At 44.3% G+C, this 142,619-nt stretch overlaps 6 protein-coding genes across 9 annotated transcripts; 2 read left to right on the forward strand and 4 right to left on the reverse strand.

Moving 5' to 3' along the window:
• Window positions 1-3,118: 3,118 nt before the first annotated feature.
• On the reverse strand, window positions 3,119-17,053 carry LOC143421213 (2,4-dienoyl-CoA reductase [(3E)-enoyl-CoA-producing], mitochondrial-like). Its single transcript, XM_076890429.1, has 10 exons — window positions 16,895-17,053; window positions 5,298-5,497; window positions 4,818-4,875; window positions 4,653-4,739; window positions 4,408-4,555; window positions 4,136-4,235; window positions 3,951-4,023; window positions 3,714-3,860; window positions 3,512-3,574; window positions 3,119-3,411 (listed from the first exon to the last, which is right to left on the reverse strand). Exons 1-10 carry the CDS (start codon window positions 16,958-16,960, stop codon window positions 3,352-3,354), a joined length of 1,002 nt encoding a protein of 333 aa, XP_076746544.1. The 5' UTR covers window positions 16,961-17,053; the 3' UTR covers window positions 3,119-3,351.
• Window positions 17,054-17,382: 329 nt separating this feature from the next.
• On the forward strand, window positions 17,383-19,309 carry LOC143421215 (phosphomevalonate kinase-like). The gene is made up of 5 exons (XM_076890433.1): window positions 17,383-17,727; window positions 18,069-18,132; window positions 18,525-18,677; window positions 18,750-18,879; window positions 18,960-19,309. Exons 1-5 carry the CDS (start codon window positions 17,633-17,635, stop codon window positions 19,118-19,120), a joined length of 603 nt encoding a protein of 200 aa, XP_076746548.1. The 5' UTR covers window positions 17,383-17,632; the 3' UTR covers window positions 19,121-19,309.
• A 453-nt stretch (window positions 19,310-19,762) lies between these two features.
• On the reverse strand, window positions 19,763-37,248 carry LOC143421214 (uncharacterized). 3 transcript variants are annotated; one of them, XM_076890432.1, is made up of 9 exons: window positions 36,945-37,248; window positions 32,499-32,644; window positions 24,197-24,330; window positions 23,891-24,008; window positions 22,844-22,914; window positions 21,667-21,742; window positions 21,452-21,514; window positions 20,846-20,915; window positions 19,763-20,534 (listed from the first exon to the last, which is right to left on the reverse strand). In XM_076890432.1, exons 2-9 carry the CDS (start codon window positions 32,631-32,633, stop codon window positions 20,452-20,454), a joined length of 750 nt encoding a protein of 249 aa, XP_076746547.1. In that variant the 5' UTR covers window positions 32,634-32,644; window positions 36,945-37,248; the 3' UTR covers window positions 19,763-20,451. The 3 variants fall into 3 exon arrangements, with proteins under 3 accessions (XP_076746547.1, XP_076746546.1, XP_076746545.1); XM_076890431.1 differs by lacking the exon at window positions 21,667-21,742 and adding an exon at window positions 22,429-22,504 and having other exon boundaries at window positions 32,499-32,647; XM_076890430.1 differs by having other exon boundaries at window positions 32,499-32,647; window positions 36,945-37,247.
• A 5,296-nt stretch (window positions 37,249-42,544) lies between these two features.
• On the reverse strand, window positions 42,545-83,352 carry arhgef2b (rho/rac guanine nucleotide exchange factor (GEF) 2b). Its single transcript, XM_024800502.2, has 21 exons — window positions 83,154-83,352; window positions 58,419-58,581; window positions 55,263-55,330; window positions 53,636-53,699; window positions 53,414-53,546; window positions 52,375-52,478; window positions 52,144-52,281; window positions 51,559-51,809; window positions 50,650-50,775; window positions 50,383-50,500; window positions 50,055-50,303; window positions 49,897-49,976; window positions 49,627-49,799; window positions 48,822-49,102; window positions 46,596-46,673; window positions 46,443-46,498; window positions 45,774-45,815; window positions 45,079-45,129; window positions 44,677-44,970; window positions 44,216-44,372; window positions 42,545-44,131 (listed from the first exon to the last, which is right to left on the reverse strand). Exons 1-21 carry the CDS (start codon window positions 83,208-83,210, stop codon window positions 44,097-44,099), a joined length of 2,718 nt encoding a protein of 905 aa, XP_024656270.1. The 5' UTR covers window positions 83,211-83,352; the 3' UTR covers window positions 42,545-44,096.
• A 10,519-nt stretch (window positions 83,353-93,871) lies between these two features.
• On the forward strand, window positions 93,872-101,986 carry LOC143421216 (transmembrane protein 79-like). Its single transcript, XM_076890434.1, has 5 exons — window positions 93,872-94,012; window positions 98,678-99,208; window positions 100,933-101,127; window positions 101,203-101,434; window positions 101,513-101,986. Exons 2-5 carry the CDS (start codon window positions 98,707-98,709, stop codon window positions 101,709-101,711), a joined length of 1,128 nt encoding a protein of 375 aa, XP_076746549.1. The 5' UTR covers window positions 93,872-94,012; window positions 98,678-98,706; the 3' UTR covers window positions 101,712-101,986.
• Window positions 101,987-108,326: 6,340 nt separating this feature from the next.
• LOC143421217 (GON-4-like protein) lies at window positions 108,327-139,264 on the reverse strand. 2 transcript variants are annotated; one of them, XM_076890436.1, is made up of 30 exons: window positions 138,896-139,264; window positions 137,988-138,129; window positions 131,660-131,793; window positions 131,507-131,581; window positions 131,359-131,403; window positions 131,257-131,289; window positions 131,063-131,161; window positions 130,651-130,752; window positions 130,428-130,568; window positions 130,015-130,246; window positions 129,390-129,491; window positions 129,268-129,308; window positions 129,045-129,145; window positions 123,652-123,895; window positions 123,488-123,574; window positions 122,059-122,242; window positions 121,829-121,979; window positions 121,565-121,712; window positions 121,349-121,465; window positions 119,936-121,009; window positions 116,858-117,101; window positions 116,615-116,772; window positions 115,248-115,445; window positions 110,334-110,477; window positions 109,949-110,257; window positions 109,536-109,634; window positions 109,332-109,458; window positions 108,899-109,250; window positions 108,705-108,807; window positions 108,327-108,621 (listed from the first exon to the last, which is right to left on the reverse strand). In XM_076890436.1, the coding sequence occupies exons 1-30, from the start codon at window positions 138,917-138,919 to the stop codon at window positions 108,505-108,507; spliced, it is 5,127 nt and encodes a 1,708-aa protein (XP_076746551.1). In that variant the 5' UTR covers window positions 138,920-139,264; the 3' UTR covers window positions 108,327-108,504. The 2 variants fall into 2 exon arrangements, with proteins under 2 accessions (XP_076746551.1, XP_076746552.1); XM_076890437.1 differs by lacking the exon at window positions 138,896-139,264 and adding an exon at window positions 138,512-138,620.
• Between the last annotated feature and the right edge of the window lie 3,355 nt (window positions 139,265-142,619).

Below are 142,619 nucleotides of genomic sequence, written 5' to 3' on the forward strand. Positions count from 1 at the left end.
GTCTTTGCTTGGCAGTTTCCAAGGCCTCAGGTATGGACAGCTTGCTGTATTTCTTAGGCACCTTATTTGTCGCACCTTTCTGCAACTCCGTTAGTTGGCTAACCTCCCTCCGTGCTACTTTGATCTTGCCCTCTAGCCTCCTTCTCCATGGAGGGTACTGCCCCTTGTGGCTGTTCAACGTGTAGCCAAGCATCTCACTGATCACTGCTGCCATATTGTAGATCAGCTTGTTAGTGTCGGTAATCGTGGTTGTAGGTATTGCCCGTAGTGCTGCATTAACATCATCTAGCAGACCTTCTGAGGGTACTTCACGTAATCTTGGTAACCGGCTACAGGGGATTGAGGTTTCAAGCTTGGCCATGATCCTATTTTTCAGGTCAGTTCCTCTCGCACTCAACGATCCTTCTCCTATCGCACTTGGGGCTATGTACCCAATCTCGGGTGGGGGTGATGATATCGCCCCCCTGACCTGGCATCCTGACTCCTCCTTGCCGTAGCATTTGTGTTGTACCTCGTCAATCTCTAGCTGTGAGAGCAGTCCCTTCTTTCGAATGTTGGAACACTGAGCTACTAGTTGTTTCGCCGTCATTGTGGATGTTGGGTATCGAAGAATCCATAGGTCCCTCATCCTATTCATGTAGCCCCTTCCGCCGGGGTTACTTGCGTAGTAGCATTCCAACAACGCCCTGTTTTCGTCTCTTGCCCACCGATGCCTTCTTGTTCCAGTAGCCCACTTTTCGTCAGGGTGCCCTGGTTCCTCAACACCTGACGCGGACCTTGTTGATCCGGGCGACGTCCGAGCCGGCATGCCTTCATATTTATTTGTCTCGCTCATGTCTGCGGTAGGCTCGCTTAGCATAGGGGGTCTAGCCTTAGGACCCTTACTGGATACAGACGCCCCAGGCAGGAATCGAACTTGCGATCCTCTGTTCCAAAGGCGTGTAGTCTAACCACTACGCTATCCAGCTGCATTGATATATATATATATATATACACACACACACACACACACTGGGTTAATGTGCAGTAGTAGCAGCAAGCAGGTGAATTCTGTACATTAATATGAATAGACATCTGACTATTTTACAGGATAGACAATATAAACATATTTAAAGTTAAAGGAATTGAAATGTACATTGTGCCTTGGTTTAGTGTCTGGAAGAGAGTCCTGTCTCAGTCAATTATAGATGATGTCAGGATGGGTGTTCTTGAGTGGAGATTCGTGTCTGGCAACTTGGTGCGTGGCTGTGAAAGAGAGATACAGAATGAGATAAGGTAGTTTGCAAGTTGTGTACAAAATCACAGCGGTGGCCTGCGCTAACTAGGGTTAGCTGAGAATCTGGCGAAGAGAGGTCGTGTGCGCTGGCCTTATGAGTCCCCGGCTTAATTACCCACAGGTGCGAGCAATAAGCAGAACACAGCGCTGTGAAATTGAAGCGTGTTCTTCTAAACTCTATGAACACTCCATCAGGAAAACTCTAGTGTGAGGAGAAAACCCCTAACATGTGACATCAGTGTAAATTAAACCTCATCATACAGGCTGATCAGCCTCATCAATGTCGATGCTAAATTACTATCCAAGCTATTAGTAAGGAGGCTTGAGGGCATTCTCCCACTTCTTATAAACCCTGATCAAACAGGCTTTATCCAAAATCGTTTCTCATCTACAATTAGACGACAATTAAATATTATACAATACTCGAATCAGACAAATTATAATATGTTATATCCTTAGATGCCGAAAAGGCATTTGACAGAATCGAGTGGACATACTTATTTAATGTATTAAAAAGATTTGGCTTAGGCGAGGGTTTTATTGGATGGATTAAAACTATTTACAAACTTCCAAAAGCTTGTGTCATAACTAATGGTGTACAATCAGCATTTCCACTGCAGAGCGGCACGAGGCAAGGTTGTCCCCCGTCCCCACTCCTCTTTGCATTAGCACTTGAACCTCTTAGTTGTCTGTGACAAAAAAAAATTACAAACGGAGATTAATAATAACCCAATTATTTATAATACAATAAGGGTTTGGAGGGAAATGCGTAAAAGATTGGGTAGAGAAGACTGCACTTCATTCTTGACTCCTTTACTGAGAAACAAAGAATTTGTTCCAGGAATGTCTCGCAGTATATGTTCGATGAGCGGCACAAAAATGAATTAATTAAGGGTAATTGGCGACTTGTTTCAAAACAACACACTGATGAACTTTGAGCAACTGTAGTCAAATTTTAATATTCCTAGAGACCATTTTTTGGGGTTTCTCAAGGTTTGTAATTTTGTTAAAAATTCCAAAATTCCACAGTCTTTAACATCGGTATTAACATAGGTAGATCCACTTTTACTTGCAACCGTTTGCGAGAAACCCAATACAAAATCCTACACTGCCTATACATAGCTCATAGCTATAGCTAATGTCTTGCATAAGATCACACCTCATATTTCCCCCTTCTGTAGTACATGTCAAAAAGAAACTGGCACTTTTTTTATTACTTTTGGGAATGCAAATTAATCAAAAGATTTTGGAGCTCCATATCTCAAGAACTAAGTAATATCTCTAAGAATCGGCTCCAAAGGGACCCCGGATATTTTCTCCTCAGCCTACCCTCAAAAGAATTAACATTAAATCACTTGCAGCGCAAACTATGTGATAAACTATTGGTGCTAAAGCTAGGAAATGTATTCTCATTAACTGGGTTAAGGATAAACCTCCCTCTTTGTGGCACAGGGAATTATTTAAAGTTGTTCCTCATGAAAGAACCGCTGCTGTTTTAGGAGGACATGAGGATCTGTTTCTCAATGTTTGGTCCCCTTTGCTTATTTATTTGCCAAATGATCTGTCCCAACTGTTGAGGGGGGGTGGCTGCTTTTAAGATGTCCTCAGGTAAATAGGAAGTCTTTTTTTGTTTCTTTCTTGTTTGTTTCTCTCTTCTTTCTGTTTTCTTTTCTTTTCTGTTTTTCCCCGATATGCGTATTTGCACAGGTATATGACTTTAATGCATGTGATTTCCTTTGGGGTTTTTTCTCTTGTCTGCTTTGTTATGTGTTTTTGCTTTTCCTGATCATGAATAAAAACTGTTAAAAGTAAAAACGCAAAAACAAAAAAGAAACTCAGACCTCAGAAGATGACCTTTTTTATTATCAAACTGTCCAAAGCATTTACACTGAGTATGTGCAAACAGTCATGTGACAGCCTCACCCCAGCTGTAAGCTAACAGGTTGGCTATTGAAGATCAGCTGATTGATCATTCATTCACTTATCTGAACTCCTGTCAGGTTTATAATTACATCGTCACTGCAGAGAGTGATTTGAATGACTGTGGTGGTCTTATGATGAGTGTCACTGTGCTTTCAGGATCCTTTGGTCTTTCTGATCATCGCCTCCAGTAGCTTCCACTGATCGGGAGTCACCTGAGACACAAAGAGTTGAACAAATGTTAATACAGTAAATAGGTGGAGCCACTGAATATTCAGGTGTGAAATTGGCAGAGGGACACAATGCGACACTCACACTGCGCAGTTCATTAAACTCTCCTGCGAGTGACACATACTCTCCTCCATCAAACCGAATCACCTGAAAACAAACATGCAGTTCCTGTTACATTCAGCAGGAAGTTCAATCTGACCAATTAGTGGCGCCTCGCAAATACACCTCATGAACCATCCAACCCTACAACTGTTTGACCTTTGACCCCAGGTCATTTTAAACTCACAGCTCCAGACATCCAGGAGGCATAGTTGCTGCTCACATAAGCCGCCAGGTTTGCGATCTCAGCTGGTGTGCCGAGTCGGCCCGTTGGGATGCGGTCGATCATGGCCTTCTCGAAGGCTCCAGTTGGGTCCAAACGGCTGAAGGCCCCCTGAAACCCCCCAAACAAGCCAAAAAACCTAAACAACAACAACAAACTGAAGATAACAAACACCAGCCGCTACAGTCACGTGGGTGGCACCTTTGTTCTGATTGGTCCAGGCTGGATGATGTTGAATCTGTGGCCATAGCGCCCCCATTCTGCTGCCAGAGACCTGAGACACAGCCACAACACTAATAATGCTAACCACAGGTGATGCTGTGAGACGTTCAAGGTCATCTAACCTTACAGAGTGACCTCCGAAATCAAAATGGAATTTAACCTACTTGTAGAGCGCCTCAACTCCGGCCTTTGCTGAAGCACTCGGGACCACAAAACCAGAACCAGACTCAGCATATATGGTGGTGATGGCAAGGAAGGATGCTCCTAAACAAACAACAATAAAAACCAGACCGCAACATACCTGATACACATGATCAGAGCGAGACAGTGAAAGACATCTGAACAGATTCTCGGAGAGAAGTCTCGAATGCCAAAAAAGGTGGCACTCTATGCCTAAAGAGCCAATCAACAGCTGGACAGGAAAAGGTTTCTCTACCTTTCTGGTTCTGGATCAGCCTCTTTCCGAGCTCCAAGGTGACAAACGCTGTCCCGTTCAGGACGATGTCGGTGATGGTCTTCCAGGCGTTTGGCGACAGACGTTCTGACGGACAGACAAAGTTTCCTGCAGCATTGTTGATTATTACCTGCACCAATCAGGATGGAAGGTTTGGGGTACGGGTCAGCCAATGAGGGGCCTCAGAGATCCAGAAAGAGGTGAGTGTTTGGTGTGTGTGTGCTTACATCAGGAAGTCCAGTCAGAGCCTCAATCTGATCAACACATTGAGAGACGGCCTGAGGATCTCTGACATCACACTGCACCGCATGCACCTGAGGACAAAGAGACAACTCGTTTGGACCAGGACAGATTACACAGAGTCTGTACTGGATCCAGATTCTGGTTCTGACCTTGTTTCCAGTTTGGCTGCTGATCTCCTCAGCTGTCCGCTGCAGGACGTCCAGCTTCCTGAAGCACAAACCAAGATGGAATCAGGGTTCAGACAGTGCTCGCGGCTGGTTTTGAGTTCTGGTGGCTGCTTGGTTTAAAGAGGAGATGGAGGAAGATCCGAATGTTGCTCTGATGAAAAAGGCACCGACTCATCTATAAAGTCAGGTTACTGAAGAGGAGAACTCAGAGGCTCTCTAGAGTTCTGGTCTAATGTATGAAAACAGGTTTTCCCTGCTATCAAAAATAACTGAGGTAAACCTCAGTGTGACGATTCTTAATAATGAGAGAGGAGAGGTTAAAGTTAACGGTGCGGTTTTAATGGGCCTCTCTTCACCTTCACCAGCTGGTTCTGTAGGATCTCTGCAAACATCGTGATGAAATCGACAGTTCCTGCGCTGACGATCAGATTTAAAACAGATTATGGTCATGTGACCTCTAACCTGCTGGCAATGATGCACTGCGCTCCCAGCTGCGACAGGGTGGCAGTCATGGCGCGCCCCAGCCCTGTCCCTCCTCCTGTGATGAAGGCCATACGGTTATTGAAGCTTCCCGAGGGCAGCATGGCGTCTTCAAGGGGCGGAAAAAAGTTGGCCTGCGACCCGGAGCGGAGACCTGTTGACCCGTGGAGCCTCGACTGGAGCTGCAAACACATACGATTAATCACTTCATCAATCCGGTAAAAGTAGTGATTGATTACATTGAGCATCAGTTAGCCTCTTTATTGATAGACTCTTCCAATTTGAACTCTCAAAATGTACCTGACAGGTGAGTCCTTCTAGTAAATAAGTGTGTAACTGAGTCGGGGCTTATTGATCTCATTAATCTCCTGACAGGAAGTTCATCTAACCACCACCAATCGCATGCTTATTTACTCTGATGAAACTGATCAGTCTCATTGCTCTACGGAGTATCAGGGCCACGTTAAGAAAAACCTGTTAATAATCGTTTGGAGAATAAAGTGAAAATGTGCAGGTTACAGTAGTTGTGCGGCTGTTTCATATTGTGAAACCTGCTGTAAATCAATCTGAGGCGGACTAACTGTTATTTAAAATCCTCTGCAGGTTAGAGCAGGATAAACAGGTTAGTTTGCTGCACTGCGATGGTTTAAAGTAAAGAACACAGTTACATCAAGTGTAGCAGAGATTCATATGAATTTTAGCTGATGATGGTTGTATAGTGCAGGGGTCGGCAACCTTTCTGATGATGAGTGCCATCTAAAATTTCCTCAGAAGTCAATGTGCCATATGACTGCATTAGCAATAAATGTAATAACGCTTTATATGAACAGTTACACACTATATAGAACCACTTTATAGAATTATATTTGTTCGCAGATGTTGGCAGCTATCAGCGAATAGTTATCAGCTATTTTGAAACAAAAAAAGGATCAAAGGTTTTTATCCATAACATCAAATGAACTGTACAACAGAAAATCCAAATGCTATTTATGGTCTCCTCACAACAATGATAAGAAAAATAAACTGGGCCAATATGGCATGTTTGTTAATACAGAGTAGACTTGTAGTCAAGACCACCTAAACTGAGACAAAGACAAGACCAAGACAAAAAAAAAGTCTTTAAACTGCAGCCAGATGCTGCTTCGTTTACGGGTGTCGGGCATATTTATGTGTTTTTGCACTCGCATAGCCCTCCTCACCGCTGTCTACTGTCTCACTCATTTACTGAGAGGACAGACGCACGCTCCACTTGACTGTCGCATCTCTCACCCTCTCTGTATATTATCTTAGATCCTCGCATGTGACTGGCCACAATATGGAGGGATTGGAGCAAGGGGTGGGCGATATAAACAATATACGATAGAAACGATATAAATTTGGCCAACGATAGAGATTTTGACTATATCGCTCTATCGCGATAGCGCATGTTGATGATGTCATCAAGCTGCGCCTGTTTTGGTCGAAAGCATCGCAACGGCTGCAACCATTATCATCTGGAAATTATGGCGGGCGACAGTCATAGCAAAGAGATGAAGCACTTTTGAAATATGGGGAAAGCCAAAAACTGCGCTTCCTCCACTTCCGTAACATCGATTCATTAATGTTGAATTCTCTCGCAGCTGCTCTGTTCCCATGTTGTTGCAGTATATTAATAACTAACCTCGTATTGTGGATGAATAATCTCAGTTGTTCTCCTGACTGAAGTTTGGCCCGTGTATAGCATCCTGCTATGCGACTGCATTTGTCCCTGACCACCAGAATCCCTCACGTTAACTTTTATCGAGTGGGAAAAAAGTTGGCTTCATCCTCCAGCTTCACTGTGCTAATGTTATGCTAACATAGCTGTGTTGCTAGCAATCACGTAGCACAACATTATATACCAGGTAGTCCAACTTCAGTAACCCTGCAAACGCCACTGCTGTTTAGTTTTCTGTCTTTATGTTAGAAGTGGCAGCAGAGCTGTACGTTTGAATTAGTTTCAAAAATCTCAGTCAGAACATGGTATGAAATGTTTAGGTGGAAGCTAGCGAGCTAACTTCCTGTTAACTTCTAACTCTGTGAAATTTAATGAATTCTGTTTTCATGGATGCCTGGATGTAAAACTTAATTGTTACACCTGGTAAAGCAGCAACGCTGATGATTTAATTAAAGATGAAAGAATTTAGACCGTTTTTAAACTCTCAGTGTCTTTGACTTTGGGACCTGAAGGCGACGGAGTTTTGGACGCAGATTACTCCGCGAAGCGCCTCACTACGGCAGCCGTAATGCTCTGACGATCCATCAAGCAGTGCTGCTTACCAAAGTTACACTAAAACATTTTTAACAGATTTCTGCAGCCAAAATCGGTTCGAGGTCAGTAAGCACAACCAGAATTCATACATAAGGTACACTCTCGATTTTTGAGAGTGGGGGGGGGGGGGGTTAGAAATGACTGAAAGATTTATTAGGCTGTGTTTTGTTCAAAAAAAGAATGACTTCATATAGGAAAAAAATATATATCACATATGAAGGGCACCTTAAACTAGTTTTTTAATTAAGCAGCAAGACAGTCTTTTAGTGCGCATGCGCCAACCAGCGTGCAGCCTGTTACAGTCGCTCCTGCTTTTTCTCTTAGTTTAGCTCTGTTTTCTTACGTATTCTTTTTTTCTGACTTGTATTTTCATCCGTTTATTATCTTTTACTCAATCATGTGGATTGAGAGAGTTTTTGTTCTTCTGGTGGCCGTGGAACTGTTACTTTTATCATGGAACGGGACCGCGGCACATCTCCTACACTCACGGACTGTTTACTCCAGAGATCAGCTGATCGCCCTGATGCCGGCCGGCTCGCTGGCCAGGCCCGCAGAAGTACCAGCTGAAATTTGGAGGAAAACACATCGGGGATGCAGAGGTCAAGGACAGAAGAGAAGAAAGAGACGGTGAGACAGCAGAGGCTCGAAGCGAGGAGGAGGTATAAACCGTGTCTGCCGTCTATCGTGATGGGAAATGTGCGATCGTTATCGAATAAAATCGACGAGCTCTCAGCACTGGTGCGGAGTCAGAGGGAATACCGAGAGTGTAGCCTGATGTGTTTCACCGAATCATGGCTGCACCAGGACATTCCCGATGAGAATGCTTCCGTGGAAGGCTTCCACACTGTTCGGGCGGACAGCGACAGCATCGCTAGCGGTAAGCGGAAAGGAGGTGGGCTTGCTGTAGTTAACAACCGGTGGTGTAACCCTGCCAACATAACAGTCAAAGAAAGGATTTGTTGCCCGGACACTGAACTGTGTGCTGTTGGACTCAGGCCGTATTATTTACCCAGGGAATTCTCTCACGTCATCTTGGTGGCTGTTTATGTTCCTCCCTCTGCTAACCCCACAGCTGCATGTGACACTATCCACTCTGCCATAGCTCGGTTACAGACTCAGCACCCGAGTGCCTTTATTGTGATCTCGGGTGACTTCAACCATGTATCACTGGACAATACACTAACAACATTCCAACAATATGTGGACTGTCCCACCAGGGGAGAGAAAATTTTAGACCTACTGTATGCTAACGTCAAGGATGCATACAGCTCCTCCTCCCTCCCCCCACTTGGTAGGTCAGATCATAACCTGATTCACCTCACCCCCCGCTATGTGCCAATTTTGAGGCGGGAACCTGTGACCACCAGGACTGTTAGGAGGTGGTCAGAGGAGGCCTTAGCAGAACTACAGGGCTGTTTCGAGGTGACCGACTGGGAAACACTCTGTGAGCCTCACGCCGAGGACATCAATGGGCTTACTGAGTGTATCACAGACTACATAACTTTCTGCACCGACTCCATTGTTCCAGCTCAGACTGTTCATTGTTACCCAAATAACAAGCCGTGGGTGACTAAGGACATCAAAGCCCTCCTCAACAACAAGAAGAGGGCTTTCAGAGGGGGCAACAAAGAGGAGGTGAGGAAGGTCCAGGTGTTACTAAAGGACAAGATCAGAGAGGCTAAGGACAATTACAGGAGGAAGCTGGAGTGGAAACTCCAGCTTCCTCCTGGTGGTTGGATGCATCAGCAGGGATGATGAGACAGAGTACCGGGCTGTGGTCGACTCCTTTGTCACGTGGTGTGAGCAGAATCATCTGCAGCTCAACGTGGCAAAGACCAAGGAACTTATCGTGGACTTCAGGAAGACCAGGAAACACTTGACCCCTGTTTCAATCCAGGGGTTCAGTGTTGACATTGTGGAGGACTATAAATACCTTGGAGTACACATTGACAATAAACTGGACTGGGCTAAAAACACCACAGCACTTTACAGGAAGGGCCAGAGTTGTCTCTATTTTTTGAGGCGACTGAGGTCCTTCAACATCTGCCAGAAAATGCTGAGGATTTTCTACGAGTCTGTTGTGGCCAGTGCGATCCTCTATGCTGTTGCATGCTGGGGGAGCAGGCTGAGGGCAGCAGATGCCAACAGACTGGATAAACTGATCCGTAAGGCCAGCAATGTTGTGGGGATGGAGCTGGACTCCCTCAAGGTGGTGTCGGAGAGGCGGATGCTGTCCAAGATAAAGACAATGTTGGATAACACCTCCCACCCACTCCATGACATGCTGATCAGTCACAGGAGCTCGTTCAGTGAGAGACTGAGATTACCCATGATGCACCACTGAACGACACAGGAAATCTTTCCTGCCTGTGGCTCCCTGTACAACGCATCCACCTAACACACTGGTTACTGCAACAGCTACACCCTTCTTGCACATGTTCTTTTTCAGCTATTTATTAATAAGTGACTTTTATGTATATATATATGCCTGTATATATGGTGCTATTCTTAGTTAGTGTGTTGTCTGTCTTTGTTAATGTTTGTTTATAATGGAGCACTGTAACGAAAAATAATTTCCCCCAGGGATCAATAAAGTATTTTGATACTGATTGATTGAGAACACAGTCAGGGCTGTATCAAGACACGAGGACTAAACCCCAATTCAACCAGACCCAGAACTGATCTGGAATTAAAACAGGACTACAACAGTTCAAAATCAGGACTACTTAGGACTTAACCAAAACAGAACCAGAATCAAAACTAGACAATAGTAGCACTAAAAATCATCATAGACCTGCACTACACTTATTGTTTAATTATACCAAAGTCCACTATTTAGATTCAGAAACGTTTATATAATTATTTAGCCTTGTTGAGCAAACAAGCCTGCAAAACTTAATAAATATGAATTCGAAAAGAAACAAATGGCATCTAAAAAGGAAACACTAAGTACTGGATACATGTTCTGATGAGTTTTGGCAAACAACCATTTGACTAAATGGCCTGCATTTGTATAGCGCTTTCCTCAGTCCCTAAGGACCCCAAAGCGCTTTACACTACATTCAGTCATCGGGCTAGCGATTTTGCGAGCCCTGCAGGCTCTGTGTTTTGCCTTATATGCATCCACAGGTGTGCCACCAATTTACTCACATGGACTCTACTAACCTATCAGAAGCTTCTTCACTCACCCCGGTTCTATCAGCCATCAGGGCTGGGGAGCAGGGGGGAGGTGCTGGCCGTCAGATTGGGGTCTGGGATGCGGGGCCTCCCTGCTACTGCAGATAAGGAGGTGGTCCGCTTGCCTCCACCCCAGAGAGAAGGGTTACATCTCCTGGGTCTAGGTGCGGCTTGCCCCTCTGGGGGCGGGGGTACCTGGACCTGGGATATAGAGTATGTTTGGGGAGTGCGACTGTTTGTGCAGTGTCTATTTGTGTCTGTCTACACGTTGGGTGAGTGCCGAGTATTTGGTTGTGTATATGGGGGTGGGAATGCACGTTTTATGTCTGCGTGCGCCTGTTCGTCTGTGTCTATATGTCAGCTTGGGTCTTAGACTTCACCTCTCTGGGAACATCTCAAGCTCTCCGAGGTACGGAGGCCTATCTCCGCTCACCACACTCCCTGCCAGTTGCTGATGCCCTTAGACGTTGGTGTGTTGGTGGTTCTTGGTGTCTGGGGCTGGGGGCTCATGTATGTACCGGCTCACTCCTGGTGGCCGATTGGCGGGGCCTGGCGCCTGTGGCCCGGCTGGGCCCCTTCCGGGGGGTGGGGTACAGCCTGAGGCCTGGTCCTCTCTGGCACAGCTGGCTGCCGGCAGAGCCCGCAGGCACGCCACTGCAACCCCCTCTGGCCTCTGCTCCGTAGCTGCTGGGTGACCTCTCCTTTGGGGCTATACTCAGCTCTTCCCAGGAGGGTGGCACGGTTCCCCCCCTTTGGTGGTCCTCCTCGGCTCCTCGTACTCTGGGGCCTCTGGATGTCTGGGGCCTGGAGCTCCTCCATACCTGCTTCATGCCCTGGGGGACGGGGCTATGGCTCCCCACACTTCCTAGCAGATCGTTACATGGAGAAACCTTTGGAATACAAGCATGCTGATCCACACAGGTATACACCCGGGTGTTCACAGACGCGGACTACAGCTTTCTTGGCTGCTGCCTCAAAGCACATTGTGCGCTGTTTATCTTGCGTGCTGCACAATATTGTTTAATGTTTAGCATCTACTGTTATCTACTGCTAGCTAGTTTATTGTGATGGTGCTGTTTTTTTATTATGTTGCTCTTTGTTGTTTGCTTTCTCTTCTGTTTTTTTTCCTCCATACAGGTGATCCAGGCATTTTTTTTTTTCTTTCTTCCCCCCCTTCTCACCGTCTCTTCTCCCCTTTGGTTTTCTTTCTCTCCCTCTCTTTCTTTCATTCTTTCTCCCTGTCCTATCCCCCAGTCATGTCTGTCCCGTTTGTAGCAACCAAAAATAAAATAAATTCATAATTATAATAAAGGTCAATCAAATGGACCAATATGGCAAGGCCATGATGATCCACTTGGTAAAATAAATCCGCTTGGCATCTTTCTTGGCCTTAAGACAACAATTCTGATGGCTAAAGATCCAAACGGGACACACAAAAAAAACAAACAAAAAAACCCAAAAAAAAAACAACAACTGCCAGCTAGCAACGTCCCTCTCACCGGTAGGTTAAGTTATTTTTAGCCAATTACAAGTTGAACCTGGTAGTTGGGGTTGTTAGCTAAGATACCATCATTAAGAAGCGGCACAACTAATGCATTTTCATTTCATTTTTTTTTTTTTTTTTAATTTTATTTGTTTCACACATGGTTCAGCAGTATTTGATTTCCTTCACACAAGTCCTCATTCATATTAATATAGCACCGCACCCATAGGTGAAAAGGAGCAGGAAGAGGAATAAATTGTTATAAGCACCTGCCCCCTATCTGAACTCCAATCAATCTTACAAGTGGGCGCACTCTAACATTGATCTATATTTAACAATGCAAAACAAAACAACAAATGAATATAATCAACAATATACAATTCTACTAATATAAAATACTACAAAAATACTACTCTTGCACCGGTTTTCAGCCAACAGGTCCTTAGACAGGCAGCCAAAATCATCAATGACCCCTCTCACATTCTTCACCCCGCATTTCAGTGGCTCCCCTTCGGGCGGCGCCTCCGCTGCATTTCCTGCAGGACTAACTCCAGCTGATAAGACCATTCCCCACACCAGAAACATAAACTCTTCTTATACTACCGACAATTCATTCACTTATAGTCACTTACAGTTATTTACTGACCTTTCAGTCACTTTAATTTTAAAACTGTAAAATTTTAAAACTGTGTATATACTGTATATTCTGTGTATTTATTATCTCACTCTTATTACCTGTTTATGCCCTGTCCTTATCTTCAACGTCATGCTGCTCTGTTGTATGTTAATTGCCCCCTTGGGGATAAATAAAGTCTCTCTGATTCTGATTCTACTTGATGGCACAGAAGAACTGTTCCTTCCACATTTAGCCCAGTTATCGTTTTAAGCGTGTAACACATTTTAAAACGGTGTATATTTGTACAACTCTTAAGATTATCATGAAGAGAATTCCATGTTCTTATACCGCTAACCGTCAGACACATTTGCCTTTGTGAGGTCCTAGCAAACTGATGCCTCAAATAAAATTTCCTTCTACAATCCCCACTTCCTGAACACAATACAAATAAACTTTGTAACTTCAGAGGTAATGTATTATTTTTTGCCTTGAACATGATTAATAATGTTTGTAATTTCACTAAATCTTATAATTTCAACAAATTCGATTTTATAAACAGATTATTTGTATGTTCTCTATATTTAACATTATGAACCGTTCGTACCACTTTCTTCTGTAACAAGTATACAGGTTTTATATTACTCGCATATGTATTCCCCCGCACTTCAGCACAGTAACTGAGATAGGGGGAAATTAGTGAGAAATATAAAATACTAGGGCTGAACGATATATCGCATTTGCGATAATATCGCGACATGATCAAGTGCAATTTTCTAACCGCAAAGGCTGCGATTATACTCTGGACATGTCCAAATTCATGGGCTGCATCCTCCTGAGGCCGCATTTGTAGACCAATTACGTCACAGCGACGTGCCGAAGGCTGTCCAAATTCGTAGACTCCTCCGAATGTAGCCGACAAATGCGTCCCCCTTTTCCCCGAATTTGAAGGATGGGTCGGGTGTGTCCTTCGTGGCCCACCATATCCCAGCCAAACTCCAGTTTCCAACAATGGTGGCCGCTACTAAGTTTTAAAATTACTCTTATTAATCTTTCTGGGTCACAAAATAAACTTTTAACATATTTTCAGGCGAGAAACTAGTTGTGTAAACATCAAATATCTGCTCGGTTTATCAAGATATCGCATATTTGCAAAAGTGCTTCGACGTTTTCGGAGGCGTCTGTTACCCACCAGCTCGACAGCTAGCCGGGAGCTCGAGGGTTACTGATGCGGCCGAGAACGGCACATCATTTTCAGATCACCGCGGACTTTCGCTGCTCGGGTTAAACGTAATATATATAAGTCACTTAGACAACCTAAAAATGTTATTGTTGGGCTTTTTTCAGTGTTTTGTTTGTTCGTGAGTAAATCGGTTTGGCTGAGATTAAAGTTATTAGATTAGATTAGATAAAATAAAACTTTATTAATCCCCCGGTGGGTTCCTCCTTGGTTTTCACACAGCTGACTAAACGTCAAACAGAAAACTTATTAAACAGAAGTATGAGACAGTCGAGAATTTACACCAGTGTCTGGTTATATTTTAGATAGCAAGAAGCAGACGGCCGAGTTTATTAAACTCCACCGAGACAGCGGTGACGCTAATCAGAAGGCTAGACCGTCCAATTTCACGGCCGTTTACATCCGGCCTACCCGACCGTCTGAGGACCAGTGCGGCCTCTTCAGCTTTGCCTCTGCCACTTGAAGATGTCGTGGAGGCAGAGTTGAATAGTTACCTGTTGACCCCTGTCATTGACGGAGAGGATGATCCCTTAGCCTGGTGGAAGGTGCACAACATTCACTTTCCACGACTGTGCAAGATGGCCCGCAAATATCTGTGTGTGCCAGCCACAAGTGCCCCCTCAGAGCGTCTGTTCAGCACTGGAGGGAATATAGTGACCTGCACTCGCTCATCCTTAAAGCCAGCAAAAGTAGATATGCTGGTCTTCCTAGCAAAAAACCTGTGAGCTAGGATGATTATGGCTAGCTGAGCCATACTCATTGTGCACTTTAGTTTGTGCTGTGTTGCTGTTACTTACTGCAGATAATCAAGATGTTCAGCCAGTTTTAATTTAAAGGCGTGTTTGTGTGTGTGTTTATACAATTGCTATTATGTTTGCACTTTATGTGTAATGTTACTGACTGCAGAGATCAGTAAGATGTGTGCATTTTTTATTTATTAGTTTTATTTATTTAATATTATTTTTTAATTTAATGACTGTCTAGTACCGTATTTTCACGACCATAAGGCGCACTTAAAAGTCTTAGATTTTCTTCAAAAAGTACGGCGCGCCCTATAGCGCAGTGCGCCCTGTGTGTTGTAATGAGGACGTAGTAGAGAACACCATGAGAACGCTAAAGGGTGAAGTGTGGCAGAGTTGGAGGAAAGACTCCAGCGGTGGATCATCGAGCAAAGAACGAGCGGGAGAAGCGTTTCGACGGTCACCATTCGGCTAAAAGCAGTTTCACTTTCACTTTTTATGAAACGGTGCCATTTTTCCATCCGGACCAGGACTACGGTAGCGCAGCAACTTCCAGCGGATTATAAGGAAAAGCTGGCCATCTTCCGCCCCTACTGCAGCAAACACATCCAGCCCAGCCACATCACTAACATGGACGAGGTCCCGCTCACTTTTGACATCCCAGTGAGTCACACTGTGGAGAAGGGGACCAGCACGGTAGCGATATGCACAACGGGGTATGAAAAGTCTTCTTTTACTGTTGTGCTTGGCACAAAGAGTGGAAGGCAGCGCCGGGCGAGTTACGCCACAATTTGCGAATGGATTGTAGATGCTTGGGCTAACATGTCTGCTGGCACTGTTGTTCGAGCTTTCGCAAAAGCCGGCATCATTTCCGAGGAGCCGCACGGCACGGAAAGTGACTCTGACAGTGAAGACAGTGAACCTGTAATGTTTGATGGAGATTCAGCGCAGCTGTTCAATTCAGACACAGAGGATGAGGACTTCGATGGGTTTGATTGATGATAAAAATGTGAGTACCGAACTTTGTTTTGCTCCTGCTTTATTTTTAAATACGCACACTTGTATGCTTGTGTGTTGTTGATGATGACGATTATTGGTAATAAAAATGTGAGTACCGAACTCAGGTTTGCTCCCGCTTTATTTTTAAATACGCATACGGTACTTGTATGCGCCCTATGATCCAGTGCGCCTTATGTGTGTGTTAAATACAGTAATGGCACACATAACTGAGACTGCGCCTTTTAGCACAGTGCGTCTTATGGTCGTGAAAATACGGTAGTTCACAGATGTCGAAAAACTGAGTGTGGTAAAGCCACTGATTTTTTTTAATGTATATTTCTGCAATCTGCACATTGCACTGACTTTCATTTTAATGTTTACACCAGGGTTCCTTGTCAGCACTTTATGCTCAGATGTTTGTAAGCTAAAAATAAACTATTGTGTATGTTCAAATATACTGTTGTGATTGAAGAAGTTAAATAAAAATGTCAGTCATCAATTCATGCATCACCTCATGTCATCATAACAGAGGTCTGTCTTCCAGGAAAGAACAGTTTAAAATTAATGTAATATAGTATTGGCCATACTATATGATGTATTGCTTGTCTTTGTTTAATAATACAGAAGACAAAGACCTTAAAAAATAATCGCATATCGCATCGCAATCGCAATATTGGGGCAAAAAATCGCAATTAGATTATTTTCCATAATCGTTCAGCCCTATAAAATACGCATTGCCTTATAATCTAATATCCTGACATATACAGTGTACTGTCAGTGCAGAGGATGAAATCAGCCAGGACAGCTCAGGAAACATCTGCTCACATCTGGCTGAATTCATGGGAACTTCTAATCAACCACTCAGCTGCCTGTGCGCTGAGGCACGCGCCTCAGGTGGACATGCGATAGCTGGGTGAGAGGTCAACACCCTAAAAAACGTATTTACTCTATCATCGCTCAAACAGTCCGCTTTCTGACGTCACAGACGCCCGAGTGAGGGCATCAACAAAATGCTGCATAATTAAAGTTTCCCTCACGCGCACAGCGGAGCTCCTTACGACTGCCGCGAGCCTCCCTGTTCTCCCCACGACACGCGCCGCCATCTTCGTCGGCTCACGAAGGCGTCATAACGGGTCGTACTAAGTAAAGCAGGAGCGGCAGGAACGTCAAAACGGAAAAGCTCCCAGTCCGGTTAATGCTCGGGAATCACTCGGGACTGACCTGGATAAGAATTTGTCCATTTCTGAGTTAAAGGTTGTATTAGATTTGGTTCTTGATGACGACGACGACTATTATTGATCGCCTGGTTTTGTTTTGTTTTAAAATAATAAAGTTTCTAGTTTTAAGCTAAAATCACCTCTAATCTGTTTTTTAAATTTCAATTTTCAAAGTTTGTTTTTTTAGCCTCGCTCTTTCTTTCTTTCTTTACGTTAGCAGTGACGACGCCCCCTCCTCCCTGCACAGTGGTTCAGTCCACATCTGACGACGATCATGTGTTACCGTAATATCGCTATTGCGTTACTCAAACCGAGCTCCGTTTTGTCCACAAACAGCTTGACGCGTCGCAGATCGATGGCCAGTCGGTTTGGTATTGATAATTGATCTGATGAAGCTTCGGTGAGTGATGACCTGCGCTCGCGGAGGACTTTGGTTTTGTTCCTTCCCGTCTACTGGGCCAGTTACGGCTCCGGTCCGTCATGGTCCGACCGGAAATCTGAACTGATAAACAGAAGCTGATCGATGCGCGCGGAGCTGAATGAGAGGATTGATCAGCAATGGAGGACCGGGTCTCCGAGCCCAGCCTGGTTCTGGTCTTCAGCGGGAAGAGGAAGTCCGGAAAAGATTACGTGACGGAGCTGATCCAGCAGAGGTAAACACACCTGGAATATTTCGTAATTTATGGAAAATTCTGCAACAAGAGACATTTGAATTTTCACAGCAGATTTCGGACCCAGTTTCAGCTCCACTACAGCTAAAACAGAAACCAGAGAAGAACAAACTGCACTTTTTGTATAAGATAACCCACCGCCACCACCATCATCATCATCATCATTATATCACGATCCAGTTTTTAAATCCGCCTTTCTTAATGTTAACCTTGTATTTGTAAATATTTGTTATTTGTGTTTCCGAGTGTTTGTTGTTTAAAACACAAACACCTGGAACACTTGAACACCTGTCCATGTTTACCTCACTGCGCTGACCGTGCAGGTTGGGCCCTGACGTCTGCTGCATCCTGCGCCTGTCTGGACCCCTAAAGGAGCAGTATGCTCAGGTGAGTCTCACCTGCTCCAGATGCACCTTCACACAAATCTCTGCACTTTACCTGGAGGTCATGAGTTTAGATCCCTGGCCAACTGGTTCTCCTGGATTAAGGTGGGTGACCGTCCAGGTCTCGGAGCTCCTTCAGGTTTGCTCAGGCTGATGACGATGGAGGATGTGCGAGTAGGGCAGCAGGTTTGATCTCCAGAAGGTTCCTGGGAACCACCTCATGGACCACATCCTCCAGCAGCAGTTTATATTCATACTCAGACATGTGTGAGGTGTCCAGGTGAACCAGCCCATTCGGGGGTCACACCTCATCATACCTGCCAGTTTGCTACTGTACCTGAAGCTGATAAACCACAGCCAGACACTATACCAAGAAGGCTGCTTCTGGTTCTGCAGGAACACGGTCTGGACCTGGACCAGTTGATGGGTCCTGGACCTTATAAGGAGCAGTATCGAGCTGACATGATTCACTGGGGAGAATCTCGCCGCCGCCAGGACCCCGGCTTCTTCTGTCGCCTGGCGAGCAGAGGAGCCTGCCAACCAGTGTGGGTAGGTGAGCGTGGATCATGTTGCTGTGATGTCATCCTTCAGACAGCTGAGCTGTGCTCTGTGATTGGTCAGTTGGTGAGCGACGCGCGGCGGCTCTCAGACCTGCAGTGGTTCCAGGCAGAGTTTCCTCAACAGACTCAAAGTGTCAGAGTTCAAAGTTCCGAGAAGACCAGGTCACAGAGGGGGTGGAGCTTCACTGCAGGTGAGATTGAATCCTCCTACTAACCGTTTGTTTCTCTCACCTTTTTCCGTCTCACCTGTCTGCCCATCTCGGTCTCTCAGGTGTCGACGATGCAGAGTCGGAGTGCGGTCTGGACAACGGAGTTGAATTTGATTGGATTGTAATTAATGAAGCCGACGCCCCCTCGTTGGACGAGCAGCTGCGTCCAATCTTGCAGCTCACTGAGGAAGCAGCTTCAACATCATCAGTAAATCAAAGCTGATCATCAGTGACTGATCAGGTGGTCCCGCCCACAGAACTAACACGTTGACCTAACCTGCAGCTCAGGTGTTTCAGAGCAGCTGCTGCAGGTGGTCTGGCATGTTTTTAAAGAAGGGAGGACGGCATGCTTTCAGCAGAATGAACTACAAAACTATTGTTCAGCGGATCAATAAAGTTTTATTTAACACCTGTTCAGGCCCTGTGTTGTTGTGTTTAGAAGTTTGTAGTCCCCCTCAGCTGTTGCTGGTGTACGAGCACCCTCTGCTGGTCTGAGCAGGTTAAATCAATGATTTCAATGAGAAAGATGACAGCCGAGGCTTCGTTCCAAACTCTGCAGTTCCTACTTTAGTCCAGCAGATGTTGAATGAACGTGGCTCTGCAGCTGGAAGACAACGCTGGTGTAGTAAAAGGAGCCATTTCACCGGCTCTCAGCACACGCCTGTTCCACAAGCCTGAAAGTTTACCCAAGTTTGCACTTTCAGTCACTAGAACGTGACCAGGTTTTAAGACTGAGCCTAAAACTGACCTGGTGTCAGTTTTTAAACTCTCCTGCGGACGTGTATTTGTACTGCAGTACAACTTCACAGCTGCCTCACCGTTTCAGAGGAAAATGAGTCGATCGATCAATAACCCCCAGACTCTGTTTGGTTCTACATACGGTACTTTTATTTTATAAAATCCTGTTTCACTTTCACGATTTATTACAATGAACTGTGACATCATCAGTGATGACAGCACCTGCCTCCAGGTAATCACTTTTCTTAACTTTGATTCTGTCCTAAGGTCAAAGAAAACAGGAGGCGTGTCTGGCTTGTGATTGGCCCCTTTGTTCACCATATTTGGCAGTTGAATGCCTCCGTTATTGGTCACTCCAGTAAGCCACACCCCAGAAGACAAAAACAATAATTAATTGGCTAACAGAAGATTGGCTTTCATCAATCAGTCATCAATATTTATTGTGGCAAAGTGAACTAAAGCAGGAACAACAAACCGTTAAGACAAACACGCCATTAGTCATTAGTTAACGAGGGGCGGGGCTGTTAGTCACTCATTATTACAAAAACATGACTGGGGTGGAGGCAAAGCAAACTGTGCAGAAAAAGTTCAAAGTAGGAATGTGAGAAAAGAGGGGGAGGGGCCAGATTGGAGAGGAAATATCTCCCACACTCCTCTCATAGCAGGATCAGAGGATCTAGTTTTTGACCTCCAGCAAGCAGAGAAAAGGGGAGGGGCCAGTGACAAAAGGGGTTGAGCCAGAGGAAGAAAGGGAAGAGGAATATTTTGGCCACAGAGTTTCCTGACATCCACGTCAGGTAAGGCGGAGCCAGAGGTTCAGCAGGAGTTGAGCTCCTCCATGGTCTGGTTCAGGGTCGCCTGGAGCTCCAGGTTTGCGTTCTTGGCAGAAGTCAAAGCATCTGCAACACAGAGAGGAGGGGCCAACCAGTCAATGACCAATCACATCAATCACAGGCTGGTCTCTGAGGTCTTACAGTTTTACTTTGTGACCTCAGCTGGCAGCTGATAGTGTAGTGGTAAGACTATATGCCTTTGGAGCGGGAGTTGCAAGTTCGCCCTGTATTCAGTAAGGGTCCTGCTAGAAAACCATGCTAAAACCTGGAATGGCGCAGCTAAGTCTGCAGGCTGTCCGCAGCTCGGACACATGTTGTACTGTGTATGTGACAAATAACACTTGTTGTCTGTGATGAATATTGATCGTGGGCCTCACCTTCCAGACCGTCGATGGTTTTCTCCAGTTTGGCCACCGAGCGCTCGGCAAACTCAGCTCTGGTCTCAGCCTGAAACACAGGAAGTCGGATGACAAAAGGGAAATACACACGGGGGAGAATGTGAAAAGCTGGTCTGTTGCAGAACCCTGATTGGTCGCTCTGGTTTGTTGTTTTGTGCAGGATAAATAGTCAAACTGAAAACGCTCGTACGTCCTGGTTTTATACTTTCTTAAACCCTTTCAAGATATTTTTTGTTTAGTTTTTTTCAAAATAAAACATCACACTTTATGGTCACATTAATCTTGTTTAACTCATTCACTGCCAGCCATTGGCAGTGAATGAGTTAGACCCATTGACTCATTCACTGCAATTGACGGCTATAGACGTCAATGGCAGTGAATGAGTTAATATTCGTGACCTCAGACAAAGTCTCAGACCTTAATTATAAAATTGAAAATACATTACACACTTAGCCTTAAACCGACGATTGGCTGACTTTATTCAGATGCTTCCCTCCATGCAGCTGACAGCTTTTATTGTGAAAAGAAGAAACAAATCGAGTTTCTCCAACAGGTCGTGACGTCACAGGTGAACATGACACTCACCTCCTTCAGTCTGTTGCGCAGACTCTTGATCTCCTCCTCATACCTGTCCTCCTTCTGAGAGTACTGACACACAGAGACAGCAGCCAATCAGAGAGCAGGTACACACAGGTGAGCACACAGGTGTGAGGCTGAACCGTTTCTGGTTCCAGAGACTGCACCGGCTCCGTTCCCCGGCAGAATTACCTGTGCCATGAAGCCCCACCCCCTCCTCCTACCTTGTCGGCTTGGGCCTCCAGAGACTTTGCACTTGTGAACACAGTTTTCAGCTCCTCCTCCAACACCCGGGTCTTGCTGCAGGTCAAAGGTCACATCAGAGGACACAGTGTGTCAGACAGGCATGTGGGCAGGTAGGCTCAGGTGGTGTCAGGTATCAACTACGGTACCTTCCGACTAAAGCAGGATGCACTCAGCAGAACCTGGAAATGTTATGAGCCTGACCCAACTGTTCATACGGTCCCCATCTTTAATGTTCCTGCCTCAAGACTTAGACGGAGCAGCACACCTGCACAGGTGCTGCTCTGAGAGATTGCCAGGTACGGAACTGATGATGTATTCTGTCGCCAGGCAGACAGGTGCAAGGTGGAACACCATAAATGTGATCTGTAGGCTCCGCCCCTTTGTTTTCAAGTCATGAGGATGCCAACAAAGCCATTGATTTACATTTCTACCTCACCTGCTGCTTGACATCCTGTTATCAAGATGGCTGCCGAGTGACGAGAACTGCTTCTAGAAGCATTTTAATCAACCCGACACCATCTGAGCACCCTATGAGTTTGTGTGTGTGTCATCAGGTGTGTGCGCGCGCACTGTCAGGTGTCATTGAGCCTGCAGGTAGATTCATGCAGAGCAACAAGAGGAGGAGGGTGAGGAGGAGGAGCTGAAGCAGCAGATAAAGGTCAGAGATCATGGAGGCAGTGGGAGGTCAGGAGGAGGAGCTTCACTCGGTCAGCAGGTCCAGGTCACGTGACCCTCAGTACCTTATCCTCGGACGCCTGCAGACTCTTCAGCGAATGATCGAAGCTCCTCAGCTGCTCCTCCAACCTCCGAACCTTACTGTGAGACAGGTGGAGGCAGGTAGCAGGGCATGCAGACAGTTGCCGTAGAAACAGACAGGGAGAAAGAGGCGGAGCTGTTACAGAAGCAGTGTGGCATCACATCAATGTGATGTCAAAGTTACCAGGTGTGTCAAAGCAGCTTCATGCTGTTACAGAGGCAGGTATGTCCACTTCATTAGGAACACCTACCCGCTCGAAACTCACCTGTGTGGTCCCCAAGGTGTTCCTAATAAAGTGGCTCTGAAAGTGTGTGTGTGTGTGTGTGTGTGTGTGTGTGTGTGTGTGTGTGTGTGTGTGTGTGTGTGTGTGTGTGTGTGTGTGTGTGTGTGTGCAGAACCTCTCGGCCTGCTCCGCTCGTTCTTCAGCTCGCTCCAGCTCTCCTTCCACCATCACCAGTTTACGAGCCACCTGTCAATCAAACAGCACACTGCATTCCTGTGTACGACACCACTATGTACTACTAGGGCTGGGTCATATCATACCGTTCACGGTAATACCGATAGATGTATAATATGGCGATAGAATATGGGTAAAACGTGCATGCGCTGTGCCTTTGTTTACATACGCACATGGCGGCGACGCAGAACGAGAAGAGTGAAAGCGGATCGTTGAATGAAACAATGAACCTGAACTGGTTTGTAAAAACGCTGCAGCTTCACTGGTGTGGAACTGGTTTAGCTTTCGTCCGTCAGATACACAACAAAGCACTATTTTTGGTAGCGCATGCTAGCGGGCCGTCGTTATTACCGTGTTGTTTGGAAAATACGGCGCACTTAAAATCAATCCTTTGATTTGTCTGAAAGTCGACAGAGCCCCTTATAATCCCGTGTGCCTTATGTATGAACTCTGGTTGTGTTTACTGACCTCGAAACGATTTTATGTGCACGGCGCTCGACAATCTGTCAGATGTTTCAGTACGACTTTGCTAAGCTACAAAGCCGCACCGCTTGATGGATTGTCGGAGCATTACGGCTGTCGTAGGCGGAGCCTCGCGGAGTGATACGTACTGTGCTTCAGCATAATGTTACCGTACTGTGTGTGTATGACCTCTTTTTAAGTGTTGTGGATGTTATACATGGTTATGCTGAGGATATGTCGGCCAGTTTCCACTGGAAATGCCTTTTGGTTAAACTGTCAGCGAGGAGTTTGCATTTGCACTGTTACATGTTTATATAACTTTAATGCAGATAAAACAGCTGCTTGTTTAAGTGAAAATACTTTGATTTTTTTTTTGCACTAATAAAGTTGTGGAGTTGTAAAGTATTTTGTCTCGTGTCAATTATATCGTTATCGCAGATTTTCAGATGTATATCGTGATAAATATTTTGGGTCATATCACCCTGCTCTAACTATGTGGTAATGCCAGTAGCAGCGTGTGCAGTACCTCCTCATACTTGCGGTCTGCCTCCTCAGCGATGGTTTTGGCCTCCCTCAGCTGCACCTCCAGCAGCTCCATCTTCTCCTCGTCCTTCAGAGCTCTGTTCTCAATCACCTTCATCCCCCTGATTGTGGACAAAGTTATGTGATCACATTTAACCTTTGACCTTCTCAGCACTGCTGCTGTGTAAAACAGCTACAAACAAATCCTACAAATCCTGCAGTGCTTCTCATAGTACTGCCACAGTATTACTGTGTATTATTACAAGCTGTAGTACTTTGCAGTATTTGTGGAATACAAGCGCCCTCTGACCTCTCGCTCTCGTCGGCTACCTTCTCAACCTCGTCCAGCTTGTGCAGCGCGGCGGCGAGTCTCTCCTGAGTGCGGTCCAGGTTCTCCTCGCTGAGCTGCAGACGTCGACCGAGAGACGTGACCTCGGCCTCCGCCTGCGGGGAGACAGACACAGGTCAGCTGACACATCGACCTCTAACCCCCCAGGGGCGCAAACATCCGGTCATTCCCCATCCTGTTCCTTCCTTTCACAATAAAATTCCTTTTCACACACACAGGTGCGCGCACACACAGTGACAGCTGCACATGAAATACTTAAAGCTAAAAATGTGTTTTTACTAGTTATGAAACATTGTTATTGTAGTAATAACAAGCTTGCTCTGGTTCAGGAGCACAAACAGGAAATGACACAGGAATCATCTGTTTTATAAATAATGTTTCTGATTTCATGATTCACAAACAAAAACAAAGCTTAACTGTAGTTTGTCTATTTACTCTTAAATTATGAAACTCGACTTTAATTCTGCTTAAAGTCGAGTTTCAGCAGCAGAACGCACAAGCAGACTGCAGCCTTTTTAATCCAGCACCTTTAATCTGGAGGTAACAGGAAGTGAAACGGCTCAGGTTTCCTGTACGCATCAGGTCACACAGCCAAGTGTGTGTTATCAGCAGCTTCATGCTGCCGTTTATCAGCGCGTCACGCCCTGATACACACACACACACACACACACACACACACACACACACAGTGTACTGCAGTACTCAGAGTACACACTCCGCTGACAGGAAGGGTACTGGATATTTACTGTAACAGGTAGAAATGAGGCTGTGCACACTGTGAGGAAGGAACCACATGTGAGCCACCTCCAGATGTGCGTGAGTCAACGCACCTATCAATCAAGGCATTTTCACAACACTTTGATAATCGGAGGAAATGATGTCGCTGCAGCACAACAACAGTAAGATAAATAACAGGATATTTGTGGAGTCCGGTGACGTAGGCGGTCAAGATGGCAGCTTGAATAGAGATTGACAGACCACGCGACTTTCGCACATTGCATGCTGGGAACTCGTGGCAAAACAATCCAAGTACCGCATCACATGCAAGCATTTGCAGCACCGCAAAACGTTCATTCTCCAGTTCCAATACCTTCTTGGTTTTTCTTTGCCGCCCAAAAAAGGTATGTACAAAACGAAGGAGAACAATGCCGGTCCGTACAAAGACAGACTCGACAAAAAGGCAAAGAAAAGATATGAGGAAAAAAAAAAAAAATCAAAGGGGTGAAAGGGTTAGACCCTTACGAGCACACAGAGTGGACAAAAGACGTTAGCATGCTGCCCAACTTTCACCACGCTCATATTTATAATTATACGGTTCTTGGAGTGAGTGCACTTGTCACGGACAAACGAGCGGCATTTAATCCCTGTATACGGCTGCTGCACCAAAGGAAGATAAAGTTCTCCCTACTGTTCCCAGCGGTGCTGGTGCTGAAAAAGGGCAGACGTGAGTTTACCGACACAAAAAAAAAAAAAAAAAGCCCAGGACTACATTCTGTCTTTACTTTAAGGGAGATATTTACAGTCAGGGCTTGGATTTAAACACTACCCTTTTTCTTTTCCTTTTTTCTTTCTTGCCCTAGCTTTAATTAACATGCTATACACGATATACTTTGCACCTCCTAACTGTTTAGTTTCAATATTATAGGGCTTCGCAGTTTTATTTGAGTTATTCAGTTGTGCTGCTTCTGAGGATTCGAAGCTCACTAAGACTATTAAATTCCTGTAAGTTTTTCAGTTGTTATGAAGCCCTTTTCAGTTTGTTCAGCTAGCTAAGTCCCGGAATGACTGTTTTCCTCATATTACATTGATTTAATATGCTGCTGGCGACAGGTCCTGTTTATGACTGTTCGACTGGTTAGAGTCACGGACCATAAAGTTTATGTTTTGCTTTCTGGGGCTCATAGCCCACCTGAGGGTGACTAGTGTTCTTGGTTGCCCCAGACGTATCTGTTTAAATGTTTATCAGTTGGTATTTTTATTTACTTCCAACCCCCCCCCCCCAATTTTTCTTACAGCCAGCCTTCCAAATATTGTCCACTCAGTACTGAACTCCTGGTTCTAATAATAAGTTACCCCACGGTTATATGTCCGACACGTATTGCATGATGGCGAATAAGCCACAAAGGGCCCTTACTTTAATGACCTGGAATGTAAAGGGCCTTAACCACTCAATAAAAAAAAGAAATCATGACATTTATCAAATCAAAAAAAGTTGACATTGTCTTTCTTCAAGAGACTCACTTGTCTCCCCAAGAGTCAGATAAACTTTGCCGTGATTGGGTTGGTCAGGTATTCTTTTCGTGTGGCAGCAGTCAGAGTAGGGGTGTCGCAATTTTAATTCATAAGCAGTTACAGTTTAAATGCTCCCGGATGGTTAAGGATGAAGATGGGCGGACATTGATACTCTTGGCTGAGATTCAAGGCCATAGGATGATTTTAAGCAATATCTATGCACCAAACATCAACGACCCCACCGTTTTTGGAAACTTGGAATGCAAAATTTGTGATATGGGCGACTACCCAATCCTGATAGCAGGGGACTTGGTCATGGATGATATACTGGATCGAAGCACTCCCTCACAGCGACACTCTAGATCAGCGTCGGTCGCTATAAAAATGTGTAGGACCTTGGGTTTGGTGGACGTATGGAGAGTATTCAACCCATCCACCAGAGATTACACCTTTTATTCTGCCCCCCACAACACTCTGTCAAGAATAGATTATTTTCTTGTGTCAAATTCTATCATGCCCTCAGCAATGTCCTGCTCTATTGGTAGAATACGCGTTTCTGACCACGCCTCTGAGCTCATTTGGTAGCCCCCCCAAGTCTCCCAGATGGAGGCTAAACTCAAGCCTTTTACATGATCCCAACTTTTTCCACTCCTTGAGAGAGCAGATCAATTCTTATATAGAAATTAACTTCTCTACAGCTCCCAGTGCAGGTGTAGCATGGGAAGCTTTGAAAGCCTTTATTAGAGGGTTCATCATCCAGCATGCCTCATATAAGAAGAGAACTGCTCTGACCAAGCAGATAGACCTGGAGAGGAAGATTGCCATAGCTGAAGCCGCTTTTAAGGCAGACATGAGCTCGGCAAATCTGACCCACCTAACTAGACTTAAATATGAGTTTAACTCAATTTTGACTCAGAAAATGGAGTTTTCTCTATTTCGGGCAGAAATACTTCGAAGATGTAAACTGCTTGCAAGATATATTAAACAAAAAGAAGCTCAGACTATCATAGCAGCAGTTAGAGCACAGGATGGCACTATGGTGTCAAAACCCTCTGAAGTGAATGAAGCCTTTAGAGATTTCTATATGCAACTCTACTCCTCTACTCTAGCTCCCCAACTGGGTCTAGAGAGTATTTTAAATTCAGGGAATTTAAAATAGAAAGTAGCTCGTCCACAGAAGGACTGGTAGCTCCCCTTACGATAAGGGTTCAGATCGCGCGAACAGGTGTGAAATGTGTGTGTTTAGTTTGTTTGTTTGCTTGTTTTAATCAATTTTAAATCATACTTTTTATTTGTTTTTGTTTCTAATGTCTCTGTAAAGCACTTTGAATCACCTTGTTGTTGAATTGTGCTATACAAATAAATTTGCCTTGCCTTGCCTTACTCAGAAATACAAGCAAACTCTCAGGAAATTAACAGTTTTCTCTCCCCCCTCAACCTCCCAACTCTCTCTAGGACACAGGTGGACTCCCTGGACGCCCCAATTTCAAAGGAAGAGATCTTAAGGGTAATCAAAAACCTTCCAATTGACAAGGACCCTGGGTTGGATGGGTTTACAGCCGAGTTTTACAGGAACTTTGCAGATGAGCTCTTCCCTTTACTCCTGCAAATGTTTGAGGAAGCCCTGGATAAGGGCAGCCTGCCACCAACACTGTCAGAGGCACTTATTTCGCTTGTCCTAAAGAAAAACAAAGACCCGCTTGACTGTAAGAGTTACAGACCAATAAGCTTGATCAATTGCAATTGCAAAATTTTAGCTAAGGTACTAGCAACCAGATTAGATGAGGTCATGACTTACTTAATACACCCCGACCAAGTTGGTTTTATTCGGACCACAGCTCTGCTGATAATATTAGACGCCTAATTGATATTATGTGGACAACCCAGGATAAATCCTCTACGGGGGACTTTTCTCCAGCTATAGCCCTCTCCCTGGATGCAGAGAAAGCATTCGACAGGGTGGAGTGGCGTTTTCCTCTGCCCCCCTCTCACGGACAATAACCATATCCAACTTCTTAATAGCAATGAACTGGTCTGCATTGGTGCATCATATCTTTATTCTCTTCCCCCTCCTGCCCCCCCCCCCTTCTTTCTTAAATAGATAACTATCATATCTGATATCATATCTCACAGTACAATAATATTGAATGGGTTGCATTGTTGTATTTTGTCATGTTTCTCAGGTCTTTGTCTGAATTTCTACGAACATTATTGCTAAGGATTGTCTTATTGCATTGGAGTCACACTGGGTTAAATATGTACACTTGGGTTTTAAGGGGTATTTATTATTTTCTTCTTTTTTTGGGGTTGTATGGAAGCCCCAAACGCAATTTCATTGTTCTTGACAATGACAATAAATAAATAAATACTAAAATACTAAAAATACTAAAATACTTCTATTTTGTGTAATGGAAGCATTTGGCTTTGGCCCAAAATTCATAAGGTGGGTCAAACTTCTCTACAACAATCCAAGAGCATCAATACTAACGAACCGTATTGTATCACAGTCCTTCGACCTCCACGGAGGTACAAGACAGGACTGCCCACTGAGTCCTTTGCTTTTTGCTCTAGCTTTAGAGCCTCTGGCAGCAACAATACGTAGAGACCCTGATTCTCCAGGTATCCAGGTCCACAATAATAATCACAAGTTGATGCTCTATGCTGATGACGGCCTGGTCCTAATATCGCAGCCAGAACGCTCTCTACCTGCTCTCTTAAGAATTATTAACCGGTTCTCTAATATATCAGGATATAGACTAAATTGGTCAAAGTCTGAAGCGCTCCCTCTGACAGCCTTCTGCCCCAAAACCCTGTTCCAGCCGGGGGATTTCAGCTGGCCTCAGACCGGTAACAAATACTTGGGCATTACATTCCCCCGTTTGTTATACAACATAGTTCAGGCTAGTTTTGAAACTCTATTGGACAAGTTCAGAACCGACATAAGTAGATGGTCCCCTTTGTTCCTCACCCTTTGGGGTAAAGTTAACATCATCAAAATGAATTGTGCTCCAAAATTTAATTACCTACTACAAACACTCCCGCTAAAAATCCCATCAAAATATTTTCATCAATTTGACAGATTGTGCAACCAATTCATATGGAATAACAGACGCCCTAGAATAAAGCTTAAAAAGCTACAGCAACCAGTGGAGTCGGGAGGCCTGGGGGTCCCAGATTTACTGTTTTACCATTATGCTTTCGGTCTGAGACACATGGTTCACTGGCCCTCCCTCCAGAACGAGCCCCCCCATGGTTTAGTCTGGAGAGTACTTTGTGCTCACCACTCCCTCCGATGCACATTTTAACCACCAAGCTCCCACCAGATATACAAACCCACCCCATTCTTCCGGTTCTGCAGACGGTCTGGAAGAAGGTGGCCTTGCTATTAAATTTTAACTCCCACCTTCACACTGAGGCTTCCATATGGCTCAATCCCAAACTCTGCATTAATAAGTTTCCGTTTTTCTGGAGACTGTGGGTCCAGACTGGGATACTTGTTCTCGGAGACCTGTATCAGGGGAGTATTCTCAAGTCCTTCAACGACCTTAAAGCAGTTTTGGTTGCCACAGAGTCAGTTTTGGAGGTACTTGCAGCTCCGGCACTTATTGCTCAAAACTTTTGGTTCCCCCTAAACACCACCTCCAACTATTGAATATCTCAGCTACATCAAAAAAATCTTTGGGGGAGGTCGTGAAGTCTCTAAATATTACTCAATGCTTGTTAAGGGCACGAGTAAAGGGCTACCCGCCCTCCAGTTAGCTTGGGAATCTGACCTTGGTGTGGCTTTTACAGATCAGGAATGGACTGCAATTTTGCAGAATAGTAAAAAGGTGTCCAGGGAACTTAGAAGGACACTAATCCAATTTAAATTACTACACCGAATTTACTGGTCGCCACACAGACTGTATAGGGCGAACCTCATGCAGATGTCAGACTGGGGTAGGCACATTGACCCATATGATTTTGGAGCTGTCCTAAAACCCAAATCTTTTGGACTGAGATACATGACTTTATCAAATCAACCATACGATGGGATATTCCTTTTTCACCAAGACTATTTGTTTTGGGGGACCCATCACTCCTTAAATATGCTCCGCCTAAGGCTGCTGTGGGTACAGACTGCATTGATGCTGGGGCGTAAACTCATTATTTCCCAGTGGAAGGCCCCTTCCACCCCACCTGTCTCTGTATGGCATATTCAACTAGGGAGACTTGCTGCACTTGGACAACTGTCATACAGGCTTCTGAATAAAGTGGAGAGTTTCCATCTGAAGTGGGATCCATATCTGTCCAGAATAAAACGAACAGACTAGAACTTGGAGTGGGACTGACATTGACATTCTGACGAAGCACCCTCAGGGATGTCAGGGTGTGGCATGCAGTAAGACCCACATAGTCAAAGGCTGGCTGTTTTTGTTTGTTTATCTCTTGCTTTGTTTGTCCCCCTCATTTTGGTTTTGTATTCTCTACTGTTCTGCTGATGCTTTTTTTTTATGTGATGTAATCTGTCTCTGCAGTGGACTGTAGTGTTCTCAAAGCACAATAAAATATTAATCACAAAAAAACAAAAACAGGATATTTGTAAATGTTTACAAACATAAGAGCTCAGTTATAAACATCCAGAATATTACAGAGGTGAAATATATCTGTGTTTAAAGAAGCAACAGGAACGTGTTCATCGAGCTTCATCACTTCCTGTTCACGCTGGCCGCCGGGTTAACGCATTCTCCTCCAGCATCATCAAACACGATCAGCATGTTGTCACGGACAGCTTAAACAGCCAATCAGAGTAAAAACAGCACCATGCTGAGCCAACCAAGTGGCTGGACCAAATATTCACAAAAACTCAGGCGACTGTGTCAGCGAGCCCATAAACTTAGAAAAGGTGAGCGCCCTCTGCTGCAGCCCTGCTGGAACTACACAGCTCGCCTGATCTCGCCCTGCTTCAAACACGCCGAGTTCGCTCTAAACTTCAGGCTGTACACCAATCAGAGCCAGCCGCATCAGGCACACTTCCTGTTTTGTGACTGAAGTCTGATTGCGAGTAATGGCATCACTTCCTGTCTGACGGCAGGTAAATGCAGTGCCACATAAGCCTTTAAGCCTTACCACAGAACCAAGTCCGCCAGAGCTTATCTTTATATTTTTACAGGCTGTGGAGCCATTTTTGGGAACATTTCAAGTTGCTATACATCAATACAACAGTTATAGCCCAGATTTTAATAACATGTATGCATTAAGTCCATAGTAACTACATAAATTGCAAAAAAGTGCAATGAACAAGAAAATTGAAAATTGTTTTTGATTTTTTTACATATATTTCTAGTTAGAGAAATTTTTATAATTTTTATATACTGCAGGAAAAACAAAAATAAATATTATAATGCAAATTTGCAAAAGATTCAGCATGTGCATCAAAAACTATTTCCAGCAGTGCAGTTTGAGTTGTAAGCATCCCAGAAACTATTCAGAAAAGCATAACACTAAATATGACTTTTAAAAACACCAGTATAGGCTTATAAGGCCCTGAAGCTAAAAAAACCGACATTTTCCACGAAAATGACATCACTTCCAGTCTCGGCCAGGTAATGGCGGACATGCGATTGTTCGCGCTGACGTCTATTCCAACGTAGGAAGTGTTTTGAACAGCTGAAAGCGTGTTTCTGGAACATTATGTTTTTGTTGCTGCAAGTGCTTTTTATGCAGTTTTTTCAAAGCGTTATGTGGAAGGAAACCGTGACCTAGGGCAAGCTGATGGCATAAGATGCAAGTACAACTCCTCTGGTTTCATACGCAAAAATTTTTTGCGCTAGCTTACGTGGTTCCAGTTCTACAGAGATTTAAAAATAGTTACGCAAAACGGAGCGTGCCCACTCCGACCGGTTTTAAAGGGTTAAACCCACAATGACAAATGCACAGCAGTACAGGACTGTGGGAGCGCAGCCTCGTGCCATCTGACAGGAAACAGCTGTGAAATACGTGATGTCATCGCCTGTGACTTAAGGACATCGTTCGGGTGCGTGTGCCGTACCTCCTCCCGGGTCCTCTTCTCCTTCTCCACCTCCCTCTGCAGTCGCTCTGCCCGCTCCTCAGCCTCCTCGGCCTGCTCCTGCAGGACTTTGATCTTTTTCTTCACTGCCTCGATGCTGTTCATGCCGCCACTCATCTTTTCTTCTTCTACTGCACAGAAAAAGTTTATTACACACTTTTCACAGTAAAACAGAGCGCCGCACATACCTATTCTGAAATAAACTATCAGCAGGAAGTCCGTTCAAACGACGTTTTGTAAGAGTGAAATAATTACAGCTGTGGTCAGAGGGAGGCCCTCTATCACTGAGCCGGGGAGCGAACACAGCGAGCCGCGGTGTGATACACAACGTGGAGCTTTTCAGAGCTCTGTGTGTAAATACATGAATCCAAAAAAAAGGGGCAAGGGGAGCTCACTTCTACAACCTGTTAGCGGTCCGGACTTGTCCACGCCAGTAAACACGACTTTACAATAACGTAAACACAAACGCAGACCAAATGTCTCCGTTTAGAAATGATCCTGAAAAGAAAAACAAGAATAAGGCAGAATTTACACGTCAGTCGAAGCTCAGAGAAAAATCAAACATTGAGGCAAGAATTCAAACACTGAGCTCAACAGCTGGAAAGAAAGAAGCCAAACCTGAGCCATTTCAGGAAGAGCTCTGTGTTAGTGGCCTTTAAAACAAATGTCGCAGCGCCAGTCACTAACCCGGGTTAGAGTATCCAGCTGCTGAGGCTCAGTGACAAATAGAGCTGCATGTCATCAGGGGGGTTCAGAGTGGACTCAGATCATCATCCATTGGGCGTAAAACGTACAGCTTATTGCACCAGCAGCATCTGCTCTTATAGAACTATCATTAGCTTACAGCTTTAAGTGTTTAAGGTCTGTGCTAACTAAAAATAAAGACAAGATGATAGTTTATTAAATTTTAATGAAGTTTGCAGATTGTTTCAGTGGAGTTTAATAAACTCCTTGCTATCTAAAATATAAAATAACATATTCTCGAGCATCTCACACTTCTGATAATCAGCTGTCGGCTTGACGTTTATTCAGCTGTGTAAAAACTATAACTTTAATCTCAGCCAAACCGATTTACTCAGGAACAAATAAAATACTGAAAAAAGCCAAACAATAACATGTTTAAGTTATCTAAGTGACTCATATATCATGTTTAACCTGAGTAGCGAAAGACGGCGGTGGGTTTGAAAACGATTAGCCGGGAGTCCGGTGTTCTCACGGCGCTAGTGAGCCTAGCCCCCGGCTCGCTATCAAGCTAATGGGTAACAGACGTCTCCGAAAAGGTCGGAGCGCTTTTGAAAATATGCGGTGTCTTGATAAACTGAGCAGATATTTGAGGTTTACACAGCTACATTCTCGCCTGAAAATATGTTAAACGTTTATTTTGTGACCCAGAAAGAATAATAAGAGTAACATTAAAACTAACTAGCTGCCACCATTGTTGGAAACTGAGCTGGGCTGCGCTATGAATTCTGGGACACAGCTTCTTCTTCTTCGGGGTTTAACGCCAGCTGGCATCCTTGTACATGCAGTGCTGCCATCTCCTGTTTCAGTCCGTTATTACACTCTTAAATCCTGCTACTTATTCCTGCATCTTTTGTGATCTTACAAAGCTTCAAACGACGCGTCGACTATTAAATCAGTCGTCGACGATTTCGATAGTCGACGTAATCGTGACTAGTCGACTAATCATGGCAGCCCTAGAGACCAGTCTTACTTGTTATCATCTATCGTCCACCTGGGCCTTACACAGAGTTTCTGTCTGATTTCTCAGACTTTTTATCTGATTTAGTTCTGAGCTCAGATAAAATAATTATTGTGGGGGATTTTAACATCCATGTAGATGCTAAAAATGACAGCCTCAACATGGCATTTAATCTGTTATTAGACTCAATTAGCTTCTCTCAAATGTAAAAGAACCCACCAAGCTTGATGATGACACCATCAACATGCGCTATCGCAGTAGAGCGGTATAGTCAAAATCTCTACTGTTGGCCAAATTTATATCGTTTCTACCGCCCACCCCTAGTTACAAATTATCTTCTTATTGACTCATCTCACAGAGGTCCTGCTAGACCTCAGTGCAGCGTTCGATACTGTCGACCATAATATCCTATTAGAGCGATTAGAACATGCTGTAGGTATTACAGGTACTGCACTGCAGTGGTTTGTATCATATCTATCTAATAGACTCCAGTTTGTGCATGTAAATGGAGAGTCCTCTTCACACACTGAGGTTAATTATGGAGTTCCACAGGGTTCAGTGCTAGGACCAATTCTGTTTACATTATACATGCTTCCCTTAGGCAGCATCATTAGAAGACATAGTATACATTTACACTGCTATGCAGATGACACCCAGCTCTATCTGTCCATGAAGCCAGATAACACACACCAATGAGTTAAACTGCGGGAATGTCTTAAAGACATAAAGACCTGGATGGCCGCTAACTTTCTGCTTCTTAATTCAGATCAAACTGAGGTTATTGTACTCGACCCTGAAAAGCTTAGAAATATGGTATCTAAGCAGATTCTTACTCTGGATGGCATTACCTTGGCCTCCAGTAACACTGTGAGGAACCTTGGAGTCATTTTTGACCAGGACATGTCCTTCAACGCACATATTAAACAAATATGTAAGACTGCTTTCTTCCATTTGTGCAACATCTCTAAAGTTAGAAATATCCTGTCTCAGAGTGACGCTGAAAAACTAGTTCATGCATTTATTACTTCCAGGCTGGACGACTGTAATTCATTATTATCAGGAAGTCCTAAAAACTCCCTGAAAAGCCTTCAGCTAATCCAAAATGCTGCAGCAAGAGTCCTGACAGGGACTAGAAAGAGAGAGCATACTTGAGCCTGATTCTGCCAGAGGTTTCTTCCTGTTAAAAGGGAGTTTTTCCTTCCCACCATCACCAAAGCCCTTGCTCATATAATTGTTTGGGCTTTCTCTGTTTTCCTCGCATTATTGAAGGGCCTTTACCATATATGGCACCTTGGGGCAACTGTTCTTGTGATTTGGCGCTATATAAATAAAACTGAGTTGCATTAAACCAACGTGTGTATTTTTGAGTGACCAAGCCGTACGGAAAGCAGTGATCAGGCGGTTCTCGAATGTGTAAGAAAGATTAGTGATATGCTGTGTTGCTGGTGATACGTGAATGGCTCGAACTCATGAAGAACCAAAACAAAAACCTAGACTGTCCGAGCTGGGGCTCGCAACACCACAAAACAAACGATTGCGTAAAATGAAACGATAGACGTTTTTATATTGTCATCCGATATATATCGTTATATCGAACAGCCCTAGTATAACAGCTTAGCTCAGACAGAAGGCGGCGTGGTTATTTCTGCTGTCAGATCCCAGTGGCATCCTGCAGCCCATAGAGAAACATGGGTTTCGCGCTCCTGAGATGAACGAAGAGGGCAGAGCAATCTCTGCTTTAGATCATCTCCACAGAACAGCGTCCTCTGGGAGGACCCGATATTTGGATTGGGTATCAGCAACGAGTTGATCTCGGGGAATTTTCCTCGCAGTCAGCTGACATAAATCCGCTGAGATGGGTAGCCGCTGTTCCACCTGAGCACCAGTGGCTCTTTCTTGTGCTGCATCAGCCTCTTGATTGGGGCAGGGATAGCTCAGTAGGTAAAGTGGTCGCCCCATGATCGGAAGGTCGGCGGTTCGAATCCACTTAACGGCTACCCTGAGGTACCCCTGAGCAAGGTACCGTCCCTACACACTGCTCCCCGGGCGCCTGCTTAGTGGGCTGCCCACTGCTTCACTGAGTGAATGGGTCAAATGCAGAGAAAAACAAGTAATTTCCCCATGGGGATCAATAAAGTATCCATTATTATTATTATTATTACTATTCCCAACACCGCCAAGCTGAAGGCTGTAAGAACGACTGCTACACTTGAGCTCAGCTCAGAGATTCTTAGAGTACTCTGATTATTCTTAATAATCTGATTTCCACACACTGCTGGGCCTGAGCAATGACCCATCCTCCAAGTGTGATTAATGTACAGGGTCATCACCCGTATTTTTGACCACTGCTTAAACTGATCAAATCGGAAGTGTAGGTCAGAGTTGAAGCTTTGACCTGAAGAGACACGTTCAGGGGGCGGTTCTAGTTCTCTCCCCCTATGATTGGCTTTTTTAAATAAAGTTGGTCTGAATAAAACTCAAACTTTAGTCCCTCCCTGTGCCCGCGCACCTCTCACGTGCTCAGGTCGTTTATCCATACCTCATCGATTATTACCGACTTTATCGGAAGCACGTTTTTCACACCTGACTTCCTCTTGTGTGCGCCACTGTTTGTTCCGTGTTAGCACGTTAGCGCCGGAAGCTAGCTGCGGACACCGCCCTGTTAGCGGCTAGTTCGTTAGCTCAGCTCAAGTGTGCTCGGCTTTACCCGTGTGTCCCCCACTTACCTGTCCGAATCCTTGGAAACAGTCACACCTGTAGCTCGCGCCCTTCTTCCGCTGCACTCACTTCCCGGTCAGCTAACTGTTAGCTGTTGGCGGCTAATGCCTCACTCTCCGTGAAGTTTGACGAACTGTGAATCGCGCTCCGTCTCAGCCTCCGCGGACTCGAGTCTCGTGTCGGTCCTCGTGCTCCCTGTTTGGGTGGTGGTCTCGATTTCTGGTCTAGGGTTCTGGTCGCGCTGAGTCTGGATTCCGGTTCCAGCCAACTCCCAACTCAGGAGACTCCGCCCTCTTCCGGGTTAAATTCGCTCCACGGGAAGTGATGTTGCACTATGTCCTCTTCAAAGTAAAAGTCCGAAAGAAGAAGCTGCCGAGTATCAAAGTTTAAAATCAGACTCCTGAGCTCTGTGAATACCTCCCGGACAGCTGACATTAACGCTCTCTATCAAAACTAAAGAAAGTGTATTAATTCTTTGTGCAAATATGACTGTTTTAAATGAATTAAAACGTACTTTTTACTTTTAATTCCTCTCAGACAAACTGCAGATTTAATAATGGATTGGATTTATATAGCGCTTTTCAAGGCACCCAAAGCGCTTTACAATGCCACTATTCATTCACTCTCCCATTCATACACTGGTGGAGGCAGCTACACTTGTAGCCACAGCTGCCCTGGAGCAGACTGACAGAAGCGAGGCTGCCATATCGCGCCATCGGCCCCTCTGGACAGATTTGCTTCAGTTTTACCGGTTTTAGTGACTTTCCTGAAACTGAATGGACTCTTCAATCTCTGGCTGTGTTCTGTTTTGTTTTTGGGGGTTTTTTTCCCCTGAATAAGTTGTTTTTGAAACTCCTTAGCTGTTAATCCCCTCTCATTGTGATTGAATATTAAACCTTAGAAAGCATAATGACAATTTTTTTTTTAACAAACCAAACCAGAAATCTTCTCCAGCTTGTTCTTCTGATGTGTTATTGCAATTTGGCTCTAACTAAATCAATTAAATTAACAGCAGCAGCCACCTCGAGGTGGGAAGAAAGTGTAGAAGATCAGAGAGGAGTGACTCTGACAGGTGTGCACAGGTAGCTCCAGCGTGATGTTAAAGCAGACTGTGTGCTGGCCAGCAGGAAGACCCCCACTTTCGTGCTGTAACAGCAGCGATCTGTGGTCCTGGGACATTGATCAAGCCGCTCTTCTATGGAACCAGCTCCCTGTTCGGATTATACAATTTTCTTCCTGTTAAAAGGGAGTTTTTCCTTCCCACTGTTGCCAAGGGCTTGATCAAAGGTTGCCATTTGATTATTGGGTTTTCTCTGTATTATCATAGGGCAGTGTGCCAAACAGACAATGCTGGGGGCCAGAATTGGTCCGCAAAGGATTCGATTTGACCCACTGGACCAAGGGCGGATCTAGAGAAATTTTCTTAGGGTGGCATGAGGGTGGCAAAATCAAAGCCCTTTTTTTCAAACACACATGCAGGTGGTTACATATGGTTAAAATGATTCAAATGCAGTAAGTATACACGTTTTTCATAGAAATATAGTCCATAACTTAATTATTTTCTGTAGCCCCCATAATTAAACACTTTAGTGACATAAAATATGTGATGTTATGTACTGTATAGCCTGGATAATAAATAAAGATGTAACGCTGTAAGTATACGATCCAGAAAGCTACACCACATGGGGCGGTTCATTTACCAACACAAGTCTAACTTAAGTTTCACTGTTTATTGTTAGAAAAAAAGGTAAAATCGTTACAGCTTAAATTACACAAAATGTCAGAAATCTGCACTGTCATGCACAAAAATCTAAACCTAATTTTTCATGATTTGTTGGATTAACCCTCTGAGGCCCAAAATATAACCGGTCATTTTTGACTTCTTTTGATTTTACGTTTGTATTTCACCTTCAAATTGTGCCATTTTATTTTTTCCCCTCTTTGTTTGGTATCATTCTTTTCAGCTTGACCTCACGTGTCTGAATTTAGTTGTTTTTTCATTGACATACTGTGTTAACACAACTGATCTGAAATCACACAAACTTCAAATCCTAGTAGTATCTTTTTTACTGTAAACAAAAAAACAGACATGTTGAGTAAATTATTCTTATAACTTGAAATGTAAATATAAATTGTACATTTTGAAAACTTATGCACACATTTTGTAAACATATACAACTATTTATCTAAAAAATGCAGCCAATACACCTGCCGTTTTTTTATTTTTATTTTGTACAACCATTTAAAAATATTACTAAAACTAAAATCAGGTGTCGCAATAAGATGCCCCACAAATTATGTGTGACAGTAAAAAGAAATTGTTTGTCCACCACAAGACAGGAGAACAGCACAGGGATAAACCTGCAGGCCTGACAACAGGAGGTGTATCACTCCGCTGGTTTTCTACTTGGTGACAGTGCTGGGTCATATCATACCGTTCACGGTGATACCGGTGTAATGTTGGGCAACGATAAGAAAATGAAATATGGCGATAGAATATGAGTAAAACGCACATGCGCAGTGCCTTTGTTTACATACGCACATGGCGGCGAAAAAAACAACTCCCTTTTAACAGGAAGAAACCTCCAGCAAAACCAGGCTCAGGGAGGGGCGGGGCCATCTGCTGTGATTGGTTGGGGTGAGAAAAGGAAGACAGGATAAAGACATGCTGTGGAAGAGAGACAGAGGTTAATAACAGATATGATTCAATGTAGAGAGGTCTGTTAACACATAGTGAGTGAGAAAGGTGACTGGAAAGGAAAAACTCAGTGCATCATGGGAATCCCCCAGCAGCCTACGTCTATTGCAGCATAACTAAGGGAGGATTCAGGGTCACCTGGTCCAGCCCTAACTATATGCTTTAGCAAAAAGGAAAGTTTGAAGCCTAATCTTAAAGTAGAGATAGTGTCTGTCTCCTGAATCCAAACTGGAAGCTGGTTCCACAGAAAAGGGGCCTGAAAACTGAAGGCTCTGCCTCCCATTCTACTTTTAAATACTCTAGGAACAACAAGTAGGCCTGCAGAGCGAGAGCGAAGTGCTCTAATAGGGTGATATGGTACTACAAGGCCATTAAGATCAGATGGGGCCTGATTATTTAAGACCTTGTATGTGAGGAGCAGGATTTTGAATTCTGGATTTAACAGGAAGCCAAAACAGGAGAAATCTGCTCTCTCTTTCTAGTCCCTGTCAGGACTCTTGCTGCAGCATTTTGGATTAGCTGAAGGCTTTTCAGGGAGTTTTTAGGACTTCCTGATAATAATGAATTACAGTCGTCCAGCCTGGAAGTAATAAATGCATGAACTAGTTTTTCAGCGTCACTCTGAGACAGGATATTTCTAACTTTAGAGATGTTGCACAAATGGAAGAAAGCAGTCTTACATATTTGTTTAATATGTGCATTGAAGGACATGTCCTGGTCAAAAATGACTCCAAGGTTCCTCACAGCGTTACTGGAGGCCAAGGTAATGCCATCCAGAGTAAGAATCTGCTTAGATACCATATTTCTAGGCTTTTCAGGGCCGAGTACAATAACCTCAGTTTGATCTGAATTAAGAAGCAGAAAGTTAGCGGCCATCCAGGTCTTTATGTCTTTAAGACATTCCTGCAGTTTAACTCATTGGTGTGTGTTATCTGGCTTCATGGACAGATAGAGCTGGGTGTCATCTGCATAGCAGTGTAAATGTATGCTATGTCTTCTAATGATGCTGCCTAAGGGAAGCATGTATAATGTAAACAGAATTGGTCCTAGCACTGAACCCTGTGGAACTCCATAATTAACCTCAGTGTGTGAAGAGGACTCTCCATTTACATGCACAAACTGGAGTCTATTAGATAGATATGATACAAACCACTGCAGCACAGTACCTGTAATACCTACAGCATGTTCTAATTGCTTCAAATAAGCCATTCCTCTGCAGATGATCAGTTAGCTGTTTGACAACTACTCTTTCAAGGATGTTTGATATGAAAGGAAGGTTGGAGATCGTGGCTCAAGAGTTGGCAGTTCGTCTTGTAATCGGAAGGTTGCCAGTTCGAGCCCCGGCTTGGACAGTCTCGGTCGTTGTGTCCTTGGGCAAGACACTTCACCTACCGCCTACTGGTGGTGGTCAGAGGGCCCGGTGGCGCCAGTGTCCGGCAGCCTCGCCTCTGTCAGTGCGCCCCAGGGTGGCTGTGGCTACAATGTAGCTGCCATCACCAGTGTGTGAATGTGTGTGTGAATGGGTGGATGACTGGATATGTAAAGCGCTTTGGGGTCCTTAGGGACTAGAAAAGCGCTATATAAATACAGGCCATTTACCATTGGCCTATAATTAGCTGAGACTGCTGGGTCTAGAGATGCTTTTTGAGTAAAGGTTTAACTACAGCCAGCTTGAAGGCCTGTGGTACATAGCTGATTATTAGAGACAGGTTGATCATATTTAAGATTGAAGCATTAATTAATGGCAGGACTTCTTTGAGCAGTTTTGTAGGAATGGGGTCTAAAAGACACGTTGATGGTTTGGAGGAAGTAATTATTGAAGTTAACTCAGAAAGATCAATTGGAGGAAAAGAGTCTAACTTAACATCAATGGTACTAAGAGTAGCTGTAGATAATATTACATCTGTGGGATGATTATTGGTAATTTTTTCTCTAATGATAAAAATTTTATTTGTGAAGAAGTTCATGAAGTCATTACTAGTTAACGTTAAAGGGATGGTTGGCTCAACAGAGCTCTGACTGTTTGTCAGCCTGGCTACAGAGCTGAAGAGAAACCTGGGGTTGTTCTTATTTTCTTCAATCAGTGATGAATAGTAAGATGTTCTGGCTTTGCGGAGAGCTTTCTTAGGCAAGCTACAGTTGTAGCCACAGCTGCCCTGGGGCAGACTGACAGAAGCGAGGCTGCCATATCGCGCCATCGGCCCCTCTGGCCATCACCAGTAGGCGGTAGGTGAAGTGTCTTGCCCAAGGACACAACGACCGAGACTGTCCGAGCCGGGGCTCGAACCGGCAACCTTCCGGTTACAAGACGAACTGCCAACTCTTTGAGCCACGATCGCCCATGATGGACTAAGCCTCCATCTTTAAGGAAGATGCACGATGACAGTCAACGTCAAATGCTTACTCCAAGCCGGTAGCGTTAGTTACTTTAGGTGAAAGTGGATTGTTGGTTTTGAAGCCCGCTGATTGTGTGTTTGGTTTCAACCTCTCCCAGGAGATTGGCACGGAGAGGAGAATCAGGAAGCACCATTCAGACACGGAATCGCACGGACGAAGCTACACTTGGGGATTAAGGAGGAGCACCTTTGGATTAGCACCTTTCACTGTTTTTTGGCACTACCTTTGGAAACGCACACTTTTTGGCCAGAGCGCCGCATTTTGGGGTCCTCTTTCTCCTGCACCCGTGACACTTGAGGCGACTGTTGTTGTAATTTGACACTATATAAATAAAACTGAATTGAATTGAATGTCAGCCATCTTTGTTTATTTTTAGTTTCAGGAAATAAATTTTCCAAATGAAGTTTGTGTCACTGTGTGCTTAGTTTATCAATTCATTCATTTCTGCATCAGTAATCAAAATCTGAAAGTCATGTTTCATCTGAAGCTAAAAGTAAAGACAAATACTCGAAGAGCAGCTGATTAGATTTATAAAGAGTACAGCAGGAATCACCTACACTCATCAGAGATCAATACAATTACTTCAGTCCATTGTTACTACAGTTAAAATACACTCAAAAGAAATGTTACAGCGGCACATCTGGATGTGAGGCGTGCATCCTGGCGAGCTTTTTTGCATAAACAGAAATGTTTTGGATCCCAAAGCTTCAGATAAAAAAAACATATCAAAACAGTGATGAATCACACTGTAGAAACTTCCCAGCGTTAAACCTGAACACAATCAGTTATTCAAAAACTTCAAAATCACATTCAGGTCCTGATGTTACAAATTCATTTTTTTGTGTTTCCAAAACCTATAGAACATCATGTGAACTCACAGGGGGTGGGACTACTGTCCATAAAACACCTGATCAGAGATGATCAATCACACATGATCAGGACAGAGGATACCCGCATTCTTCGGTAACGCTTTCTGCTTTATCAGCGCCAAACTACAGTTCCTCTACTGTCCAGCAGAGGCAGCAGCGAGTCAGTCCCAAAACCCTTACATGTTAAAATAAACATGCTTACAGCCTGATTCACAAACTGGTCTCTATAGATAACACTCTCCTGTCTGAACTGATTAGAGTTTGCATTATTAGGGGCGTGGCCTCTTTGACTGATCGCAGACTTGTTAAACTTGCTGTAGTCCACCCCAATATGATCGCATGATTACATCATCACCGGCGTCTGTTGTTCTTTTTTGTAAATGAACAATTTTCTATGTCAAACACTGTTCCATCATCATCATCATCACCGGACGACACGAGGAGCTGACATCATCACCTCCATGCATCAAAAGAAACAAGCTGATTGGTCAATTCAACCAATGTCCTACACAAGTATAAGAGACACAGCCATGCTAACATGCTAATAGAAGGAGCTCTGTGCTCCTTAAAAACACACCTGACCTACAATCCAGCACTACGTGAGTCCCGACCCCCAAAACCCACATCTGACCACACCAACCTCCAATCCCTCCCCATAATCCCAGTCCTTTCAATGCTTACATACTGGTAATGGTTTCTGTAAATCAGACACCATTAAAATCAAAACTTTAAATATGAGATGGCTGCTGGTCCAAAGGCATTCTGGGTAATGTAGTGTGGTGTGTCTCAGATTCAAAGAATAAATAAAAATCTGTCTGCTTAAAACAAACTGTGAAAAATATCTGGATCAGACCAGATCCAGATCCAGGTCCAGCTCCAGATACGCATGCTCTGGTCCCATTTACAAACAACAAAGAAACAAAGAAACAAAAAACATCAAGGGCACAGATCAAACCAGTGATCTAATCACATGACCCAGTTTGTTTGAAGCGGAAAATAAGTTGCCAATTTAACCTCGCCCTTACCCTTTTGGCTCCAAGTTTTAGAAAATGTTCCAAGAACAAAAGTCTGATTTGGTCTAAAAACTGTAAAACAGGCAATGGCATTATATCCAGGGCCTTTAACAATAAGAGTCCGATGTGTGTCTGTGGCATCGCAGTGACAACAGCAGAGGTCCCTGAGCTGTAGGTGGGGCGTTAACTCTCGCTCTCCTCTGGGATGTCCTGCAGGTCTGAGGGGTCAGAGGTAATAGGTTACCATGGAGACCATCATAATGCCATGGGCTTTATATTGATTGTTGATCAGTGGTACTAACCTCTGGGGCTGTCAGAGCGAGGAGAGATCTTCATCACTTCCTCCTCTTCCTCTTCATTTCCTTCTTGGACGCCATCTAATTGGTCGACTGGATCCTCGGTGGCTAGTGGGGCGAGGGGGCGAAGCTCCAGTTCCCGACTGCTACGTCTCTTGTTAACCTGCCAACAGACAACTCTGATTTATTTCAGTTTTGTCGACTTATCGCGCTTTAGTAATGTAATGTGTGCGTGTTAGTCCCCATAGGGAAATAGTTCCTCTGCATTTAACCCATTCACCCAGTGAAGCAGTGGGCAGCCACCAATGCAGCGCCCGGGGAGCAGTGTGTAGGGACGGTACCTTGCTCAGGGGTACCTCAGGGTAGCCGTTCAGCGGAGTTGAACCCCCGACCTTCCGATCATGGGGCCACCACTCTACCTACTGAGCTATCCCTGCCCAGTAGGTGAACAAGTGAACCCAACTCACCTGTTCTCCTTTCATAACATCACTCTTCTCTCCATTTTTGCTCCTCCTTCTGGTGCCTGGCTCCACTCCCTCCCAGTTTTGGTCCTCCTCTCGCAGACGGAGGCGTGTCACTTCCTCCTGTAGCAGCTCCACCTGCCGCCGCAGCAGCACCGCCTCCCCGCTGGCTTCCAACCCTGTGTCACGTGACAGTGACCGGCTGAGGCGGGGGCCAGGGGCAGAGCCAGGGGTGGTGGAGGGGGTGGAGCCTGCACTGACCAACAGCGCTAGCATTGAGTCCTGACGAATCACAGCAGCCTGCAACATTGATAACATAAATACTGAATAAATGAATCACTATTTATACATTTATTTGGGTTAATTGCAGGATGTATAAACAAACAATACTAGAAATAAGTTTCAGACCTGCAGGGCGTGAAGCTGTGTGCTCAGACCGATCAAGCGCTGATGGACGTCCTGCAGAGAGGACAGCTGAAGATGTTAGAACTGCACAGGCAGAAACTTTGTACATCAAAATGTATGAAACGGTGCATGAGCTGCATCCCAACACAGACAGAAACATGTCGATCTTCAAAGCGAATCTAAGCCCTTTTGGCACCTACTCAGATCGACTTGCTTTTATTACAGTCCAGTTACACCTAATGTGCGTGTTCGTCATCATACCGACATGTCCGAGTGTCCCGTGATTAATATGCGACGACTACAACAAAGGTGGACGTGGAGCCAGCAGTATAGCTGCTGCTGGGTCTGTGGCTTTTCGTCAGACTCGTGCACCTTGTGTCGGTTTTTGCAGCCTTTTTCCTCGTTGTCGGGTTTCAAAAATGTCTGTTTTGATTTTCGTGAACGAGTTGCTTTCGTGACTCTTTGAATGACGCCACTGACCAGCCAATCGGTGTCACGCAAACTGACATCACATTTTAGTACCTGCCCGGGTCCCTTGGAACCTGGGCCGAGCAGGTACTATTGCAGTATGTGGTGCCAACCCCGAAAACCGGCGAACTGTGGCAAGGCGATCCGAGTAGGTACTGATGGAGAAGGGGCTTAGGTCTTTGACTTCTTGGTATCAAGAGGTTACTCAGAAAAGAGGAAGTAGGTGTTACCTCGTTCAGGGTTCGCTCCTGCAGCTGGTTACCATTTCCATCCTGAAAGAGAAAAGAGCTGAAACTGAGAGACGTGGAGACAAGCTGCCACAGACCTTCTCTTATTCTGAAGGTTCACTCAGACATATGAAAACATACAGTTTATATAAAGAGGATTTATTTGAAGAACTGTGGTTCAGCAGACAAACATTTAAACACAACTGAAGGTTTGCATCGTGCAGATGCAGGTTCAGCTTCACGAACCACCTGAAACTTGCGGACCAATCAGGTGGAGCCTCTGTTGTACCAGCTGCATACGATGATGTTATAAATAAGGGAAATGTTGCGGAACGTCGACCATGTAAGTGAAGAAGTAGCTCCACCCGCTCGTCTGTGCAGTGAGACGTAAACGAGCCCCTCAGAAAAACATTCTTCAACATTTACTTGTTTTTTACTGTCACCTGTATCTTCATTTCTGCTCCAGTTTCCATGGAAACAAAATCCACCAAAACCCTGCTGTGACATTGGGATCATATGACCAATTGCTCACTGATTGGTTAAAGACTGTAAATAACTTCCATGGAACCTCTGAGCATTCAAACATTTTAGCTGTCAGAAGAAAAATGAAGGGTTGAAAGTTTCACTTCTTTAAGACACACACCTGAGCAGAAGGTGAAAGGTGAGCGTTACCTTTGAGGACTTGTCGTTCAAGTCAAAAGAGCCGTTCAGAGAACCAGAGTCACCATCTGAGAGAAAGAGACAGGTTATCAAACAGCAACAGAAAGATGATTTCTGCATCACGACACGAAGGGGCGGAGCACAAACAGGCGACAGGTGACTCACCGCTGATCTCCTGGTTGCCGTTGGTTATGGAAGATTTCTGGATGCTGGCATCTGACAGCAGCTCCGTCAGTCTGTCGACTGAAACAGAAAATATGGTGAGCCTGATGGTGAGCAACCGGCAGCCTGGACCGAGTCTCTGTTAGCGCTGGAAGCTGCTCGGGGTGGAGGCTGTCTCGGAGAACGTTTCCTTTAATGCTCAGTTCTTCTTTGTTCCCAGATGTTTATGTGTGGCACAAAGACCTGAGGTGTGATGGCTTCATCCCATAAATATCAATTTTAAACATCGAACCAGGTGAGCTACATCCATGTAACCACGGCAACATCTGACCCCACTTCCGCAAATCCCTTTATTGTGGCGGGAATGAACCCTGTATAAGTTCCGGGTCAATCAGCTGCATGTCCCCTGCTCCTATGGACTAAATTGAACTGTTGATACACACAGGTCATCCATCCATCCATTCGCTTCCGTTTATCCTTTACAGGGTCGAGGGGGGCACTGGAGCCTATCCCAGCTGTTTTAGGGCGAGAGGCGGGGTAGACCCTGGACAGGTCGCCAGTCTGTCGCAGGGCCGACACACAGGGACAGACAACCATTTGCTCTCACATTCACTCCCACATTCAGACCTATGGGCAATTTATTTTTTAATTATATTTGGATTTGGATTGGAGAAGAAAAACCATCTGCACAGCAGTATATGAATAACATGGGAACAAAGTCCTTCCAGGTTTTAGATTAAGTCCAGGAGAGCAAATGATGAAGTGATCAGCGGGTGCATATTAAGCGGTGGAGGTTAACTAGCTATTACTAGGAGAGTTGCTCGCATGCTCTCCCGAAGGAGATATATAGAACACATTACATGGAACTATAAACACAAACTGGGGGGGTGCCCATGCTGCAATCATGGTGAACAAATAAGTAAATAAACAAGCAATAGTAATAGAAGTAAATGTAATAAATAAATAAATAAATAAAACAAAAACCAACCAAGTAATAGTGAGATCAAGTGAAGTCAGCCCTCGTGGGGGTGATGAATTGGATCCAATTGCTCCAAATGTGGTAGAATTTGGCTTTTTGCTTTCTTAACAGATATGTAAGTTTTTCCATCCTAAATATCTCTAAAATGATCCCAAACCAGTCATCCAGGGTAGGCTGGGCTGGGCTGAACCATCTTCTAGTAATTGTTTTTTTACTCGCCACCAAGAGGAATTGCACCAACTTAATCTCACTCCTACGTTCCAGAAAGGGGACCAAACTCATGTATAAAACCTTGAAATCTAAAGGTATTTGAACGTTAAAGACTGCACTTAAGGAGACCTGAACACCTATCCAACAGTTTTTTAACTTGGGACAGTCCCAAAAAACATGAAAATGGTTAGCAACAGTCGAGCCCCTTTGTATCTCTCCTGATATGGAGTCTTGAAGCACCTAATAATATTCTTCCAGCCATGCTCCTTCCAGCTCATAGAACTGGACGTGGACCACTGGCAGTACCAAACATTTTCCCACTCCCCCACAGAAATACCAATTCCTGATTCCCTTTCCCATTTATCCTTAGTGTATAAAGTGTTATCCTTGCTGGCACTAGAGAGAGCTTTGTATAGTTTAGAAATAGATTTAGTAGGGGTCATGGTTGTGGCATTTTTCAGGATGAGGAAAAATGCAACTCAACATCATTGATGCCTATGGGCAATTTAGATTAACCAATTGACCTATCCCCACTAACTGCACGTCTTTGGACGGAAGCCGGAGTACCCGGAGGGAACCCACGCAAACACGGGGAGAACATGCAAACTCAACACAGAAGGAACCGGCCTGATGGGGGAATTGAACTCAGGACCTTCTTGCTGTGCGGCAACAGTGCTGACCACCGTGCCACCGTGCTGTCCTATCACAGGTCAATGGAACAAAACTGATCTCACACTGGACTAAACCTCGTCCCACCTCCTTTTGGGACCTAATAAGCTGTTTTGTGTTATTACCATTATTTCTGTTCGTGATATATATGCATATATTTATTTTCTGTATACTTTTGAGCTCTATTTCTGTTTCCTGTGTTTTATTCACACACTCAGGCTCCGTAGCCTGATTAGCTCATTATCTATGAAGCTGCAGTTAGGCGCCCTGGTCCTTTACCGCGTTACACCCTAATCTCCACCAAAGGTCACATGATCTGTTAAAGTCTTAGTCCATCGTTCTGGACCTAAGAAGCATTAGCACCTCCTCACCTTCACCGATGGCAGCGAGGAGGAGTGGCTCGGCCTGAGGTGCCTGAGGAGTGTCAGCTCTAAAAAGGTTCCTGCAGGAGGAGGAGATCCTGACCTCCATGTCTCCTTCTTCTTCTGCCTTTCCTCTTCCAGACGCCTCCACCAGATCAGAAAACAGAGTGACGCGCTCCTGTAAGAGCTCCAGCACCTCCCTGTCCTTCTGCTGGATGTCAGCTCTGAGTCTGCGCAGCAACGCTTTGTCTTCTGTCTCAATGAGAGGAAAGTCGTCTCTGCACGGACAGCTGCAGAAAAAAAATACATCAGTAACTAAAGTACACAGTAACTACAGTAACTACAGTTTGCAGTAGTTACCACAGTAACTAAGGTCATCAAAACTAAGTAGAGGCGCAGAAGGTAACAAATACAAATACCAGTTTCACAGGTTAAATATCAATTATATATATTTGGCCTCTGTAATATTATGGATATTTATAATTGAGCCGTTTGTGAGTATTAGAGTGATTTCTTATGTTTGTATTATTTAACTGGTTCAGCCTGTTGCTCTTAAATACATCATTTCATTTGATAGTTGTGATTCTGATTCCTGCAGCACGTCATATACTAAAGAGAAAACCGGACATCAAAACTCCCACAAATACACGATGCCGTGCACTGGTCGAGACACTCGACTGCAGGAATATGACTGTATTATATTCACTGAATTTACAGGCGCTCTGTATTGTGATAACTGTCGTCATCGGGGTAGGAAATGACGCACAGCCAGAGCACTTCGTTTCCTCAGGACACACACGTGTGTCTTGCTCACCTGGTGGCGGCCTGCTGGATGCGGCTCATCCAAGTCTTCCTGTCTTCTTTCGATGAGGCGTGCAGCTCATACATCTCCGGGGGGGTGGAGTCACTGATCAGGTACATCCCTCTCTCCTGATTGGCTATGTCTCTGACAATCAGATTAGTCAATGAGACCACTGGAGACTTGTCCTGAAACGCAGGTGAGCAGACAGGTGAGCAAACAGGAAACCTTGAACAGAGCTGAAGAAGGTCAGGGGGCTTTCGAATGTTATCAGGCATGACTCACCAGTGACACAACAAAGGTGAACTTCTGGTCTTTCTCCTGGAGGAAAACCAAGATGTCTGACATCAGCAGCACCTGCACATCTGGAGACAAACACAGTCGTGACTTGCAAGCTCTGCCCACACGCATGTTGCACCACAGCAGGTGATAAAGCCCACTACCTTTCATCCTGGTACCCTGGACCTTGCAGAGGAGTGTCCCCTCGTGCAGGAGCCTCCTCCTCAGCAGCTCTCCACCTCTGAACACACCTCCTCCCCGGACCTCTGCCTGGGCACGCGGGTCCAGGCGGGCATGGATCTCCTGCAGCCTCCTGCTCCGGTCAAGCTCCAGGACCTCTTTGTCCACAGAGCTGATCAGCTCCTTCAGGAGGCCCAGTGCGCGGCTCAGAGCCTGTGCCTCCTCTTCGCAGCCTGCAGGAGGTTATGGATTCATCACAGTCATAAGTCAAAGGTCATCAGAGAATCCTAAAGGTCAAAAGTCACAGATTACCTTTAGTGTTGTCCAGGATTCGCTGGATGAGGACGGGGTACTTTGTGATCCGCTGCGTCACCAACAGGATGCACTCCTGGACGCCGTGACGCCGCAGCAGAGGACCGCGAGTCACACGCTGAGCATTGTGGGAAAGGATGGAGACAGGAAGTCAGCATCAGAAACACCAGCCGGCCCCGGGCCGAACCAGCTTGCAGCAGCGTAAATCAAAACACAATGACCATGACGGTTCCAGGATCAGCCTGAAGCCACAGGTGAGCGCCTCACCCTGATGAACTGCTGCAGTCTCCGGTCGCGAGCCAAAACTTCCTTGTAGAGTTTCACAGCTTTCGGATGTCGACTGCAGAACTCTGAATAAACTTTCTTCCAGTCATCAGCAGTCTGCCCTGAGAACTGCACACACACACACACACACACACACGTGTAGGTTCGGTGGATAAACTCAGGTCTTTGGCGTGTCTTTGTAGCGACCGTCTGGTGAATGCCATTTTAAAATCAGTGCCAAGTGGTTGGTTTATGTTGACAAACGTGACGTTCAGTTCCGGGCAAACAAGCCTCGGGTTTTATTAAATAAATCCATCCATTTTTTTGTCTGTTTTTTGTTCACACTACAAATAAAATGTGACAGCAAACGTGCTCTAGTGTGAACGTCTCAAAGCGGCCTGCATGTGCAAAAGAAGACGTCACACACAATGCGCTCTGTTCATGGTAGGTGTTGTTGCAGCAGTCTACCAATTTCTGCACAGTTGTAACCGACAGAATTTTGACAAATTAATTAGAGAAAGAAGGACACTGAGAAAACAGAGAGCCCGTGCTTTAACAATGGCCTTGTTTGGAGCAGTGGCTGCTACCTCCGTGCAGATGTATATATGGACACGGAGTCGTTTGTCTTCTCCAGCGCTGATAATTGGGATCTGTCTTTTGTCAGTGACGTAAAAGACTAATTTAATGCGACATGACCATCAAACAGCAGTCACTTTCTAAAACATCAGATATGTATCGGATTCAGTACCACATACAAAAGGTCGCATTTGAAAATGTCGGATTTGTGCTGTTCAAACTGCCATACCATGATCGGATATGGTGGATTTGATGCGCTTTCGCCTGCAGTGGGAACGTAGCCTTAGAAGCCCTGTTAGCAGCAAGGTGCGGGTGCAAGAGGTGGAGTCGTCGTACCTGTCGGACCAGCAGGTCTCCCAGCTTGCGCACCGTGAAGTTGGTGGAGCTGCCCTCCACCAGACCCGCCTTCCTCCTGTTCAACAGCTCTGACAGGAAGTGGGAGTGAAGCTCCAGCAGTTGGTCCAGACACGGGAAGATGGTGTGGACCACCCCCGCCTCCAGCATCACCTCCTCCAGCATCCCCCGCCGGTACACGCCCTCCATGATCCTCAGCGTGCGGACGTGGTGAAACTCGGTCTGGATCAGCTCTGAGGCAAAGAGAGAGCTCGGTCACGTTTCTTCTCCAGCTGTGGCGAGCACACGCACAGCTGTAGACCACGCTTTAGTTAAGGTTTTAGAATTGGCTACTTCGTTGGGACTGTAGGAAAACCCGACCCCGCCCACACAGAGCACTGACACGTCAAACACCTTTGGGAGGAACTAAAACAGAGACGCCAAGTGCCAGACCTGACAAAAGCTCTCCTGAACAAATGGGCAAAAATTCCCACACATCTGGAAGCTGTATGAGCTCCAAGTTTAAATCTCCCGCAGGTGTAACGAGTCCACATGTTGTGTGTGTGTGTTTGGTGACTGTTGCTGTACCGTAGATGACGTCCTGCTGCTTGATCAGGTCTTTGTGAAGTGTTTGCAGGAAGTTGGGCTCCACAGCGAGGCTCCAGCTGTCGACCTGCACGCAGCTGCCCTCCTTCTGCAGCTCGTCCAGCAGAGGGCTCCACTCAGCTGCACACAGAAAGAATGAATCCCATCAGGTTACAGCGCCACCTGCTCACAGAATTAAGATCTGATAGTAATCAATAAAAGTGACTAACAGACCGTCATCAGTAAGAGACTCCATGGACAGAGTCCTGCTCCTGAAGTTCAGAGACTCTGTGGACTGAGACAGGATCCTCTTGAGACCTGCAGAGTCCTCGGTCACACTGAGGACAGACAGAAAGGTGACTTATGATGCTCTGATGGTGTGAAGATGCAGAGAAGCAGGTGAGCATGTCAGCTGTTGACTGCCGTGGCAATTAATAAATGTCTGAATGTCTGAGTGTGTTGAAGCTCGTCATATCGAAAACTTTTTCAAGTCACTGAAGCTGCAATACTCGATTACAGTAATCGAGTACAGTAGAGTACATTAGTTTAAAGATAGAGAGCTTCAGTGTTTTACTTTTGCCCCACAGAACACTGAACTAGTTTCACTGGATGCGATTTAAAAGCTTGCTTCACCTTCCCCACAAATTGATTCTGTTCATCTGGACGTTTTCAGCGGGAGAAACGTTTCTGTGGGCTGGTTTCAGTCACTGAGCAAATGTCCTGTTTATGAGGCTGGAAACCTGCAGTCAGCTGAGACTGAAGAAGTCACCTGGATGAGTGACGAAACGTTTCTCCCACTGAAAACATCCAGATGAACAGAATCGACTTTATGGGATTTACTCACCTGGATGACTGAGCACGCATCAAGACCTCACTTTGTGATGGGTGGTGGTTTGATGATGTCAGCATCTGGATTACTTTTTTTATGTTTTATTCTTAATGAACTCTGCGTGAATTTATTCTTGCATATAATGAATTTTACTTCTTTCGCTCTGCGGCCATATCTCTAACCCTCCCAGCAGCTGCTTCCTGCAACCACAAGAACCACAAGATGGCGATGTCGGAGCCGAGCAAACCGGAGCCTCGTCTGTGACCTGGAGGTTTATATTTTAGCTCAGCTGAATGTTTCCGATTTCCAGTCTTTCCACACAAAGTGGTCAGTTTATTAGGAACACCCATAATCAATTTAGTCTGTACATTTGCTTTTCCTGTTTCTGATGCTCCTGCTCAACCACAACAGCCAGCAGCCAATTAGCTCCGTGCTCAGCCTCACCCTGCGATGTTATTTGTGGAGACACTTTTGGCGAGCGAGAGGCCAGATCGAACGCGTCTGGAGCCGAGCAGCGACTGACGAAGGCTGTCAGAAGGATAGATGGCTGAGCTCGGTCGCTCCTTCATCATAGGCGCTGAAGCAGAGAAGAAGAAAAAGTCATCATTGTGACAAACAACAGCAAAAGAAGAGGAAAAGGAGATGTTTTTAGGTGACAGGACTCACTTTTGCTTCTCATGGCGACGTTCTGCAGAGCTGAACTATTTCTCGCTAACGCCAGCTTCTGTTGCTGTCAGAGAGAAACACAGGTCAACCTTGGAGCGACCAAAAAGAGAGAGAAAGCCTGCGTTCATGAGCAACACAGCTGCTCCAAAAACCCGAGTCACCGACGTTTGTGGCAGTTCTTTTTATAACTTCGCTCTGTGTTTCACTATGGGAATCGCCTTGGTGTGACCAACTACAGAATCTCCAATGACACCATGTCTGTCCATGACAGACCTGGCGAGCCGTGCTCAGGGCTCCACCCCCTTGTTCTAACACGGCCGACCAACCCCTGCTGACTCATTCTTGCTTTCTTCCTGTGAGAAACTACTTTGAGCTCCCTCAGCTTCTCCAAGCTAACTTGATTAGCTGCTTAACAGTTAGAATGAGGGGGCGGAGCCCTGAGCCTTTGGCTCTGTTGATCTTTACTCACTCCTGGCGCGCTCAGAGTCAAGCCCCACATATTCCTACTCCACAATAATATTGCAAGCTTACTCAAAGAGACGACTTGAACTGAGCAAGGAGAATCCTGAGACAGGACGCACACATGGAAATATCCTGTTTTCCTTTTTCCAGCGATCAGTTCAGTGTTTTAGTCAAACTTCTACACAAAGATCAGTGCACAATAAAAATTACACAACATTTCTCAGTAGTGTGCACACAGAGCATCATTCATTTTCTTTCTTTTACTATCCTCAGTGCAGGTGAATGCCTCATCTGTGCTATTTTTCACCAGCTGTCACACAACTTCATTATATGCAACAGCACAAAATGCTGTCAGCTTAAAGAAAGAATTAGTAAATATTCCACTACAGGATGTCCCAAAGAAAAAAGTATGCTTTGATGCCATTTATTTTTACTGCAGTGCATCAATTCCCTTTTTTCCCCACACATCTTTCCTCTGTGCAAGAACGGAGGCATCTTGCTCCATTCACTGAATTCAACAGTAGACTTTCAGATTTTCAGAGTTAATAAATATGTGAAAGTAATATGTTTTACCACATCATTGTTCTAACTGTGAACGGTGCACTGAATGACGGTCAGGTTAGGGCTGATTTTTTTCACTCAGTGGTGTGACACCTATCACAGCGGCTGCACCATCCGCTGCAAAGCCGCAGAGATTAACATGTATGTGTTGATCTCTGTCTCTCTCCCACAGCGTGTCTTTATCCTGTCTTCCTTCTCTCACCCAAACCGGTCGCAGCAGATGGCTCCGCCCCTCCCTGAGCCTGGTTCTGCTGGAGATTTCTTCCTGTTAAAAGGGAGTTTTTCCTTCCCACTGTCGCCAAAGTGCTGCTCATAGGGGGTCATATGATTGTTGGGCTTTTCTCTGTATGTATTATTGTGGGGTCTACGTTACAATATAAAGCACCTTGAGGTGACTATTGTGGTTTGGCGCTGTGTAAATAACATTGAATTGAATTGAAGTTAATGTAACCTTTTTTTTAGAAAGACCCTGATAGCAAAGCTTTCTGATGTAAGATGTAAACCAAGAGCGAACCATTGTTTTCCCCAGTGTGACTGTAGCCTACCAGGACTGGGACAGGTGTGTGCAGACAGACAGGTAAGAAGAGAGAGAGACTGCTCTTACCTTCTGCTTCATCTTAGCACAGCTCGCCAGACTGTCTCTGCAGCGATTGTGGATGGTGACATTACATGCTATGAGACACACAGGTAAAGAGAGACACGGGTGTAAATGGGGTGACCCAGCTGTCTTAGCTAATTATAGGCCAATCTCCAACCTTCCTTTATATCAAACATCCTTGAAAGAGTAGTTGTCAAACAGCTAACAGATCATCTGCAGAGGTTTATTTGAAGAGTTTCAGTCAGGTTTCAGAGCTCATCACAGCACAGAAACAGCTTTAGTGAAGGTTACAAATGATCTTCTTATGGCCTCTGACAGTGGACTCATCTCTGTGCTTGTCCTGCTAGACCTCAGTGCAGCGTTCGATACTGTCGACCATAATATCCTATTAGAGCGATTAGAACATGCTGTAGGTATTACAGGTACTGTGCTGCAGTGGTTTGTATCATATCTATCTAATAGACTCCAGTTTGTGCATGTAAATGGAGAGTCCTCTTCACACACTGAGGTTAATTATGGAGTTCCACAGGGTTCAGTGCTAGGACCAATTCTGTTTACATTATACATGCTTCCCTTAGGCAGCATCATTAGAAGACATAGCATACATTTTCTTTGGTATACAATGAAAATGTATATCTCTGAAATTTGAAACAATGAACAGACGCTGAAAAACTAGTTCATGCATTTATTACTTCTAGGCTGGATTATTATTATCAGCACTATTATCAGGAACTCCCTGCAAAGCCTTCAATTAATCCAGCAGGAAACAGTCTGTAAACGAGCTTCTTACAGTCTGAAGTTTACAGAACAGAATCTGTTGTGCTGCCGGACTCTGTGAAGTCCAACAGAAACTCTACAACTTTTTTAAGATTCAGATGCCCCGCCCCTCCCTGAGCCTGGTTCTGCTGGAGGTTTTTTCCTGTTAAAAGGAATTTTTTCCTTCCCACTGTCACCCAAGCGCTTGCTTACAGGGGGTCATATGATTGCTGGGTTTTCTCTGTATTATTGTAGGGTTTACCTTACAATATAAAGCACCTCAGGCAACTGTTGTTGTGATTTGATGCTGTATAAATAAAAAACCCTAACCCGAAACCAGGCAAGAAAGAGACCACTTACATGCTAAAGACACACATTTGTTCACTGTGCTGACCTCACTTTTTCCACAGAAGATGTCGCCAGTAAACCACAACACACACACAGTTAAAAATACTCTGTGTTCTGGGTGTGTAAGTTTCTTTTTATAAACTTTCTTCAGTCTTCGAGTTGCTCTACACCAGGGGTGTCCAACTCCAGGCCTCGAGGGCCAGTGTCCTGCAGGTTTTAGATCTCCCCCTGGGTCAACACACCTGAATCAAATGATCAGTTCATTACCAGTCCTCTGGAGAACTTTAAAACGTGTTGAGGAGGTAATTTAGCCAAATCTGCAGGACATCGGCCCTCGAGGCCTGGAGTTGGACACCCCTGCTCTACCCAAAGATTTGTCTGTCTGTATCGTTCTGTTCTGTCTGGTGTTGCGCTGTCGTTGTTTTGTTTTTTTGCAGTTTTGACATATTTCACTTTATGTTGTCTTGTGTTGATTGGCTGTCATTTGTAGCACTGTGGTCTTGGAGGAACGCTTTCTCCTTTCACTGTGTACTGTACCACTGTACATGGTTGGAATGACAATAAAGCCACTTGACTTGAAGTCTGTGTACACACACACACACACACACACACACACACACACGTAGACATAGTCCCCTTGACCCACTTCTCAGGGTGCATCTGCAGCAGCCAATCAGAGTGCAGGACAACAAGGTGTGTAGGCTGACACACACACACATACACACTGGGCGAGGGGCTTGGGGGGATGGGGCGGGAAGAGGGGTGAGTCTTCTTTCACCCGCTCCTGAGGTCTACATGTGGTCACATGACCAATCTGTTGTGTTCAACAAGGAGATTTTACTGTGTTACACTGATCTCAGCTGACTCTGTGTGTGTTAATCCGGAGGTACATCTGTTCATTGTGAGGAGGATTAACACACCGTCTGTCATACACACAGCAGACAAGCCCCCCCCCACACACACACACACACAAGTTTGATCAATCTGTAAATCGACTGTATAAATAAAGTTTCCTGTGTGTAAATGAACTGTAAACCCTCCCTCTGTACAGTTGTGCTTAGGGATGGGTATCAAAACCCGGTTCTTGTTGAGAACCGGTTCCCACTGTTTCAGTTCCTTGGAATTGTTTGCCATTTTTGCAAACGATTCCCTTATCGATTCCAGTCGCCCCGAATGACGTCACCACGTTGCGGAGCGTCATTTACCTGGCAGGAAACACGGCGGCTCAAACGCTCAAAAGTTTGGTTACACTTTACGAGAACGGATGACAACAGGGCAACTTGCAATACTTGTAAAGTAGATATTTCATTGAAGGGAGGAAACACTACGAATATGCAAAAGCATTTGCTCACAAAACACGCGATGACCTTAAATGAACGTCGTGTTTTTAATTCCGCTCCGGACTCGTGAATCTCAACCCAGCAGCAGCGGTAACGTTTGCACGTCCTCTCCCGTTAATGCGGCAGGTAAATAATCAACTAACATATTATGTTAGCGCGATCTGCCTTATTACAAACCTGCCATTACTGTGCATTTAGTGACCATGATGAGACAGACAGAGTCTGGCTCAGATGCTGGCAGTTCTCGCTGCAGTCTGCCGGTAGCGTCTCCTTTCAGGCAGGATAGATGAACGTCACCGAGCAGAGACTCAGTTTGTGGTCAAGCACAGCAGATGATTTTCAGTAAGTGAATGTGTTTAATTGTAGGCAGGGACATTACTGGATATTCTTGTGTAATTGCTGCAGAATAATTTATGTTATACTTTGTTATTGCTACAGAAGAATATTTATTTTATTATTTTACATTTACAGTTTTTTTTCCTGGGACCCTGTGACACCCCATTGAAGAGCCGCAGGCTGGATCTCTTAAGATCTCACTGCTGGGTTTGTAAGGCCATGTTACTCCTACATTTCTATCTTGTTCAAAGAGAAGATATAAAACAAAGTTCTGAGCTAATCGACCTTAGTGTTCTCCTTTTTAAAAAGAATCGATAAGAGAATCGAAAATGGAATCGGAATCGTGAAAATCTTATCAATACCCATCCCTAGGTGTGCTTACCTGGGCAGCTGAGCGCCTCTTTGGCCGTGATGCTCCTGTTGCAGGAGGAGCAGAGGGTGGTGGAGGACACTGTCAGTGAGGTAAACAGGTGGCCATTACTGGAGCGCACCTCCCTCTCTCTGGCTTCCTTCTCCCTCTCTTTCAGGCGCTCCTTCTCCTTATTCTGAGAAACAGATGAGACAGAGCTGTATGAGGGGACCGGAGCACCTGCTGAGAACAGCCAGCGGATTCAAACCCACGACTTCTGATTGGCTGCAGACAGACTGTTTCACCAGCCAATCAGAGTGCAGGGCTGAGTATCAGTGGCTCCACTCTGAAATGAGTCAATCAAATACTTGGAGGCCCACCACGCGTGGGAATCACACGCGGTTGTCAGCCAGAGTGATTAATCAGCTATCAATACAGACGTGAAGGCAGCGTGAGGCTTAAATGAGTCACATCTGTAACCGAAACCACCGTCAAGTTTCAGAGACATCTTCACTAAACTGCTCCAAAGTCACAGACTCAGACCTGATCAGTCGATCCATCGGTAACAGCAGAGGGAGCAGAGTTTAAACTGAAAACACTAAAAGTGACGATTCATCAGAAACATGTTTCATGTTCCCAAAAGCTGAACTTCTGCTTTCTGCTTTCTGCCCTGGGAGGGGCAGGAAGGGGAAGTGTGTGAGGACCGTGGGGGGTGGGGGGATGATGTCATCACAAACACAGAAGTACACATGGGTGTGAAATCCACCAACAACGAAACACTTCTGCTTTTCCTCTTCACACAGCTGCAGCTGAACATCATTATTGATTCTAGATTATTGGATGCTGCAGGTTGAAACCCGACACGTCACAAAACACAACCACCTCTCGAGCTTTTGCAAGAAAATGTGAAACAGCTGCAGGGTGTTTTGCTGCAGCCTCGTCGCGAGCTCCCCCAAGCAACAGCTGTTTTTTGTGTTTAATTTTACTTTTCCTTTATTTTTTCACGACTAGCACGTGTCTCCTTGTGTACGACCGACAAACCTTACTGGACATAAAAGACGGTCTTTCTTATAACTTTCCGGAGTTCAAGTTTTGCAACACGGACGCTCCGTTTGCAGACCCCCCATTCATCTCACCTGAGACGCCTTTGTTCTCTGTCCCTGGAGGCCGCAAACGCCGACGCAGAGGGAGAAGACCTGGCGTTCTGGTTCGACTGAGACGGCGCACTAACAGACCACCGTTACCCAGTTTATTACTGGCTAATGTGCAGTCTCTGGAGAACAAGCTGTGCGAGCTTCGGGCACGGATCTCATTCCAGCGAGAGATGCAGGACTGCTGCGTGATCTGCCTCACAGAAACCTGGCTATCGGACAAGGTACCGGACTCCGCAATACAACTACCGGGATTCTCCGTGCACCGCGCGGACAGGTCACAGGATCTTACTGGGAAAAGCAGAGGCGGTGGTGTGTGTTTCATGATCAACAACAGCTGGTGTGATTATGCGAACGTGCACCCGGTCAAATCCTTCTGCTCACCGGACCTGGAGTACCTGATGATTAAGTGCCGGCCATTCTGGCTACCGAGGGAATTTACAGCAGTGATTATTACGGCTGTTTACATTCCCCCACAAGCCGACACTGACCGAGCACTCAGGGAACTGTACAGCGCGATCAGCAGCGAGGAAACCGCACACCCAGAGGCAGCGTTTATCACAGACGGGGACTTTAACAAAGGAAACCTGAAGAAAGTTTCACCAAAACGCCACCAACACATCCACTTCAACACTCGTGGAGACCGGCTACTTCACCACTGCTGCACCTCTTTCCCGGGATGCGTACAAAGCCCTCCCCCACGCCCCATTCGGCCAATCAGATCACCGCTCCATCCTGCTCCTGCCCATCTACAGGCAGAAGCTGAAACAGGAAGCTCCAACCATAAGGGCGGTGCACAGTTAGTCGGACCAATCGGAGTCTGCGCTGCGGGACTGTTTTGATCACGCAGACTGGGAAATGTTTCACGTGGCTGCTAAAGACATCGACGAGAACACAGACTCAGTCTGTGGATTTATCAGGAAATGCGTGGAAGATGTCGTCTCATCCAGAACAGTTAAATCCTTCCCAAATCAAAAACCCTGGATTAACGGAGATGTTCGCGCGGCACGGAGCACTGCCTATGCCGCGCGAACACATCGGACTACAAACACGCACATTACCAACTCCGGAAGACGATCAAAGCAGCCAAACGTGAGTACAGGGACAGGGTGGAGCAACAGTTTGACAACCCTCGGAGTATGTGGCAGGGACTAAACACGATCACAGACTTTAGAGGGAAACCAGCACACCGCAGACCACGGCCTCTCTGTGTGAGGATCTAAACGTATTCTACGCTAGATTTGACACAGCGAACACCACGAGACCGGACAGTGTGCGCACCGCGGATGACGTCAGCGCCAGGGGCGGATCTAGAGAAATTTTCTTAAGGTGGAAAAGAAATCAAATGGGGTGGCAAAATCAAAGCCTTTTTTTTTCAAACACTCATGCAGGTGGTTACATATGGTTAAATGATTCAAATGCAGTAAGTATGCAAGTTTTTCATATAAATATAGTCTATAACTTAATTATTGTCTGTAGCCCACATAATTACACACTAGTTACATATGAGTTTTGATCTTATGTACTGTATAGCCTGTAGAATAAATAAATATGTAGCCCAATAAATATAAAATCCAGAAAGCTACACAACATGGGGCGCTTCATTTACAAACACAAGTCTAACTTAAGTTTCACTGTTTTTGTTAAAAACAGTCACATTGTTACAGCTTAAATTACACAAAATGTCAGAAATCTGCACTGTCATGAACAAAAATGTAAACCTAATTTTTCATGTTTTGTTGGATTAACCCTCTGAGGTCTACAATACAACCGGCCATTTTTGACTCCTTTTGAGTTTATGTTTGTATTTCACCCTGAAATTGTTTCATTTTGGTTTTTTCCCCATTGCCTTGTTTGATTTCTTTTCAGCTCAACTGAATTTAGTTGTTTTTTCACCGACATGCTGAATTAGTGTTACTGATCTGAAATCACACAAAGAACTTAAAATCCTAGTAGAATTTTTTTACTGTAAAAAAACACAGACATGTTGAGTACATTTTTATAACTTGAAATGCAAATATAAAATGTACATTTTGTAAACATAAACAACCATTTATCTAAAAATGCACCCCATACACCTGCCATTTTTTTTCATTTTGTACAACCATTTAAAAATATTACTAAAACTACAATGAGAGAACAATCAGGTGTTGCAATAAGATGCCCCACAAATGATGTGTGTCAGTAAAAAACAAGTTTGTCCACCAAAAGACAGAAAGCACAGGGACAAACCTGCAGGCCTGACAACAGCAGGTGTATCACTCCGCTGGTTTTCTACTTAGTGACAGTGTTTACGTTGCAAATGTGGCTCTGTGACAGTCATTAGTGCCCTCACTGACACACAAAACAAAACGACTACACAACAGAACAACTACACAACACAACACAACACACTAAGTATGCACTCCACACTAAACGTCACAAATCTCCCACATCTAAAAACTCACTCTGTCTCGCTGCCGTTACCGTCACTCCCCAAACTTTTCCCTTTTCCTAAACAACCAAATCCCACGTGTTGACTTTTTTAAAAATTGGTCGCCATGGTGTATTTTTCCACCGATAGGAAACATGTGGCTTTATTTCTTTCCTTACTGTTTTCGTGCTGTCTTTAGAAAACACTTAAAACACACACACACAAAAATGTGACCACAGTATTTAGAAAAAAGCGTGGCTTATATATATTTTTATCATAACTCTGGATTTACTGGCCTGTAATTAAAATTTAAAAACTTTAAAGTCCGAACTTTCAATGTGGCTGAAACAGAGACTCAGCGTGGCTGCAGCTTGTTGCTGTGTCACTCACAGATGTGTGCTCACATCAGTCATGTGATCTGGAGGTGCAGCGTGTCCGTGGACCTCAGAGGGTTAATAACACTCACCTTCCTTCCATTTCCACAGTGTAACATCCACCCACCTGTGTGAAAAGCGAAATTCCCATGGTGTTGTTCAAAATGTGCTCTGGCACAATCATGAGCATCGCTTGCTACTGAAAACAAGAAAAAAGCCGGTCCTGCTTTGGGCTGAACCATTTGTTGGTGGAGGGGGGGAACACTATGCAACATATTCAGTTTTAGCATTTATATTCACTGCTGACTGTAACTACGCTCAAACTGTTAATGCTATCTTATTTTAATAAACAACACTGTCATATGCAAAACTAGGGTGGCACTTGGGGTGGCAAGGGATCATTTTAGGGTGGCACTTGCCACCCCATGCCACCCTTCTAGATCCGCCCCTGGTCAGCGCGCACACTGTGTCTGAGGAGGATGTGCGGAAGTTCACCAGGAAGGTGAACGCACGCAAAGCTACTGGTCCGGACGGGATTCCCGGCCGCGTCCTCGAGTCATGCGCGGATCAGCTGGCTGGAGTGTTCACACACATCTTCAACCTTTCCCTCTCTCCGTCTGTAGTCCCAGCCTGCTTCAAAATGGCCACCATCATCCCTGCACCCAAATCCTCCAGCATCTCCTCATTGAACGACTGGCGACCTGTAGCCCTGACCCCCATCGTGAGAAAATGCTTCGAGAAGCTGGTCAGGGACTTCATCTGCTCTGCACTACCCGACTCACTGGACCCTCTACAGTTCGCATACCGCCACAACAGGTCCACTGATGATGCCATAGCCCTGACACTACACACTGCCCTGTCACACCTGGAGAAGAGAGACACGTATGTGAGAATGCTGTTTGTAGATTACAGCTCAGCATTCAATACCATCGTTCCCTCGAAGCTGGACAGGAAACTGCAGGATCTAGGACTGAGCAGCTCCCTCTGCAGCTGGATCCTTAGCTTCCTGTCTGACAGACGCCAAGTGGTCAGACTGGGCAGCATCACCTCATCCCCCATCACACTGAACACTGGTGCTCCACAGGGGTGTGTACTGAGCCCTCTCCTGTACTCACTCTACACCCATGACTGCACGGCCACTAACAGCTCCAACATCATTGTGAAGTTTGCGGACGACACTACAGTGGTGGGTCTTATCACCAACGGTGATGAGACGGCTTACAGGGAGGAGGTCAGCGCCCTGACTCACTGGTGTCAAGACAACCATCTCACCCTCAACGTCGCAAAGACAAAGGAGTTGATAGTGGACTTCCGGAGGTGCAGAGAAGCACACACCCCCATCACCATCAACGGCGCTGCTGTGGAGAGAGTGAGCAGCTTCCGGTTCCTTGGAGTACACCTGGCTGAGGATCTTACGTGGTCAGTACACACAAACAAAACAGTGAAGAAGGCGCAGCAGCGCCTCTTCTTTCTCAGGAGACTGAAAAGATTCGGCACGAGCCCCCGCATCCTCAGGACCTTCTATCACTGTGCCATTGAGAGCATCCTCACTGGATGCATCACCACCTGGTATGGCAACAGCACCGCCTACAACTGCAAAGCTCTCCAGCGAGTAGTGCGGTGCTCTGAACGGATAATTGGAGGTGAGCTTCCCTCCCTCCAAGACATCTACAGGAAGCGCTGCCTGAGGAAAGCGGGGAGGATCATCAAGGACTCCAGTCACCCCAGCCATAAACTGTTCAGACTGCTTCCATCAGGAAGGAGGTTCTGCAGCATCCGGTCCCGTACCAGCAGACTGAGAGACAGCTTCTTCCATCAGGCCATCAGACTGCTGAACACGTCATAGACACCTCAGCTTCACTACTGGAACTTTAACATTATGCACTCCATACTGTACAGTAATGCCACTGTTTTGCACATATTCAACTCTGTATATTTTAATATATTTTATTTATTGTTTACTCTATTTAATTTGTAAAATGTCTATACACACACACACACACACACACACACACACACACACACACACACACACGTAGAAAAACATATTTAGTATACACATCCAGTAATGCATACACTCTTATATTGTACATATATTTATTAGTCTCAGATTTAGCCATTCTTATATTTTGTTTGTTTTATGTTATTGTATTTTTACACACCTCTGTTGCTTGTGAAGCTCGCACACAAGAATTTCACTCGCATGTACTGTACCAGTGTACCTGCACATGTGATGTGACAATAAAAGTGATTTGATTTGATTTTGGGATGAAACATGCAAACGCACGTGTCCAGTGTATTTCTAACTGTTTATATCCCACATAGCAAGCAGGGGCCTGTTCTTCGTACGTCGCTTACTACATCCAAGATCAAATGACACATCCAAGACCAAACCATCGCGCTAACCGAGCCCTTTACGATACCACTATTCATTCACTCCCACATTCACACACTGGTGGAGGCAGCTACGGTTGTAGCCAGGCTGCCATATCGCGCCATCGGCCCCTCTGGCCAACACCAGTAGGCGGTAGGGTAGATCTATCATATGACACTACATTGTCCAATATTATATTACATTATATTATATTATAATATGTTATATTATATCCCCTTTCACATTAGAGCCACAACAGGACCCACAAGAACATGGGAACAAGTAAAAGTGGAATACAGGAGTATTCTACAGAATGGTAATATTTATCTCTTAGATTGCTTTTCGTCTCTTGGCAAGGTAATACTGGCCTGTAATACTCTGTTAGTTTGTTCATAACAGCAACCAAGAAAAGGGCAGAGCAAAAAAAAGACAGGTGGTGGTCCTGCACCCCCTCGTCAACAAGTTGGTTAAGTAAAGTCGCGCTGAGCTAAAGGATCCTGTCTATCCCGCAATATACGCTGAATTCTGAGGACTCTCCTTATCAATCTTGCACCTTCCGCAATGGGTTGGTCGCGTATACGGACAGGACATGGCTGCGACAGGCTTCCCAAATCCACCTTCGCTTTTATAGCTGTGGTCTCTCATCTTGATTACACGAAGTAATTTACAATTACTACTCTGAAATATGACTTACATCTGTAATAATCACATACATGTAATAGAATGTTAATAGTTCATTTCCCTTTTTTAGGAAATGACGTGTATGTATCTGTGTGACATCAATAAAAGGATCAAGTGCTGCATTATCTTTAGTTACATTGATGTTATTTATTTATGGTGAAACAGTGGTGGAATATCGCTGTTGCTTTCGTATGAATGACGCGGACATACCTGCGTGGCCGCGATCTAATCCTGTTTACATAAAGTAAGCCTGCTCCCGAGCAGGTTTACGCTTACGGCTCTGTTGCTATGACAGCAAGTCCCGGATGGGCTTCGGGGAACCGAACGATCCAGGATCACGCGAAATCGTCAACAATCTAATCCAGCTAACTTACTTAGCGAGGTACGACGAACAGGCCCCAGGTCTGGCCTGGATCTGGGATCAAGCCGGCACTGCTGACTGACTTCTGGAATGAAGTCATCCAGATGTGGGCCAGGGCTGGCGTAGATGGCACTGTCTATGTTATGTCATGCCATATCTGGCTCGATTGTGGTTTGGTTTATGTGGCCCAGGCTCATAGAAAGCAGGTCTTCCTTGGATCCAGCATCAAGCTGGCACTTCTGACTGACCGGTGTCATGGCAGAGTGTATGTAAACCAGATGTGGGCCAGGTCTGGCAATGATGGCACTGTTTATGTTCCTATTTTCCTATTTTAGTTAGAAGACCCAAATGCCATGTTGCAATACTATACTATTATGGTAGCCAACGTTTCAAATACAGGTTTCACAGGTTTGTGTCAAACCGTGCTCTTTATCCAAAACATAGTGAGGGTTTACTCATGTTTACCACTGAGTGGCTGTAGCTCTTTTTTTTTTTTTTTTTTTTTTTACTTTGATTTTTATAGGTTATTTTGACATTGTGGACATACAGTAAAGAAAATAACAAACAGACATACATATAAACAAACATAGAGTCTGGAGTTTACATATCTTTCTCCATTTATCACATTGCAGAAAAAAAAAAAAAAAAAGGAAACCTATTATGTTATTTCATTTGTGTCACTTCTGAATGTTTTCCACTTCCTCCATAGTCTGTCGTATTTACCTCCCATCAGTCTAATGTTGAGTGTTATTTTTTCCATCTCTGAGATATCCTCTACAATACTGATCCAATCCCGCTGGGTGGGAGGATCTGGATGTAACCACTTCTTTGTAATTGCTTTTTTTGTTGCGGCCAGAATTATTTTGACTAAATACACGTCCTCTTTTTGTATGTATTCTTTTATGTTTCCTAGATACATCACTTGGCAAGTATTTGGGAATGTATAACTCAAAATATTATCCATATTCATTTTTAAGTCTTCCCAATACTTTTTAATTTTAATGCATTTCCAGAATACATGAGAATGATCCGCTTCCATTTCTCCACACAATCTCCAACAATTTTGTAAACTTGAGGTCAGTTTGCTTTTTATTTTGGGTGTAATGAAAAAACGTGTCAAATTTTTCCAACAAAATTCCCTCCACAACGGCGAATTAGTTGTACTGTGTTGCAATTCACACATATTGAGCCATTCTTTCTCTGTTATTTTTATGGTCAGTTCAACTTCCCATTTCTTTTTAATATAGAGTGTTGAATCTTGTCTATTTTCTTCTAATGACCTATAGAAGGTGGAAATAGTTTTAAATTGTTTATTTTCATAGCAATCTTTTACTTTTCCGACAACCCCCAGTGGTTTCTCAAGCCAGTCAGATTTTATTTGTTTTGCGTAGTAGTCCCTAACTTGCAAATATCTAAAAAAATCTCTATTTTCCAATTTGTATTTGTTTTTTAGTTGTTGGAAACTCATTAGTCCTCCGTTTTTCATAAGGGTACAAACTGCTGTAATCCCTTTTAGTTCCCACTGTTTGAATGTTTGGTCCAATTGTCCTGCCTTGAAATTTTTATCATGTCTAAACCATCTGAGTATAAATAATTGTTCTTTTAACTGACATTTTTCTATTACTGTGTGCCATATGTCTAATGTAAATTTCACAATTTGATTCATTCCACTTTTATTCTTTGTCATTAAATGTTTGTCAGAGATAAAAATCTGAATGTTGTTTCCCTCGATTTCTTTCTCAATTTCCTTCCATCTTGCCTCATATTCTGGTCTACACCAACCAGCAAGTGGTCTGAGTTGGGCTGCATAGAAGTATTCCCTTAGGTTCGGCAAGGCCATCCCTCCCTTGCGCTTCGGGAGTTGCAGTGTTGTTAGTCTTATTCTGGGCTTCTTCCCACCCCAAATAAACCTTGATATCATCTTGTCCCATATTTTGAATTTTTTTTGAGATATAGGAAGTGGGAGTGACTGAAACATGTATAACAGTCTTGGGAGAACATTCATCTTTATTATTTGGATTCTTGAGTAGAAGTTTGTAGGTGTTGCCGACCACCGTTCTAGATCTTTTCTAATGTTGCCCTCCACCTGATTATAGTTTATGTCCGCCATATCTGATAATGATTTTGTCAAGGTTACGCCCAAATATTTCATGTTGTTCGAGTGCCAATTTAATTTGTATTCGTCTCTGATCTTTTGGGAGGGTATATAATTGAATGATAGAATTTGTGTTTTGGATACATTAATTTTATAGCCTGATAAGTATTCAAAGGTATGGAATAGTTGCATCAAAATTGGGAAGCACTTGTCAGGGTTTCGTAGAAAAATAATAACGTCATCAGCAAACAATCCAATAAGGTGTTTTTGTCCAGCAAGGGATACCCCCTCCAACTTTGAATGTTGTCGCACTGCTTGTGCTAGTGGCTCAACATATAAAGCAAAAAGAATTGGTGACAAGACACAGCCCTGTTTTGTACCTCTATATAGCCGAATTCTATCTGTCAGACTACCATTCACCTTGATTCTAGCTGTAGGTTGATTATAGATTGTCCTTATACATTGTATTGAGCTGTCCTTAAACCCGAATTTTTCCAATACTCCAAATAGGAAGAGCCAGCTTACGCTATCAAATGCCTTTTCTTGATCTAAGCTAATTAACACAGTACTGATATTCGTTTTTTCTGCATTGTCAATAATGTGAAGGACTCTCCTTATATTGTCCTGTGCCTGACGTCCCTTGATGAATCCAGTTTGATCCACTTCTATCAGATCTGGTACAAATTTTTGGAGTCTTTTGCTAATGATCGAAGCGTACAATTTATAGTCGTTATTTAGGAGGGAAATGGGTCTATAATTCTTGCAGTATTCTTTGTTTTTTCCTTCTTTGGGTAAGATTGTTATAATAGCTTCTCCCCATGATGGTGGAGCTATTCCCTGATTCAGAGTCCAGTTGAAGCAAGATAGAAGAAGTGGCTTGAGTTCTTCTTTGAAAACTTTGTAAAATTCAGCCTGAAAGCCATCGCTTCCTGGGGCTTTATTTGTTTTTTGTTCGGCAATAACTGTATCTAGTTCCTTATCTGTAATCTGTGAAATCAGTAACTTGTTTTGGGTATCTCCTATGGAGGGCAGATCCAGCGGGTCAAGAAATTTTTTTATTGTCTCAAGGTCTGCGGCTGCCGGTTGTGAATACAGTCTCGTGTAATATTTTTTAAATTCATTTTCTATCTCATTAGGCATATAGTGTAATTTGTTACTATCCAAATTTCTTACTTTATCAATAATCCTTGATCTCTGCTTTTTACGCAGTCTACTGGCAAGTATTTTAGTTGCTTTGGGCCCTGATTCGTAATAGGTTTGTTGCATATACCTAGCCTTTTTTTCTACTTCTTCTTTTAGTAATTCATCAGAGTGAATAATCACATACATGTAATAGAATGTTAATAGTTCATTTCCCTTTTTTAGGAAATGACGTGTATGTATCTGTGTGACATCAATAAAAGGATCAAGTGCTGCATTATCTTTAGTTACATTGATGTTATTTATTTATGGTGAAACAGTGGTGGAATATCGCTGTTGCTTTCGTATGAATGACGCGGACATACCTGCGTGGCCGCGATCTAATCCTGTTTACATAAAGTAAACCTGCTCCCGAGCAGGTTTACGCTTACGGCTCTGTTGCTATGACAGCAAGTCCCGGATGAGCTTCGGGGAACCGAACGATCCAGGATCACGCGAAATCGCCAACAATCTAATCCAGCTAACTTACTTAGCGAGGTACGACGAACAGGCCCCAGGTCTGGCCTGGATCTGGGATCAAGCCGGCACTGCTGACTGACTTCTGGAATGAAGTCATCCAGATGTGGGCCAGGGCTGGCGTAGATGGCACTGTCTATGTTATGTCATGCCATATCTGGCTCGATTGTGGTTTGGTTTATGTGGCCCAGGCTCATAGAAAGCAGGTCTTCCTTGGATCCAGCATCAAGCTGGCACTTCTGACTGACCGGTGTCATGGCAGAGTGTATGTAAACCAGATGTGGGCCAGGTCTGGCAATGATGGCACTGTTTATGTTCCTATTTTCCTATTTTAGTTAGAAGACCCAAATGCCATGTTGCAATACTATACTATTATGGTAGCCAACGTTTCAAATACAGGTTTCACAGGTTTGTGTCAAACCGTGCTCTTTATCCAAAACATAGTGAGGGTTTACTCATGTTTACCACTGAGTGGCTGTAGCTCAGGAGGTAGAGCAGCCTGCTGATTGGAAGGTTAGTGGTTCGATCCCTGGCTTCTCCAGTCTGCATGTCAAGAGTGTGAATGTGTATGAATGTAGTTAGGAAGCACTCAGTTTAGAGAAAGTGGGTGAATGTGGCATGCTGTATAGAGCACTTTCAGTAATCCGGAATAGTGAAAAGTGTTATATAAGATCAGTCGATTCACTGTCTGAACAGAGTTTTGTCATGTTACTTTTGCAGTATTATGCACATGTTGTTATTACATGGCTTGATTAAGGTACACATTAGGCTGACATCTGGGGCCACGGCTGAAACTGTGTGTTTGCAACTGGCCTTGTGCTGGCCCATGTGTGGGCCACCCCTGGCAAACCAGATCTGGGCCACACATGGGTGGTAATGCGTGAGCAGCAGACGATCAGTTGGAGGTCTGGATCATCTCCCAGGTCCTCTCTCGTGTCTTTATTGGGTTTTTTTACTCCTGTTACGGACGTGATACTGTTCAGCTACTAGGGTCACACTGCTGAAATATGCTGAGTTTTCAGATACCAGCTCTTTGGAATTCACTGTTTTGGTGCAAAAATACTAAAAAAAATTTTTATTTCCAACCGTGTTATCTTTAACATTTTTCATAGGTTCAGTAAAGAAATGTGAACAGGACACTGGTAAGAAAGAGCCTAAAGACACTGGGGTGTCTTATGTGTGGATACAACATTGGTTCATCGTTGATTTATTATCCTTTTTATGTTTGAATGATTCAAAGGTCAGAGCTACGAGGCTAAACAAACACAGTGGTCAGGTACATGGACCAGACTGAAAAAGCAGCCAGTGTCCAAAATAACTTTACTGGAGAACTCCTGCTCGAGTCTGGCTGCTTATGAGCAAAGCATAAAGAACGAGACGTTTGCACAGCATCAAGATATCCATCCTTCCACTGCCCCACTTCGTGTCCGTCACAAACAGCAACACTGTCAGTGGAAATAATCACAGATTTAACTAATGATGGTGATGATTATAGAAACACGGTTAGTTCTTCCTGCTTGAGTTTTCTCTGCATGTGATCAGTGTTTCTATTTGAGCTCATGCCTGAAAATAATAACTACTTCCTGTTTCTGACTCTGAACTTCTTCTGGTCAGATATAAATTAAAGGAAAGAAATCATGTGACTAGCAGCCAGCCAATGACAGAGCTCCTGTTTTAAACTGTCTGTAAAGTTAAAGTTTTAAGGTAAACAAACTGCAGCAGCTGTGATGTGAAAACCGTCTCAGCATTGACAAGAAAAGCATCATAGTTACAGAGAAACTGGTGACAGTCACTGATCAGCTGATCAATAAATAAAGAGCTCAGTGATGAAGACGAAGAAAGCGAGCTCTGTGCTGTGGAGTGGGGGGGGGGTGTCATGTGACGGCGGGCAAGTAAGCTGAGGTTAGAGGAGAGACGGGAGAGACAGCAGACTCAGTGAGGACAGAAGAGAAACAGGTAATGCTTCACTGGAGTCTGACCCATGTGACCTCACCGCGTACCAGCCGCAGAGCTGATAACACGCTGGTGAAACGCAGTCTGTGCTGGCCTGACTTAATGCTTCATGTCCTGAGCATTGTGTTTTCCTTTTTCCTATGCAGTGTTTAGTGACTACTCAGTAGTATTTAATTTAGATTGACTTGAGGCATGATTTGATGGCATAGTTCAGGTTTGAGCACAGTTTGAATTGTTTTGGGGTGAACGTTTTTGCAAGAAGAGTCAGAGGTTTTGTGAATGTAGCTTGAAAATTGGGTTTTGGACACCAAGGTCAATCACTTCTTTCTGGGGTAAATCGACATGGTAACTAGACATCGTCAGATATGAAATAACCACCTACTGACCAATCACATCTCCAGAAAATAGGATCACAATTGCTAGAAGATCCCTCAGACTTCGACGTGTGAACGGTCTGTGTTTGTGAAGGTTCTCAGTCATCCAGAAAGCTCCTTAGAGCTTTCTTTCCAAGCTCTATGGAGCTTGGAAAGAAAAGCGTCTGGACTTCTTTGAGTTGCTTGAAGATGTTTCACCTCTCATCCGAGAAGCTTCTTCAGTTCTAAGGTCAAATGGTGGGGAGATTTACACATTCACATCCTGGGCCATCTGACCTCAGGAAATCACATGATAGGGTGGGGCCAGGTTTCACAATGAGCTCACCCGAAACCTTGGCTGATTGTGACCCACACCCGCTTTCACACCTTGGCTCACGTGATTAGGTGGAGGATCATCAGGGGGTCCTTTTGTCCCTCTTTGGGAGTAAACTCCCACTGGGTTTAAATCTGGGACTCTCCACCATTTGACCTTAGAACTGAAGAAGCTTCTCGGATGAGAGGTGAAACATCTTCAAGCAACTCAAAGAAGTCCAGATGCTTTTCTTTCCAAGCTCCTTAGGTCTGTGTTTGTGTTTCCCTGATGAGCATCAGTAATAAATACCAAATAAAGATTTTTTTTATGCAACTTTATTTCTTGACAAACACTTTTACAGCAGTGTTGTTCTAAGCACATTAATTGATCCTACAAGAGAACTCCTACACTACACTAACGTCTTTGCTCTGAAACCCTTCAACGAGTCTGCAGCTGACAGAATAAAAACGAAAGCAGCAGGTTACCAAAGTTTTGGTTTAAAATTAGCTAGAAGGGTTTTCACTGATTATTTTATTACAGTAGATTCTTTGCAGGGGGAATACGTTTTAAAACCACTGTGTGAAGCACAAACTGCTCTAGTCATGTGAATTTGCATGAATTAATCTGGTGATTTAGAAAATGTCTACATTTGGTTCTACTTGATTCTAATCTGCTGGCAACACAGAACAAACACCAAGATCAGCTGTTCTTTCCACTTTGATCTGCAACAAGTTGAAACGATTTTCATCATCAGGCTGTGAGAAGCTTTCGTGTTTAAATGGATCCAGTTTCACTACTCTAACTACCTTAGAAGTAAAAAGCACCGCTCTGAGCACGCTCAGTGAAAAATTAGAGAATTACAGAAACTGTGTGTGTGTGAGAGAGAGAGACTGTGTGTGTATGTGTGTGTGTGTGTGTGTGTGTGTGTGTGTGTGTGTGTGTGTGTGTGTGTGTGTGTGTGTGTGTGAGAGAGACTGTGTGTGTGTGTGTGTGTGTGTGTGTGTGTGTGTGTGTGAGAGAGAGACTGTGTGTGTGTGTGTGTGTGTGTGTGTGAGAGAGACAGTGTGTGTGTGTATGTGTGTGTGTGAGAGAGAGGGAGAGAGACAGTGTGTGTGTGTGTGTGAGAGAGAGAGAGAGAGAGAGAGAGAGAGAGAGAGAGAGAGACAGTGTGTGTGTGTGTAAGAGAGCGAGACAGTGTGTGTGTGTGAGAGAGAGAGACAGTGTGTGTGTGTGTGTGTGTGTGTGTGTGAGAGAGAGAGAGACAGTGTGTGTGTGTGTGTGTGTGTGAGAGAGAGAGACAGTGTGTGTGTGTGTGTGTGTGTGTGTGTGTGTGTGTGTGTGTGTGTGTGTGAGAGTGAGAGAGAGAGACTGTGTGTGTGTGTGTGTGTGTGTGTGTGTGTGTGAGTGAGAGAGAGACAGTGCGTGTGTGTGTGTGTGTGTGAGTGAGAGAGAGAGACTGTGTGTGTGTGTGTGTGTGTGTGTGTGAGAGAGAGAGACTGTGTGTGTGTGTGTGTGTGTGTGTGAGTGAGAGAGAGAGACTGTGTGTGTGTGTGTGTGTGAGTGAGAGAGAGAGACTGTGTGTGTGTGTGTGTGTGTGTGTGTGTGTGTGTGTGTGTGTGTGTGAGAGAGTGTGTGTGAGTGAGAGAGAGAGACTGTGTGTGTGTGTGTGTGTGTGTGTGTGTGAGTGAGAGAGAGAGACAGTGTGTGTGTGTGTGTGTGTGTGTGTGAGTGAGAGAGAGAGACTGTGTGTGTGTGTGTGTGTGTGTGTGTGAGTGAGAGAGAGACTGTGTGTGTGTGTGTGTGTGTGTGTGTGTGAGTGAGAGAGAGAGACTGTGTGTGTGTGTGTGTGTGTGAGTGAGAGAGAGACAGTGTGTGTGTGTGTGTGTGTGTGTGTGTGTGTGAGAGAGAGAGAGACTGTGTGTGTGTGTGAGTGAGAGAGAGAGACTGTGTGTGTGTGTGTGAGAGAGAGAGACTGTGTGTGTGTGTGAGAGAGAGAGACTGTGTGTGTGTGTGAGTGAGAGAGAGACAGTGTGCGTGTGTGTGTGTGAGAGAGAGAGACTGTGTGTGTGTGTGAGAGAGCGAGAGAGAGTGTGAGAGACTTTTCACACAACTTTATTTACACCACATTAAAAAGAAAAAACAAACAACACCAAAAAGTAACACAAAAATGCTAAAAAACTCAGTTCATTTTGACTCCCTGATTCCAACCAGAGAGCGGAAATTCAGCACCTTAACACAGCATAAATAAAGCTGCTTCTTCACACAAGAGCTGAAACTATCCGCACTGGTGTTCCCAGGGAGAGAAGCATGCCACTCCCCTCAGGCTGCTCCTCAAAGGAAGGACTGACCATCAATGAAGGAAAAACATATTCGCTGTCATCAGCCCATTGATCAGCGAGGACCCAGTCTCCAGCAAAGTCTCTCAGTGATGGCGACAGAGATTGCCAAATTTCCTCCATAATTCTCCCCAGGATTCTGGAGGACTTAATGCCTGTGGCACCACCAAGTGCACCCATTGACATCCTTGTAAGATGACAGAGTTTGATAATGCCAGCCTCCACAAACAAGAACATAGTGCCAGGAAGTCATTAAAAAACAGTGGCTCCTTAAAAAGCCACATCCCAGGTCTGGGGTTAGGAGTACGTGCAACCTTCAGCGCCCGCCAGGCATTAACCACCGAGCTGTAAAATGGTACAAGCCCAGACAGGTCCACTTAATCCAATTTCAGAAGAAAGAGTTGTTGGTCCAATCCAAGCCGGCCCGCTCTCCTAAGCAACAATTGAGCAGAAGTCATCCAGCTGTGACCACAGCCATACAGCAGCCTCTGTGCCGTCTGTTGTCTAAAGGTTGGAGTTCTGGACAAAACATCTATTAGGCCTTGTCCCCCCTCCGCCACAGGAAGATACAGGCCCACCGCACGAAGCCAATGCTGACCCGACCAGACAAACTTCACCAGAAGCCGCTGCACCTCTTCCAGAAGACCGGGTGGTGACACTAAAACAAGTAACCTGTGCCATAAAGACAAGGCAACTAGATTATTAGCTATTACAACTCTACCCCTGTAGGACAGGTAGGGGAGTAACCGGTTCCATTTAGACAACTCAGCCTCCACCTGTTCCCGCACTCCCTCCCAGTTCTGCTTCACAAAGTCATCACTCCCCAAGTAAACCCCAAGAGTTTCAATGCCCCTTTGACCCCAGCGAAGGTTCCCAGGAAGTTTGGGAATACTCGCCAAATGCCCCACCAAACAGGCCTCACTCTTACCCCAATTAACCCTGGCTGAAGAAGCGTTTTCATACAAAACCAGACATTCCTTTAATTCCTCCACATCCCTTTGATCCTTAATAAAAACATTAACATCATCAGCACATGCTGACACAACAACAGGAGGGCTCTGAGCGAGATCTGGCAAAGAGAAGCCCCTCAACTTGCTCCTCAGTCTACAGAGAAAAGGCTCAATAGCAATGCTATAGAGCTGTCCCGACCCAGAAGACTCCAGAAGTGCTCAAGAAACTCCGATGGTAAACCATCTATTCCTGGAGCTTTGCCTGAAGCCATCTGAGACACCGCCACAAACAGCTCATCCAAGGTTATATCCCTGTTTAAAACATCCTGATCCCCTGGACTCAGCTGAGGAAGCCCCTGCAGAAGGTCCGAAGCAGAGTCCACATCACAGCTATCCGCACTAAACAAGTCTGTGTAAAAGGCCACTGCATGCCTTCTCATCTCAGCCAGATCTGTGGTCACCTTTCCATCCGAAAGATGAAGACACACCATTTGCTTTCTGTGAACCACAGATTTCCCCAAATTAAAGGAAAATGTAGTTGGAGCGTCCATGTCCTGGAGCCTGATGAGACATTCTCCATATGTGTTATCTCTTTTTCTAGCTCCTGCACAGTTGTCATGATATTGACTATCAAATTAAAACCATTTTGCTGACAAAACACACAAATTTCCTACCTCCCACCATTGAACGAAGGAATTAAAATCATCCTTCCTTGATCTCCAGTAATCCCAAAACACCTAAAATTTTCACAGAAAATCTGACCATGCAATAATTTTACATTGAACCGCCAAAAAGGTTTGGATTTACTGGTGGTAGATAGAAACAGCTCCATTAAAACTAAGTGACAGAAGGGAGACGGTAAGGGACGGAAGGGAGACGGGTAAGCGAATTATGCTGTAGGGGACGTCAGACGCTGGAGATTTGGCGGGAAAAAGCAAAGGGTAGCATAGAAATTAAAAAATGCTTTTAAACTTCAAGTATTCCAAATACACTAATCACTTGTCATTTAACTAACCACATTTGTCCAACTATCTCCAACACCCTGGAGGACAACGAGGAGAGTTTAGACGCTCTCCAAGATTTCATCAACCGGTGCTTCCATGACCTAGTAATGAAGAAGGCCCAGAGTGCGTCTTCCCTGGCCAAAGTTGAGACGCCGCCATCTAAAAGATGTCGCCCGGCAGACTCCCCCGGCACAACATCACCTGCCGGCAAAGACATTGTGGACATCCTGGAGTCAATCGATAGACATATGAAACTTTATATACACCACAAATGAACCCATTTAAAAACGAAATTGATCAATTTCTCGATAATGTAACTCTCCCAAAATTATTAGATACCCAAGCAGTGGCACTGGATTCGCCACTGACGCCAGGTGAACTCCAGTAAGCGATGGTAAGTATGCCCACTAATAAGACTCCAGGTCCAGACGGCTTTCCAGCAGAATTCTACAAAGAATTCTGGACAATTCTGGCACCAATTTTTCACAGGATGTTGCAGGAAATCAAAGAAAATGGCAGACTTCCACCAAATATGCACTCTGCAAATATTAGTCTCTTACTAAAACCAGGTGAAAACCCTGTATTTCCTTCAAGCTATCGTCCAATATCCCTTATAAATGTAGACCTTAAAATAATCTGCAAAGCTCTCTCAAAGAGATTAGAGAAAATAACCCCCCTTTTAATTCATCCTGACGAAACTGGTTTCATAAAAGGTAGGCACTCATCAACAAATACACGTAGACTACTTAATTTAATAGACTACTCATGTAGTAAAAATATTGAAACCATAATATTCTCTCTTGATGCAGAAAAGGCGTTTGACAGAGTTAACTGGAAATTTTTATTTGCAACTTTACACAAATTTGGTTTCGGAAATTCTTTCATAAACAAATGACCAAACATCCTCCAGCTTCTGTCTCCTGAGGGGCACCAGGCAGGGATGCCCACTCTCCCCTTCACTGTTTGCAATTTTTATTGAATCACTAGCAGCAGCAATTAGATAGGCTACAACAATTAAGGGCCTAAAATGTATGGATGTAGAACATAAAATCAGCCTTTATGCAGATGATGTGTTACTTTTTCGCCAAAACTCACAAACCAATATCTCTGGGGTGATTGCATTGATAAACTCTTTCTCAAAAGTCCAAGATTATTCAATTAACTGGTAAAAATCTACAGTTCTTCCGATTAATTGCTCCTTCCATAATTCTTCATCTACCCGACTGCAATCTGGAAATATTAAATATTTAGGTATTAATGTTTCTCCCAAGCTTGCAGATCTAACTACATGAAACCACATCCCACTTTTAAAGACAGTAGAAGGCGATCTGACTAGATGGAAATGTCTACCCGAACAAACCATCACAAGTCTTGATACAGCCTCTGCCATCACATTTGATCAATCCCTCTGATAGGCTTCATCACCTAGTGGGGGGGGGGGGGGGGGGGGGTGGTTATGGTTTAGTCCTACCTTTGCTATTGTGGTTGATATGGGGGTAGGGACGGTCTTAGGGCGTTTAGGGATTCCCTAGGGACTTGTATATTTCTAAATTCTTTTGGAAAGATAAACCCCCACGTATCACCTTAAAAACATTACAAAGGACCAAGGATAAAGGAGGACTAGATCTGCCTAACTTCAATCACTACTTTTTAGCCAACAGGCTTCAAGTTCATCTCTAGATGGTTGAAACACACCTTCTTAGATGAACCTTGGATAGATGTAGAACAGGCACTATGTAATAACCTAGAAATTTCAGACCTACCATTTATCAGCTCAAACAACAAACGACATGAATGCTTTAAAAGCATCAATATTAGCTCTTCTCTAACAGCATGGTGGGAGTTTCTAAAAATGACAGAGTCTTCATTAATCCCATGTAAACGTACACCTATCTGGAACAATCCGGACATACCGGTATTACAAAACAATGATATGATCAACTTGCCAGATTGGAGTGGTAAAGGAATTAAATACTTGGAACATACATTGGAAGGAACAGACTTTATTTCGTTTGACAGACTAGTTATACAATATGGCATTAACAAGAAAAGATTTTTGGAATATCAACAAATTAAGTTCATAGTAAAAAAGAAATTTAATCCCAGTGAAGCTGAATTACAAACACCACCAAGTGTGGTACAATTTTTTAATCTAAAATCCCCCAAATTATTCTGTAAAATATACAGAACACTTTCTAAAATAGATGAATCAATATCCCTTCCTATTGCAAAATGGGAAGTGGATTTATCAATCAGCTTAGACCAAAACCTTTGGTCTCAAATTTGCTTAAAAACCTTTCAATGGATCAGAAATCCCAGTTGGCAATTAATACAATACAAAATATTACACAGAGTGCACTATACTGGTCATAGGATGTTCAAGATGAGCTATACGTCTTCCAATAACTGCTCACACTGTCAAGCAAATACACCGGACAATTATGTCCACACTCTTTGGTTCTGTCCACCAGTTCAGAAGTTTTGGCGCGAGATATGTGAAGACTTATCAAAGTGTCTGAAATGTAACATTCCAGCCTCCCCTTTAGTGTGCTTGCTAGGCAACTTGGATGAGGTCGTTACAGAAATAAACACAGCCCACATTGTTTTTACGGCCCTATGGTCCTCACTAACTGGAAAATAAAAATAATCTTAATTCTAACCAATATAAAAACCATCTAATAGAGCACATTAGTCTTGATACAGCCTCTGCCATCACATTTGATCAATCCCTCTGATAGGCTTCATCACCTAGTGGGGGTGGGGGGGGGGGGGGGGGGGGGTTATGGTTTAGTCCTACCTTTGCTATTGTGGTTGATATGGGGGTAGGGACGGTCTTAGGGCGTTTAGGGATTCCCTAGGGACGTTTTCCCTGGAAGGCCTAACGCAGGGGTTGTGGCCATGACCTGGTTAGGGGCTCTGGTGGCTCTTAGATGGTGTTTTCCTTGTGGCTACGTACAGCGGAGATGGGGGAGGGTCTATGCTGGCGGAAGTTGGTTACTGGCCTGGTAGCCTGGCTGCCCCTGAGTGGATCCGGGATGGGCGTGGAGGCTTAGGGGTCTGGGGGTGCTCCGCCCCCGGGCCGGGGCTCTGGCCAGGCCTTTGTCCTGGTTGTTGTGTTGCCGGGTCGGTGGGCGGGTGGGTGCATGGGGACCTCTGGTGCATCGGCCCAACTGCAGGGCTCTCTAACTCTCTACGGTTTGCCCCTCTGGGGACAGGGGTACCCGGACCTGGGATATAGAGTATGTTTGGGCAGTGCCGAGTATTTGTTTTTTCTGTATATGGGGGTGGGAATGCACGTTTTATGTCTGCGTGTGCCTGTTCATCTGTGTCTATATGTCAGCTTGGGTCTTAGACTTCACCTCTCTGGGAACATCTCAAGCTCTCCGAGGTATGGAGGCCTATCTCCGCTCACCACACTCCCTGCCAGTCGCTGATGCCTTCAGATGTTGGTGTGTTGGTGGTTCTTGGTGTCTGGGGCTGGGCGCTCATGCATGTACCGGCTCACTCCTGGTGGCTGATTGGCGGGGCCTGGCGCCTGTGGCCCGGCTGGGCCCCTTCCGGGGGGTGGGGTACAGCCTGAGGCCTGGTCCTCTCTGGCACAGCTGGCTGCCGGCAGAGCCCGTGGGCACTTATCGGCTACCCCCTCTGGTCTCTGCTCCGTGGCTGCTGGGTGACCTCTCCTTTGGGGCTCTCCTCAGCTCTTCCCAGGAGGGTGACACGGTTGCCCCCCTGGTGGTCCTCCTCGGGTCCTCGTATTCTGGGGCCTCTGGATGTCTGGGGCCTGGATCTCTTCCATACCTGCTTCATGTCCTGGTGGACAGGGCTATGGCTCCCCACACTCCCTAGCAGATCGTTACATGGAGAAACCTTTGGAATACAAACGTACTGATCCACACAGGTATGCACACGGGTGTTCACACTACACAAACTACCTCAAAGCACATTGTGCGCTGCTGATCTTACGTACAGCACAATAACATGTAATATTTAGCATCTACTGTTATCTACTGCTAGCTAGTTTATTGTGATGGTGCTGTTTTTTTATTATGTTGCTCTTTGTTGTTTGCTTTCTCTTCTGTTTTTTTTCTCCATACAGGTGATCCAGGTGTTTTGTTTGTTTTTCTTTTTTTTCTTCCCCCCCTTCTCACCGTCTCTTCTCCCCTCTGTTTTTCTTTCTCTCCCTCTCTTTCTTTCATTCTTTCTCCCTGTCCTATCCCCCAGTCATGTCTGTCCCATCTGTAACAACCGAAAATCAAATCAAATAAATACATAATTATAATAAAGGTCAATCAAATGGACCAATATGGCAAGGCCATGATGATCCAATTGGTAAAGTAAAGCCGCTTGGCATCTTTCTTGGCCTTCAGACAACAATTCTGATGGCTAAAGATCCAAATGGGACAGGCAACAAAAAAAAAAAGAAATTAGTGATGATCTGAAAAAACAACATGAAAACACTGACAGTTAACAATTCGAGCAGTAAGTGAAACAGACAAATAAAACTCGTGTAATCTGGCTGCACTAACTCTGCCATCATTGACTTTCACCCAGGTATACTGCCTGGGGAAGGATGCTTCATCCTCCATGCCTCAACCAAGTTAATTTTCCGTAGGACATCTGATAAAGATGCGGCTCCGCCCCTGTCCTATCCAAAGTAAAGTCAAGACAACAATTACAGTCCCCACCCAACACAACACAGTCCCCTTGACCCTAAGGTTGGTGCATAGACAACAACAAAAGTAAAAATAAAACCTATTTCAGCTTTCACCATAAGGACTCTCCCCTTTACCATCTCCATGCTGAAAGTAATATTTGCATTAAGAGAAGGAGAAAATAAAATAGCAACTCCTGCACTAAAATTTGTCCCATGGCTACGAAGCTGCTGCCCTCCCCACCACAGACCCCAGTCTATTTCATTTGTACTGTCAGTATGTGTTTCTTGGAGAAAGGCTATATCTAGTGTCTTCTGCTTGATCACCTCAGCTAATAAGGGTCACACCTCACACTCTCACTCAGACACACCAAACTCACCACCATCAAACTCCCAGCATGCAGTGCGAGAGAGAGTGTGTGTGTGTGTGTGTGTGTGTGTGTGTGTGTGTGTGTGAGAGAGACAGTGTGTATGTGTGTGTCTGTGTGTGTGTGACAGCTGCAGTGTTGACTTTATTTCTCATTAACTGTTCAAACTGCGTTTCTGATTAAACTCGTTTTTAATAACCTGTTTCTGCACACGCACAGTCACCTGATCAGGGTCAAAGGTTATTGATTGTGGCTTCTTCCTCCTGTGGTTGGCTGCTGAAATACACTCACAGTTTGAAAATGTCAATTTTTAACATGTGGGTAACCATAGAAACAGGACTCCTTCTTCAGCAAAGTACACACCGGCTCTACTTCCATCCCACAATGCACTGCAGCGCAGTCACATGACCGCACAGCTAATGGTAAGATCAGTGTTCCTCAGTCAGAGCTGAAAGGAGTTTTACAGCTTCCTCCATGCCAGGGGACACTGCGGCGCCCTTTGGGAGATTATGCGATCCCATAATTCATAGCAGCGCACCGTCAGGTCATCATGGAAACGTGGTCGCGTGCTGGCACGAGGGAAACATTCGCTTCCTTCTCTGACATCAGAGTGAAGCATCTGCCTGAGCATAGGTCAAAGTGCAGCTCTGCCCCATTGTGTAGCGTTAGAGAGAGATCATGTGACGGGGCGGTAATCACATGATCATGTGAGGTTATTCTGACTGAGTGAAGCCTCCTCACCTGAGCGCAGGTAATGTCAGCTCACTGATCAACGTGACATTTGCTCTGGGCCTCACACCTCCCATCATGTTCTCATCATCATCTGAAGCAGCTGATTGGTCGGTCTGTAGCAATACTTGGTGCAGACAGAGGGTATCGATCAGCGTTGATCAATGAACTAAAACTGATCAGTTTCACTGATGGCAGATCAATGAAGGACTTCAAATAAAGTTTTACGGAGTGTGTGTGAGAGAGAGAGACGGTGTGTGTGTGTGTTTTTTTAAGCATTTAAAGGGTTTATCTTCTACTAAACTTTATTAGTGTGTCACCTGTCTCAGTTTCCGTCTTTATTTACGGCTCAGAGGTCAGAGGTCAAATATTCACAGTCAAATATTCACTCCTCCTCCCTGCTTCCTGTCTGACACACACACACACACACACACACACACACACACACACACACACACACACACACACACACAGCCTCCCCTCCCCCTTCTCGTTTCCTCCTGCAGGACAAAGCGGCCACGCTGCAGCTAACGGACACACAAACTAATACACACCAAAACTCAGTGTGAACACACGCACACAGGCCGAACGCACACGCGCCACGAACGCACACGGACGCTGAACACACACGCGCGCGCGCTCTGAGCAGTTTTCAGTCTGAACGGAAAAAAAAGTCCCGTTTCCGTTTCTCCTCAAACTTTCCTCACGTGTTCAAACACAGCCTCCTGTACACGCTGATCATCGATCGATCGGTGATCAGCGTGTACGACCGATCAGTAGCCGATCAGTGTCTGATCAGCAGGTATCGATGCTGTGATCGATACTCTATAGTAACGGAACAGTCTAAGCGGAAACAAAGCGGAACAGCCGCCTCCCGCCGCTCCCTCAACGATCACTCATCAATAACTCCTGATCGGACGCGCGCAGCCGTCTGCCCCGATCCATCCGCGAGGAGCGGTGTGCACGCGCCCGGAGAGCATTTCTTTCTTTTTTCCGGTGAACTCACCTTCAGGTTAATTTCCTTCATCCTGTCCTGCCTCCTACTCTCCAGCAGCCGGGACATTCCCCTGATCAACCGATCCCTGATCAGCCGATGGTCGATCACCTGCCGATCTCCGATTGATCCAGCTGATTGCTCCGGTCTCTGATCAAAGAAGTGCGGTTCTCGTCCCGGAGCGTCCGCGGTCTGAGCGGAGGGGGCGGGGCTTCTCTCTGACTGACAGCGAAGCTCTGTACTTCTAACTAATCACAGCTCAGCCCGCTGCTGGGACGCTCGACCAATCACAATCCACTCAGGTCTGTGAGCCCAGCCCCCCGCCAGTTGTCAGGGAGCGCTTCTTTTCTCTACCGGGGCGGGTTGACGATAGTGAGGGGGGAGTCAGTCTCTATGACAACGTGTCCACAGCTCACGTGACCCTCATCAGCCACTAGGACAGCCGAGGGCGTCACGTGACTGATGACTTGCGCGGATAAAATAGACCCGCCCGCGCGGGCGCAGGGTGGACAACCATCGCGGTGTGACGTGGAACCCCGGAGGTCAATCCCCGCCCACTGCGCGCGGAGACCGGAGTACATTGGCGTAGACAAGAAACGAACCTCCATCGGACACAAAGAAAAAGCGATCGATGACGGATCAGACCGATCGGAAGCAGCTCCACAACAGTCATGTGATCGATCAGAAGCGGATAGATCACTTCACACAGAGCCAAACGTTTGTCTGCAACTGCCTCCCGGCACAGGCCGCCACACTGTTACCATGACAGCCAGCAATTAACAAACACATTAACCTGAGGATAGTGACGTCATGAAAGCCTACCGCCCCCTCTTGACTGGCCGGAGGAAATACAGCTGATATTTAACCTTTAGTCTTTCAAAGGGAAAAATGGATATTTTGACATCACGGCCAGTAGTGGTTCAACTCCACAATGAGGGCGGGGCCTTTTTGTGCGTGGGTTCTCTCCGGCTTCCTCCCACAGTCCACAGTTAGTGGGGTCTGGTTAGTTAGTGAAACCGGTGGTTACCAGACTAAATTATAAATAGCGGTGGGTTTCAATAATCGATTTTTCTGACTCAAAACGATTTTAGCTTGAATAAAGTGATTTTGATTCAATAAATTCTGAATTGATTTTTAAATATCAATGTATTTTGCCAGAAACGCCAGAATCTCAGGTCAAAGCTCACAAAACTATTCAACAACTAGCAAACCGATAAAACAGCAAATAAAGACAACTCTTTATTGTCATTGCACAGTCATACCTAGTACAATAGCACAACAAAACAGCACAGTAACTTAAATTAAAGTGGATTTTTTTAAGTGCATGAATGGTATGAGCAAATGAATGACGTAATAAATAAAAGAATGAGTATGTTTATTGCACATTACTGTCCAATGATTTTTTGGACCATATTAATAACCCTCTGAAATGCTGTGGTGCAGCTGGAGAACAGCACACAGATGCAGTTTGTCAGCACACTTTCAATGGAGCAGCGGTAAAAGACGATCAGCAGCACCTTCTTCAGCTCCATTTTTCTGAGGATTCTCAGAAAATGAAGATGCTGTTGGGGCTTCTTTAAAACCGCCGAGGTGTTTGAGCTCCATTGGAGGTCTGTTTCTATGTGCACACCCAGGAACTTGAAACTGGACACCCTTTCCATGCACTCCCTGTTGATGCTGCAGCTCAGATTTCCTCCTTCTGAAGTTGACTACGAGCTCTTTTGTCTTGGTGGTATTGAAGTCCAGGTTGTTGTCTGCACACAAATCCGACATGCTCTGGACCTCAGCTCTATATCATGTCTGCATTGACTGGGTGGGAACTAACACAGTCATGTGTGTACAGAGTGTACAGTAGGGGTGTTAGTACACAGCCTTGTGGAGAGCTGGTGTTAAGGCTGAGGGCTGAGGAAAGATGAGGCCCCACTCTAACCCTCTATACACGGTCTGACAGGAAGTCTCTGATCCAGCAGCAGGTAGTAGAAGGAAGTCCGATATCCAGCAGTTTAACTATTAGTCTGTTGGGGAGTATCGTATTAAAAGCAGAGCGAAAGTCAACAAAGAGCAGCCTGGTGAATCGCCTCTGATGTTCCAGGTGAGAGATGGTGATGTGGTGCATTGCAACAATGGCGTCTTCAGTTGATCTGTTAGCTCTGTATGCGAACTGGAGCGGGTCGAGTGTGGGTGGCAGGCAGGACATGATGTGACGTCGGACCAGTTTCTCGAAGCACTTCATTATCTGTGGTGGGAATAACGGCGTTACAAGTAACGACGTTACTAACGGTGCTACTTTTTTCAGTAACAAGCAGAGATACTTGTAACGCGTTACTGTAATCCGATTACTTTTTTCAAGTAACGAGTAAAGTAAGGGATTACTATTGCAAAAACGGTAATTAGATTACCGTTACTTTCCCGTAGGAACACTGCGTTACTGTGTTACTAAAACCATGATTTTTTTGCGAGAATGTCTCATGACAGTGACGTAAGCGAGTGCGACGTTTGTGACAACAGCTGTGTGCAGATCAACAATGGATCATTATCGAGTGCGGAAGAGAGTATGAGCGTGCAGCGTTTAAAGCGTGGAAGTACTGACCTTACTTTGAGTTTAATTCCATAAAAAGTGACAAAAACATGAGTGTCCGCTGTGCGTGGGAAGAAAACTTCTTTTTACAGCGAAAAAACCCCTAAACTTCCAAGCAAGCACCGAGTAGCTATGACGTAATGGGAAATTCACAGAGAAACTCGTGGATTCTTCCACTGACCGCTGCGGCACACCTGCACCAGGACAAACCTCTGCCTACCCTACCTCCGCTAGTCTTTGACTTTATTTATTTTCTGCAGTGTTTTACTTGCATCTATTTGAAAGACTGAGTGTAAACACACAAAAAAAATATTTTATGTGCTGGAATGTGCAGAAAATAGGTTTAAATATTAAACAAATTTCTTCCAGTCAGAGAATGTTACATATAATTACATTTTTGCTTGATGCATAAAGTTAAAAGATTAAAACTAATAAAACAAGTTTTAAAAAGAGACTTTTCCATTTGATTACATTTTGTATGATGGATTATGTAGAAAAAGTAGAATTGGGCTGAAAGATCTATCACTTTATCAACTATTCAGGTTGTAAATCGTGTTTTTAAAAAGTAACTAAGTAATTAATTACTTTTGAAAATAAGTAATCAGTAAAGTAACGGGATTACTTTTTTGGGGAAGTAATCAGTAATTAGTTACTGATTACTTTTTTCAAGTAACTTGACCAACACTGGTAACGAGTAATATGAGTAATTACTGTTCCTATCGTTACAACGCCGTTACCATTACTAACAACAAAATACGGTCCGTTACTATTTTTCAACAGACGGTTGAAGCTGTGTTCAGCTTACTGCACATTATATTAGTTACACAGAAGTAGCTGTAAGTAATCGAGGCACTACAGCTTTAAGCATTTGCGGGCACTCCCGCGGACAGCAATCACTTTCTGCCCGACGACCACTTTCTGGCACAACACCTGGAGCTAGTGAGCAAAACAATCGCATGAGTGCTGCTGTTTGATTGAAGAAGAATAAAGTGGTCGGGGTAAGCCAATTACATGACCACTTCAAGATGACAAAGCAACAAGGTGATATATAACAGTTTTTAAATTGTGTTGACAGGCCACGTAAAACCAGAGTCATGATAAACAATATATACACGGCGTTTTTTCCTGAATAGTTTCATCACGTTTACTGTCTAAGGACAGCGCTAGCAAGCACTCTGCTTATGACCAAACAAAAAACATGTTGGTGTTGGTGGAAAAATGCACCATGTCGACCAATCAAAAAATGATATGGCGACATGACATTTGGTTGTTTAGGAAGAGGCGGAAGATTTAGGAGTGACAGCGAGAGAGAGAGAGAGCAGAAAAAGAGAGAGCGAGAGCGAGTTTTGAGATGTGAGAGATTTGTGACTTTTAGCATGTTTGGAGAGTGTAGTTAATGTGTTGTCTTGTGTAGTTAGTGTGTAGTGTTGTGGATAGTTTTGTGTTGTGTGTCAGAACAATGAAGCGACTGCTGTCTCCAGGTAGAAACAGGAGTGATACACCTGCTGCTGTCAGACCTGCAGGTATCAGGCTGTGATGTTCTCCTTTATAGTGGACAGAAATTATTGGAGTGGCACAAATAATTTGTGTGGCATCTTACTGAATGAAGAACAGCTGATTGTTCTGTAAATAGTCTGAAAAGGTTATAAAAAGGGTAAAAGGTAAATGGCTGCAAATAACTATGTTTGCAAAACTTGTGCATAGGATTTTAAAATTGACAATTTATATTTGCATTTAAAGTTATGAAATATGATTCATTAAACATGTTTGTGGTTGTTACAGTAAAAAATATAAAATTTTCTACTCGGATTTTATGTTTTTGTCTGATTTTAGATCAATTGTGCTAATACAGTATGTAAAAAATGAAAACATAACTGTAAATTCAGACGTGTGAGGTTGTGCTGAAAAGGATGATACTAAACAAGGAAAAGTAAATAGTTTTTAAAGGTGAAATGTGGAGGGAAAATCCAAATCCAGTTTATTTATATAGCACATTTAAAAACAAAACGTTTGCCCAAAGTGCTGAACAGAATCACAGGATAAAACACAAGATACAACCACTGACGCTCACATAAAACATAATAAAACACATAAAAACCACATAAACTCAAGCCAGTCTGAACACTATCGAAAAAAGGTGTGTTTTCAAGAGCATTTTAAAAACAGGAAACGAAGATGCCTGTCTAATATCTAAAGGCAGCGTATTCCAAAGTTTTGGGGCCATAACTGAAAAGGCTCGTTCTCCTCTACGTTTAAGCCTTGATTTTGGGACAACCAACAGCAGCTGGTCAGCTGATCTGAGGGTCCATGAAGGAATATAAGGCTGAAGTAACTCGGAAAGTTATGGGGGAGCAAGACCATTAAGGCATTTATAAACCAGTGTTAGGACTTTGAAATTGATTCTGTGATGAACAGGAAGCCAATGAAGAGAAGACAGGATAGGTGTTACATGTTCATAGCTGTGGGTACCAGTTAAGAGGCGGGCAGCAGCATTTTGAATGAGCTGAAGACGAGCAAGAGATCGTTGTCTGACTCCAAAAAACAGTGCATTACAATAGTCAAGCCGTGTTGAAATAAAGGCATAGCGCTATATAAATCCAATCCATTATTATTATTATTATTATTACCTTCTCCATGTCACCTCTTGACAAAACTGTCTTCAGCTTAGCTATTTGCCCCAGCTGGAAAAAGCTTTTTTGCAACACCGAACTAATATGTTTGTCCAAGTAAAATCTGAGTCCATAATGACTCCCAAGTTTGTCACATGCTGCTTGATATAAGACCCTAGCCAACCACAATTTACGAGCAGGCTACATGAAATATTATTAGGTCTAAATACAATCACCTCCGTTTTACTCTCATTGAAACTCAAAAAGTTCAGAGCCATCCAAGCTTTGATATCAAGGCAGTTCAAAAGGATTTGGATGGAGCCTGGGCCATTTGGTGCTAAAAGCAAATAAATTTGGCAGTCGTCTGCGTAGCAGTGAAAGGATATTTTGTGTTTTCTAAAAATAGACCCCAAAGGGAGCAGGTATAATGAAAAAAGAAGAGGGCCAAGGATTGAGCCCTGAAAATCAAAAGTAGTTAAAAATGGCCCGTTATACCATGGACCCCAGAGGGTTAAACATTTTTTTTAAAGTAATGCAATAGTTACTTTTCAAGTAATTAATTACTTTTAGAATCTTGTAACTCAGTTACTAACTCAGTTACTTTTTTGAAGAAGTAACTAGTAACTATAATTACTTACTTGCCCACACTGTTCATTATAACAGGTGTTAGAGCAACTGGTGGGTAGTTGTTGAGGCCGCTAATGTTGGTGCGCTTTGGCAGTGGGACAATTGTGGCCAACTTTAGGCACGGCGGGATGCAGGACTGGGACAGTGAAGAATTGAAGATCTTAGTGAAGACCCCAGCCAACTGGTCTGCACATTCTTTTAGGGCCCTTCTGGTCACCCAATCTGGACTGGTGGCCTTTCTGGGGTTCACTGTCCTCAGTGTGCATCTCACCTCATCACCTCATACTCCTGCACCATGAGGCTTGGGTTGCTGCTGCTGTCCAATGTTTTAGCTGCTGCTGCCTCTGTATGGCGTTATTTTTGTGCCACTATTCTGAGTGCACGTAAAAAAAAATTGAGCGCACGTAAAAAAAGTTTGCAGGTGCAAGTGTTGCATTTTGAGGAGAAATTTATTTTGAGCGAAGAAAAGCTGAATTTGAGTGAACAAAATTCATTCCTGCGTGCAAAAAATGTATTTCAGTGTTTGCTATTATCCACACACACAACAGCAGCCCCTCTCGCTCAGTTTTTGCATTTGCGCTCGCTCGCAATGTGTTGCTTGCGCTCTCAACATTTCTGCCCGTGCGTGCTCAACTCTTTCTCTACACCAGGGGTGTCAAACTCAAATACACGGTGGGCCAAAATTCAAAACTGGAACAAGGTCGCTGGCTAACATTAATATTTATTGAAAAAAAAACTTCCTCCAGATATAAGAATGAATCTTTTCTTATGGACTCAAACAAGTTTTGCTGAAAAACTGAATATGGAACAAGCAAAGCTTGATACTAAACAATATATATATTAGCTGTATAATACCAGTAGGCCAGCTCTAAAAGTAATTTGGTATGTCTTCGCGGGCCAAATGTAATTAGGCTGCGGGCCAAATTTGCCCCGTGGGCCAGAGTTTGACACCTATGCTCTACACCGTTATATTCGTGCCACAAAACCAGCCAATCACAGACTTGGAGGAAAAAAATTCTGATTGGCTGCTCTGGTCTCCAATCAGCTCGAAATGACAAAATGCAATATCCCAGAATCCATTTCGTCCAAAACTCAAACGAGGCAGTGGCGGAGGAACACAGAGTGGCAGAGTTTGAAATATTACTCTTTCTGGGTCACAAAATAAACTTTTAAGATATTTTCATGCGAGAATGGTGCTGTGTAAACTTCAAATATCTGCTTGATTCATCAAGACATCACATATTTGCATAACTGCTCTGACGTTTTCGGAGATGCCTGTTACCCACCAGCTGACCGGGTGGTCACTCGGGTTAAACATAATATATAAGGCTGAAGTGACAAAAAAAATCACCGACTACACCACCAGGTATTACAGGAAAAACCATAAAGCCTTTGAACTAAAACAAACGCTGCTGTGACAGTGATGCACACTGTGTCTTGTTGGTATATATGTATGATTTGTATCACCTTCGTGTTTCCAAACCGATATCATGACCAGCAGCTTTTACAGCTGTGGCTCCAGCAAACATCAGCTGATACTAGAAAGTAATATTAAATAAATTATAACAACAGCTGATCAAGTTTGAACGTGCTGCTGTTGTTCTTTAGCGCAACATCTGCTGGTTTCCTGTTTCTGGCGCAAAGTGGGAGATAAACAAACAAGAGAGACGATCAGCTGATCATTGATCAGTTTCATGATTGAAGTAGCAACAGGAGAGAGAGGGTGAGAGGATGAGAGAAGAGGCAGCTGTGCATCAAAGACAGAATAACTCCAGCTTTGTGTCTTTTTTCATTCTAGCTAAAGTACGGGACTTATCGCGTTCCTTTTCCCTTCAATATGGATGTGTTGTAATTGGTCCAGCCCAGAGTTGATCATGACCAATTGGCTAATCCACCACCTTTCATTGTTTATACCGTTACAAAAACAAACAAACATAAAAATGAAAAATCATCATCGGCCCACCGGGCAAATGTCTGGTATGCCCAATGGCCAGTCCAGCTATGCGGTCAGCTGGTGGGTAACAGGCATCTCCGAAAACGTCAGAGCACTTATGTGATGTCTTGATAAATCGAGCAGATATTTGAAGTTCACACAGAAACATTCTCGCATGAAAATATCTTAAAAGTTTATTTTGTGACCCAGAAAGAGTAATATTTCAAACTCCACTCTGTGCTCCTCCACCACTGCCTCCTTTGAATTTTGGACCAAATGCATTCTGGGATATTGCATTTCGTCATTTCGAGCTGATTGGAGACCAAAACAGCCAATCAGATTTTTTTTCCTCCAAGTCTGTGATTGGCTGGTTTTGTGGCACAAATATAACGGTGTAGAGAAAGAGTTGAGCACGCACGGGCAGAAATGTTGAGAGCGCGAGCGACACATTGCGAGCGAGCGCAAATGCAAAAACTGAGCGAGAGGGGCTGGTGTTTTGTGTGTGCCATACCTCTGGTCCCTTCACCTCAAAGAAGTGGTTTAGCTCCTCTGCAGCGCCGCTTTTCCAAATTCGTAGGCTGCATCCTCCTGAGGACCCGGCCTTTGTGGTCTACATGCTCCCCCCCCCCCCCCAAAAAAAACCCAAACAAAACCAAAACAGTTTCAAAATTTATTTATTTATTTATTAACCTTTATTTAACCAGGAAGATCCCATTGAGATTAAAAACCTCTTTTTCAAGGGAGACCTGGCCAAGATAGGCAGCAGCAGATGTCTCACAGTTACAGAAATTACTCAAACACAGGCAGCAACAACACACATGCAACAATAAGTGAAAGAATACAAATAAAATAAAAATAAAATTCAATAAAATTCAAATAAAATAAAAAGTCAGTTAAAATGACAATCAATCTAATTGAAGCAGTTGCATGTTATGGACTTGGCCTCAAGGATTCATAGTTTAGATTTAAAATCACTTAATGAAATGAATTCAGTCATTTTCCATTCCTTCTGCAGTTTGTTCCAGGCCGAGGGTGCTAAATGGACAAAAGCTCTTTTACCAAGTTCAGTTCGGGCAAATGGAACAGAAAGCAACAAGTAACCATGCGGACGAAGAGAATACCGACCAGCATGTTTCATTACAAGCAGGGAACATATATAAGAAGGCAGCAACCCAAGTATCGCCTTATATATAAAACTGTATAAATGAGATTTCCTCCGACTTACCAAAGCAGGCCATCCTACCTGAGAGTATAACTCACAGTGGTGAGTCTGAAATTTACAGTTAGTGATGAACCTCAGACAAGCATGATACACAGAATCAACCATTCGAAGACATTGAGCAGAAGCATTCATATATAGAATATCACCATAATGCATGAAACGTGTGTTTAGCTGTGGTAACTAATTATTGTGGAAAGATCACAGAGAAACACTGATGATGTCATAAATCTCGACACACTGGGCTGCCTTTATACTGTCCCTGTGTTTACTTGGTACTGGTTCAATTCCAAAATTGCAGTATGGTAAAGTGTAACCGGTGTGATTCTGCGTTGTGTCTGATAAAAAAGGTAAAAGAAAGAAAGACCTCCAAGTAAATAATTTGCCCACTCCAGCTCCTCTCCCACAGGGGAATTGTAGAAAAAGGGCTGGCATTTATTTTTACATTAAACATAAAGTATGCATATACACGTAACATATTTGACATAAGATAAAACAAAAACAACAACATGAAATCCGACATACCTGATAAAAAAAAGGTAAAAGAAAGAAAGACCTCCAAGTAAATAATTTGCCCACTCCAGCTCCTAGACCAAATACAAACAGTGGGGAAGAGGGTTAGCTCAACCCACCACAGCTCCCAAGCTAGCAAGGAGTATATATTCATGCTAGCATTTATGGCGTCTAAAACACATTTATGATACACACATACTACACACTTATAACATCTTACAAAAACAGGCTTAATAATGACAATAACTGAACTAAAATCGCAATCATAAACATCAGGGTGGCTAAATATGAATTATGTGTGTTTTAAGGTGTTGGAAAGAAATGACACCCACCTCTCCCACAGGGGAATTGTAGAAAAAGGGGAGAGGCAAAAGGGGTACACTGTATTTATAGTATTGCACCAAAGAAGAAGAAGAAAAGAATGAGGAGGGGCTCTAACTGATAATGAACACAACTACAGGCTTGGAGGTCCTAAAAGTCAGGTATAAAAGAAGCAGTTTGGGGGTTTAGAACACATTTTGTGTAATTATAACAATGTGATTTATGACCCTGTTACAAAAGCACTAATGACTGACCTGCAGCTGAAGCAGCCACACCTCTGTGTGACATCATGAACACCGGAAATTACACCTGTTTTCACCTGCCGCATCTGCAGAATGAGATTTAAATTCTTATGGCTGTTTTTAGCCTTGGTACTCTGAGGGGGCTAAACTCGCGGGAGCTCCTCATGTTTGAGTCTGCAGCAGGTGGGCTTTCTCACCGTCCTCCAATCACAGATCATTTCCACTCCTGAAACTGAAGCAGGCCGAGAAACGTCATCAAAGGTCAGACACCTGGACCTGGTTAGATCTGAGGCTCTGACCCAAACATCCAGACAGCTGATGGTGATGAAGATGTAGGCTTCACATCATCAGTGTGTTAATCCTACCGAGTGCCTCCGCAGAGGCACAGCAACCAGACCGTTTTACTCACTCACCGCTCCGACGAACACCTGCACAAACAAACATCTGCACAAATAAACAAACATCTGCACAAACATCTGCACTCTCAGTGCTGCTGCTCCTGCTCGCAGATGTTCGGAGGAGGAGTGAACATGCTCCCTGTTCTTGCTTCATGAGTAACATCACATTTTTGGCACATTTTTCGTCGCAGTATTGGACGAAAACAAATCAAAGAACATTTAACGCTGTTATTTCAACGTTTTAACGCGTGCGCGGATGTTTAATTGACACTTCTCCTTTAAGAGAGCTTTTCCTTTAACACACCTGACCACACCTGAGCTGGACTTCCGGGTCTTTCACAAAGAGAAGAAACAACAACAAGTCGGCGGAAGAGAGCCGGGACCAGGATTAAAACCAGGATTAAAACCCGGCCCAGGTCTTCAGCGAACAGGTGGGTTTTTTCTTAGTGTGAATTTCCGCTCCGTTAGCATGTGGCCTGTTAGCTCGGAGCTCAGTCACAGTTTTTATCATATTTGATCACAAACGTCACGTCGCCATGTCAACTTGAGACTGCCGTCATGCAATGGGCGGGACTACCGCTACCTGCAGCTTGTGTTTTATTTGTCACAATTTCAAGTTCAAAAAACTTCAGAGCATAAAAACAGAAATTTTTTAACACTCCCGCGCGCGCACACGCACGCATATAAACAGACAGTTGCGTCATATACAAAGCTGCGTGTAAGAGTCTGTATTGATTATTGATCATCAGATCAACACGAAACTTTCACACCTTCGTTCGTCCACTCTGAGCTCTGAGGGAGCCTCAGGGATGGAATAGAGTACGCTTGGGGAGTGTGATCGTGTGTACAGCGTCTCTTTATGTCTGTCTCCACGTTGGTTGAGTGTGGAGTGAGTGCATATGAGAGCATGAGGGTGGGAATGGATGTTTGTGTCTGTGTGTGCCTGTATGTCTGTGTCTATATGTCAGGTTGGGTGTCAGGCGCCACCTCTCTGGGGACATCTCAGGCCCTCCAAGGTTTGGAGGCCTATCTCTCCCTACCACCACTTCCCCTGCCGGTGGTGGACCCCCTCAGACATCGGTGCGTTGGTGGTTCTTTGTGTCCGGGGATGGGCGTCCAGGTACACACCGGCTCACTCCTTGGCGGCCGCTTATTGGGGCCTGGAGCCTGGGGCTCGCTCGGGCCACTTCGGAGGTGGGGTGCCCCCGGCCTCTCGGCCTGGGGCTCGGTCACTCAGGCGCAGCTGGCTGCCGGCGGAGCTCACGGGCGCGTCACTGCAACCCCCCCTGGCTTCTGCTCCGCAGCTGCTGAGTGAGCCCTCATCTGGGACTCTCCTCAGCTCTTTCTGGGACAGTGGCGCGGCTGCCCCTCTGTTGGTCTTCCTTGGTCTCTTGTGTTCTGGGGGCCTCTGGATGTCTGGAGTTTTGATCTCCTCCATACCTGCTTCACGCCCTGGAGGACGGGGCTGTGCCCCCCCCACACCCTCTAGCAGATTATTACATGAAGGAACCTTTTAAAAAACAAAAAACAAGCGCGTCCATGCTCACAGGTGTACACACGGGTGATCACACCCACAAACTACACCCTTTTTGGCTCCTACCTCAAAGCACACTGTGTTCTGTTGATCTTATGTGCTGCACAATAATGTTTAACATTTAGTATTTACTGTCATATTCCCATATATCATTGTGATGTTGTTTATTCTATTACTCTTGTTCTCTTCTGCTTGCTTTCTTTTTTCTTTCTCAACAGGTGATCCAGGTGATTGATATATGCATTTTTTTTTTCTCTGCCCGTTCTGTTGGTTTTTGTTTTTGCCCTTCTCCCCCGTCCCTCTTCTCAGCTGTTTCTCTTTCCCTCTTTCTTTCTCCCCTTCTTTCCCCCAGTCAAGTCTGTCCCGTATTCAGTAAGTGAAAATAAAATAAACAATAAAAGGTGAATCAAATGGACCATTACGGCAAGGCTGGGATGGTCAGTTTGGTAAAGTAAATCCGTTGGGCATCTTTCTTTGCCTTTAGACAACAATTCTGATGCAAAAGAGCCAAACGGGACAGGCCAAAAAAAAAAAAAAAAAAAAAGGAATGGAAACGACATTTTTTCGCCTGATCTGTTCCAGAGCAGGTTAGATTAACAGCATCAGTTACCATGGTGATTTACCTCAACAAGCAGTGAATCAGCTTCATAGTTACGTGAAGTTACCTGGGTTTTAGTGGCGATGTGGGCCCCCCTAAAGATCGGAGGGTTTGAGGGTCATCAGAGAGGATGAGTTTGTCTGGACCGAAGTCCTGCACTTCTAAAATAACAAGCATAAAGCAGAACAACAGGAGACTAAATCTGAGTAAGAACAACACAAAAGCACTCAGAGTTCATCCTGATATCAAAGCCAGAGAATAAAGATGAGTTTGATGTCAGGGCCTGATGTGAAGAAGACCCGATCCCCTCTGTGCTTTCATCTGGACCACAGTCATCCACTGTGCAAACTTCAGAAATCAGAGAGGGAACAAGAAACTAGAAAAGAATAGAATGGGCCTTTATTTTTCAGACTCAACGAAACGAGGTTGTTTTCCCACCGCGGAGCACCCGGGTTTACCTCCATTCTTGCCGGTCAGCTCTTTTTTGCTTCCGAGGCCTCATCGGAGGAAGCAAGCAGGCTTTTTTGTGCTGCTTTGCCGGCTTCGCAGAGAACTGGATCTTCAGGGGCTTTACTCTTGGGCTGCTGCCAGTAAAATACGCTTGAGACTTGTTGGAGCTGGTTTAATCCCCACAACCCCCTGTGTTTACCATCCGGGTTGTCACCTGAAAGCATGGAAAGCCACGGCTCATCACAATAGGAACCCTGATTTACTGTGTGGCTTACTGCACTGTGCGGGCTCTGTTCCAGGCTATTCTACAACTGTCCCGGTGGGTCTCAACATTAAAATGATGTTAATTAATGCCCGCTCAATTGCCAACAAGTCTTATATTTTAAATGACTTGTTCTGTGCAGAGACGCTTGATTTAATGTTTGTCTATGAGACCTGGCAGCGTGAGAATGAAGTCTCACATCTTTTAGAGCTATGTCCCACAGACTGTTCATTTCTCTGTGCGCCTCGGATATCTCGACGAGGAGGTGGAACAAGCTGTAATTTTTAAAAAGACATTTTCATACCAGTTGATTTCTTCGAGCTGTTACAACTCTTTCGAGATGGTTATGATAAAAATTGGAAGAGATCAGCCCATGTACGGTATCTTAATTTATCGTCCACCTGGGTCTGCTGCGTCTTTTCTGGCAGACTTGAAAGAACTTTTAACTTCCACTATTAAACTGGGCAAGGTCATCATTGTTGGAGACTTCAACATTCATGCAGAGGACTCATCAAATAGTACCACTAAGGAGTTCCTGAGCATCATGGACTCTTTTAATTTTGTTCAGCATGTATCAGGCCCTACTCACACTGCTGGGCACACTCTGGACTTGGTCTTCACTTATGGCGTTTCCCTTGACCACTTGAATTTAAATGACGTTGTCTTTAGCCACCATAAGTCAGTCTCTTTTAATGTGTTTGTCAACTCAGAGTCTCTTCCCCAAGATTTTGTTAGCTGCAGGCCCTTTATTGATGACTCTGTTATTTCTAAATTTTCTTCCCTTTTTGATTTTAAAACTTCTTTTGACGATGTTGAGCTCCTTATTAACTCTTTTAATGAACACTGTCTTGCTATTGTCAATCAGGTTGCTCCTTTCAAAGATAGGCATTGCTCTGTTAGTTCCCGCACACCCTGGTTAAATAATCAAACTCGTGGTCTTCGATGCTCCTGTCAAAAAGCAGAGCGTCTCTGGAAGTCCACTGGTCTGGTTGTCCGCTGCTCTCGCCGGCTGGAGTGACCATTGAACCCCCCGGCTTGCTATCGAGCGGGTGGGTAACAGACGTCTCTGAAAACGTCGGCACACTTTTGCAAATGTACGATGTCTTGACAAACCAAGAAGATATTTGTAATTTACACAGCTACTTTCTTGCCTGAAAATATGTTACGTTTATTTTGCGACCCAGAAAGATTAATAAGACTAATTTTAAAACTTAGTAGCGGCCGCCATTGTTGGCAGCTGAAATTTGGCTATGAATTCTGGGATATGGTGGGATACGAAGGACACACCCGACCCATCCTTCAAATTTGGGGAAATGAAGGACACATTTGTCGGCCGCATTGGGACAGCCTTCGTCGCCTGGCTGTGACGTAGTCGGCCTTCAAATGCGGCCTCCGGAGGATGCAGCCGACGTTTTGGGACACAGCTTACGTTTGGTTGACTCTGTGGAATCCTTTAACCCTGGAGAACCCATGGGGTCAGAGCCGACCCCATGGGTTCTCCAGGGTTAAAAAGCAGTTAAAAACTTTTTTGTTTAAACAGGCCTTCTGCTAATCAACAATTTTGAATTGTTTTGAATTTGCATTGTTTATATTGTCTATTTTATTACTTAATATTTTCTTTATTTTGACCTTTGTGTACAGTGCTTTGTGACTGCCTGTCTACGAAAAGCACTTAATAACTAAACTTTACTTATTATGGGCGCTCCCCGCCAACCTGCCGGAGTTCAAATGTAAATAGTAAATACACGTTGGGAATAAATGACACACAAAAATAGGAAAGGCACACAGCGGAGAGCAAAGAAAAGACTTGGACTGAATGTGTGAGTGTCCTGAGTGATGGGGGTCACACAGGCCATGGCTCAGATGGGTGGGTGGCGTGCATTTGCTAAATCAATCATGAAACTTAGGTGAAGGTAGCATTTTTTTAATGTTTGTGATTCAGAATTTCATGTTGAGAAGAATTCTACATGCTTTATTGTGATGGCAGTGAAAGTGTCGTCTGTTGGGTTCAAACATTGCATCAGATTTCAAAATGATCTTTCACACAGTCTATATAAATGCAGGAAGCCAGGAGGTGGAGAAGGAGGCCTGCATTATGCCTTAGTGATCAACCACATCACACTTGAAGTACTCCAGTGTTTACTCCAGTGTTTCAGCACACACAGGTCGTGAGCTGTGTGTGGCACAGTTCCTTGTATCACCTGTTTACTGTTCACTTGGATTTACCTGACCCACTCTCTGTTCTCTGGCAGGTGCATTTGCTCACAAAACAGGACGCGCCATGATGGAGGACAGCGGAGGGAGGAAGACCAGAGAGGGCGAGGACGAGGAGACGGTGAGCTCAGTCGTGACCGAGACGAGCACGCTGCCGTGGTCTGCAGACAGACAGACGGGTGGACGGACAGGTAAAGCTGACAGGATGAGCGTGAGGTCAGGTGTGTTTCTTCCCGAGGCGTCGAGCTGCACAGAGAGCGAAAGAGAACTGAAGGCAGAGGTGGAGAGGAGGTGCGGCAGAGCGGGTTTAGACGAAGGAGCGGAGCTACGTGAGGATAAAACTAGGGTACACCTGTTGGAGGAGGAGCCCCGAGAGAACCTCCTGCCAGAGAAAGCTGCTCAGGTGTTCAGGCCTGCAGTGACTGCCCTCCACTCCCCCTCCTCACTCAGAGAGTCTGGGCCGCTCCGGGAAATGGAGTCCGAGAAGAGTCCCTTTCTGGGTCCCCGAGGAGTTCCCGAGAACTACAATCAACATTATTACCTGCACGAGGAACTGCGCTCCAATAAACGTAAGTACTAACTCAGAGACTATGTCAGAAAATCACATCACCTTGCATCAGGAGGAAATGGTCAGGGGGTCGGGCACACCTGAACAGAACCACCTGAACCACCTTAAAATCTGTAGATTCTAGACGACGCTCAACTAAAACGACTGGAATGACTCGGATACTTATACATATTAGTGAAACCAGTCCCTGACAATCACAAAAATGCAAATGTTGAGGTTTTTTTGGGTTTTTTAAAAAGTAAAGTAAATTTTTATTTATATAGCACCAAGATAAAATCACAAAGTGCTTCACAGAAGCAGAAATGGACATGAAACCTCAAACAAACAAAATCAACCAAAAACAAGTTTAAACAGTCAAATTTAACACCAAGGTTACTAATGGAGGGTTTAATATAAGAAGCAAGAGGGCCTAGATTTTTAACCACTGGGGGAACAAATTTCTCAGGAGCAAAAACAATGACTTCAGTTTTACCAGCATTTAGTTAGTTGATAATTAGTTGATAATTATCAGCCAGCCGATCTCTAATGGAATCTAAGCAGGACTGCAAGATTTGGAGCTTAGAAACATCAGGTGGCCTAAAAGAGATATATAGCTGAACATCATTAGCATAACAATGATATGAAATATCAGAAAAAGAGCTACAAAGAGCCCCACAGGAGGATCAGAAAAAAAAGTTTTTAAAAATCAGAGGCTGAGGAAGAACTCCCCATTAAACAGGAAGTTGGCTAATGCGTGCGCTGGCATTATCTGCCACCATGGAAGCTGTGGAGAATTGCTTATGCCATCACTCATTTAACCAATCACGTCAGGTTTTGGGACCTTTGGACAGGACAGCCATGCTAGTGCGTCCAAATCATATGACCATTTAAGATGACGTACCAGCAAGATGCAGTCTCACTGAGTCTCCGTTTGTGTTGACAGACCAAGTAAAGCTAGAGTTATGATAAATCATTCTCATTGTGCTTTTTCCTGAATACTGTCGTCAGGTGTAGCGTACAGAGCAGTGGTAAAACTGGATGTTCTAAGGAATGCACTTTCAAGCAAAAACGAACAAACACACCCTTTCCTATTGGTGGAAAAATGCACCACATCAACCAATCAAGAAATGATATGGCAACACGTGCCATTTGTTTGCTTACAAAGAGGGGGAAAGTGGGAATGATTTTGATGTTTAGCATGTTTGAAGTGTGTCTACGGTGTTTGGCTTTTGTTCTTTTTTTGCGTGTCACAGCAGCGAGGTGACGGCTGAATGTCACTGACTGAAATCTCCATGTGGAAAACAGAAGTGATACACCTGAGGTTTTAGGCCTGTGATGAGCTCCTCTGCCTTTTGCTGGACAGAACTAGTTTTTGGAACAACACAAATAATTTGTGTGACATCTGATTGCTTTGTGCAAAAAAACGGCAGAGACTGTTAACAGTTGCACAGAACTTTTATTTTTTCATCACAAGTTCTGAAAATGATTTGTTGAACATGTTTCCTGCTCTGATTTTCTTTTAAGGTTAGTTGTGTCACTACAGTATGTCAAAATGAAAACATGACTGTAAATTCAGACACGTGAAGTTGTGCGTAAAAGACTGATGCCAAACATGGTGAGGGAGTCGAAAACAGCAGGTTCTACCCTGGACTCCAGGGGGTTTAATTACCTGCCCCTGTTTATACACCTGTGCACCTCTGACTGCTGACTCTGCCTCCATTAACTCATTTTTCTCATCTGTGTCAGGAGGGCAGTGCTGTCTCAGTACGGATGTCCTGAAGATGGGCGTGTCTCTGATGGCCTCGGCGTTCTTCTTCCCTTTACTCGTCTGGGGTGGTTTTGTGTTTCTGCCATTTGACGCCCCGCTGCTGGATGGTGCCCCCCTCCGGCTCGTCTACACGCTGCGCTGCTCTGTGTTCGCTGCCACCCCCATCGTCCTTGGTGAGTCACATACCACCGAAAAAGAGATGCAGAATCTCACCTGTCTCACCTGTGTGCGTCTCACCTGTTCTTTAGGTTGGCTTGTTCTGGGCATCTCACGGCTAAGGTCAGGTGTGCTTCGTCCTCTGTTTGATGATGAGATAAAGGAGGCGGAGCTACAGGAAGTCACTGTCCACCAGCGCTTCATCTCTGACTCTGCCTCGCTGTTCCTGATTTACTTCCTGCAGCTGGTCGTTATGGCGATGTACCTTAGCCAGGAGCAGCTGAAGCTTGTGCCGCTCCTGACCATCCTCTTTGCTTTTGGAAGGTGAGGATCCATCCACGATGTGATCAGTCGATAACGACATCGATTGATGAATCTAATGGCGCTTCCGTGTCTACACAGGTTGGCTTACTGGGTCGCTGCGGCATTTGGCAGCAGCATTCGTGGATTTGGTTTTGGCATCTCCTTCCTGCCAAGTATCATCATGATGGGAGCAAACTTCTACTTCATCTTCACGATGGATGCGGCGAGTTCCATTTTCAGTGTTCCCCATGACGAGGCACCGCCTCAACCAGCAGGCCGACAACGGTTTTGGGGATAAGACACAAGCAGTGATTGATGATTGTCATTATCGATTGAAAAGTAAAATCTGTCTTTATTTTGAGGTTTAAATGCTTTAAAATGACCAGGCGTAGCCCTGCCCAGCTGGTGTGCGCGGCTCTTGTTTTTTCCTTTATTAAACTGCTTCCTGTTCTCTGCAGCTTCCTGTTGATCTTTTTTTTCTGTTTTATTTTCTACAATTGTTTTTATGATCAATAAATTAAAGAAAAGAGACTGTAATTTACAAATTTTCACAATAAAAGTTGGAAACTATCACATCGTTTCCTGTCTGCAGTGTTTCAGAATAATGTTGGTACAACAAACCTTTTTTTTTTTTCAAAGGACATGACAAAATATGTGATTTAGGGAATAAAATAAGAAACTGATTATTATTTATGTTACAATTAGATATTTAGATTTTAATTTATATTTATTTACAAAGGTTGTTTTTTTTTGCACACTGCAGCCTGTCAGTGTTGATGATTAATCATCTGCTGCTGTGAAGCTGATTTTTCTAGTTAAACTGGTCAAACTGTCATATGAAATCTGAGCACAGGAAGTAATCACACCCTGACTTCACAATAAAAGGATAATGTTTTTCATTTTGGATAAATAAGAATCTTAAAAATATCGTGAAGTATCAAGAATCGATAATTTTTGTCCCTCTTTATCAGTATTTATAATTTGATAAGCAGAAATGACACAGGAGGATAAAGGGTTGAAATGTTTGTTGCTCTGAGGCATCGGAAACAGTATGCGTCATTATATATAAACACAGTTTCCGGTGACACAAACTAATGAGATCAATCGCATTGATCAATAATCACGAGATCATTTACGGTTGACAGGAAGCAATTTTCTGTCTTCGCCATTCTGTCTACAGGGAAGCTTTTATTTTGAAGGCTCAGGTGTGTGAGGCTTTTGCAGGTAGACTGCATTTTTTTTTATTGTCACGGACTGAAGGAACTTCCGAGAGCAGCACTGCCATTTGTTCCTGCAAGATCGGCTCATTTACACCACATCCTGCCACTGAAAACGCCAAACAGAGAAGTTTTCTTCATGGAGTCCGTACCTGTGAGGAGGCGGTCCTGCCTGCTGCGCTTCAGAGAGCGCTGTCCGTTCAGGAAGCTCTGCAGACGCACGTACGGTCAGTAATCTCTGTTTAAATAAAGCTCAGTGAAACTGCTTTTGTAATCAGCTTTCAATAAACTTTAACAATAGGTGTGTTTTAACGTCATTAACGTGTTTAACCCTGATGAGGTCATCAGAGGCTGCAGGGCTACTCTGGGGGAGAGGCAGGGCTCACCTGGACAGGTGAGAAGTGTGATATACTTCACCTGAGTAGAAACGCCATAACAGGTCTAAATTAAAGCTGCTGACCTTCAAAACAGATTCGAACTTGATCAAAATAACTGTGTACACCTGCGTGACAACCACTGTCTTAGCTTTCAGTTCTGGTTTTAACTCCAGTTCTTCTTCTGGTCTATTTTCTTAGGTCCAGCCACAGTTGTGGTTCGGTTACAGTCCACTGTCAGAGGCCATCATTTGTAACCTTCACTAAAGCAGTTTCTGTGCTGTGATGAGCTCTGAAACCTGACTGAAACTCTTCAAATAAGCCTCTGCAGATGATCTGTTAGCTGTTTGACAACTACTGGCAATGGCAATGTAGCTTGCCATTGCCAGTGTGTGAATGGGTGAATGACTGAATGTAGTGTAAAGCGCTTTGGGGTCCTTAGGGACTGAGTAAAGTGCTATACAAATGCAGGCCATTTACCTTTTTACTCTTTCAAGAAAGTTTGATATAAAGGAAGGTTGGAGATTGGCCTATAATTAGCTAAGACTGCTGGGTCTAGAGATGCTTTTTAAGTAAAGGTTTAACTACAGCCAGCTTGAAGGCCTGTGGTACATAGCCGATTATTAGAGACAGGTTGATCATATTTAAGATTGAAGCATTAATTAATGACAGGACTTCTTTGAGCAGTCTAAAAAGAGTTGTTACAAAGGGCATAAAGCACCTCGAGGTGACTCTTGTTGCGATTTGGCTGAATTGAACTGATTCCATTTCTATTTCCAGTCGTGATTTTGGTCAGAACAGAGAAAGAAATCAGTCTGTCCCAGAGGTTGCTGACTCTTTATCGCCTCCTGTTTCCTGTGGAACAGACATATCAGCAGCAGATTCGTCTCCTATTGATCTACCTTGGAATGATGTCAGATTTTCCTCCACCAAGCAGCCAATGCTTCAGATGTTCCCACATTTGGCCAGGTGTCAGAGTTTCTCTCCTCCTGACCAATCAGACGCAGACACTCACATGGAGGAAGATTTGTGTGCCGCAGAGAACCATCAGAACCACCAGAGTCACCAGAACCAGCAGCAGGACGCAGAGGGCAAAGCAGACAACCATATGGGTGAGGACTGCCTGTGCTTTTAGTTTGAGCCTGCAGAAGCTGAACTGAGGAGTTCAAAACCAGATTTTTAGACCTTTGAAAGGAATCGGTTAGTTTCTGTCTTTTTCTCTTTATTATTTATATTTATGATTTCCTTGGAGACACATGCTAAGCTAAAGGAGCCCAGTTAGCTCATTTAGTGGATTAATTTTTTTCCAGTGACGCATGAATTTTACCCAGACCTCACTGATGTTAACATCACAAATGGACCATAACGTACACTGACTGAGTGGGAAGCCGTGACCGCAGAGGTAACTGCTTCACCCAGGAGCTCAAAGGCTTGCCACTAGTTGAAATCTCTCTGATTTTTGTTTTGTTGCTTCTTCCTGTTTCAGAGCTCGATGATGACGTAGACCCAGAAACCGGAGAGAGAGCACAGGGTTGACCCCACCCCCTTTCTGTCAGGAACTGCTGCACCGCCCACATCACCTACACCTGGGGGAAGAAAGAAGCCTGTTGCACGATCATGACCTAAAACACTGTCAGAATTCTAAAAATGTTTAAAGAGAATCTAGTTTAAAAATGGATTTAGACCAGTAACAGATATATTAGATGACAATAACAGGTAAAGTAACATTTCTATGAAGAAATATGTGAACCTCTTATGATGATTAATAAAGGTAAAATCAGAGTCAGGTGTTTTCAGTTGAGCTGTTTATATTCAATTCAATTCAGTTTTATTTATATAGCGCCAAATCACAACAGCAATAGCCTCAAGGCGCTTTAAGGTGCTTTATATTGTACAGTATTTAAAGAACTATCTATCTGAGTCTGATTTCCACAACATGTTGTGACTCATGACCAGATGAGAAGTGAGGATTTCAGAAAGAGACTTGTTGGTGGTCATTGGGCTGTAAGGGTTCCCAGAAGCTTCCCTACTTTTATTTTTTTCATTTGTTGCATCAATCAGCATGCACTTTGTCACTCAGAGAGTAAAAGTCCTGAATTAGCAGCTAAGAACCAAAAACAGGTTCCAAGAACTTTGGCAGTTTGTACTTCCTGCAGCATGGAGTGACCACAGCTACGAAAATGTTCCCACAGTCCAAAAGCATCTATGGTGGGGTCATGGTTTGGGACTGCTTCAGTGCATACAGACCAGAACAGCTCACCATCACTGATGGAATGATGGATTTTGACTGAGAAGCAGGACATCTGCCTGTGGATTGAATCGTGCAGCAGAGACAACAACCCTCAGCTCACAAGGAGAACATTGAAGAAACGTTCACGTGAGGAGATGTGAAGCTCAGAGTCCTTGAGGCTATTGGCCACAGCAGAACCTGGAAGCAAAGGTTCAAATACTTGATATGATACTGGACCAGTCGCCTCAAGATGCTTTGTATTGTAAGTTAGACCATACAATAATTTAACATTGATAACCCCAACAAGCATATGACCCCCTATGAGCAAACACTTTGACGACAGTGGGAAAGAAAAACTCCCTTTTAACAGGAAGAAACCTCCGGCAGGATCAGGGAGGGGCGGGGCCATTGATTGGTTGGGGTGCGAGAAGGAAGACAGGATAAAGACATGCTGTGGAAGAGATACAGAGATTAATAACAGATATGATTCAATGCAGAGAGGTCTGTTAATACATAGTGAGTGAGAAAGGTGACTGGAAAGGAAAAACTCAATGCATCATGGGACTCCCCGGCAGCCTACGTCTATTGCAGCATAACTAAGGGAGGATTCAGGGTCACCTGGTCCAGCCCTAACTATATGCTTTAGCAAAAAGGAAAGTTTGAAGCCTAATCTTGAAAGTAGAGATAGTGTCTGTCTCCTGAATCCAAACTGGAAGCTGGTTCCACAGAAGAGGAGCCTGAAAACTGAAGGCTCTGCCTCCCATTCTACTTTTAAATACTCTAGGAACAACAAGTAGGCCTGCAGAGCGAGAGCGAAGTGCTCTAATGGGGTGATATGGTACTTTACGGTCATTAGGGAGCGTTCACCCCATGATCAGAAGGTTGAGGGTTCAAATCCACCGAAGGCTACCTGCGGTATCCCTGAGCAAGGTACCGTTCCTACACATTGCTTCCTGGGTGCTGGATTGGCTGCACACTGCTTCACTGAGTGAATCGGTTAAATGCAGAGAGTAATTTCCCTACAGGGAAAATCCAGTTTTGAGATCCTTCCCAGACACCTTAACGCCCACTCACATCTAGGTTTCACAATGAGGTCACCCGAAACCCTGGCTGATTGTGACCCACACCCGTTTTCACACCTTGGGTTGTGTGATTAGGTAGAGGTTTATTAGGGGGTCCGTTGTCCCTCTTGGCAGATTACTCCCACAGGGCTTAAATCTGGGACTCTCCACTACTTGACCCTTAGAACTGAAAAAGCTTGTTGGATGAGAGGTGAAATGTCTTAAAGCAACTTAAAGAAGTCCAGACGCTTTTCTTTCCAAGCTCCTTAGACTACGATAACCTGGATGACTGAGAACCTTCACAGACATACTGGGGAAAGTATACAAAAAAAAAAAGATAAGATGGGGCCTGATTGAATCAGTTATGATTAGTATCATCAGTAAATAAAGTAGCAGGTCTGACTGGATTCTCTTTAAATGCTTTTAGGGCTTGTTTAGGTTTAGGAAGGTTTAGGTCGTACTACAGAAAGAGAGGAAAATGTTAAAGGCTTTAATCTTTTTACTGCAACAGAAACACCTCCATTAATTGTTTGTCTGTTTTACAAAGAACCTGAAACCTGAATCAGGTTTTGTTTTGTGTACAAGAAGTGTCACTCATCTGCTGCAGGTAAAGCCGCACTCAGACATCAGTATAAAAGGTTCTGCTGTCCCTGTGACAGAGTATTGGCACCAGGGCATGGCATTCAAAAGGAAAGCTTTTGTGTAAGAAGCACATGAATGCAGTCCAGGCAAGAAACTTGCAACATGTCAGAGGACGATGTGACCTTTGACCTGCTGACAATAAATTTTTTCCCACAAAGTTCTGACTTTCCCATAAAAAAATTTCCCGTAAGAAGTTCTGACTTTCCCATCCCATAACATCTTTCCTCAGAATGTGACCGAGCTTTTGATTTTTCTAAGATTATTTAACTTCCAGTTTGAAAACATGAAGTTCCCGGTGGCTGATTTCTGGTCAATAAAATGATCGATTTATCTGATTTTAACATTTTGTGAGGTGATAAAATAAAAAGGTGATTTCTGTGGTGCAGATTTAATAATTTCCTTAGGGATCAGCATACTTTTTTAGTATGCTGATCCCTAAGGAAATCTTACTTTTTTAGTATGCTGATTCTGCTTGATGAATCCCAACTCGTTTAAACTTTTGTCCTTAGGTCTGATTCTAATGTACGGTCATCTTATTGATTACTGAACTATTGATGACAATGTGATGGCTCTATAAAACTGAATGTTTGGCGTTTTTCCTCTGCTTTTGTGTGAACAATAAAGCTATTCAATACCGGGTATTTTGTGTTGTATCCCATCCATCCATTTTCTTCCACTTTTCCAGGTCGCAGGTCGTTGGTCGGGCAAACAGCCTAAGGAGATAAATCAAGGGTTAGGGTTAAGCTCCTTTTTGCTCGACATCACCAACAAAGCCAGATTAGGCAGCAAAGTAACCAGACTAATATTAACATTAGTGTAACTGGTCCAGATGTTTGAGTGTAAAAGTGATATGCACCGGAGTTTCGTATCCTCCACGCAGCATTCCCAGCCTGTGTCCATATTTCAGATTGTTCTGTTTGTGGATAAGTTGGTATCATTAATTATTAAGTCTTAATCTCTCTGTAACGTTAACGTCAATCTTTGATCGGTGTGCATCACAAAGTACAGCTTTAAAAGCCATCTGGTCCTTCAAGTTATTGTGTCCCCACAAACATTTTTTTTCTGTTTCTGTTGTTTTGTAGCATGTTTATATCTGCTGGTGTTTTCTTAGATCACACCTACAGGTGTTAATGTTTACATGTTCACTTATCCTTATTAGGATAATCAGGATAAGAGAATGAACGTGGACTCTGCTGTTCTAAGTTGAACAGCAGAGTGCAGCTCACACCTGTACTTCCTGATGAAAGGCTCAGCGGCTTTATTCAGAGGAGTTTGGGATCAATCACACTAACTCCGGTGTAACATCTTCCACTTAGTTTGGCACTTTTGCAGTAAAATATTTTCTACAATAATCCGTTTGATGTGTCAGCAACACCAGAGAACATGAAATCATGGAAAACTTCTTTATTGACTTAAAAAACAAAAAGACAACATAATATTAAATCTTCTGAACGTTAATATTTACAGATTTTTTATGGACAGTAAACACATCAGTGTTTGCTTTCTTTTATTTTTAATAAAAGACGCGTTGCTTTTTCATTGGATAAGATCTTCTGACTGGTTAATATCAGTCTTCCGTTTCATTGGCTGCTTCTGTCTCAATGGGTGGGGCTTCATCCTCTGAGCTGGTCTGACGTGCTGCTGTCCGAAACAAATGCATCAAATCCCGAAACCTGCGGGACACCTGAAGACACGACAAGAAGTTAATAAAGTGAGCAGTTGACAAACCGACCAATCATGCTGGAAGAACACTGAACAGCCAATCACCTCGCTGGGAGTCTTGTTGCCGAGCAGGCTGGAAATGGCCTGAAATGTGTTCTGATTGGCTCCTTCTTGCTGACATGTCTTCAAGATGACCCGGTCTGCTTCTCTGAAAAATAAACAAACAGTCAGGCCTTCCATAGGTGCCTCCTAACTCCTTTTCCTAATCACCTTTCCTTCGTCGAGGTGAAAGAAAGTACCTTGTCCACAGGATCACTTTCTCCCCGCTCGCAGTCAGAGAAATGTTTTTGGCACAGACAGGGAGGTCAGGAGGAAGAGGAGCTAACCGAGGAGGAGTGCAGAAGGCTGCAGACGTGGAGGAAGCTGTAGTGGAGGGCGAAGCTACAGAGGAGGAAGTAGAGATCGTGGAGGTGCAGGTAGAGGTGATGGAGAGGGTCACAGGTGGCGGTTGCAGTGTCTCCTCTCTCCTGCTCCTCTTTGCTGCTGGGCTCTGTTCCTTTTTCCTCTCCTCCTCTTCTTCCTCGCCCTCCTCTTCCTCCTCTTTTGTATCAGCCAGTGGAAACGAGCCTTCCCATGATGCATCACACCGATCTGTCAACACAAACAATAAAGTTATTTAAAGCAAACACGCACCTGTCTGCTAAAGGACCAACAGAGGATCGTGTGACATACCTGGCAGGGGACTGTCGTCGCCCCCCTTCAGGTCCAGGTCTTTGTTAGCTGGTTCATCATGGGTAGCACTTATCTGAGAGTAGAGTGGGTCCAGACTCTTCATGGCCCTGGACACGCCCCCTGAGGTCTAAAGGAGAGATGAACAGGTAATTCAGGTGTAATTCTTTCTACGCGTTTCACCCCTGGTGAAACATACAGACATACCTTATTGCCATGGCAGCGGGTGCATCCTTTCCTCTTGTGTTTCTGGATCTTTGAATCACGACAAGGGCAGACCCAGTCTTTATCGGACCAATCACAGCCCTGCAAAGAATAGTGTAAATCTGTCCAATCACAGGGTTGAAAACAGTAACAATGTAAATCTGACCAATCACAGGGCTGAAAACACAGCTGCTCATTGTGACAAGACGTCAGCAGAAATAAGCAAACAATCCTGGATCCCGACTTCCAAAAGATCTGGAGTCATAACGGATCCAGATTTCCAAAAAAACAGACGTGGAATCTGACTTTGGAACGCTCTGGATTGTGTTTTTCTACAAACGACCTGGAGTACAGCTCTCCCCTAAAAGATTGATAAAAAGGAGCAGAGACAGGAAATAATCTGACCCCCTTCAGACCTTGTAGTTTCTGTGAGAGTCCATCTTCCTTCTCTGACGCCGGTTTGTCATTGGTTGGATCTTATGTCCCTCCTCTTCCTCTTCTAGTTCTGGCAAAGTCACCTCCTCAAACCCGCCACTGGCCCCGCCTCCTGAATTTTGGCTGACGCCCTCTCCACCTTCCAACCCGCCGCCTCCATCTTCTGGCCAATGGGTTTCTTCAAACTGTCCAGGATGCGCTGGAGGTGGGCGGAGCTCGTCAAAAAACACCCAGAATTCAGCTTGTAAATGGGTGTGGCCTTTGAGCAGCATAGACATCTGAGCTTTGAGCTGAAAACATGAAACAGCTGAGATTAGCACAGGTTAGTTCCACCTGTCTGGTTAATCTGGTTCAAAGACCTCGTACCTCGTGGACGCTGGTGGGACTGAGGTCCTGGCCTATCTGCAGAGCTTTGATGATCTTCTGGTAATGCGACGGATTGTCTCCAAAGCTGATCTCCAGCTGTCGAAGGAAACGGCGGCTGCGCTCAAACGCCTGCTGCTCGTCGAACTGCAGAAGCATGAAGAGTGAAAACACCGTTAAATTCTTGTGACCTGCGAATGGACGGAGGCATGACGTGAACTCGTTGTTACTGAGCTAAAAAGCTGCAGTGATACGGATACTTGCACGGAGCACATGAAATGAGGCACGGGGACGTTTGTTTATTCAAACTGCGCCGCTCGAGTTCTGCAGCACACCGCTGACATGCAGTTTTTTTACTTCCTGTTTAAGAATCCATAGTGCTTTGTTCTGATGCTGGAACGCCATCTGTAACTGCACGATGGCAGACTGAGTGCGTGCACTCATGCCCCAGCTCGCCCGAACAGATGGGCGCAGTCCAAACATGCTCGAGCATGGCGGCCTGTACAGAGGAAGCAGTTGCGTCAGCCTCTACAGACATTCACTGTCCTGCTGGCAGCTACGGCAACTCTTAAGGTGGAATGCTTCGCTGTATGAGCTAAATCAATCGGCGCACCTTAAAAAAAGAAAACGATTGATGATTCTTGTCTAAGGAGCTTGGAAAGAAAAGCGTATGGACTTCTTTAAGTTGCTTGAAGACATTTCACCTCTCATCCGAGAAGCTTCTTCAGTTCTAAGAGTCAAATGTGGAGAGTCCCAGATTTAAGCCCTGTGATCAATGATACTCTAAAGAAACTCTGCCCTTTGTGAACATGGAGATAAAAGGAGCGTCATCCTTCAGCTGTTCTCTCCTCTCATTAGGAAACTCTTCAGCCTCCTAACAGGTTCTCACATGAGGGGCTCTGTGATTGGCTGAGGCTGACTTTAACTTTAGTCGGAGCTTTAGGGATTAGAGATTTGTAAAAACACCAGTGTTGGGTAAGTTACTTTAAAATAGTAACTTAGTTACATTACTAGTTACTTCTCTCAAAAGTAACTCAGTTACTTCAAGTTACTCGTTACTTTCAAAGTAACTAGTTACTAGGGAAAGTAACTTTGATTTTACTCAGAATTTTCTTGTTAATGTGTTGCTTCCATAACTTTGCCAGTCTTCTAGCTTGCGTACTTGCCACAAGTGCACTGTGCCACCTACCAATAGAAAGGGAAAGATAATGTGCATATTTCCACGAGAGAAATCCCACGCCTGGACCGTCATTGACTACTGCCATGATTCTAGCCTACGTCACAGCGTCATGTGCGCCTTTTACATCCAACACAAAAACTGCAGTCGTGGTGCTTTCGATTGTACTCAGAACTCAGAAATTCTGCCTTCTGAATTGGAAGATGTAGGTTAGGGCTGCTCAATTAATCGAATTTTAATCACGATTACGATCTGGGCTTTCAACGATCATTAAAAATGACTGAGCCGATTATTAGCACCTCCCTCGTACTTTACTCTCGCGCTGCTCCGTGTGGTAAATCGAGTGCACCGCTCTCCATTTCGAACACGCGTCACAACAATTAAGAGGACCCGAGGGAAGCTCGGAAAGCTAAGCAGAAGTTATTTGGAGAGGAGAGTGACTGCTGTTGGTTGAAAAGAGAGGTAAAAAAAACAAAACTTCAGTGGTGTGGAAACATTATGGGTTCGCGGAGTCAGACGTGGATCAAGTAGACAGTGTGTAAACTTTGCTAGGATGTAGTAGCTGCACCACAGAGCAACACTGCAAAGTTCACTAAACATAGATGTTTACATTTTTCATTTATTTCTTATATTGCAAACATTTGCACTGTTATCAGTATTTGCACACTATTTTATATTATTTTTTAAAGTCATTATTCAACACATTGTTATTGTTAACCCTTTAAAGCCGGTCAGAGCAGCACGCTCCGTTTTGCCTAACCATTTTTAAATCCCTGTAGAACCTGAACCATGTAAGCTAGCGCAATAATTTGTTTTGCATATGAAACCGGAGGAGTTGTACTTGCATCTTATGCCATCAGCTTGTCCTCGGTCATGGTTTCCTTCCACATAAAGCTTTGCAAAAATTGCATAAAAAGCACTTGCAGCAACAAAAACATAATATTCCAGAAACACGCTTTGCCGATCCATCAGCTGTTCTTAACACTTCCCACTTTGAAAAAGACGTCAACAGGAACTATCGCATTTCCTGCCCGAAACCAGAAGTGATGTCATTTTCGCAGAAAATCTAGTTTTTTACTTGTAGGCCTTAAAAGCCTATACTAGTGTTTTTATAAGTCATGTTTGACTTTTCTGAATAGTTGCTGGGATGCTTAGGACTCATATTGCACTGCTGGAAATAGTTTATTTTGATGCACCTGCTGTTTTCTTTGCAAATTTGCATCATAGGATTGTTTTTTGTTTTTCCTGCAGTATATAAAAATTGCTGTATCTCCAAAATAAAACTATGAAGACACTCAAAATAAATTTCCTGTTGTTGTAAACTATTTTTTGCAACTTTTTTTGTATTTAAAGTTTTGAGGGATAAACCTCTTAAATTTCTCCAAGTAGAAATATATGTAAAAAAACAAAAACTATTTTCAATTTTTTTGTAGTTTATTGCACTTGTTTGCAATTAATGTTGTTACTATGGACTTAATGCATACATATTATTAAAATATGGGCTATAACAGTTGTATTGATGTATAGCAACTTGAAATGCTCCCACAAATGGCACTACAGCATGTAAAAAAATAATATAAGCTCTGGCGGACTTGGTTCTATGGTAGGTCTTAAAGGGTTAAATAAATATCGTCAAATAATCGTGATCTCAATTTCAGTGAAAATAATCGTGATTATCATTTTTGCCATAATCGAGCAGCCCTAATGTAGGTAACACCAGACTGCAGATTAGCTGCATACAGGGCTGGACTGGGACAAATAAATCGTCCCGGGCATTTTGACTAGAGACCGGCCCACCATTATAGGAAAAATCATAAAGCCTTTGAATGAAAATAAACACTGTTGTGACAGTGATGTTCACTGTTTTGATGGTATATATGCATCGATCTATCAATCGTTTGTTGTAAGATTCAGATAATTATTTTTTAAAAGCGAGACATTTTAAATGAGAATAAGAAAGAAAAGTATTTCTTTGTGCCCCCCTTTCCCTTTTAATGCCCTACATGGACCCCTGGCAACACTTTGCTAGATCCGCACCTGCACAGTTACCAGCTGTCAGCTGCTTAGAAAAGGATCCTGGTGTTATTTTTCTCTCAGAAACAGTTCATAACTTCCCTTCAACTCATTCATGTCACCTAAAAGGTAAACCTGTTTCTCCATCACAGCTCTGATGATCCAGTAAGGACATCTCCTGGTTTCATCTTCATGTTTCCCTCTCACCAGATAACCAAACCATATCATGACCAGCAGCTTTTTTGCAGCTGTGGCTCCAGCAAACATCAGCTGATACTAGAAATTAATATTAAATAAATTCTAACAACAGCTTAAACGTGCTGCTGTTGTTTAGCGCGACATCCGCTGGTTTCCTCTTTCGGCGCAAAGTGAGCGATAAACAAACAAGAAAGCCGATCAGCTGATCACTGATCAGTTTCATGATTGAAGTAGAAACGGGAGAGGGAGGATGAGAGGATGAGAGAAGAAGAGGCAGCTGTGCAGCAAAGACACAGAATAACTCCAGCTTTGTGCTTTTTCCATTGTAGCTGAATTACGGGACAAACTGTTCCCTTTCACCTCAATAAGAAACGCGTAATATTTTCTCTGAATACGAGACGGGACGGTTGGCAACTCTAATAACTTATGAACAAAATAAAGTTCAACATCAGTAACTTCATAGCACCACCCAGCTGTATAGAAACTCCGTCATGCTAGCTGGCACGCAGTACGGAAAAAGTCAGCATAACGAAAATAAACTGCACCTAAACTTGGTTCATATCTGACCCAGAGAGACTGCAGGTCATAACTTCTTACCTGAAGTTCAGTTCACACTTGGACCGGCAGCCGCCTCGGGTCTCTTTTCCGTCTGCGTCCCTTTTCCTTCATCCACCTGCTGGCCTCCACCACTTGCTAATGTTACTGAATCCGTGGAAGCTCCGCGATAGCCACCACACGAAGTAACGAGTAACGAGCTTATCTAAATCCCAGTAACGACTAACGCGTTCCTGATTTTGGCTTAATAACTAGTTACCGTGCTCGTTACCACAATAATAACGTAGTTACTGTAACGCGTTACTTAATAACGCGTTAGTCCCAACACTGAAAAACACATTTTGAATTCATGACTTGGAGCCTTTATGAGGAAACTTAATGAACATGTAGCTGATGCTGAAATGCAATTGTGTGGGTTGCCATGACAACACCAGAAGCCAGCGCCTGAGATCGTTATATTGTTTTGCTTTATTTAGTATTCATGTTTGTGTACACTTACAGTGGAAAAGGATCATCTTTGAGTCCAGTGATACATTTTTTCTTACAAAAGAAAGTTTCTGTGAACATGATTGTGGAGTAGTCACCTCCTCCGGAGTCACAGGAACAACAAGTTGTGAGCGGCAGAGACAAGACTGACTTTTAGGGCTCTTCAACTTTTCTACTGCTGGTTTACAAAGCGTACACGGTAAAATTATGCTTGTTAAATTGTTAAGCACTTGTGCACTTTGTTAAAAGACATAAGTGTCTGAAACAGATGTTGTATGTGCCAATGGTATTATTTTACTTGCTTCTAGTTTTCATGGTGCTCCATGATTGTGAGAGGAAATAAAAAAGGAATTGTGGACATCAGTAAGAAGCGTGGATTTTTTTTTTTTTTTTTTTTTACCAGAGTTGATACAGAACACCTTGGGCTGTCATCAACAGGAAAACCAGCGAGTTTAACTCCAATGATAAAAACCACACGAGCTGCTCACCAGTCCACACAGCAGCGCCTGGTCAGGATGCAGAAAAGCGGCGAAGTCTTGGAGGAGGTCTGTCCGGTTTCCCAGGATGCAGCGCAGTTTCCTGAACAGCTGCATCACTTCCTGTCCATCTCCCACCTGCTCAAACTCACTCAGCAGAGACACAAACTCCTCCACCTGCTCAGGTACATCATGCAGTGCCTCACGCACCTGTCGACACACAGGAGGAACATCATGAGCCCACATGTTCTAAGGAGAGATGGTGATTACTGTTGCCATAAAAACAAACAAAGTGAAGACCGGCCCCCTCGTACAGACTGTACGAACTTGAACGAGCGCCACGCCACGCCACGCCACGCCACGCCAGTAAAATCAAATGTCACTATTAAAGGAAACACCAACTCCACCACCTATATTTTAGGTATCTTATTCCACAGTTTTTCTAATTTTTCTATGTAACTTTGCACTGTCCACTTTCTGCTGTAACAAAAAAATTTCCTACGTGTGGGACTAATAAAGGTTATCTTATCTTACTTTTACTGCCCTCCAGTGTCCGTGTGGCGGCACTACAGATTCCACTTACATTGCCCCATCAATCTTTCCCTCTCATTCACCCACAGACGTCGTGCTGCTGTGGTCACTCCTCCTAGCTCCTTCTAACACGCAGAACAACGAAAGCTAGACACAAATCCCGGGAGACGCGATGCGGGAGTCATTAACGATGCTGTTGTTTATGATCCTCAGAGATTACAATGCTAACAATAATCCATGCAAACACGAACCAAAGAGCCCGAAGGGAAGACCGGACACGTTGCACCGTTTATGTGCCGAAGCAAAAGCAGCTGAACATCAATGACGTTCTCATCCAGGTGATGATTCACAGGTGAAACCACAAACATGACCACGAGCACAGTGTGTGGTAAATTGACTGATTCTTATATAGCGCTTTTCTACTCTCCTGGAGTACTCAAAGTGCTCTATACAACACATTCACATTCTGATAGGCACTGACTCTAAACTGAGTGCTTTTCTAACGACATTCACACTCCGACAGATGCATCGGAGAACATCAATATCTTGCACAAGGATATTTGGCATGCAGACTGGAGGAGCCAGCGATCCACCAACGTTCCAATCAGTAGTTGACCTGCTCTACCTCCCACATGGTGGACGGGTGGGTGGAGACCTATCAAGTGATCATTCACTAAAATCTGACCAATCCTGCTGGAGGAGCAGCCACGAACGTTTTCTCATTTATCACAAGAAACGCAGGAAACTGAAAGGAGGTTCGGAGGCGATGATGTCAGCGTCTGGAGAGACCACGTGTGCAAAGATGGGAGCTCAGCAAACAGCGGGACGATTTAACGTCCATTGCTCACCCTGCTGAGGTAACTCTGTGCGAACGCCATGTCTTTGCTCTCTCTGTGCGGGTCGTTGTCCAGGATGTTTTCGTCATACAGCAGCAGCAGTTTGGCGCCATCTTTGCTGTGGCGCTCCTGACGGCTCCTCCTGAGGCCACGATGAGGTTGGCTTCGGCCTGCAGAGATGACAGAAAATAAGAAACACGAAGTATTCGGTCACAGATGGCGAGTGTTTTAAACGGTGTTAAGACGCAGACCCACCTCGTCCTCGTCCGGGACATCGCCCCCCTACTCCTCCAGGCGTCCGCTCTCTGGACGGCGTCTCCTCGTCTAAACCCGCTTTTTTGCTCCGCCCCTCCCCTGAGTCCTCTCCTTTTGGCCCCTCCTCCTCTTCCTCTTCCTCCTCCTGCGACCCAGGAGAGGTGGGAGAGTGCTCCTCCTCTGAGTCGCCATCTGTACAGAGCCGCTGCTCCGCCGCAAGCCACGTCAGCTGCTTCATTGTCTCCTAAAGGTCAAAGGTCAGAGATTATCCAAACCCTTGGCACCTCATCAGCATAACTTTTCTTTTCAGCCGTGCTTTTAATATTTTTAAACAAATCCAAACGCCTCCTCGTGAAAACAGATTTCACTGCCGAGAGTTACCGATATCTAAATCAGTGAATACCAATCATTCACAAACGTCTCCCTGAAGACGTCGGTCCTTCAGTTTGTTTTGGTTTACTTTAAAGACCAAACTGGTCTTCATTAACGTTCATGTTTCTTCAGACTGTGTCCTCTGGATTCAAACCCAGCCAAGGGTTTGGTGAGGTTTTTCTCAGAAACACCGTTCTCAAACCCACTGAGCATCATCCTACTCTTACTTAAACTTGATCATGCTGTTGTAACCAGTGATGGTTATAATGGCGTTACAAGTAACGGCGTTACTAACGGCGTTACTTTTTTCAGTGATGAGTAATCTAACTAATTACTATTCCTATCGTTACAACGCTGTTACAGTTACTAACAAGAAAATGCGGCGCAGTCCGTTACTATTTGTCAACAAACAGATGGTTGAAGCTGTGAGATGTGAGAGATTAGCGTGTTTGGAGAGTGTAGTTAATGTGTTGTCTTGTGTAGTTAGTGTGTATCGTTGTGGATAGTTTTGTGTTGTGTGTCAGAACAATGAGGCGACTGCTGTCTCCAGGTAGAAACAGGAGTGATACACCTGCTGCTGTCAGACCTGCAGGTATCAGGCTGTGATGTTCTCCTTTATAGTGGACAGAAATTATTGTTTTGGAGAGGCACAAATAATTTGTGTGGCATTTTACTGAAGAACAGCTGATTGTTCTCTAAATAGTTTGAAATGGTTATTTAAAAAATCAAGGTAAAAGGTAAATGGCTGCAAATAACTTTGTTTGCAAAACTTGTGCACAGGATTTTAAAATTGGCAATTTATATTTGCATTTAAAGTTATGAAATATGATTCATTAAACATGTTTGTGGTTGTTACAGTGAAAATATCACTTTTTCTACTCTGATTTTATATTTTTTGTTTGATTTTAGATCAATTGTGTTAATACAGTAGTCAAAATGAAAACACAACTGTAAATTCAGAGACGTGAGGTTGTGCTGAAAAGGACGATACCAAACAAAGTAAATAGTTTTTAAAGGTGAAATGTGGAGGGAAAATCAAAAGTAGTTAAAAATGGTCAATTACACCCTGGACCCCAGAGGGTTAAACGTTTTTTAAAGTAACGCAATAGTTACTTTTCAAGTAATTAATTACTTTTAGAATATTGTAACTCAGTTACTTTTTTGAAGAATTAACTAGTAACTATAACTAATTACTTTTTCAAAGTAACTTGCCCAACACTGGCTGTAACACAAATGTCCATTTTAGGATCAATAAAGTCTCTGTCTATCATTTCAGCAGCTGTTTGTGCTGATGAGCTTCTACTGAAAGGAAAGAAATTTAAAAAATGTTTTCTATTCAGCTTCAGTTTCTGCCTCAGACACAAAAACACGAGAAAATCTTTAGTCTTTGTTTCCTCAAACCTGAACTTTTCTCTCTGTGTCGGAGTAAAAATACATGATCAGAGACAACTTCTGACCAATGAGGAGGCCGGCAATAAAACCCGTTTCACTTTTATTTAAACATCACCAAATCACAACAACAGCTGCCTCAAGGCGCTTTATATTGTAAGGTAGACCCTACAATAATACATACAGAGAAAACCCAACAATCATATGACCCCCTGTGAGCAAGCACTTTGGCGACGGTTGATCTGATATCCTCGTGTTGGTGTTGTTCCCAGATCATCATACTAAATATTGTTCCAGGATCAACATTGCAAGTGACCAATCAGAATGTTGTGACGTCATACCTTTGCGACTTCGGGAAAATAATAATAATAATAATAATAATAATGGATTGGATTTATATAGCGCTTTTCTAGGCACCCAAAGCGCTTTACAATACCACTATTCATTCACTCTCACATTCACACACTGGTGGAGGCAGCTACAGGTGTAGCCACAGCTGCCCTGGGGCAGACTGACAGAAGCGAGGCTGCCATATCGCGCCATCGGCCCCTCTGGCCAGCACCAGTAGGCAAGTAGGGTAAAGTGTCTTGCCCAAGGACACAACGACCAGGACAGAGAGCCCAGGGATCGAACCGGCGACCTTCCGGTTACAGATGCGATTCCCAACCCCCTGAGCCACGGTCGCCCCACCACACGAAAAACCGGCGTAAAACAAAAAACTGTACTTAAGCTGCGTGAAACCGCCTCTGTCCGCCGATCAATGGACCCTGACCCTAACCCTAACCCTTTAATAAACAGTAAGCAGAATTGATATTGTCCTTGCAACATTGGAATTTCATAAATGCACGAATGGCTTGGCGCGCAAAGGAATAATGTCACAATAATGTGATTGGTCACTTGCAATGTTGAACCTGGAACAACATTTTCATGATGGTCTGGGAACAACACCAGCACGAGGATATCAGATCATCCCTTTGGCGACAGTGGGAAGGAAAAACTCCCTTTTAACAGGAAGAAACCTCCAGCAGAACCAGGCTCAGGGAGGGGCGGGGCCATCTGCTGTGATTGGTTGGGGTGAGAGAAGGAAGACAGGATAAAGACATGCTGTGGAAGAGAGACAGAGATTAATAACAAGTACGATTGTAGGGTCTACCTTACGATAATAAGCGCCTTAAGGTGACTGTTGCTGTGATTTAGCGTGAGTAGCGGTTTAATTACTGCCAACATGAAGGCCTGCGGTACGTAGCCATTAATGAGCATAAACAACACCACTAAATCGCAAAAGGTGGAAACTTTTAAGGTAGACTTTCTATCTACCTGTAACTCTGGAACCGACAGAACAGACTCCTCTGATGCTGATGACATCACTTCTTCCTCATCTTCATCCTGTGTGAGGTCATCAAAGTCCTCATCATCATCATCATCTCCATGCCGGTCCTGATCTTCGTCCTTATCCTTCCCTCCACTGTCGTCTCTCGCTCCACTCCTCTCCTCCCTCTGTCTCCCTTCCTCTTCCTCTCCACCCTGCTCATTCTCACCTGCTTCGCCTCCTTCTCCCCCCTCTCCTCCCCGTCCCCACTGCTCCTGCTCCTGACCATTGTTTTCTCCTCCATTCAAACTGACACCAATAACAATTGCCTTTTCCTCCTGTTCCTGTCTCTGCTCCTCCCGCCTCTCCTCTTCTTCCACATCTCCTGTACATGACGTCAGGCTGAGTGTTGATACCAAGACCATGCTCTCCTCTTCCTGCTTTAGCTTTTCCTGCTTAGAAAAGACCTCTTCCTGCTGCCCATTGATTGGCCCGTGGATGTGATGCTCCAAAACATTTTGGGGGGAGGTGGGAGGAGCTGGGGGAGTCCACACCATCTGGAGGAGGAGGCAGCCCGGCTTCAGTGTGTTTGTAGTGCTAGGACTTGTGAGAGAGGGAATGGGCAGTAGAAGTGTCGAGGGGGTGGGGCTCTCCTGTGCAGACACGGTATGTGGTGTATTTTGGCCAATAGGAAGGCAGGACTGCATCACCTTGGCACACACGGGGTGGGCGTGAGCAGGATGAGCAGCAGTCAGTGGGACCGCTCCAGAGATAGAAGCTGGTGCCAATGGTAGGGCTCCTGACACAGCAGTGGGGGCAGAAAATAACGTGACGCCTGAAACAGGTAAAAAGCGCATGTCCACCTGTTTCTCTCCGTGTGGCTCCACCGGCAGATCCTCCTGTGCTTTGGCGAGTGGCAGCAGAGATTCATTATGAGCCAGTGCGAAGACGCGCCTGTGGGTGCGGGGGCGGGGGCGGTAACTGTTGATATAATTGGGGTGGAGCCTGAGAGTGCAGCTTGGAGGAAGCCAGGAGGGGTAACGGGCATCTGAGCGGGTCTTCTGGATGCTTGGGCGACTGTTCTGCAGACGAGAATAATGGGATAACAATCTGTGCCTCAGATTATGATGTTTGAGCAATACTCGTATAGCAGCGCATGAAACTACACAAAGTTTCTTTTTGTTATAGTTCTGAGACACAAAATCTGAATCAACAGGTCACGCTTAAAGAAAAACTTTAGATTGGAATTGGCTAGCAGGTTCAAACTGGTCCTTTCAAAAACTAAACCGGCAAATTTTGCTCCCAGCAGATTTGTACCTGGGTCTGAATGGATGTAGACAGAGCCACACAATAAAGGGGAATTCTATTATATTCTATTATAGGTGTGAATCTGGATCACGATCGGGATTAGCTGTTCAAACCTTGAGCCAGTTTGGCATGTTTTCACCATCTCTGTCCACCGGGGGGTGCTGGTCCTCCTGCTGGACTCTGCTGCAGGCGAGTGGCAGCGGCGGGACGACGCCCTTCATCACAAATGTCTGAAAAGAACCACAAAATTGGGCCCCGAGTCATTCATTTGAAATGTAACGTTCGCTAATGATGTCACACGGTGCATAGTGAGGTCACTCTGATGTCACCTTGATGACATTGTCAGGTGCTCTTGGGCTGCTCATCTCTCTGACGTGCTTCCTGAAGTTCCATCGACTCTTACAGAGCAGGTATGAACTGATAAGCTCGTCGGACTGAAATGCTCCCTCGAAGTGTTTCAGGCCGAGAACGATGAGACTGCACAGAGGCATGATGGGAAATATGTTTTTACTGAGTTCAATGAAGAACAGAAGCCATAAATTTACACAAAGTGCATGTGAAAAAATAAAATGTAGGAAGTGTGTGTTTTTTACCAATCCTCTCCTGGCGTGTATAATGTTCTCAGGTTCCTGCTGTGGAGGGCGGGGTCTAGGCTACAGACAGGAAGTAGTTCTGGGTATAGGAACACGGGTCGTGTGGCGAACAGCCAGGCGGTGTCGACAGGCAGCAGAGGGAAGGCAAGACCTAAACAGAACCAGAACAAGAATCTGAACCTGGATCTGTTTGGTGCATCAAACATGGCTGACAGGTAGCTTGCCCTTACTGTTGGTTGCAGGGGTCATCTGGGGGAGCCAGCGTCTGGAGGCTCGAGTGGGAGGAGCAGGTGGAGGCTCGTCCCTCTGCTCCACCTCGTGCAGGAGGTCCAGTGCACCCTGCAGGTTACATGCCCTGAAACAGCTGAAGGCGCAGCCTTGCTCCTGATGGTGGGCGAAGTGCTGCAGCTCCTCCTGATAGTGGAGGTGCTCATTAGTGCTGGTTCAGTTTCATCTTATTCACACAGCAACAAGTCGCCTCAAGGCGCTTTAAACTGTAAGGGCTGGGTTTAAAAAAAATAATGAATTTCCTGATTCAAATCTATTTTAGTCTGAATAAAGCGATCTCGATTCTTTAAAATCCTGAATCGATTGTTAAATATAAATGTATTTTATCACAAATTCCAGAATCAGCTCAAACAGGACATGAGAGCAGAAACACAGAGCGTGGATCGTCCACAGACGCGCCGTTGGGGCTGAAACACACAGATTCTGCAGGTTTCGTCTCTCTGACCAAAACTGACTGAACCAGCAGCCAAAGAAGCTCAAACTTCACGTTTGACAAACATCGTCATGGATTCTCTCTGACTTTGGCTGTTTCACTCCCCACACAGCTCTCTCTCCCTCAGTCCACTCAGAGACCAGTTTACCATCAAATCTCTGTTTTCTGCATTATTCTCTGCTTATCACGCTCTGCTACTGTGCTCGGTGCTGTCGTCCTCTGACAGCAAAGCCTCATTTCTGCTGTTTAAACTGAAGACATTTAGACTTCAATGATTGCTCAGCTGTGTCTGTAATCAAACCTCTGTGACTCTGCTTCACTCCAGCAGCATCAGGTCATGTTCACATGTTGATTCATGGTTTTCTTCAGTTTTTGATCGACTGCAGAATATTTTTAAGGTTCTCTGCTATAAAAAGCCAGGACAGGAACACCTGCTTCAGACACAAAGACGTCTGCTGTGATGGTCACACCTCTGATGAAGTCTCACAGTGTCAGCTTTGTTTTATAGATACAAAATATGGATATGTGCTGATAGATGATCAGAGTTATAATATTTCAGACTGAGTCTGAATCGAATAGAAAATCAGTAGAAATCAGTAACGACACCCAGCCGCAACTGTAAGGTAGACCATACAATAATAGAGAAAAAAACCCAACATATGACCCCCTATGAGCAAGAACTTTGGCGACAGTGGGAAGGAAAAACTCCCCTTTGACAGAAAGAAGCCTCCGGCAGAACCAGGCTCAGAAAGGGGCGGGGCCATTTACTGTGACCGATTGGGGGTGAGAGAAGGAAGACAGGATAAAGACATGCCGTGGAATAGAGACAGAGATTAATAACAAGTAATAAGTTCAAGAGCTGAGGAAACGCCCACCAGGTAAGTGCCCACTTGCCCTGTTCAGCTATTGTAGGTATAAATTGAGAAGTGTTTACTGACCAGGTAGCGTTTGGTGATGGAGGCTTCATGATTCAGGGCAGCAATGTGGCGACTCAGCAGGTGAACCTGTGTCAGCAGTTGCACATGCTAGGAGAGAAAGGGTCACATGATATCAGGCAAACACACCTGGAGAATAAGTGGGTGAGACAGGTAACCTTCCATACCTGCTGCAGCTGGTGCTGTAGCTGCAGTTTCTGGGTGTGGTCCAGTTGGAGGGAGGGGCCAATGCGACGCGGCAGCACTAAGACAGAAGCAATGGTATTGTGAGGTTGGGTGGGTGTGTCCTTCAGAGTTGAGGAGAGGTGATTGGTCGTGTCCTGCAAGGCTCTCCGCTGCTGCTGAGCTTCGTACTGCTTTCTGACCGTCTGCCGCCGCTCTGTTAGCATGTTGACTAACGGTGCCTCAAAGCTACGGGCAGCAAATGGAGACACTGTAAGCGAGCGTGTATCACATATTCTGAAGTCTGATACTTAGCCACCGAGTATTTCACGTGTAAGTAGGTGGAGCATCATAGACAAATTGTTTCCTCTCAGCGTGACTCTTCTTCACAAGATCTGTGTGAAGAAGCAGCAGCAGAGGACACTAGTCTTCCTCCCGACCCAAACAGCCACAGCACTTCTCTGCTGTGCCGTCCCAACGGGAGGCAGCACCGTGCGCCACTCCTGTGTGTGTGTGTGTGCACAGGTGTTCACCTCACGCCTTGAAGTCTCTTCATACATGTTCAGATCACAGCAACTATGATGAAACCACCTTTACATCATATAATCTTGACATCAATGATACAGAGTCAGAATCAGAAAAACTTTATTTATCCCCAAGGGGCAATTAACATACAACAGAGCAGCATGACTTTGAAGATAAGCACAGGGCATAAAGCCTGTGAAGGTTCTCAGTAATCCAGGTCATTGTAGTCTAAGAAGCTTGCAAAGAAAAGCGTCTGGACTTCTTTAAGTTGCTTGAAGACGTTTCACCTCTCATCCAACAAGCTTCTTCAGTTCTAAGGTCAAATAGTGGGGAGTCCCAGATTTAAACCCAGTGGGAGTTTCCCCCCAAAGAGCGACAAAAGGACCCCCTGATGATCCTCTACCTACATCGGAGAGACCAAACAGCCACTTCACCAGCGCATGGCACAACATAGAAGAGCCACCTCCACAGGACAAGACTCAGCAGTCCATCTGCATCTTAAGGATAAAGGATACTCTTTCGAGGATGCCAATGTTCGCATTTTGGACAGAGAGGACAGATGGTTTGAAAGAGGAGTGAAAGAAGCCATCTATGTCCACTGTGAGTGACCATCTTTGAACAGAGGCGGGGTTTACGACACCAACTCTCTGCCATCTATAATCCAGTTTTGAGATCCCTTCCCAGACGCCTTAACGCCCACTCACATCCTGGGCCATCTGACCTCAGGAAATCACATGATAAGGTGGGGCCAGGTTTCACAATGAACACACCCGAAACTCTGGCTGATTGTGACCCACACCCAGTTTCACACCTTGGGTCATGTGATTAGAGGATCATCAGGGGGTCCTTTTGTCCCTCTGTGGGGGGTCACTCCCACTAGGTTTATATCTGGGACTCTCCACCATTTGACCTTAGAACTGAAGAAGCTTCTCGGATGAGAGGTGAAACGTCTTCAAGCAACTTAAAGTCCAGACGCTTTTCTTTGCAAGCTCCTTTGACTGTCGGCTTACATCCAGAGTTCTCTGCTGCTTAAATTTTTTTTGTTATGGAAAAAAGACAGGGGTGTTGGACAGATCTATATTTAATTTAAATGAGGATTTACTTAAGTCATCAAGAGTTAACGGTTTTATGACCAAAATTACATTTAACCAACATGAGTTTATTCAAATTGTATTTGCAAGTCCAGTTTGGGTGATGAAATTAAAGATAACACAAGGGAATAAAATAATGCACATTCATGAACGACATCTTTACCTATAGATTTACTTTAAGCTTCATTTCCGACAGATTATGATTAATCATAAAAACTATTTTAAGTTGGAGATGTGAACTTACTTCGAATTATTTATGTTGTAAACTATTAATATAAATCAGGTCACTTTAACCTTGCTGAACTGAGGTAGCAGGTTTTTTTTGGATGAAGTGGCCTAATCTGAGTTTTGATCATTTGTTGAATGATTTGACAAGCAGTTGGGCACTATTAGTTTTAGTTCTCCTCAGGGGAAAGTTCTGACAAAAGCTACACCAGAAAAACATGGAGGGTTTGGATAATTGCAGCCTGTCGGTTCTGAAAGGTAGGCCAAGCATATGCATATTTATGCAAATTAATGTCTAATTGAATTTTGTGTTGCACACACTGACAGTGATCCTACATAGAATCAGTTTTATGTTGTCAGATCAATAATATATTTAATTACATTTAAATGTATTTGACAAAATGACCATTTGGAATAGTTTCCTTTTTTTAACAGTGAAATGTATACATTTAAAGAGATGTACAACTTTTATATTTCTGACAGTTACTGACTTTTATTTACAGCTGCCAACATAGATGAGGTGTTGCTCCACACCCTCAGTAGGGATGATTTAAGGGACCTGCTTCCAGGGCCTGAAAATTTTATGAGGAGGAAACAGTTGTGGGCTCATGTTCACAAAGAGGCAAGTTTTTCCGCTTTTGATTTAAAAACACCTAGCACAACACATTTTGTTTAGAACTCCTGTAATATAACTATTTTCGTTTTCTTTTTTAGGATGAAACTAAAGAAAAGGCGTCTCATGGATATCTCACCATGTGACCAGGGAGAAGATTATGATGCAGATTCAAGTGGTGGCTCAAACATGCTAGTGTATGTTAGTTTGCCCCCTAACATACACTAATGTGCCACAAACAGGACTTTAATATCACCAACCATTCCCATGTTATTACCGTGTATCCACATAAATGGCCCACCCTGTACTATTGCACCGTGAGCCTAAACCTGCTAGTAACTTGTTTCAGTAGACTTCTTGATGCATTCTCAATCATCCAGGGAAGTAAATCTCCAAAAAATTGATTCTGTTCATCTGGACGTAGCGTTTTCTGGGAGAAACGTTTCGTCACTCATCCGAGTGACTTCTTCAGTCTCAGCTGACTGCAGGTTTCCCCAATCTTATAAACAGTACATTTGCAAAATGACTGAAACAGCCCACTGAGGGAACAATGGTCTGGGAGGTCAGTTCCTTAATATTAATTATGCAAATTCTCATGACCATTGATCAACAACCACTGACCAAAACCCACTGATCAAAGACCTCTGATCAATGGCCATGAGTACCATTCACAGAGAGTTGGGGAATGGCTGAAATCACAGCATTGTAAGACGGTGACAGATGTAACCTTAGGCCCCCTCCTTGATTCAGAGATGGTCTTTCCCTTTTCATGTAAATGGCCTCCTTGACTCCACGCTCAAACCAGCGTTCCTCCCCGTCCAGGATATGTACATCATCATTGAAAGAGTGTCAACTACCACCACTTCCCCTGCCAGTGGCGGACTCCCTCAGACATCGGTGCGTTGGTGGTTCTTTGTGTCCGGGGATGGGCGTCCAGGTACACACCGGCTCACTCCTTGGCGGCCGCTTATCGGGGCCTGGAGCCTGGGGCTCGCTCGGGCCACTTCGGAGGTGGGGTGCCCCCGGCCTCTCGGCCTGGGGCTCGGTCACTCAGGCGCGGCTGGCTGCCGGCGGAGCTCACGGGCGCGTCACTGCAACTCCCCCTGGCTTCTGCTCCGCGGCTGCTGAGTGAGCCCTCATCTGGGACTCTCCTCAGCTCTTTCTGGGACAGTGGCGCAGCTGCCCCTCTGTTGGTCTTCCTTGGTCTCTTGTGTTCTGGGGGCCTCTGGATGTCTGGAGTTTTGATCTCCTCCATACCTGCTTCATGCCCTGGAGGACGGGGCTGTGGCCCCCCCACACCCTCTAGCAGATTATTACATGAAGGAACCTTTTAAATACAAGCGCGTCCATGCTCATAGGTGTACACACGGGTGATCACACCCACAAACTACACCCTTTTTGGCTCCTACCTCAACGCACACTGTTCTGTTGATCTTATGTGCTGCACAATAATGTTTAACATTTAGTATTTACTGTCATATTCCCATATATCATTGTGATGTTGTTTATTCTATTACTCTTGTTCTCTTCTGCTTGTTTTCTTTTTTCTTTCTCAGCAGGTGACCCAGGTGATTTATATATGTGTTTTTTTTTTCTGCTCATTCTGTTGGTTTTTGTCTTTTGCCCTTCTCCCCCGTCCCTCTTCTCAGCTGTTTCTCTTTCCCTCTTTCTTTCTCCCCTTCTTTCCCCCAGTCAAGTCTGTCCCGTATTCAGTAAGTGAAAATAAAATAAACAATAAAAGGTGAATCAAATGGACCATTACGGCAAGGCTGGGATGGTCAGTTTGGTAAAGTAAATCCGTTGGGCATCTTTCTTTGCCTTTAGACAATAATTCTGATGCAAAAGAGCCAAACGGGACAGGCCAAAAAAAAAAAAAAAAAAAAAAAGGAAAGAGTGTCAACTGGCCTGTAGGTGTAAATAGACTGCAGAGTCCTGGCCTGATGAGGTAGCTCTTCTGTGTTGTGCCATCCTCTTAGCCAGAGGTTGTTTGGTTTCCCCGATGTATAAATCCTGGCAATCCTCCTGCACTTAACAGCGTACACTATGTTACTGTTTGTGTCGGGGGACCCGATCCTTGGGGTGGACCAATTTTTGGCGCAGCATGTTTTGGGGTTTAAAAGCCACAGAGACCCGGTGTTTAGAAAAAATGCAACTCAACTGCTCCAATACTCCTGGGTATGGGATGGTCTAGCCTTCAGATTAGCGTCACTGCTGTCTCGGTGGAGTTTAATAAACTCAACTCTATCTAAAATATAACAGGACACTGGTGTAAACTCTCGACCATCTCACACTTCTGTTTAATTTTTCCTGTTTTCTGTCTGACGTTTATTCAGCTGTGTGAAAAAAACCCGGGGGATTAGTAAAGTTTTATTTTATCTAATCTAATAACTTTAATCTCAGCCAAACCGATTTACTCACGAACAAATAAATGGTAAATGGCCTGTATTTGTATAGCGCTTTACTAGTCTCTAAGGACCCCAAAGCGCTTTACACATTCAGTCATCCACCCATTCACACACACATTCACACACTGGTAAGCTACATTGTAGCCACAGCCACCCTGGGGCGCACTGACAGAGGCGAGGCTGCCGGACACTGGCGCCACCGGACCCTCTGACCACCACCAGCAGGCAACGGGTGAAGTGTCTTGCCCAAGGACACAACGCCCGAGACTGTCCAAGCCAGGGCTCGAACTGGCAACCTTCCACTTACAAGGCGAACTCCAAACTCTTGAGCCACGATCGCCCCGGAGAGAGCAACTGCTGCCAGATGTTCTAAACATCAGACTCCAGCTGCTTTTCTCTGTGGTTTCATGAAGCTCCAGATGTTTCCATGGGTGATACGATTGTGGTGATATTTTAAATTTTTTTTAAAAACTGTTTTTTAACATGTGTTTGTATGTTTCTAAGCTGAGCATCATGCACTGGGATGCAACTATCAGTACCGTAAAGCCTGTGGCACGTTGAACTTAGGGCCAGTCTGTGACGGGGGCTCCTCTTCCTCATGCTCCTCCTCCTCAGCCACCACCTCTTCTTCTTCCTGGAGCTGCAGAGGAGAGGAAAACAAGAAAAAGTTTGAAGCCTCGCCCACATACTGACGTTAAAGACTAATCCTGTGAGTGTAAAGTGGCATCGAGTCAAATTTGCGGAAACAAAATAAGAACTCACAGTTTCAAAGAGTTCTTCTAGCAGCTCATTTACTTCCTTCTCTGAAAAACAAGACGCAGAATTCACAGTGAGGATTCTGACACTCTCAAAGCTCCGCCTCCTCCTAACTGCACATCACTTACTGGTGATCTGCACAGCCCGGTCCGTCCTGTAGTCCTCCAGGTCGGGTTCATCCAGGTCCTCTGGGAAGTTGTACTCGGGGTCGTCGTCATCTTCGGCCTCTTCTGAAAACAAACATCAGCTGTTTGCCGTTAGACAAAACCATAACCTTCCTTTTCAACTCAAAAACATTTTTCTGAGCTTGTTTTCCATTTACGACATATCAATAAAGTTTGTCCAATCCTGGATGTTCACCATCAGCATGCTTCAGCAGCTTGACTTTTAAAGGTTAAAAAAAACAAAAACAAAACAGGTTCACAATTGGTAAATGGACTGATTCTTATATAGTGCTTTTCTACTCTCCCGGAGTACTTGAAGCTCTTTATGCAACATGCCACATTCACCCAATCACACCCATTCTCGCAAGGACTTTGTCTAAACTGAGTGCTTTCTAACGACATTCACACACTACAATGGATGCATCGGAGAGCAACTTGGGGTTAGGATACTTGACATGCAGACTGGAGGAGGCAAGGATAAAACCACCAACCAATCAGTAGGTGACCTGTTCTACCTCCTGAGCTACAGCCACCCCACCACATTTAAAATTTGAAGCCTCGAGCAGCCAGCGCCATCATGACCTCTAACCTTCAAAGTCGGGGGCCATTAGGCCCTGCAGCCACTTTGCCCAATGGCGGTCCTCCTCCCGCTGGGCAGTGCTTTCATCGTACATGTCGGCCGTTATGTCAGGAGGCAGAAGCTCCGCCTCCAGCTGACCCAGAGGTACGTCTACCAGAGGATGCTTGGAGCGTGTGCGGTACGCCAAACTGCTGGAGCCATTATCAACGCCACCATCAACATCAGATTTCCTGTCCAGAGACTGAAACACACACACAGGTGCAAGATCAAACCAGACGGGACACATCACAGGTATTTACCCCCCATCCTTTTAATAAGGTGAGAACACAAAGTCTGATATCACACAGGTCCTTCAGTAACAGGAAGTGTTTAAAAAGAGTTTGATATGCTGTTCCCTGGTGTTGCCTGGTTAGATATGTTACCTGACTGTAGGTGTAGGAGGGGCTGCAGTCCAACTCCTCATCAACAGCCTTGAGTCTCTCCAGGAAGGACGATTCAGCAGGAGGGAGGAGCTGAGGCGCGCAGGTGGAACTCATCTGGTCGTGCGGGTTTCCTTCATATCTCTAAGCAATAAGCCAGAGGTCAGAGCAGCTTGCAGGGTCAGAGGTCACTGTACCACTTTGTGGTGGTCAGACATCAGCAAACCTGCAGGGAGCTGTCCATCCTCAGGTGTGTTGGAGACTTGTTCTGGGAGCCCAGGTGCATTCTGGGAGGTGAAGCCAAGCTGTCAGCATCACTGAGGAATGTCTGTCAAGATGAAAAGGTTTGTACAGATGGAAGTCCTGAAATTTTCATTTATGCAAGTTCTGACACTCCGAGTGAGTGTGTGTGTGTTTGTATGTGGCATCATGTTTGAGCGAGAAATGAGGCCTCACAGAGTGTCAGAGTCACCTGCTGCAGGTGAGACTGCACAGGTGCTCTTCATCCTGTTTCTGGTTCTCAGAGTTTGGATTAGTGTCTCTTACTGATAACCTGGATCTCACATGTGTGACATCATGACTGCACAGTGAGGTCAGTTTCCTGAGGACAGCAGCAAGGCGAAAGGTTAAAGACTCACCTCCTCAGCTGTATCTTCCTCCTCTTCTTCATCAGGACAATACTCTTCATCAGATGAGTCTTCATTATCCTCAAGTTCAATGTCAATAAACTGAGGGGCCTGCGGGACAGACAGGTGCGAGGGTAAAGCATCACTGAAACTGACAACATTTCAAATCCAACTTAAAACATTTGAACACAGGATGATGAGTTTACCTTGTTCACTGCAGACAGACCCCGGTTCACAGGCTGAAAGCAGACACACAGGTCAGGCTCACAGGTAAACTGTCAGAGAAGATTGTGGGATGCTGAACTCACCTGAAGGCTCTGTTTGAGTCTGGACCGAGTCCAGATCTTTGGCTCCTGATGAGAGACAGGCAGAAAGATATGTATTTTACATACATACAGAAAAAAGCAACAAATGCCTGACAGATACAGGTAGACACCAACAGGTGAACAAACTCACAAACATGGGAAGGTCCTGAGTGTCTCTGATTGCCGCTTTCATCATGGCAACCACACGCTCATCAGTGATCACCTCCTGAAACACACACATGTCTGAGTGTACGTGTTAGTGTGCGTTAAAGTGTGTGTGTGTGTGTGGTGGCGTGCTGCTCACGTGCAGGATGGCGCGCACGTCGCTGGATGTCAGGTTCAGCTGTTTGGACTTCCTGTCCAGGTCAATATCCAGTCGTCCCAGTTCATCATCGCTAGTCTCGACGGTGACCGCTCTCTCTCCCATCATCCGCCCACCTGAACAGGAAAGTCCGGGTGTGAACAAACGCTAGCTCTGCCTCCTTTAGCTGATCTTTACACAGCACAGAGGGAGGGTAACTCCCTGTAACCCTCCCCTGTGCAGATCAAATGCGGCCTGCACACAGACTGAACCAGCCAATCAGATCAATCAATCAATCTTCATTTATAAAGCACTTTTCATACAAAAGGAAATGTAGCACAAAGTGGTTAAAAGCAGCCCACCCCACCCCACCCTCCAACTCACTCCCCACACTCTCATTAACATAAACGATGTGAATACACACATACCCCCCCACACACACACACACTTAGAGTAAAATTGGGCTGGGTACGCATGAGCCACGTGAGGAAACACTATGGTAAATGGCCTGCATTTGTATAGCGCTTTTCTAGCGCTTTACACTACATTCAGTCATCCACCCATTCACACACTGGCGATAGCAAGCTACATTGTAGCCACAGCTGCCCTGGGGCGCACTGACAGAGGCGAGGCTGCCGGACACTGGCGCCACCGGGCCCTCTGACCACCACCAGTAGGCAAACATGGGGCTAGTATCTTGCCCAAGGATATTTGGCATGCAGCCAGGAGGCAGCCTGGGATCGAACCACCGACCTTCTGATTAGTGGCTGACCTGCTCTGCCACCTGAGCTACAGCCACCCGATATATAATAACAGGGAGCCGTCTGCACCGGGAGCCGGTCACAGACCGCAGCCTCCGGGCTGGGCACACAGCAGGAAGGAGGCAAAGAAGCCCTCCAGCCAGGCTGAGAGGACCCCCAGAGCCCCAGCAGCCACGGTCGATCGCCCGGTGCAGAGAGCGCCCTCCGAGGAAACACTGGAGATATGACACAATAGGATATATACAGGGCAAAACAATAAAGTAAATAAGAACGGGATACAATATAAATATAAATGGAGTAAGAAGATTAAAAAATGAATAAGAATAAAATCAATAAATATTAGGTAAAACCTAAATTAATAATAGAATAACAGGATAGAATAAATAAGCATAAAATAAATAAACGCTAAGTAAAAGCTAAATTAAAAAGGTGGGTCTTGAGCCTGTTCTTAAAAACATGTACGTTCTCTGCGGCCCTGAGCTCCTCCGGCAGGCTGTTCCACAGACGAGGACCATACCACTGAAAAGCTGCCTCTCCGTGAGCATGTGTCCTGACTTTAGGGACAATCAAAAGGCCAGTACCAGAGGACCTCAGGGTCCGCGAGGGTTCGTATGGTAAAAGCAGATCTGAGAGATAAGAAGGCCCAAGACCATTAAGACATTTAAAAACCAATAAAAGAACTTTAAAATCGATCCTGAAACACACAGGGAGCCAGTGCAGCGATTCTAAAACCGGTGTAATGTGGGCCCGCCCTCTGGTCTTCGTCAGCACACGAGCTGCCGAGTTTTGCAAAAGTTGTAAAGTTGAAATATTCTTTTTGGGAAGACCAGAGAGCAGGGCAGTAATCAATGCGACTGGTAATAAAAGCATGCATCAACATCTCTGTGTTAGCCCGAGAGAGAATAGGGCGACTCTGGCTATATTTTTTAGATGATAAAATCCAATTTTGGTTACATGTTTAATATGTGGAATAAAACCAAGCTCAGAGTCAAAAATAACACCCAGGTTTTTCACTTGTAGCAAAGGACATAGTGAAAATGCCTCTAATTTAGACAAGAGTTTCTCTCTCTGAGCCTCAGGACCGACGATTAAAACTTCAGTCTTGTCCTGGTTAAGCTGTAAAAAGTTTTCTGCCATCCAAGATCTTATATCTAAAATACAGTTAAAAAGGGCATCCATTGGTCTGGTGTCATCAGGAGACAAGGAGATGTACAGCTGAGTGTCATCAGTGTAACTGTGGAAGTTCACTCCATGCCTCCTGATGACACCGCCGAGAGGGAGCATATACAAATTAAAAAGTACGGGGCCTAGAACCGACCCTTGAACCACCACATGTCATTTTATGGATCTTAGAGGAGCATGTGTCCATGCTCACCATAAAAGTTCTGTCTGAGAGACAGGAAGTGAACCAGTTGTGTACAGCACCAGAGAGGCCCACCATGTGTTTCAGTCTGTTTAAAAGAATAGCGTGGTCTACTGTATCAAAGGCTGCGCTTAGATCCAGTAGCACCAGGACTGAGAGCTTTTGGGCGTCTACATCTAAGATCAGTTAAAACCTTTAGGAGAGCAGTCTCTGTGCTGTGGTTCACCCTAAATCCAGACTGGAATAGGGCTGGGCCATATTATACCGTTCACGGTAATACCGGTATAATGTTAGGCAACGATAGGAAAATGAAATATCGCGATAGAATGGGAGTAAAACGCGCATGCGCAGTGCCTTTGTTTTCATACGCACATGGCCGATTGTTGAGTGAAACAGATGAACCAGAACTGGTTTGTAAAAATGGTGCAACTTCCGTGATGTGGAACTGGTTTGGTGTTTGTCCGTCAGATACACGACAAAGCACATTTTTTTGCAGAACATGCAAGCGGCCGTTGTTATTGTCATATTTGTCGGACTAAGATGCTCTTAAATCTGGGAGTAATCTGGGTCCTAAACTCCGTATACTTCAGGTCAAACAACACTGCAGCATCACTGAGCGTTAAAAACTGTCTAAATTCTTTCATCTTTAATAAAACGATCAGCATTGCTGCTTTACCAGGTGTAACTATAAAGTTTAACTTCCAGGCATCCATGAAAACAAAAGTTATTACATTTAACGGAGTTAGAAGTTAGCAGGAAGCTAGCGGAAGTTAGCTCGCTAGTTTCGCTAGTTACCTAAGCATGATATAGCATGTTCTGACTGAGAGATTTCTGAAAAAAAATCAAACGTACAGCTCTGCTATCACTTCCAACATAAATGAAGACAGGAAACTAAACAGCAGTGACGTTTGTAGGGTTACTGAAGTTGGGCTAGCTGGTATATAATGATGTGCTACGTGATCGCTAGCGACACAGCTATGTTAGCATAACATAAACAGTGAAGCTGGAGGACGAACACTAACACTTTTCCACTTATAAAAGTTAACGTGAAGGTTCTTCATGGTTAGAGACAAATGCAATCGCATGGCAGGATGCTGTAAACGGACCAAACTTCAGTCAGGAGAACAACTGAGATAATCCATCCACAATACGAGGTTAGTCATTAATATACTGCAACAACATGGGAATAGAGCAGCTGCCAGAGAATTCAACATTAATGAATCAATGGTACAGAAGTGGAGGAAGCAAGAAGAATGAGTTTAATAAAGTTTGATTTATCTGACTGCTTTGTTTCGCTTAATGTGCCTTATAATCCCGTGCACCTTATGGTCCGAAAAATGCGTACTGCACACTGCAGTTTAATGTTGCAAAGCACCTCTTTTTAACTTCAGTGGATATTATACATGGTTATGCTCAGGATATGTCAGCCCATTTCTACTGGAAATGCCTTTTGGTTAAACTTTCAGCAAGGAATTTGCATTTGCACTGTTACATTTTTATAAAGCTTTAATGTACATAAAAACCAGCTTCTTGTTTAAGTGAAAATAAATGGAAGGTTGTCTTTTTGCGCTAGTAATGTTGTGGAGTTGTATTTTGTCTCGCATCAATTATATCGTCGGTTATATCGTTATCGCAAATTTTCAAATATATATCGTGATAAATATTTTTGGCCATATCGCCCTGCTCTAGACTGGAGTATCTCCAGGATCTGTCTATCATTGAGAAAATCAGTAATCTGAGTAAAAACAAGTTTTTCTAAGATTTTACTTAAAAATGGTAAGTTGGATACAGGTCTGTAGTTATTAAAATCATTACAATCCAAATTGCTCTTCTTCAGAAGGGGCCTCACCACCGCCGTTTTAAAGGCAGCAGGGAAGACACCCAACTGAAGAGAGCAATTCATCATGTATAAAAGCTCAGCCTCAAAAAATCCATAAAGTGTTTTAAAGAGTGAAGAGGGGATTGGATCTAAAAGACATGTGGTGGGTCTCACTGTGGAGAAAACTTTCTGAAGGTTCTCAGCATTAACCAGGACAAAGCTGTCCAGTGTCTCCTCAGGTACAATCGAGCCCTCAGATGTGTTTACAAACATATCGCGATTAGATAAAATATCAGATCTGATGGCGCTGACGTTTCCCCTGAAGTGGTCTGCAAACTGCTCACAGAGTGAGTCTGTGGGGGTTCTTTGGGAGCTGTTAAAATCAGGGTTAAATAAATGATATATAGTGGAAAAGAGGACCTTGGGATTATTTTTGTTATTACTGATTATTTTGGCGAAGTATGAATTTCTTGAATTCCTTAGTGTATTATTGTACATTTTAAGTTGCTTGTAAAATATTTGATGGTTGATAGTATTTTTATTTTTCCTCCATCTCCTTTCTGCTGCCCTGCAATTTCTTTTGAGTTTTTTGACTTCTTCGTTTCTCCAGGGTGATGCCTGTTTTACGTTAATCTTTTTGGTGGTGAGTGGAGCAACGCAGTCAAGGCTTTTCTTCAGTTTGCTGTTAAAATGATTAAAAATCAAATCACAGGGTGCAGGTAGAATCACAGGGGGGCATTCGTCTAAAACCCTGGTAAAATTTGCAGCCACTTCAGAGGTTAGATAGCGCCTCCTCACAGTTCGCACCGAGGTCTCCCGCTGAATAAAATAGGGCTGCTCGATTATGGCAAAAATGATGATCACGATTATTTTCACTGAAATTGAGATCACGATTATTTGACGATATTTATTTAACCCTTTAAGACCTACTATAGAACCAAGTCCACCAGAGCTTATATTTTTTTTTTTACATGCTGTAGTGCCATTTGTGGGAGCATTTCAAGTTGCTATACATCAATACAACTGTTATAGCCCATATTTTAATAATATGTATGCATTAAGTCCATAGTAATTACATAAATTGCAAAAAAGTGCAATAAACTACAAAAAAAATTGAAACTCGCTTTTGTTTTGTTTACATATATTTCTACTTGGAGAAATTTAAGAGGTTTATCCCTCAAAACTTTAAATACAATAAAGTTGCAAAAAATAGTTTCCCACCACAGGAAATTTATTTTGAGTGTCTTCATAGTTTTATTTTGGAGATACAGCAATTTTTATATACTGCAGGAAAAACAAAAAACAATCCTATGATGCAAATTTGCAAAGAAAACAGCATGTGCATCATTTCACTGTGGGAAGTGTTACGAACAGCTGATAGGAACGGCAAAGCGTGTTTCTGGAATATTATGTTTTTGTTCCTGCAAGCGCTTTTTATGCAATTTTTGCAAAGCTATATGTGGAACGAAACCGTGACCGAGGACAAGCTGATGGCATCAGATGTAAGTACAACTCCTCCAGTTTCATATGCAAAACAAATTATTGCGCTAGCTTACGCGGTTCAGGTGCTACAGGGATTTAAAAATAGTTACGCAAAACGGAGCGTGCTGCTCTGACCGGCTTTAAAGGGTTAACAATGACTTTAAAAAATAATATAAAATGGTGTGCAACACCACTGAAGTTTTTTTTTTTTAAACTCTCTTTTCAACCAACGGCAGTCACTCTCCAAATAACTTCTGCTTAGCTTTCCGAGCTTCCCTCGGGTCCTCTTAATCAGCGGTCTCCAACCTTTTTTGCGCCACGGACCGGTTTATGCCCGACAATATTTTCACGGACCGGCCTTTAAGGTGTTGCGGATAAATGAGGGAGGGGCTAATAATCGGCTCAGTCATTTTTAATGATCGTTGAAAGCCCAGATCGTAATCGTGATTAAAATTCGATTAATTGAGCAGCCCTAGAATAAAACCGGTGATGTTAAAAAACACACAGTAGTGGTCAGAGACAGCCAAGTCAACAACAGAGGACACGCTGGTGGACAGCCCATGGGTGATGACCAGGTCCAGAGTGTGTCCTCTGTTGTGAGTCGGCTGTGTGACGTGCTGGTAAAATCCAAACAGTGAAGAATGTTTAAGAATTATTTTGATGCAGGGTCAGAAGGATTATCTATGTGCAGGTTAAAATTATCATATTATATTTTGAGTGTATGTTTGTTAAAAATTCTGAGAATTCCTTGATAAAAGCAGCACTGTCTTTAGGTGGTCTGTAAACTGTGACAGATAAAAGTGGAGGGCTGCTGAAAACAATAGCATGGAATTCAAAAGTGGTAAAATGATCAACCCTGGTGAATTCATCCTTCCTTTTAAACACCATTAGATATAATGACATCACCTGAGACAGGTGTGGCATCCTCTTCTTGTGTGTCAGTGGGATGTCCTGTCTGCAGCTGCCTGTCCATCCCTCTGTTTGTCCTCAAACATTTGACCTCCAGAAGACAGACATCTTCCTCAGCGATACGCCGCATCGCCATCGTCTGAAACACAGAGAGCAATGAGAGCGTTACTGATTGAGATCAACAAAATCATCAATATGGGAACTCCACCTTCAGCTGCTGATACATTCTTTAATCTGAATGAAGGTTTAAACTCTGATGTTCTTCACACCCAGCTTATGTCCTATTGATCAATCAGAGATGTTTATCATTTTATAAAATATGAGCATAAAGGCTTAAACTTGACAGCCAGCTTATGATGAAACAGGTAATCACTGAACAGCTGGAGTCAGCTGGCAGACGAATAGTTGCTGATAAACAGAGGGTTAGGTTTACCTAATAAAGTATCCAAACTAAACCATTTACAGCTAGATGTGAAAATAAAACAGTGTGTTAAAATAAGTAAGTGAAAAGACTAAATGACCAAGCTCAAGCTCAGCATTCAGGTTACAGTTCGGTGCTTCTCCGGGAACGGTGTGACCACTGTGACCGATGAGGTCGTCGACGTTACGGCGAGCCGGGGCTCCAGCGCTGTGCTAACTCAGGGACCGCAGAGTTCCAGCATCAGCACGGTGTTATGGTGGATCCACACAGAGCCGATTAAAGCTCAAGCTCAAACTGCTCAGCAAACATAAACATGTTGGTGTTTGTGTGTGTGAGAGAGAGAAAGCTAATGTTAGCTTAGTTCGCAGACTGAGCAGGCGCAGTATGGTTTGTTTAGCGCGTATTGCTCCAAGATCAATAAATAAAACGGGACCCATTGCCCAGGAGACAGAACCGATCACACGGACGGAAGGAAAGGACTCACCGTCAGGCTGAAACCGACAGCCATCTTTTACGCTCTCATCTTCCGATGTTTGCTCCGTTAGCCTGTTAGCTTAGCTTCTGTTCCGCCAACATCAATATCACTTCCGGGGCGAGACCTTGACTGGGGCTTTGGAGCGACAGAGGAGCGAAAGCACCACATCAGCCAGTAGCGGTTTTTGATACGGGCGACACGGGCGGTTGCCCGGGGCGGCATCACGGGCATCGGCAAAAAAAAAAAAAGAAAAAAAAATTGTTCGTACTCATGCTGCCCCGACGTCAGCCAGCGCATATTGGGAATGGTACAGGCACCGATCGGTTTTCTATCACCCATTTGCTGGGAGTAAGGGCGCCCTCCGTTTGCGAGGTGCGCCTGATGCTTGCGGCACAGGGAGGAGAGGGCGGGGCGGCGGGGGATTCTCTGGCTGGCTGGAGCGGCATCTAATAACTCGCAAAATAAAAACAAAACAACAAAAACATGAAAACACCAGACATTATGATACAGACTTATAATTTTCACCGATGTTTTTTTGAAATTCTATACGCGAAAAGTGAGCGCGAGAGCCCTCGGTGCGCCTGCTCGCTGCTGAAGTCAAAGTAAACTTTATTGTCATCTCCGCTACATACAGTCCAGAGAGACGAGACGACGAGGCTCCAGTTACAACAGTGCAAGTAAACAAACAATAAATATAAGAACAGTAAGAAAATAAATATACGCTTTAGGACTCGGGGTAAAGGGATCAATAACAATTTAAAATGTATAATTTACAGTTTGATGATTTAAAGTCTCACACACAACTTGTCGAAAGGGGAGGGGCCGGCTGCTTCCAAATAGAGCCCATTTCATTCATAATGTTGTAAATTATGTGTAATGGCTATCTTTGTTTCTTCTTGGAGTTCTCTATTTCTCTTATATCTAAAATAAGAGTCTGGATGGACAAGAGGCTGTTTTACGTGTCGGTTTGTGCAACAACGACAGTAAAACCATCGTGTCGCTCCGCCATTCGCTTGTTTTATTTCTCACAAACCTTTCACAACAAAAGCACCATATCCTTTTCAGGCTTTTCAAAATAAAACATGTAATAACTATAAATGGCGCTAACATTCCGGCCCCTAATTGTTACTGCTAAGGCATAACAATTACATATTAACACAATAAAGCGTCATTTAATATCAACACTCAGAATCTAACTGGCTTAACCAAACATTATATGAAACATAAGTCATATGTGTTGAACATAAATCTGTTACACATGAGGCTGAGATTCAAACTGTTGCCTCCATTTCAAGCAACAAACATAACTTGTCGATAGGCCTCTCCAAAACGCTAGTTTTGGTTTTGACAAACACACGTCTGACAAGTCCATGTGAGTCTGGAACTGTTCTCTCAACCTTTCCCATTAACCAGGAACTTCTTGGTGCACTGTCATCAACTATGAGAACAACATCTCCTGGTCTCAGATTTCTCCTAGTCACTAACCACTTCTGTCTTTCTTGTAGAAGCGGCAAATACTCTTTAGTCCAACGTTTCCAAAAAATGTCTGACAGGTACTGCACCTGTCTCCACCTTTTTTTTTGCATACAAGTCCTCTCTTTGAAACAATCCAGGTGGCAGTACTGGCTGCCCTTTAAGAAGAAGTAGATGATTAGGTGTAAGTGCGTCTAAATCATTGGGCTCATTAGACACTCTTGTTATTGGCCTGCCGTTGACAATTGCTTCAACTTCACATAGCAATGTCCGCAAGCATTCATCATCCAGAGGTTGCTGCTTTAGGATCTGGTTAAGAATTCTCCTAACTGAGCGAATTTGTCTCTCCCAGATTCCTCCAAAATGTGACCCTGCTGGGGGGTTAAATATCCAGGTGATGCCCTTTTGCATGAGCATTTCTGAAATTTTTGAATGATTCCATCCCTTGATTGCTTCACGCATTTTCTTTTCTGCACCCACAAGGTTAGTGCCATTGCCTGATCTCATGACAGACACTTGACCTCATCTTGCAATAAACCTCCTGAATGCATTTATGCAAGAATCAGTCTCAAGTGAGTGGGCAACTTCTATGTGTATTGCTCTAACAGCAAGACATGTAAACAATACACCATATCGCTTAACTCTGCTGCGCCCATGCTTGACCTCAAAAGGTCCAAAATAGTCTACGCCCACATTTGTGAATGGAGGTTTGTCAGGAATCAGACGATCTTGTGGCAAGTTTGCCATTCTTTGTTCACCAGGTTTCGCAGATGTCCTTCTACATGTTACACACTTTGACAGGATCTTTCTTATTGCTGAATCTGCCTGTGGAATCCAGAATCTTTCTCTCAGCCTGGATAATATGTAATTCCTTCCTCCATGGCCTGTTTCTTGGTGAATGTGTCTCAGAATCAAAGTAGAAACATGATGACTTTTAGGGAGAATCACTTGATGCTTAACATCGGCTGGTAGTGCAGACTCATGCAACCTACCGCCAACCCTTAAAACTCCATCCTGGACAAAAGGATCCAGCTTCGCAATGTGACTGCTCCATTTAAGCTTGTCACCTTTTTGAAGACTTGCAATTTCTTCTGCGAAGCTTTGATTTTGACAAAACTTAACAATCTCAGTTTCTCCCTTTGCAACATCTGCAGTGGTAAGTGAAGATCCCTTAATACATGTTTTGAACTACTGCATCTGACCTGCAACCTTTTCAGATTTCCTTTTGCTGCTTTCACAGCCACTTGCTTGTGACATGAGAAGCTTCCTTAACCTGCCAAGCAGCTGCTTTTTTTAGACGGTACCAGTCTGAATAGTGAGAGATCAGTTTGTTCACTGGATTTTCATGTAATTTTGTAACATTCACACTCATCACCTCTTTGACTTCGACATCATTTTTTGGTATTTCTTTAATGTCCGGTGGAATTGGCCAGTTTTTCTTATCTTTTGTCAAAAACTCTGGCCCAGCAATCCAGTTTTAACACTTCATGATAAGATAAGATAAGATAAGATAGAACTTTATTAATCCCTCGGGTGGGTTCCTCTGGGAAATTCGATTTCCAAAAAAAGCACAGCAACGACCGAAGTTACAGTTACAGAATTGTTATATATATATATATATATATATATACACACACACACACACACACACACACACATATATAAATACAGAGACAAATATAAATAAAATATACAAAGGGGATAAATAGAATAAATAGGAATAAAAAATAAAAATACAAGTGAATTGCACATTTCAAGTATTGAGTCTATTGCACTGTTGACTATTTACAAAAAGTATTGCACAAGGTATTGTACAGTGAGGTGAAGAGGCACTACAGCTTAGTTGTTCCCCCCTCCTTTGTCCTCCTGTTTCCCCTCCCTCTCCCCTCCAGAGAGGAGTTAAACAGTCTGATGGCGTGTGGGACAAAGGAGTTTTTAAGTCTTTTAGTTCTTGTCTTGGGGAGAAGCAACCTGTCACTGAACAGACTCTTCTGATTGTTTATGGCCGTGTGCAGAGGATGCCCAGCATTGTTCATAATGTCCAGCAGTTTCTTTAATGTCCTTTTCTCTGCCACTGTCACCAGAGTGTCCAGCTTCATGCCGACCACAGAGCTAGCCTTCCTGATCAGTTTCTCCAGCCTGGATGAGTCCCTCTTTGCTGTGCTGCTCCCCCAGCACACCACAGCATAGAAAAGTACTCCAGCAACCACTGACTGGTAAAACATCCTCAGGAGCTTCCTGCAGATGTTAAAAGACCTCA

This window comes from Maylandia zebra, linkage group LG11, assembly GCF_041146795.1.
Source record: "Maylandia zebra isolate NMK-2024a linkage group LG11, Mzebra_GT3a, whole genome shotgun sequence".
NCBI classification, from domain to species: Eukaryota; Metazoa; Chordata; class Actinopteri; order Cichliformes; family Cichlidae; genus Maylandia; species Maylandia zebra.

What these genes read in the sequence shown, in the direction of transcription:
- LOC143421214 (XM_076890432.1), bottom strand. Translation starts at nt 32,633, where the DNA reads ATGAGTGGCGGCATGAACAGCATCGAGGCAGTGAAGAAAAAGATCAAA. An exon ending in AGAAGAGGACCCGGGAGGAG is followed by an intron (nt 24,331 to 32,498) that starts GTACGGCACACG and finishes GTCTCCCCGCAG; the next exon opens with GCGGAGGCCGAGGTCACGTC. An exon ending in TGGAGGCCCAAGCCGACAAG is followed by an intron (nt 21,515 to 21,666) that starts GTAGGAGGAGGG and finishes TCTGTGTGTCAG; the next exon opens with TACTCTCAGAAGGAGGACAG.
- LOC143421216 (XM_076890434.1), top strand. Translation starts at nt 98,707, where the DNA reads ATGATGGAGGACAGCGGAGGGAGGAAGACCAGAGAGGGCGAGGACGAG. An exon ending in GGAACTGCGCTCCAATAAAC is followed by an intron (nt 99,209 to 100,932) that starts GTAAGTACTAAC and finishes CATCTGTGTCAG; the next exon opens with GAGGGCAGTGCTGTCTCAGT. An exon ending in TGCCACCCCCATCGTCCTTG is followed by an intron (nt 101,128 to 101,202) that starts GTGAGTCACATA and finishes CCTGTTCTTTAG; the next exon opens with GTTGGCTTGTTCTGGGCATC.
- LOC143421215 (XM_076890433.1), top strand. Translation starts at nt 17,633, where the DNA reads ATGGAGGACCGGGTCTCCGAGCCCAGCCTGGTTCTGGTCTTCAGCGGG. An exon ending in ACGGAGCTGATCCAGCAGAG is followed by an intron (nt 17,728 to 18,068) that starts GTAAACACACCT and finishes CTGACCGTGCAG; the next exon opens with GTTGGGCCCTGACGTCTGCT. An exon ending in GAGCCTGCCAACCAGTGTGG is followed by an intron (nt 18,678 to 18,749) that starts GTAGGTGAGCGT and finishes GTGATTGGTCAG; the next exon opens with TTGGTGAGCGACGCGCGGCG.
- LOC143421217 (XM_076890436.1), bottom strand. Translation starts at nt 138,919, where the DNA reads ATGGCTGTCGGTTTCAGCCTGACG. An exon ending in AACGTGCCACAGGCTTTACG is followed by an intron (nt 123,896 to 129,044) that starts GTACTGATAGTT and finishes TGCTGCCCGTAG; the next exon opens with CTTTGAGGCACCGTTAGTCA. An exon ending in AAAGTGATCCTGTGGACAAG is followed by an intron (nt 108,808 to 108,898) that starts GTACTTTCTTTC and finishes TTTATTTTTCAG; the next exon opens with AGAAGCAGACCGGGTCATCT.
- LOC143421213 (XM_076890429.1), bottom strand. Translation starts at nt 16,960, where the DNA reads ATGGCGGCGCGTGTCGTGGGGAGAACAGGGAGGCTCGCGGCAGTCGTA. An exon ending in CTCTGACTGGACTTCCTGAT is followed by an intron (nt 4,556 to 4,652) that starts GTAAGCACACAC and finishes TGATTGGTGCAG; the next exon opens with GTAATAATCAACAATGCTGC. An exon ending in AGTTTAATGAACTGCGCAGT is followed by an intron (nt 3,412 to 3,511) that starts GTGAGTGTCGCA and finishes TTTGTGTCTCAG; the next exon opens with GTGACTCCCGATCAGTGGAA.
- arhgef2b (XM_024800502.2), bottom strand. Translation starts at nt 83,210, where the DNA reads ATGTCCCGGCTGCTGGAGAGTAGGAGGCAGGACAGGATGAAGGAAATT. An exon ending in TGAAGGAAATTAACCTGAAG is followed by an intron (nt 58,582 to 83,153) that starts GTGAGTTCACCG and finishes TCTGTTTCTCAG; the next exon opens with AATAAGGAGAAGGAGCGCCT. An exon ending in CACAGCTTCACGCCCTGCAG is followed by an intron (nt 44,971 to 45,078) that starts GTCTGAAACTTA and finishes TCAATGTTGCAG; the next exon opens with GCTGCTGTGATTCGTCAGGA.